This window comes from Chiloscyllium punctatum, chromosome 7 (genome assembly GCF_047496795.1).
Source record: "Chiloscyllium punctatum isolate Juve2018m chromosome 7, sChiPun1.3, whole genome shotgun sequence".
Taxonomy (NCBI): domain Eukaryota; kingdom Metazoa; phylum Chordata; class Chondrichthyes; order Orectolobiformes; family Hemiscylliidae; genus Chiloscyllium; species Chiloscyllium punctatum.
In genome coordinates this window covers 55112659-55256837 of record NC_092745.1, presented here as the reverse complement: position 1 = coordinate 55256837, position 144179 = coordinate 55112659, and the positions used below count along the sequence as shown (strand labels likewise).

General features: G+C 40.9%; 1 protein-coding gene and 1 long non-coding RNA gene across 3 annotated transcripts; one reads left to right on the top strand and one right to left on the bottom strand.

The window, feature by feature from the left end:
- Nucleotides 1-40891: 40891 nt before the first annotated feature.
- LOC140479662 (uncharacterized) lies at nt 40892-94696 on the bottom strand. Its single transcript, XR_011961092.1, has 3 exons — nt 94606-94696; nt 46878-46997; nt 40892-41400 (listed from the first exon to the last, which is right to left on the bottom strand). It is a non-coding gene; the product is annotated as an uncharacterized lncRNA (long non-coding RNA).
- Nucleotides 94697-94759: 63 nt separating this feature from the next.
- Nucleotides 94760-143284, top strand: LOC140479661 (UDP-N-acetylhexosamine pyrophosphorylase-like). 2 transcript variants are annotated; one of them, XM_072573606.1, is made up of 10 exons: nt 94760-95126; nt 108053-108257; nt 110394-110569; nt 117636-117808; nt 119942-120135; nt 120249-120389; nt 123041-123229; nt 125139-125174; nt 127007-127073; nt 142011-143284. In XM_072573606.1, the coding sequence occupies exons 1-10, from the start codon at nt 94820-94822 to the stop codon at nt 142101-142103; spliced, it is 1581 nt and encodes a 526-aa protein (XP_072429707.1). In that variant the 5' UTR covers nt 94760-94819; the 3' UTR covers nt 142104-143284. The 2 variants fall into 2 exon arrangements, with proteins under 2 accessions (XP_072429707.1, XP_072429708.1); XM_072573607.1 differs by lacking the exon at nt 125139-125174.
- The last annotated feature ends 895 nt before the right edge of the window (nt 143285-144179 follow it).

Below are 144179 nucleotides of genomic sequence, written 5' to 3'. Positions count from 1 at the left end.
GGACTTAACAAAGGCACTCTCAATGCAAGTTTTCTCACATCAAGTGACCTGTGCCAAAATTGGAAGGGTTAGATTGGATTACTAGTCAAGCAACAGCATAATGCAGTCATAGTCACAAAATCTATATGTCAGTCAATATCTCTGATTCCTTTTTCACCACCCACACTGTGGTGGCACAGTATTTACAAACATCACAATAAAACATCACAACCTTTTGATTATCACACACAGCTCTCCCTCACCTGATGAGTCAGTTCTCCTCCTTGTTGAAATGATTTAGAAGGAGACTAATAATGACAAAGGAACAGAAAGCATTTTAGATGGGGGAATCTACAGTATTTATTATGAAGGGTGAAAGCAAAGGTTGGTAGGTATAGGGAATGCTGGATGACTAAAGAAATTGAGGGTTTGGTTAAGAAAAAGAAGGAAGCATATGTCAAGTATAGACAGGATAGATCGAGTGAATCCTTAGAAGAGTATACAGGAAGTAGGAGTATACTTAAGAACGAAATCAGGAGGGGAAAACGGGGACATGAGATAGCGTTGGTAAACAGAATTAAGGAGAATCCAAAAGGTTTTTACAAATATATTAAGGACAAAAGGGTAACTAGGGAGAGAATAGGGTCCCTCAAAGATCAGCAAGGTGGCCTTTGTGTGGAGCCACAGAAAATGGGGGAGATACTAAATGAATATTTTGCATCAGTATTTACTATGGAAAAGGATATGGAAGATATAGACTGTAGGGAAATAGATGGTGACATCTTGCAAAATGTCCATATTACAGAGGAGGAAGTGCTGGATGTCTTGAAAAGGGTAAAGGTGGATAAATCCCCAGGATCTGATCAGGTGTACCGAAGAACTGTGTGGGAAGCTAGAGAAGTGATTGCTGGGCCTCGTGCTGAGATATTTGTGTCATCGATAGTACAGGTGAGGTGCCGAAAGACTGGAGGTTGGCAAACGTGATGCCACTGTTTAATAAGGGCAGTAAAGACAGGCCAGGAAACTATAGACCAGTGAGACTGATGTCGGTGGTGAGCAAGTTGTTGGAGGGAATCCTGAGACCCAAGATGTACATGTATTTGGAAAGGCAAGTACTGATTAGGGATAGACAACATGGTTTTGTGTGTGGAAAATCATGTCTCACAAACTTGATTGAGTTTTTTGAAGAAGTAACAAAGAGGATTGATGAGGGCAGAGCAGTAGATGTGATCTATATGGACTTCAGTAAGGTGTTCGACAAGGTTCCCCATGGGAGACTGGTTAGCAAGGTTAGATCTCACAGAACACAGGGAGAACTATCCATTTGGATACAGAACTGGCTCAAAGGTAGAAGACAGAGGGTGGTGGTGGAGGATTGTTTTTCAGACTGGAGGCCTGTGACCAATGGAGTGCCACAAGAATCGGTGCTGGGTCCTCTACTTTTCGTCATTTACATAAATGATTTGGATGCAAGCAGTTAATAAGTTTGCAGATGACACCAAAATTGGAGGTGTAGTGGACAGTGAAGAGGGTTACCTCAGATAACAACAGGATCTTGACCAGATGGGCCAATGGGCTGAGAAGTGGCAAATGGAGTTTAATTCTGATAAACGCGAGGTGCTGCATTTTGGGAAAGCAAATCTTAGCAGGACTTATACACTTAATGGTAAGGTCCTAGGGAATGTTGCTGAACAAAAAGACCTTGGAGTTCAGGTTCATAGCGCCTTGAAAGTGGAGTCGCAGTAAGATAGGATAGTGAAGAAGGTGTTTGCTATGTTTTCCTTTATTGGTCAGAGTATTGAGTACAGGAGTTGGGAGGTCATGTTGTGGCTGTACAGGACATTGGTTAGGCTATTGTTGGAATATTGCGTGCAATTCTGGTCTCCTTCCTATTGGAAAGATGTTGTGAAACTTGAAAGGGTTCAGAAAAGATTTACAAGGATGTTGCCAGGGTTGGAGGATTTGAGCTATAGGGAGAGGTTGAAACAAGCTGGGCCTGTTTTCCCTGGAGCGTCAGAGGCTGAGGGGTGACATTATAGAGGTTTACAAAATTATGAGGGGCACGGATAGGGTAAATAGACAAAGTCTTTTCCCTGGGGTAGGGGAGTCCAGAACTAGAGGGCATAGGTTAAGGGTGAGAGGGAAAGATATAAAAGAGACCTCAGGGGCAACTGTTTCACGCAGAGGGTGGTATGTGTATGGAGTGAGCTGCCAGTGGAAGTGGTGGAGGCTGGTACAATTGCAACATTTAAGAGGCATTTGGATGGGTATATGAATAGGAAGGGTTTGGAGGGATATGGGCCGGGTGCTGGCAGATGCGACTAGATTGGGTTGGGATATCTGGTCGGCATGGACGAGTTGGACCGAAGCATCTGTTTCCATGCTGTACGTCTCTATGACTCTATAAGTGTGGTTTAGTAGTACCATTACTGACCAAAGGAGCCAAGTTCTGAAGGCCAGATTTGTGGCAGGTGGTGAGGCAACCAGTAAGAAGGAAAAAACCTTCTTGACTTCATCCTCACCAATATATCTAAAACAGATGGAGCTATCCACGGTAGTATTGGTAGGAATGATTAATATACTGTACAATGATTATGGAGATGAAGTCCTATCTTCACAATGAGAACATTATCCATTGTGTTCGCCAGCACTACCAGAATGTTAATAAATTCAGAACAAATTAATTGTCTCAAAACTGAGCTTGTATGAGCTTATATGTATTCCACTGCAAACTGTAGCCTCATTTACCAATTTATCCATGCCACTGCCATCAAGTTAGTAGACTAACTCTAGTTTAATGAGAAGTGTTGGGATGCATATCAGAAGCAGCATTTGACATTTCAAATCACGAAATAATATTACAATTGAAACAGCATACTGTACGTATAACATACCAGTTACACAACTCGTGGATACAGTTGTTACTTTGTAATCCTGTCATGTTCAGTTGTGAATGGTGGTTGACACTAAGCAACTAAAAGTAGTTAAAAGCTCCATGTTGCCACCTTAGGTGAAGGCAGACGACATTAAATGCGCAAAAAATACAAGGCTGGGTGTTTGTCTTTATTCATTTGTGGGATATGGGCACCACTGGCTGGTCAGCACTTATTGCACATCCTTTGTTGGCCTTGAGAAGATGGTAGTGAGCTGCCTTCTTGAACAGCTGCAGTTCACATGCTGTATTTGGACCCACTATACCCTTTGGTGGGGGAGTTTCAGGATTTTAACCCAGCGACAGAGAAGGAATGACGACATATCTCTAAGTCAGGATGGGGAGTGGTTTGGAGGGGAATTTGCACGTGGTTGTGTTCCCATGTCTTTTTCCTTCTAGATGGTAGTGGTCATGAGTTTGGAAGATGCCCTCTGAGGATCTTTGATGAATTTCTGCAGTATATCTTGTATGTAATACACACTGCTATTACTGAATGTTAGTGGTGAAGGGAATGGATGCTTGCGGATGTGTTGCCAATCAAGTGGGTTGCTTCTTGAGTGTTGTTGGAGCTGCACCCGTTCAGGCAAATGGGATGTATTCCATCACACTTCTGACTTGTGCTTCGTAGATGATGAACAGTCTATGGAGAGTCAGGAAGTGAGTTACTCACTGCAGTATTCCTAGGCTCTGACCTGCTCTTGTAGCCACTGTTTTTATGTGGGTAGTCCTGTTGAGTTTCTGGTCAATGGTAACTCGCAGAATGTTGATAATGGGGGATTCAGTGATGACAACACCATTGAATATCAAGGGTCTTGACTTTTATTGGAGATAGTCATTACCTAGCATTCGTCTGGTGGAAATGTTGCTTGCCGTTGTCAGCCCAAGCCTAGATATTGTCCAGTTCTTGTTGCATTTGAATATGGACTGCTTCAGTATCTGAGAAGTCATGAATTGTGCTGAACATTGTGCAATCATCAGCAAACATCTCCACTTCAGGCATTATGATGGAGAGAAGATCATTGATGAAGCAACTGAAGATGGTTTGGTCTAAGATATTACCTTGAGAATTTCTTGCAGAGATGTCCTGAAGCTGAGATAACTGACCTCCAACAACTACGACCATCTTCCTATGTGTCAGGTATGACTCCAACCAGTGGCCCCAGGTAATGTTAGACAAACACAAGAAAGCTGTTTTCCAGAAAATTGTCATAGGTTTTGGATGAAACACATTCTAATTTTCCTGCAGCTTATTAAAACCAGCAAGACAACAGTGTTATTATTTCGCTATCAGCTTCACATAGGTGAGTAGGGGCAGAACTGTGGCTCAGCATCAGGGACCCTGGTTCAATTCCCAGCCTCGGGCAACTGTCTGTGTGGAATTTGCACATTCTCCCAGTGTTTGCATGGGTTTCCTCCGGAAACTCCGGTTTCCTCCCACAATCTAAAGATGTGCAGGTCAGGTGAATTGGCCATGCTAAATTGCCCATAGTGTTAGGTGTTTTAGGCAGGAGCAAATATACAATAGGGGAATGGGGTCTGGGTGGGTTACGCTTTGGAGGGTCGGTGTGAAATTGTTGGGCCAAAGGGTCTGTTTCCATACTGTAGGGAAACAAAGCTAATCTAGATATTGGATATTGGCCCTTATGTTCTCCTGTCAAGAAATGTGAAATTATATTTAAAAGTGAAGAATATTGTGATATAATTTGAGTAATACCTTGGGTAGGGTAATAAGACAATAAAATTTTCCTATTTGAGGGTGGTAGGTTTGACACTCATTGTTTGATCAGATGCTTACAAAATTTTTGCACCTGTGATCTATTCAAACAACAGACCATTGTATTAGTTGAAAAGGCGAGATAAGTGATTTGTTACCATTTCTCTGCCAATGGCCATTTCAAAATGATTGCTTAAGAATGTCCCCAGTCTAGTCCCCAGTTTGCTAGTTTCCTTTGCTTAGTTGTTTAAAGCATCCCTGATCGGTATAATTTCTACCTAGTGAAAAGGCTGGCTCCAAGTATGGGACGACTGATTTACGAACACTCAGACTTAAGAACGTGATTGCTTGCAGGCGTGTAATTTTAAAGACCTGACATAAAAACATTTCCTGGACTTATAAATGGCTATTTTATATTGTTCTGCATTTAATTCTGACTTGGATACAAATTGACTGGCAAACGGATTCAAGAACTGAACCTGCTGGAAAACCTAGGGACTGCCTGTAGTGTTTTTTCACCTCTAATAAAAGAACGCTCCAGATAACATCGGGCAGCTTTGCAGCCATCCAATTGTTTGAGGTAAGGTCATAGATATTCACAAAATCGAATACCTCAAACAATGGATCTTTCCTTCATTAAGTCTTACAACAAAAATGGGATTGTTTGGTTCATTGTCTGGAATCTTTTTAAAAGAACTACCCAATTAATCCCATCCACTTCTCTTTCCTCAGCCCTGGATATTTCTCCTGCACATTTATACACAATGACACGGTCCTGGAGAATGTTGCTGAACAGAGGCCTTGGAGTGCAGGTTCATAGTTCCTTGAAAGTGGATTCACAGGTAGATAGGGTAGTGAAAAAGGTGTTTAGTATACTTTCCTTTATTGGCCAGAGCATTGAGAACAGGAGTTGGAAGGTCGTGTTGTGGTTGTACAAGACCACTTGGTTAGGCCACTTTTGGAATATTGTGTGCAATTCTAGTCTACTCCCTATCAGAAGGATGTTGTGAAACATGAAAGGGTTCAGAAAAGATTTACATGGACGTTGCCAGGGTTGGGGAATTTAAGCTATAGGGAGAGATTGAATAGACTGGGGCTGTTTTCCCTGGAGCGTCAGAGGCTGAGGGGTGACCTTATAGAGATTTGTAAAATAATGAGGGGCATGGATACGGTCAATAAACAAGGTCTTTTCCCTGGGTGGGGGAATTCAGAACTAGAGGGCATAGGTTTAGGGTGAGAGGGGAAAGATTTAAAAGGAACCTAAGGGGCAACTTTATCACACAGAGGGTGCTTCGTGTATGGAATAAGCAGCCAGAGGAAGTGGTACAAATGCAACATTTGAAAGGTATCTGGATAGGTATATGAATCGGAAGGGTTTAGAGGGATATGGGCCAAATGCTGGTAAGTGGGACTAGATTAGGTTAGGATGTTTGGAGAGCATGGACGAATTGGACCGAAGCACAGTTTCTGTGCTATACATCTCTATGACTCTATGACTCTAAGTATCAGTATAATGGTCTTTTGAAAGTTATAACTGAATATGCTTTTGTCAACTTCTCAGCTTAGCTCATTCCAGATCACAACAGCATGATATATAAAAAGATTCTGGCCTCTGATTGTTTAGCCATTTATCTTAAATCTCTGGTTATCAATCTTTCTGCCAATGAAAACAGTTTGGAAATGTGTTGCTGGAAAAGCGCAGCAGGTCAGGCAGCATCCAAGGAGCAGGAGAATCGACATTTCGGGCATGAGCCCTGAAGAAGGGCTCATGCCCGAAACGTCGATTCTCCTGGTCAGGCAGCATCCAAGGAGCTAATCTAATCTAGTCCCATTTACCAGCATTCCTGAAGAAGGGCTTATGCCCGAAACGTCGATTCTCCTGCTCCTTGGATGCTGCCTGACCTGCTGCGCTTTTCCAGCAACACATTTTCAGCTCTGATCTCCAGCATCTGCAGTCCTCACTTTCTCCAATGAAAATAGTTTGTCAGTATCAGAGCAGATACAAAAGCTTTACAAATATCTTTCCTTATTCTTCTCCGCTCTAAAGAGAAAGAAACATTTTATTTTCTAATCTCTCCAAGTAACTGAGAGCTTTCATTGTCGGTTTAATTCTAATGAATAACTACTAATTCTTAAAATCCTTCCTAAAGGGCAGGGACAAGAATTTGACACAACACTCTAAATTGAGCTGAGTAGATTAGTGTCATGTCTGATGTTTGAAATTTTAAAATTCTGATCACAATCCTCACCTCTCCTCACGAAATTCTGGCCTGTTCACTTCCAGACTTAATGCCAACTCACTCTGAGGAGGTAGGATGACTAAGTAACTCTTACTGACGCTAGATGCCTCTGTTTTAACTTGATTTTCAGTCTTTGATCTGATTGGTCAGGCGTTTTGGGTCTCAGCACATCCGAAAACCCATGGGAAAGGCAGACAACCTGGGGAAGAAGACAACGACTTTAATAGAACTGTGTGTTGACTAGAGCATAAAGAGAAATTTGGCCTTGTCCACTAAAGTCCATTTCCAACTCCATCAGGGAACCCTACCCAATCCCACTTTGGTGTCAGTGATTAGACTGTTATGAGCAGCAGGTGGATTATCGCTGAAAAATGTGTTGCTGGAAAAGCACAGCAGGTCAGGCAGCATCCAAGGAGCAGGAGAATCGATGTTTCGGGCATAAGCCTTCTTCAGGAATGCTGGTAAATGGGACTAGATTAGATTAGATTAGATTAGGTCCAATTCGTCCATGCCGACCAGATATCCTAACCTAATCTAGTCCCATTTACCAGCATTTGGCCCATATCCCTCTTCATTCCTGAAGAAGGGCTTATGCCCGAAACATTGATTCTCCTGCTCCTTGGATGCTGCCTGACCTGCTGTGCTTTTCCAGCAACACATTTTTCAGCTCTGATCTCCAGCATCTGCAGTCCTCACTTTCTCCTAGCAGGTGGATTATCTCCAACTCTGACCTCCTCTGGAGTGTTTCCATCCAACTGAAAGCTACATCTATCAATCATGCTGTTTTTTGAATGGGGAATCTGTCAGAACAAAATTGGGCAGCACCATGACTCAGCAGTTAGCATTGCTGCCTCACAGCATCAAGGACTTGGGTTTGATTCCCGCCTCGGGTGACTGTCTGTGTGGAGTTTGCGCATTCTCCCTGTGTCTGTGTGGGTTTCCTCCAGGTGCTCTAGTTTCTACCCACAATCCAAAGATGCGCTGGTCAGGTGAATTGGCCATGCTAAATTACACAGAGTGTTCAGGGATGTGTAGGTTAGGTACATTAGTTAGGGGTAGAGGTAGAGTAATTGGGTAGAGGAATGGGTCTGGGTGGGTTACACTTCAGAGGGTCAGTGTGGACTTGTTGGGCTGAAGGGCCTGTTGCCATACAGTAGGGAATCTCATCTAAGTTCTCCAGAACACACATGGTTACCCAAACCTCCAGATTTTCCCAATAAAAATTCTACTCACTGTCCTCTTACCTTTCCCAAAACTACATAGAGCATCTCTAACTTGATTCAGGTCTTTGCCTTTTATTTTATAAAGTCTGGAACCCACTTGTCTTGTCACCTTTAGAGATCTGTGTCTGTAAAGCATCAGTCCCTTTAAAATTATACCAATTTGTTCATATTGTGCTAGACTGAGTTGCAAAAAAAAAGGTGTGTCAAAAAGAGGTGTTATTGCTGTGATAAAAAGAGTTGTTATTGATGTGAAAGTTAGTCAGCAGCTTGTGGTGAGGGAGCGATAGTCCATCAATCATAAAATTCTGCAGGTTACTACAGCTTCATCAAAATGACATCTCACTCTTAACCTTCTCTTGAAAATCATAATGTTACTGTATTGCATTAATTGTCCATTAACCTATTCTATAATATACTAATTAATCGCATAAATATACTTGCAACAGGGGAATGGTTATAAATGTTTACCAATCAACCCTGGACAATTAACAATTAAAATTCTGCTGTCTCAATTCTGTGGATTGCATTGTTTTTAGAGATTTTACCTTTGACATTTTATTTTCTGTTTTGTAATCCAATCTTTCTTTCTTACTTTATAAAAATCCTTCGCCTCCACCACATTTGTTCCGATGAGGCCACATTCCAAAGTGGTGCTCTTAATATGTGCTCCTTCTTCTCCAACCGTGGCTTCCCACCTACAGTTGTTGACAGAGCTCTTGACAGCATGTGGTCCATCTCCCGCACCATGATCCCCACCCCCTCCCTCCCCTCCCAGAACAAGGATAGGGTCCCTCTTGTTCTCACCTTTCACCCCACCAGCCTTCACATGCAAAGAATAGTCCTCCGCCATTTTCGCCATCTCCAACACGATGCCACTACTAAACACATCTTCCCTTCCCTCCCCATCTGCATTCTGCAGAGATCATTCCCTCCAGGACAACCTAGTCCACTCCTCCATCACACCTAACACCTCTCTCATCACACACGGCACCTTCCCATGCAATCGCACAAGATGCAACACCTGCCCCTTTACCTCTTCCATGCTCACCATCCAAGGCCCCAGACACTCATTTCAGATTAAGCAGCATTTCACTTGTACCTCTTTCAATTTAGTCAATTGCATTCGTTGCTCCCAATGTGGTCTCCTCTATATTGGAGAGACAAAACGGCAATTGGGTGATCACTTTGCTGAGCACCTTCGGTCTACACGCAATCAGGTCCCGGACCCTCCCGTGGCTTGCCACTTCAACACACAATCCTGCTCCCATGCCCATGCATCTGTCCTTGGCCTGCTGCAATGTTCCAGTGAAGCTCAACGCAAACTGGAGGAACAGCATCTCATCTTCCAAAAAGGCATGTTACAGCCTGCCGGTCTCAACACTGAATTCAACAACTTCAGATGATTATCCCACCTCAACCCTTCTGTTTTCATTCTGCTCTGTAATTTTATTTTATTTACTTTATTCACCATTTAAAAAATTTTTTTACACTGTTTTGTACCTCTTATTTCTCGATTGTCTCCCTTTCTCTCGGTCCCCACTCTCTCATTACCTTTTTCCTCTCCTCTTCCCCCTTTGCTACCCTTCTCCCCTGTTTTCCATTTTGCTTCTGCTTCACCCATCCTCCCCATCCCCCACATATTTTGTCACATAGCACCGGCTTCAGTCTCAGTCATTCACAGCTCCTAATCTTCCTATAATCTCTCTATGCACTTTCATTATCACCTCTTTATTGCTACCTTTGCTTCTGGAGCCATGACTCACCTTCTCTCAGCCTAGTATAAATACCTCCCTATTTCTCCCTTTTTTAAGCTTTGACAAAGGGTCAGTTAGACTCGAAATGTCAGCTCTTTTCTCTCCTTACAGATGCTGCCAGACCTGCTGAGATTTTCCAGCATTTTCTCTTTTGGTTACAAACTTTAAGAGGATGCCCATGCAGAAAACAAAGAGGACAAAGAATCTAAGCAGAAAATAATACATAATGAGTCCTGTATTTATGACAGTGATTGATAATCCTTATTCCTATTCTTCAATAGTTATGGCCATGGTCAGAGCAGCCTTATTGAATTAATCTTATTGAATGTGGAGCAGGTTTGAGTGGTTGAGTAGCTGATGGATGTTCCCTGTTAGTATGTTGATATGGATATATGTTCAAGGTTGGAGGGTTGATGGTGTGTTTTTTCTTCTTTCTCCTCTTTCAGATGCAGACTCCATTTAATTTCAGAGCAAATTAGTCTATTTTTAGCATTGAGTGGATTTAAGTATTTAAATATTTAGCCAGTAAACTTGTTTTGTTCTCCATAACAAGTAAAATGGAACTCTCTAGCCAAGCACTTTCTAACTATTTACATTCTATGGTGTATCCTGTCATATAAGGAAAGTAAACAGCTCAACCAAATTATATTCACAAAAGAAAACTGTCAAAAAGACATTATTTATCTGTGACAAATTACTAATGAGATATATGAGAACTCTTATCAGAGCGAAACAAAATCACTTTCTGTACATAATTACAAAATAAAACTTGTATAAAATGCAACAATCAACGTATTCTCTGAGGTACATATAATTTTGAATGTGTGTAAGTCATATTCAGAAAGCAGTAAGTCTGTACTCAATCAAGCATTAAAAATATTGTGCGAATTTTAACATTTCAGCAGGAAGGGTGTAGCTAGTGTGTTAGTATAGCGGGCAGACATAGTCCATTATCTTACTGCCATGATCGCACCTTGTACCATTTTAACACCTGCATTTTCAAGAGTGGCAAGTATGTTGGCTGCAGGCAAATACCCTTTTCCACAATAGTATAACTCAGACAAGAAGATTTTAACTCAGCAGCCCACCTATAACACTCTGACCCTAAATGGCAAAGAAAATCAACAGAGACAAAATAAACTGCAGATGCTAGAATCCAAAGTAGACAAGCAGGAGGCTAGAAGAACACAACAAGCCAGGCAGCTCCCCCTACCCTAACCTCTATTCCTGAAGAAGGAAGGTCGGCAGCAGACAAGATCCAGGGTCAGAAGAGGCCCAAGCAAACTATTTACCACTTATGTTTAAAAGAGTTTCTTGTAGAAATGAAGAAGCACACAATTAGATTGGGAGGGAACTAGATTTGGTGCTTTTCAACACATTTGGTACATTTAGGGAAATGTCCTTATTGAAATTGCCACGGGTGCTTCAATTCTACTCCAGCAAATACTACTCCATTCCCCAGATTAAAATTTGTGCTATTGTGTTTATAGTGAATACATAAATTGAATAAATATTTGAAGTCCAGCTATTTAAGTAAAATCCTGGAATTAGGCCAATGTCTAGGCAGTTGCTACAGTGAAATATGTATGCACTTTAATACACATGGAGGTAATCTAAAAGGCAAGTGTTCATTCTTTGCAAGTATTATAAATCCTGGCCTACGTCTCTGTTAAAATTGAGGAAAGTAGCTCATTAATTAGAATTTTGTCTGTTAACATGTTAAAGTCACAGTTGCGAACAGAATTCACGAGTGACTCTTTTCCTTCATTGATCTCAGGGTTATTGGAATTTTGAATATAAAAATGTTTAAAAATTATTTAGTGGGGATCTAAGATGGCGGCGATCTGAGAAGATCACACTGCAGAGCTTTGCATCGCAGCAGGAGCAGGACGGTCCTTTAACCCACCCAACCCAGGTCATCAGGATTTCTTGGGGCGTTGGAAAGATTGTGGAGCCCCAAGAAACATTTAAAAATTGACTTACCTGTATTTTCAGCTGCCCGGAAATGCCTAAAAAGGGAGGAGGAGCATCTGAGGCCGGGCCTGCAGCTCAGCCTGCAGCAGCCTCGGAGCCGATTACTCTCCAGGACCTGGTGAACCAGCTTTCGAAATCTCGCGAGATGTTGGGGAAACAGATTGAAGAGAAGCTGGCTCCAGTCTCTCTCATGCTGCAGAAGCATGAGCAGCAGCTGGGAGACCTGGAGAAGAGGACGGATGAGGTGGAGCACAGGGTCACAGTGGTGGAAGCTGATTCAAGAAAGAGATCCAAGCCCTGAAGACGCAGGTTCATAATTTGCGTGACCAAGTGGATGATCTTGAAAACAGGGGCAGGAGAAAAAACATTTGGATCATCAGTCTGCCTGAGGGTAAGGAAGGTGAGCGGCCTGCGGAATTTGTTGAAGATTGGCTTCCGAAATTCCTTGGCTTTGAGACTGGCATGAGAGGATTGAAGATAGAGAGGGCTCACCGGGTCGCAGCGCAGAGGTCGGGTCTGGGTCAATGCCCTCGTCTTTTCCTGGTGCGGTTCCATCAGGATAAGGAGAGAGTCATGGAGGCTTCCAGACTCCAGGGGAAGGATCCAAAGGCCATAATTTACGAGGGGTCTAAGATCATGTTTTTTCAGGACTTTTCAGCGGCGGTGATCCAGAAACAAAAATCGTATGATGGTGTCAAGAGAAGACTGAAGGAGCTTGGTATTCAGTACTCCCTGAGATATCCGGCAGTACTTCTGATTACCTTAGATGGATCCATGCATCTCTTTGACACATCAGAGAAGGCAAGAGACTTTGTGGACAAACTAACCGAATTTAAACAATTGTAGTATGTATAAACATTGTTGCTTGAGTATGCGTTTATCATTCTGTAAAAGAAATGGAGGAAATCCGGTTGGAGCTTTGTTTTTCCCCTTTGTTTTTCCTTTATTGATAATAATTTGGTTCAAACTATGTCTGGCGGTGGTTAAGATTTACATTTTAAATTTCTAAGTTAGGACATACCAAAGGATGAGTGGGGTATTTATTGCCCTTTTTTTTAAAGAAGAATGTTATTCATATTGATATTTTATGGGGTGTTTATTCTTTTTAGCTTGTGCTTGCGATGCGGCTCTAGCTGCGAGAAGCGAAGGTAACCACTCCTGGTAACCAAGAAATGGTTAGATGCCTATTTATGGGCAGTTCGGGATGGGTAGTTGCCCCCTCTGGGCAGGGGTGAGTTCCCCTACTCCGCGCTATTGGCGCTTTATATGTTGGTTTGTTTTCTGGTTTTTGTTGTTTTTTATTTTTTTAATAATTTTGTATGTTTGTTAAATGTAGTGGTTTTAGTTTATGTAGTTTTTATATTTGGTGGACCATGCAACACTAAGGCTCAGCAATTTGTGGTTCGGGTTCCTCCTCTCTGGAATTTAAATGTAATTGCAGAAGATTATAGCTAATGATTTGATTAAATGGTATACCTGGAATATCAAGGGAAGTCACTCACCAATTAAGAGGAAGAAGGTACTCTTGAGTCTTAGAAAGGAGAGGGTGGATATTGTTTTGTTACAGGAGACACATTTGGATGACAAGGAGCATCTGAAATTACAGCAGAATGGCTTTGACCGAGTTTATTTTTCATCATTTAATACCAGAAGTAGGGGAATGGCTATATTTGGTCAGGAAAAATCTCTCATTTAAATTGTTGGAATGTGTTAAAGGTACATACGGGAGGTTTGTAATTATTAAAAGCTTGATAAATGGGGAAGAATACCGGTTTGGTCTGGGCAAAGTTTTCATAAGATGGATAAAGATTCTCTACAGTGTACCTCTCACTGCGGTCATTACCACCAGGGGTACGATCAAGCAATTCTAATATTTCTAGGGGCAGCCAGCAGGGCTGTCCCCTATCACCATTACTTTTTACTTTGGTGATTGAACCGTTGGCAGAGGCCATTTGTGGGGATCTCAATACATCAGCTCCAGAAGTGGGGTCAAAATTACATAAGATCTTGCTGTATGCAGATGATGTTCTAATTTTCTCGACAAATCCAGCAGTCTCAGTGCCTTGCCTGATCCAATGCATTCACACGTTTGGTGCTTTTTCAGCGTATAAGATTAATTTTGCTAAATCAGAGGCTATGCCTATAGGTGGTCTTACGAAAGAGTTGGCTGTTGAGAGTGACTATAGGTGGTCACAGGGGGGTTTTGTGTATTTGGGCATATTCATTACTCCAGTTCTGGATTGGCTGTTCAAAGCCAATTTTACTCAATTATTTGAAAAAATTAAACAAGATCTCCAAAGATGGGAGGCACTTCCAGTCTCATGGTTGGGTCGGATAGCACTTATTAAGATGAATATTCTCCCTCGTTTGCTATACCCTATACGGATGCTACCCCTGATTTTCAATAAACAAACACTTAGGAGACTGAACAGTTGGTTCAGCTCCTTTATCTGGCACCGTAAACGGCCCTCATTAAATTAGCCAAACTGCAGTTGCCTCACAGATTGGGGGGAGTAGACCTTCCGGACATTAAAAATTACCAATTAAGCTCGCTTTTGACCTATGTAAGTGATTGGGTTGGTGGGGATCCTTTTTCAATATGGTTAGATATCCAAGTATCCCAGGCAAGGTGCCCCCTTACCAGTTTGCTGTTTTTGGACAAAGTGAGGACAGTTAGGGAATATTGCCATAACCCAATAGTCATCAATACTGTTAAAGCATGGAGGACAGTTCGGCAGAGGAAAGGTAATATTGGCAAAACATCTTTGTTTACACCTTTAGTGGGTATGCCAAGTTTTCAACCAGGTATGATAGATTCAGGATTTAAACGTTGGGCAGCTAGGGGTATATCTTGCATGGGTGATTTATTTGAGGGAGATGTAATGATGTCCTTTGATCAGTTAGTACAGAAATACGAGTTACCTAATAGAGATCTCTTTCATTTTTTTCAAGTTAGGGATTTTATTTTAAAAAAACACACTTTTGACTGATCCCTACAAATCTGACATAGAAAGAGGGGTACTAAGGGCTAAGAGTACACTCTCTGTCAGTACTCTATATCACCAATTGGGGGTGGGTGCTACCTCAGATGAGTCTGATTGAGTCTGCAAGATCTGGGAAAGAGAGCTGGGTGTTGAAGTTTCTTCAGAGGCATGGGAGGATATTTGGGAGAATGCAAGGAAGATATCAATTTGCAATAGGACCCATGCTTTACAGTTGAAGATTCTCCACAGGGTCCACTTAGCCCCAGACCGTTTGTCAACATTTAAACCAGGGGTAATTTCAGCATGTCCAAAGTGCAAAGTCTGCACGGGCACTCTTACCCATTGTTTTTGGTCACTATTGACAGGCTTCAAACAAATTGGAGTGCTGTGTTGGGTGCAATGGAGAGGATTTTAGGTGTAGGGGTGGAGAAGGACCCTATTTCGCTCCTTTTGGGCCTACCCATTCTATTTCCTGCAGACTTGCATAAGGAAAATTTTTTCAATATTCTTACATTCTGTGCAAGGAAGAATATCTTGCTAGATTGGATATCAGAAAACCCCCCAGGCTTGTCGGGTTGGCGGAAAATTGTTATGGAGTATATTCCCCTGGATTTTCTCACAAATATGGTATATCACAAAACTGAGACTTTTTACAAGACATGGCAACCCTTTTTGAAATACCTGGACACAGGTTTATCTGCCACACTAACAAGGGTTTTTATATAACCGTAATGATTGTGTTTCATGAGTCCAATATCCAGAGAGGAGGAACTGTGAATGTATGAGTGTTTTGTTTGGCTGGGCTGAGTTATTGCTATTTATTTGTTTGTTGTTAGGTATTTATTTAGTTAGTTAAATAGCTAGTTTAGGTTTTTTTTTAATTTTGTACTTCTCTATATAGGTTTATCACATTTGTGTAGGAGGGTGGGTTTGGGAATTTTTTTATTATTTGGGTTTAGTTTTGTACTGTTTTGAATTGCATTGTTTTGTATTTGTTGTAATATTTAAAAATCTATTTTTCTTAATAAAAATACATTATATAAAAAAATTATTTAGTAATGGAATGTGAGCATAGTAGGACATTTATTGCTCAATCATAATTGCGCTTGGGAAAGTGCTGGTGAGCACTAAAAAAAGAATGGTAATTTATTTCCAAATCAAGATGGTACATGACTTGGAGGGCAACTTGAAAGTGGTAATGTTCCAATACACCTTCAGACCTTGAATTTCTAGATGGTAGAATTTGCAGATTTGGGAGGTGCTACTGAAGTAGCCTGCACAGGTTGCCTAAGTACTCTCTGCAGCAAGGTTGTAACAATGGTGGATGAAGTGAATGTTTAAGGTAGTGGTTAGGATGCCAGTCAAATGGATTGATTTGTCCTGTATCATGTTGAGCTTCTTCAATGTTGTCAGAGTTGCATTGGAACAAACAAAATGAGGGTATTGTGCCATGTAAGTAGCAGAAAAACATTGGTAAGATAGGAGATGTGCTACACAATATGGAATGCCTAATCTATGACCTGCTTTTGACATTACAATACTTTTGTGTCTGTTGTTGTTAAAGTTCTGATCAATGGTAATCCTCAGGACCAGAAGATGAAGAAGAATTGTATCAGATGCAAAACATTAACTCTGTTTTTCTCTTCACAGTTATTGCCAGACCTGCAGCATTTCTCTTGAATGTTAGGGGATGCTGGTTACACTCTCTTTTTGGATTTGCTCTTTTCCTCGCACGTGTGTGATGAAAATATTGTTGTTGTTTATCAGCTGAAATAGAGATGTTGTTCATATATTTTGGATACAAATACAGACTGCTTCATTAAGTGAAAATTATGATCGGAATAAACATACTTACTGCTGGTCTTATGAAGAAAGTGAAATGATTGATAAAACAACTGAAGGTAGTTGAGCCTAACATACTAACCTGAGAAATTTAGGACTGTTATGGTGCAGTAGGAGTGTCCCTATCTCTGAGTCAGGAGGCCTAGGTTCAAGTTTCACTTGCATCAGAAGTGTGTATAGCATCTCTGAAGAGGTTGATTAGGAAATATGTATCCTGAAAAACTTATGCAGCAATGTCTGAGGCTGAGGTGATCAGCCTCCACAATCCATAGGCATTTTCTATTTTACTAGGTTGCCCTCAGTCTTTAGCCACTGAATTTTAGATGAAGACTCAAATATGGAATCAAGTAATCCTAGCAGAGCCCAAACTGAGCAATGCCGTAACAGACTACTGATGAATAAGTGTAGCTTGATAACACTGTCAACGATACCTTGCATCACTTCGATTGAGAGCAGATTGAGGGAGCAATATTTTGCCAAATTATATTTGTCCTGGTTTTTGTAAGCAGGGCAAAACTGATCAATATTTGACTCTTAATTGGATGTCATTGTTGTGCCTTCGCAGGAACAGCTTGGTTAGAGCAGCAGCTTATTCTGGAATGTAAGTCTTTAATGCTGCACCAGTATATTGTGTGGGCCGAATAGCTTTGCTGTATTCACTACACTCCATTTTTTTCTTGCTACCACGTGGGAATGAATTGAATTGGCTGAATACATGCTCTGTGTTGGAGACACCCTTTGGAGGAGGCTGAAGTGGCCCAGCTAGTGAGGTCTTTTAGCTGATGAAGGTTGTGAGCATTTCAGTATTGTTGTATGCTGGGCTCTGCCTTCATTGAGGATGAAAAATTTTGTATGCCCAGAGAGGAAAACCAATTGTAAAAACAGTAATACTTGGAAATGTATTGGTCATATTGGAGTTACTTTTTGAGATTTGCAAGGTGGATTGGACGAGCTTTACTGGATTTTCCTTCTAGGTGGGACCTCCTACTCCTCCTCTTACTATTTGTCAAATTGTCTGCCACTATTCACAACTATGTTTGGCAGGACTGCAGAACTTCAATCCAGTCTGTTGGTTGTAGGATAACTTCGTTCTGTTGATAGCATGCTGCTTCCACTGTTCAGATGTGAGTAGTCATGTGCTTAGAAGATTGACACCACAGTTCAAGTCAACTTGTCATTGTTCCTGGCATAATGTACAATTCTCTTTGAAATAGAGTTGGCCACCTGGCAGAATGGTAATGGTGGAGTGAGGAATTCATTGGACTATGAAGATTGTAATGGAATAATTCTATTGCGTTGTTGGGCCATGGACCTTTTGGAATTCTTAGAATTAATTTCCTCATGGGGAATTCATGAGAAAATTGTTTGCTGGCCAGCATTTAATGCCCATTCCTATTTGCCCTGAGAAGTGGTGGTGAACTGCCTCCTCAAACCTTTTAATAGAGGGAAGATCATTGAAGTAGCTGAAGATGGCTGGGACTCCTGCTGAGATGTTCTGGAGCTGAGATGAATGACCTCCAACAACCACAGCTATCTTCCTAAGGGTCAAGTATGACTCTTAGGGAGGGAATTCCAGGATGCTGACCCAGTCACAGTGAAGGAGCAGCAAAATATTTCCAAGTCAGGATGGTGAGTGACTTGGAGAACTTGCAGGCAGTGATATTCCCATGTGTCTGGTACTCTTGTCCTTCCATATGGACATGGTTGTGGGTTTGGAAGTGCTGTCCAAACATCCTTAGTGAATTTCCACTGTGCATCTTATAGATAGTATACACTGCTGCTACTGAGCATCTACTGCGGTGCCAATCAAGCAGGCTGCTTTGTCCTGTTTGATGTCAAGCTTCTTGAATGCTGTTGTAGCTGCGCCCATCCAGGTAAGTGGGGAATATTCCACCTGACTCCTGACTTGTGCCTTTAGATAGCAGATAGGCTTTGGGGAGCCCAGAGGTAAGTTACTTGCAGCAGTATTCCTAGTCTCTGACCTGCTCTTGTAGCCATTATGTTTGTGTGGTGATTTCAGTCGATTTTCTGGTCAATGTTAACCCCCAGAATGTTGATATGGGAAATTCAGTGATGGTAATACCAGTGAAAGTCAAGGGGCAGTGGTTGGATTGTCTCTTATTGGAGATGGTCATTGCCTGGCATTTGTGTGGCTCGAATGTCATCCAAGCCTAGCTATTGTCCAAATCTTGTTTCTTTGAACATGGACTGCTTCAGTATCTGAGGAGTCATGAATGGTGGTGAATATTGTGTAATCATCACCAAACATCCCTACTTCTGACCTTATGATGGAGGGAAGGTCATTGAAGCAGCTGAAGATGGTTGGGCCTAGGATATTACCCTGAGGAATTCCTGCAGAGATGTCCTGGAGCTGAGATAAAAGACCTCCAAAAACCATATTCCTATGTAACAATTTATGACTCCAACCAGCAGAGAGTTTGCCCCTGATACCAATTGATTCCAGTTTTGCTAGGGCTCCTTGATGCCATCTTGGTCAAAAGCTGCCTTGATGTAAAAAATTTCATCTCTAATGGGGATAACGGTAATATGGTAGATTCAAAATCTCTATTAGTAAGCTAAGTGGGGACCACTTGGTTATTGTTTTCACACTTCTAACTATTCTGCTTAAGTAAACATGGGACATCTTTTGTACTTAATGGTTTTACAGGTGTTTAACAATATTACAAACTCAAATTTCTCCTATTTATCTTATAATTAAAAATTCAATCCACAAACTAAGTTATACTTCTTAAACATATAAATAAAAAATATCAAGTATTCATAACAAGGATAAGGGGAGAACAGATGAATTGACTTTATACCCTTTTTGGGTAGAAGTCAAATTCCATCCGGCCATGAGTTTTAACTTGACTTAAAAAAATACTTTTACATAAAGGAGCATGCCAAGTGGAACAATACTGTCTAGCATCCACAGCTACTCAACTACTACTAACAGAACGGTTGCTTCAGCAACTGATAAGGCACTGGAATAATGTGAGGAGAATCTACTGTGCAAAATAGAAATTCTCACTTATATCATCAATCCTGTGCTGAACCATAATTCTATTGCTTCGTTGCCTCTATTGGTACACTATTCTAAAGTCACTGACCACAAATGTTGACTCTGAAGTCTCTCTACAGATGCTGCCAAACCTGCTGAGCTTACCAGCAATTTCTGTTTTTGTTTGTGGTTGAGAAAGCATTTAGCACTCTTGCCTTCATTGCTTGGAGCCTTGAATATCAGAGTTGGGACATCATGTTGAAGTTGTACAAGATGTTGGTGAGGCCTCTTCTGGAGTACTGCGTCCACATCTGGTTGCCCTGTTTTAGGAAGTACATTAATAAATTGGAAAGGGTTCAGAAAAGATTTACCAGGATGTTGCTGGGAATGGAGGGTTTGAGTTATAGGGAGAAGATGAATAGGCTGGGACTTTTCTCCCTGGAGCGTTGGAGGTTGACCTTATAGGGGTTTATAAAATCATGAGGGACATAGAATAGGTAAATAACAAAGGTCTTATCCCTAAAGTGGGGGAGTTCAAAACTGGGAGGCATATTTTTAAGGTGAGAGGAAAAAGATTTTAAAAGGACATGAGAGACAACTTTTTTACACAGCGAGTGGTTCATATGTGGAATGAACTGTCAAAGGAAATGGTGAATGCAGGTACAGTTGCAATATCTAAAATATATTTGGATAAGTACACAAATAGGAAAGATTTAGATGGACATCGGCCAAACACAGGCTGGTGAGACTAGTTTAGTTTGGGAACATGGTCCGCATGGATTAGTTAGACTGAAGGGTCTGTTTCCATGCTGTATGACTCTAAATATGTCATACATTTGGGAGAGGGTCTTTCTGGCATTAAATCTTATTTGTTAATAATTTCTTATTTCAATTGTATTTATCTATTGGGATTTGCTTTATATTTAAAAACTGAACATCAGATCTAAAAATATGGAAAGTAATCCATGTATCAAGATCCTAAACTATTCCAGGTTTATACAAAATCTATGGAAACTATCAGCAGTGCTTACTTCAAAAGGAATTAATCACAACTGTGGAATGCTTCAACATTGTTAAGAATAGGTAATTGCCCCTGTAAAACGTCCAAAGCACTTAGTAACCATATGTTTCAGATAAGTTGGATCTCAATAAAAGACCACTTTTTTGGTTGTTTTTAAAATGCGATTATGACTGGCATGTTGGGACATTTAAAAACCACAAATATTATTTGTGTTGCTAATTTCCTGTAAAGTTTAGTTTGCCACTATTGATAAGATCGAGGTTTAGCATTGACTAACCACACACATTGCTGTTTACTCTCACATTAGACAAGATGACTCTGGTCATAATAGAAGTGATTGACACTAGTTGTTGGCTCAATAAAACAAATATCAAGTAGACCAATTCTGGTTTTTGGTTTTCTAAAAAGAAACCTCATCATTTTATAACCAATGTGTATACATTTAAAGAAATAGAACACTAGTAACTTACATCCTTTTTCTGTATATAGGTTCAAGTGCAAATTATACAGAATGTGCACATATTAGGTAAAAACAATGACTTCAGATGCTGGAAACCAGATTCTAGATTAGTGGTGCTGGAAGAGCACAGCAGTTCAGGCAGCATCCAAGGAGCTTCGAAATCGACGTTTTGGGCAAAAGCCCTTCATCAGGTATTCCTGATAAAGGGCTTTTGCCCGAAACGTCGATTTCAAAGCTTCTTGGATGCTGCCTGAACTGCTGTGCTCTTCCAGCACCACTAATCCAGAATGTGCACATATTAGCCTAGCCCTGATTAGGTTCTTAGTATATTCATTGCATATAACATGATGAAAATATGCCCTATCTGTGACATTTTTTGTAATATTGTCTGAGAGAATTCATGCACTTTGCTTATTACGTACTAACTTTTAATAATGTTCAAGTTATAGAGTCATACAGCATGAAAAGAAGCCCTTCGGTTCACCCAGTCCACACTGACCATGTTCCCAAACTAATCCCACCTGCCTGCACTTGGTCCACCCCTCCAAACATTTCCTATTCATGAACTCATCCAAATGTCTTTTAAACATTGTAACTGCACCTGGATCCACCACTTTCTCGGACAGTTCTTCCTCTTGAGAGATGAGACAAACGCTGTAAGTCACACCAAGCATTGTATCCATTTTCAGAGAACTGAACTAAGTCTTGTGAAGTCAAATAACTGGCAGAACTTGAGACATCTTTGAGATTGGCAACACCGGTAATGCTCAGATTGGACACCCTCAGAGAACTACCTGGTAAAGTCTTGATTAGGTACATTGGATGGCTAACTATATCACATCAAACTGACCATTCTTCATTAAAAGTTGAGCCCAATCTTTTCCTAATGACTGCTGTTTTGCTGGTTCAAGTCTACTTTTTTGTTACGAACAAGTGACATTCGGTAGTCTTTCACTTACGGCTGAACGTAAAATGGCATTGCTAGTTTTTCTGTACATTTAATTCATACAAGGATCATAGAATCCCTGCAGTGTGGAAACAGGCCATTTGGCCCAACAAGTCCACACTGATCTTCTGAAGAGTAACCCACCCAGACTCTTTCCCCTACTCTATTACTCTACATTTATCCCTGACTAATGCACTTAACCCTCACATCGCTGAACACAAGGGCGATTTAGCAAGGCCAATTCATCTAACCTGCACATCTTTGGATTGTGGAGGAAACACACGGAGAAAGGCTAGGGTCGTACCCGGGTCCTTGGCGCTATGAGGCAGCAGCGCTACTGTGCTGCCCAAGAGATTATAAAACTACAGAAAAGTATCTTCATGGGAAACCAACCAGTGAGAAAAGTTGACTGAATGAGAGTTGAGAAGTTAAATATTTTGATAAAAGCCTTTCAACCCCATGCCTGCTCTTTGCAAACTAAACCCACTGTCTTGCCTGCATATTTGTTTGTTTCAAACGATATTTCACTCTCCCTTTAACAGTTGTTATTGATGACCTTTGGATCAAACAGCTCTATATGACAAATCATTCTGTATTACAAGATATTTCTGCATAAAGACACTTCTAATTCAATGCTCTTGTAAAATTGAATTTTCCTCTGAATTTCACGGAAACGAAATCTATACAGTGTGTTTTTGTCTAAGAACAGAAAGGAAGTGATCACCATTGTATGGATATCATTATTCTTCAGTTATTGTACTGGGAATAATTTTTTGTCAGAGGTTCCATGGGAGAATAGGAGGAGAGAAATAGTTTTAAAAAGAATACATACTGAATTTCAGTTGGCAGGAGTGTAGCCAAGGTTAGGAAAAGTTATTGCAATACAATGAGGAAGGTGAAAGGCTCCTGAAAACATGAAATATATTATTTTCCTGCAGGATTGGATGCTTTTGTTTTGATATTCGTGAGGTTCACCTACAAGCAAACAAAACTTCTTTTGGATTTTCATGTGAGGAGACTGGGATCTCAGTTAAATGGTGAGAACTTCATAAAGGAGTCCATCAAAATCATACATATCAATACTGGGCAAACAGTATGACCTTTAAGTACATTGGTATTTCACCAATTTGACATGTGAGATTAAGTGTAAGATCTTATCGGAGCCTGAATGACTATGGCAAGAGATTATCTGCAGGAGAATCATTTAATAAACCCAGTGAGGCTTACCTTGAAGCTGGGAGTAACTAGAGTCAAAGTCATTGAGCTGTACAGCATGAAAACAGAACCTTTGATCCAACTCATCATGTTGAGCAGATATCCTAATCCTAAATTAATCTAGTCCCATTTGCCAACATTGGCCAATATTCCTCTAAACCCTTCCTATTCATATACCCAACCTGTTATCTTTTAAATGTTGTAATTGTACCAGCTTTCACTACTTCATCTGTTAGCTCATTTCACATACACATCACCCTCTGTGCAAAAACTTTACCCTTATGTCTCTTTTAAATCCTTCTCCTCTCACCTTAAACCTTTGCCTTCTAGATTTGGACTCCGTCAGCATGAATATTGCCCCCTTCTCCCCAATACTTCACATTCATTCTATTTCTGCTAGTGTACTCAACTCCTATGAAGGTTCGTGCTCTGTCACTACTGACTGCAACATCTTTGCTGTCACCCACACCAATGCCTGACACCATCCACTCTTCATACCCTCTGCACTGCCTACTAACTCACTCATGGCACCTTCTGACCTACACAAGCACTAATAACTGTTCCACTCACTTGCACCTCTTGTAATATCTCCTTTTCGCACTGTAGGAGGAAAACAGCCCTTTACTGGGCAGAAAGAGTAAAGACTGGCAGTGGGCTGCTTGACATTTGGCTCCTTACTCCTTATGGGAAAAGAATCCTGAAGCTGACCACTTTGTGTGGCTGGCTGACTGTGACCTAAGGGGTAACTTCTTCATGCAGAGGGTGGTGCATGTGTGGAATGAGCTGCCAGAGGAAGTGACGGATGCTGGAATTCAGAAACAAAAACAGGAGTTGCTGGAAAAAATCAGCAAGTCTGGTAACATCTGTAGGCAGCAATCATTATCATGTATTCCTTCCATCTTCCTCACCTCACCTCCAGCATATATACCAACCATTTTCTCGCTGCTAGTTCTGAAGAAGGGTCACTGAGGTGTGCATTTCTTCAGGTACTGAGAAAGCAGTAATCTGGCTGGCAACCCCATGTCAGGCTAGCATGTCTGGGTGTTGTAACCTCTTGGCTGGTCCTGGAAGAAGAAGACGATGCCCCAGCTCTGCATCATTCCATCCAGCTGAATCTCCAGATTCCTAGCTTCACAGCAGGGCTCCAATTTACCCTTGTCGACTATGTCCAGGGCAAATATCGATAACTTTCGATAACAATGGATGCGGGTCAATACTAGGATTGATGAGTTGTTTTGGGAAGACACCTGGTAAGGTGGAAGCTAGAATCAGGTGAGAAGAGTACCATATGTGCAAGGTGGTCAGTCAATATGGCATATTTGGTAAAGCACAGTGACAGAACTTAGCAGGCCTCAAAACCCAATGCAACATATGTAAAATTCAGCCCGATGTTTATACTGCAACTTGTTGACTGCACCTCTGGATTGAAAATGATCTTATGACAACAAATCTCTTCCACAAGGGCTCTACTGCACAATATTGTTTATTTAATCATTGTTTTTATGGATAGTGAAGTGCTGAATGGTGCACCCATTAGATCAAATGTCATTCGTATCTCTCACTTTATTTTATATTATCTGAACTTACATTTGGCTGTAGTACATAATGAAAAGTTAACAAGATGCACAACTTCTGCTGTAAAATTTCATGTTCTGTGGTACTGCTGGCGGTTCTGGAATAGATGGGGCCATGAAAGAAGAATGGGCAGAAAAACTAGACAGAGATCAAGACAAGTTACTGGAACAACACAGCAGTACATATAGAGAGAAAGCAGAGTTAACATTTCAAGTCCAGTGACCTTTCTTCAGAACTAGCAGCTAGGAAATGGTTGAAAAGAGAAAAAGGAATACGTTATGTTGCATTAAAGGGGAACTGTTCATTTAGTCTTATCCACAAATTTATGTATAACAGTAGCAGCAATTTATTGCTATTATAATTTTGCAAGTACATGTTGTATCTGTTTGAAGTTGTTCCCATGTTTTGTCTACACACTCCCATTGGGAGTTTGAAATGTTTTAGAGATGAAAATAAAGCTTGAGAAGAATTACTGGACTATGATCATCTCTCTTGTTATTCTCCTGAGGCCTTGTCATTGATCTAGTACTAATTGTACTCACTTGACCTCCTTTCTGCTCTGGTTCCCAGCGACCCAACTTCTTTTTGTCTCCATTCTTGATGATGTTGTCAACCATTCCATGTCCTTTTGTGTGCACCTTTTGTACAATTGTAGTTTGTTACCATTTTCCTTAAAAAGCCAATCCACACCTCCTGTGCTTTCTTGTGTATATTTGTGACCTAGTTTATTCCCAATGACTATCAGAGATGTTGTCACTTCATATTTATCTTTCCTGTTGCTCTCCATTTATACTCTTCCAGTTGCACAGTGTAGGTGTAGGAATATGGATTTATACTATGTGCCTTGTTGTTTGTGAGTTCAGTATGAACTAAATTAGCAGTTTTCCCTGAACAGGGATACTTTATGAAATAAGTACAAAACAAGACTCAGGAATTAGAGGAATGTGTGAAGATCACTCAGCCATGTCTTCTGGGCCCTGGGCAGATGATGTTCTAATAGATGAGTTTAATTAGAGAGAGGTAGCAGAAGTCTGACGTACAGACAGATCTGGGTGTCCTGGTATTGAATCACAAAAATAGTTTCCAGGTAATTAGAAAGGAAAATAGAATGTTTTGTTTACTGTCAGGGGAATGGAATAAAACTGTAGAGATGCGTTTGTTATAGGTTGTGCACAACACCTAGAGTACTATGTTTAGTTTCGGTCTCTTATTTCAGAAAGGAATTAAATTGCATTAGATCCAGTTCAGAGATGGCTCACTTAGCTGATTCCAGGATGAAGAGTTTATGTGACCAGGAAAATTTGGACAGGATGATTCAATATCCAGTGGAGTTTAGAAGAATGAGAAGAGATCTTACTGAAACATCTAACATCCTGAGGGGACTTCTGTGGATGCTGAGAACATGATTACCTGAATGGGAGAGATAAGAACAAGGTCACAGATTAAAAGTAAAAGGTTTCCCATTAAAGACAGAACTGAAGATGACTTTTTATTTTCTCTCAGAGGATACAGAACTCTCAGAGAACTTTGAAATCAGGATAGTTGATTATTTTTAAGGCAGAGGTCTTGACCAAGAATCAAAGATTACCAGGCATAAGCAGGGAATGTGATTGAATTCATAATCAGATTAGCATATTATCAAATGGCTGACAAGCTTGAGGCATGATATTATCAAATGGCTTAGCCCTACTCTTAATTCATATGTTTATCAACCCATATATATATATGGTAACAAGATGATTTGGAGAGATTGAGATGGATTAAATGCATTAACCTAGTCTTATGTTATTACTTCAATATCTTTCTTGTTACTGGGTATCATTTCATGTATTGAAGCTTAGTAATGAAATATAGTACCGGAAAAATAGAGATTAGGATCAGAATCAAAAGTCTTCAGTGAATCACTGCATATTATAGTCATACTGGAATAAGAATATAACATAAATGTGGTCTTATTTTGAATTGTGAATTCAGCAATAAAGAATCATATAATCATATTGAAATTTTGTGGTCTGTTTGTCTTCTTAGGCAGTCCCTCAGACCAAGATTGGCTTGCTTCCATTCTGGAGATGTAGGTCCTGAGGTGACTAAATATTGCAAAGCTTGATTTGCACACCCTTCCAAGGATGGGGCATGTGATGTTTGAGGAGATGGATGAGGTAATGTTCAGGTTTTTACATGCCTTACCCTCCACCAAGGCCTGTCAGAGAAGCTCAAAATGATTGGTACTTTCACAGATACTCCTGCTACAGTAGAGGCAATTTTGAGGAAGAATTTCCCATAAATCAGTCAGGATGTTGTATGTTTTCAAGGAGGTTTTGAAGACTTGCTTGAAACATTCCGTCTGCCCTTCTTGTAACTGCTTGGCATCATGAAGCTAAGAATAAGGAAGTTGAAATCTTGTCAAGCATGACAGTGATGTGACCCACTCAACATAGGTAATTGACCATAACCAGTGTCTCAAGTTTGGGGATATTAGCTTGAGAGGGGTTACTGATATTAGAATGTCTGTCCAGTTTGCAGATATCACTAAAATAGGTTGGAAAGTAGTTGCAATAAAGAAATCAGATTTAAAAATCGATATAGAATCATGAAGTCGTAGAGATGTACAGCATGGAAACAGACCCTTCAGTCCAACCCGTCCATGCCAACCAGATATCCCAACCCAATCTAGTCCCACCTGCCAGCACCCGGCCCATATCCCTCCAAACCTTCCTATTCATATACCCATCCAAATGCCTTTTAAATGTTGCAATTGTACCAGCCTCCACCACTTTGAGCCAATGTCTGGCAGATGGAGTTTAATGTAAATAATTGGGAGGTTATCCATTTTGGTCAAAAAAATAGAAATACAATTTATTATCTCCTTTGTCTACTTGACCACACTCACAAAATTATGATTAGGTAGATGGCAGGCAAACTGCATTCTGGATTTTCCTCACTGCCACTTCAAACCTGTTACTGGGGAGTATTAAACTTTGACTGAGGGTTAAAGATCTGATTCTGTGATTCCTGCAAATGAAGGCTGAGTACTCTGCTATTTAAACAAAATTAAACAATGTCAAACACAGAAGCAGTCCAAACACTAATGCTGCCCTGATTAAAGATTTGCCATGGCCAGTGACGCTTATTCAAATCAAAATTGTTGTTTTTAGTACTTTCACATTATCCAGTGGAATACCATTGCAAGTTCTACCCACATTTCTGGTTTGTAATTACTTTATGATTATTAATAATTCCAACAACTATTTAGTTAATCTCAAGCTCTAGAGGAACCAAAATCTTCCATGCTCCAATTTCACAAGGTTGAAAACTTAATATTTACACATTTTCAACTTCAAATCTAACAATATTCCTGACAATGTGCTTAGACTAATTCTGGCATGGTGCAACATTAGCTTTCAAGACGGTAGCCATGATGTGGACATGCTGGTATTGGACTGGAGTGGACAAAGTCAGGAGTCACACATGAAGTCCTGATGAAGGAGCATTGCTCCAAAAGCTTGTGATTTTAAATTAACCTGTTAGACTATAACCTGGTGTCATGTGACTTCAAGCTTTCAAGATGATATCCTTCTACAATAAATCCTTGCCTAACATCCAGCTTTTTGTCAGCAAACCTTTAACCATCAGTTATATGATTTATTTTTCCAAAATGCTTTCCTCAATGACCTTCAGCTCGCTTACAACCAATTTAGACCTTTTCTGCACAGATTTTGCTGACAAAATTCACAAACTTGTAACCTCCGACATGCCCAAGTAGTTCGAAATCAATTGATTTCAGGATCTCGTCCATGTTTTCAAAAATTGATTACAATGTAACATTAATTAACTCAAATTGTTATGTTCTTCTGATTTCCCTGCTCCATGTTAGTCATCGCTTATGCGGTTAGGATTTCTCCCTCTAAACTGATGTGCCTTTCAATCTCTTTCTCTAGCTTGAAATGTTTCACTAGGACCATGTCTTCAATCATTTTAATCTCATTCCTCACAAATTCCTCCTTTCCTCTTCTGCTCCCACCTCTTATCTTGTGCCTTGTGTAGTGTTGTTAAATGTAATTTAGCTTGGGAAGCACCAGATAAATGAGAGTTATTCTTGTCTAATTGAATCCAACAAAACATACAGCACAACAAACATTAAATCTTGGACTTTATCTTCAAACATACAAGAAATTATAGCTTGTTGTGATTGCTTAAACGTGACTAAAACTTGAAACTTGTTCGAGTAATCAAGATTGTAAAAGTGATCCTTAATTGCTTTCATGTTGTTATGTAGTCTGCTATTTCCTGCCACATGCACAGTGAACCTTTTTACACTGCAATCTCTTGTCTTACATCTAACTTACGCTAGACAGCTAAAGTACTCAAAACATAATTTTTATAGATTGCTCATTTATGAGAAACAGTCTTAGTTCAACAAGAAAAGAATTATAAAGAAGTGTCGCTCAAAATCATTTGTACATTATTATTTAAGGTAGTTTTATTGAGGAAAGTATAATTACATTAAATAAATTGTTTTGGAGATCTCCTTACCAGTGAAAATGATAGAGAAAAGATCACTCAGGCACACAGGAAAGTCTCTTCAAACAATTGTTCTGTCATGAGACAGTGATTTGAAGCCACGTTTGGAATGGAACAGAAATGAGAAAACTAAAAATAACTTAGATGATTTGTTTTAAGTTTTAAAATCGCTTTAAGGGATTTTTAACTTCTATATTGTTAAAATTTGAGGGATTTTCATCTGAGGGTGCTAAAGTATACTCATTGTACATTTTTAATAAACTACAATTACGTTATTCATTTACTGATTCCGTCAGCTGAATTAGAAACTTAATTTTCAAAGTTGGTCATAAACAGCAGCACATCCAGCAAAAATGTGTCAATCTGGGACAAGTGTATCTTCATGCATTTCCACAAATGTTCACCATCATAATCAAAATGGTACTACCTTACTACTAGTGGCATCCATTTGGGTCCTTTTGACTAATATGAACATAGTAAACATCTTATAATTTAATAAGTACAATTTTTTCTCAATTTTAAAATGAATGTCATTTCAACTTAAGTTTTATAATTGCAAAGAATCACGTGGGCAATAGACTATATAATGGAAAGGTTTACAACATTGGGCCATGAAATAATGATCTAACATGCTGGTGAGCATTTCTTAAACATGTCTTGGTCCTCTGGTCCCTTAAGCAGAAGTTCTTTATTTGACAGAATAGCTGGATCATTCATGTGCCATTATTTGGGATGTTTAATTGTTCCCATTTTTCCTGGAATTACATTGAATTCCTCCAATCGGTTTTCCCCTCTTTCCACAGTATTGAAATATGAATGACAAAGATAAACTTGCCCTCTCTGCAGCATTTGATATGGTTAATTAGACCACACTCCTCCTCCTCCAACACCTTTCCATTGTTGTCCAGATGACTTGGACTGTTTTCATCCCGTATAATTGGGCCAGAAATCCATTAGAAGTGGGTTCTCCTCCTGATCCCACATTATTAGCTCTGATATTCTCCAAGGATGTATACTTGGTCTCTTTCTATTTCTGACTTCCATGCACCTCCTTAGTAACATCACCTGAAGACACAATGTTAGTTTTCACATGTACACTGATGACTTGCACTCTAACTTGCCACCACTTCTCCCAATACTACCATCATTATTAAATTATCAGACTGCCTATCCCACATCCTGTACTGAGAAAAACATAAATTTCCACAAATCATTTATTAGGAACAATGAAGTTATTGCTTTTAATGACTGGTACAACCTCCATTTCATAGCTACCAATGACCAAATATTGCCTTTGTTTTAGCAAGATTCATGGCTGGCAATTCACTATAGCCCATGTCAGCTTTCCTCATGCAATTCTATGCTCCTCATCACATTGATTATGCAACTGGCCATTTTGATGAATGTACTTGTGGAATTTTCTGGCAAGAAAAGCACAAGTGAATTTAAGGGTAATTACATCGGAATGAGGCAAGAGTTGGCTGGAATGGATTGACAAAGAAGTCTAGACAAAAGGTTTGTTGATGAAAAATGACAGACATCTTTTTAAAATGTTCATGATTCTCAGTGAAGACATATCCCACTGAGGAAGAAGGGATCTAGCAATGGGATAAACTGACCATGGTAGACCAAGGAATTTAAAGACAGGATCAATTTGAAAAAGAAAACATTTAATGTGCAAAGGTTAGTAGTAAATCAGAGTGTTTGGAACATTTTTAAAAGTCAACAGAAGATGTCAAAAAAAAGATGGATACAAAATGTTTTGTGCAGCAGGACTACTGAATGGAAAAATGTGTCCCATGGGAAAGGCTGTCATATTGCTTTGCCTTTTCAAAGCAGGAGATGAGTTACATGTTCCCGCTGTTCTTTAACATTATTTCTACTTGGATTAGGAGTAAATGAAAGGCTTTGTCCAATTTTTTCAATGACTGAATTTGTTCAAATGATGCTTGCACCAAATAGGATTATATGGTTGACAACATTAATTCAAGAATAATTTATGATACTGCTGTTGCAAGTAATCCCTCATTTTTCAAACAAGACACATAGAATTCTTTAAAGCTTTGTGACATATCTTGATTACATAATGCTTTATATGTTGATTCGTGTCTGTATAAATAAAGTTCTGTCTTTTTGTCCTTAGAAATAGTTGGTTTGTAGATTGTTTTTCTGTTTTCAGTAATGTTCTGGAAGATGGACTTTGCATATTATTTTTTGTCAAATATACACCTAATGGAAAACACACTTATGTTACATCCATCATTAGCATTTATTATTTTATGACAGACTTGATCTAGAGTATCATTAGTTTAATGGTAACACATTCATCTCTTGAGTCCGATGACACTTTGTTCAAGTTGCATTTCAAAAAATAGGCACATATCGAAGCTGACACTTCAATGCAGTACTGAGGGACTCCTGCATTGAGTTAAAGATTCAAAAAGCATTGAAGCAGATCCTTCTGTATAAGCAGGCCATGCTGACCACATTTCCAAAGTAAACTAGCCCCAACTGCCTGCGCTTAGCCTATATCCCTCCAAACCTTTCCTATTCATGAACGTATTCAAATGTCTTTTAAACATTGTAACTGTACCTGCATTCACCATTTCCTCTGACAGTTCATTCTACACACAAACCACTCTCTGTCTGAAAAAAACTTAACTCTTATGTTCTGTTTAAATCTTTCTCTGTTCATCTTTAAAATATGCCCCCTAGTTTTGAATTCTCCCATCCTAGAGAAAAGACTCTTGTCATTCACCTTATTTATGCCCTCATGATTTTATAAGCCTCTATAAGATCACCCCACAGACCCTTATTGTCATTTAAATTGTCAATATTCCAAGTGCTCAGTCTCATGAAATTCTGAAATATTGTGTTCAGAAAGATCATCTACATTAGCTTCCATATTTCTGCACATACGGATGGAACTGTACAAAACAACATTTTAGTACAGAAAGTGACTGGACCCCTTAAGAAAAAGTAGTTATATAATTCTAATATTCAAAATTAGTATAATTTTGAAGGCTTTTCCTGTAACTTCTAATCTGGAAAGTGACTGAAAAATGGAGCTGAGTGGAAAGTTTTGGCTGAAGTCCTTTCCCTGACCCAGATTGTTTCTTGGAAACCAAGCATTCTGTTTGCTGCAATGCTAGTTCTGAAGTTCATTTGTATATTATTTAACTGTCTTAAAAATAATTTTGTTGAGAGGTCATTGAATTGTTCCTGTTTCATGTGTACTTTGGTCAGAGAGTGTTGCACAGATGTGGAAATTTACTACGTGCAGTGAGAGAGGTCGGTGTTATAAGTTTCAGATGCATGCTGTGAACTTCAGACTCCTTAGGCAGGACAGTTTATGAAGTTAGCAGTTCATACACCATGACGCTGACACCATCTTGAACACTATAGTATTGAGGCAATTCAAATTATGAGGTAAAGTTGCACGTTTATAACACCAAACCTGAGTATGCAAAATACTCATATATGAAATCCATTTAAAAACTTTTAATTACTTATTCTGTTTTATTTTTTTCCTATATCCTCACTGTCATTTTTCATTCTCTTCATTTCTAATTAACACTACCAACATTTGTTTTTATACATTTTTAAAAAATAAATTTAAAATCTTTTTGCCGAAACTACCGTGATTCTATCATACATTCTGAAAGTGGAACTTGCATTATTCCCAATTCAAAATGAGCTCCAAAAGACTAATGAGCAGTCATTCGGGGTTGAATACTTTCACAGTGATTTAATTAGAACATGCACAATACTGGCAGCACTGACTATTTGACGCAACCATTAGCATTTATTCCTTGCACTAACCCCTTTCTCGCTCATTCCTCGAACTGTATCAATATGTTCTTCTACCCTAACATGCTTCATCTGCTTACCTAGTTTTCTCTGTAACATATAGAGTCAGAGAGTCGTAGAGATGTACAGCATGGAAACAGACCCTTCGGTCCAACCTGTCCATGCCGACCAGATATCCCAACCCAATCTAGTCCTGCCTGCCAGTACCCGGCCCATATCCCTCCAAACCCTTCCTATTCATATACCCATCCAAATGCCTCTTAAATGTTGCAATTGTACCAGCCTCCACCACATCCTCTGGCAGCTCATTACATACACGTACCAACCTCTGCGTGAAAAAGTTGCCCCTTAGGTCCCTTTTATACCATTCCCCTCTCACCCTAAACCTATGCCCTCTAGTTCTGGACTCCCCCACCCCAGGGAAAAGACTTTGTCTATTTACCCTATCCATGCCCCTCATAATTTTGTAAACCTCTATAAGGTCACCCCTCAGCCTGCAACGCTCCAGGGAAAACAGCCCCAGCCTGTTCAGCCTCTCCCTATAGCTCAAATCCTCCAACCCTGGCAACATTCCTGTAAATCTTTGCTGAACCCTTTCAAGTTTCACAACATCTTTCCGATAGTAAAGAGACCAGAATTGCATGCAATATTCCAACAGTGGCCTCAGCAATGTCCTGTACAGCCGCAACGTGAAGTCCCAACTCCTGTACAATACTCTGACCAACACAGGAAAGCATACCAAACGCCTTGTTTGCTATCCTATCTAAATGCGACTCTACTTTCAAGGAGCTATGAACCTGCACTCCAAGGTGTCTTTGTTCAGCAACACTCCCTAGGACCTTACCATTAAGCGTATAAGTCCTGCTAAGATTTGCTTTCCCAAAATGCAGCTCCTCGCATTTACCTGAATTAAACTCCATCTGCCACTTCTCAGCCCATTGGCCCATCTGGTCCAGATCCTGTTGTAATCTGAGGTAACCCTCTTCGCTGTCCACAACACCTCCAATTTTGGTGTCATCTGCAAACTTACTAACTGTACCTCTTATGCTCGCATCCAAATCATTTATGTAAATGACAAAAAGTAGAGGACCCAGCACCGATTCTTGTGGCACTCCACTGGTCACAGGCCTCCAATCTGAAAAACAACCCTCTTGTCTTCTACCTTTGAGCCAGTTCTGTATCCAAATGGCTAGTTCTCCCTGTATTGCAAGAGATCTAACCTTGCTGATCAGTCTCCCATGGGGAATCTTGTCGAACGCCTTACTGAAGTCCATATAGATCACATCTACTGCTCTGCCCTCATCAATCTTCTTTGTTACTTCTTCAAAAAACTCAAATCAAGTTTGTGAGACATGATTTCCCATGCACAAAGCCATGTTGACTATCCCTAATCAGTCCTTGCCTTTCCAAGTACATCCACATCCTGTCTCTCAGCATTCCCTCCAACAACCTTCCCACCAAGGAGGTTAGGCTCACCGGTCTATAGTTCCCTGGCTTGTCCTTACCACCCTTCTTAAACAGTGGCACCACGTTTGCCAACCTCCAGTCTTTCGGCACCTCACCTGTGACTATTGATGATACAAATATCTCAGCAAGAGGCCCAGCAATCACTTCTCTAGCTTCCCACAGAGTTCTTGGGTACACCTGATCAGGTCCTGGGGATTTATCCACGTTTAACCATTTCAAGACATCCAGCACTTCCTCCTCTGTAATATGGACATTTTGCAAGATGTCACCATCTATTTCCCTACAGTCTATATCTTCAATATCCTTTTCCACAGTAAATACTAATGCAAAATTAGTATCTCCCCCCTTTTCTGTGGCTCCACACAAAGGCCACCTTGATGATCTTTGAGGGGCCCTGTTCTCTTCCTAGTTACCCTTTTGTCCTTAATATATTTGTAAAGATCCTTTGGATTCTCCTTAATTCCATTTGCCAAAGCTATCTCATGTCCCCGTTTTGCCCTCCTGATTTCCCTCTTAAGTATACTCCTATTTCCTTTATACTTTTCTAAGGATTCACTCAATCTATCCTGTCTATACCCGACATATGCTTCCTTCTTTTACTTAACCACACCCTCAATTTCTTTAGTCATCCAGCATTCCCTATACCTCCCAGCCTTCCCTTTCACCCTGACAGAAATATACTTTCTCTGGATGCTTGTTATCTCATTTCTGAAGGCTTCCCATTTTCCAGCCGTCCCTTTACCTGCAAACAGCTGCCTCCAATCAGCTTTTGAAAGTTCTTGTCTAATACCATTAAAATTGGCCTTTCTCCAGTTTAGAACTTCAACTTTTAGATCTGGTCTATCCTTTTCCATCACTATTTTAAAACGAATAGAGTTATGGCCGCTGGCCCCAAAGTGCTCCCCCACTGCCACCTCAGTCACGTGCCCTGCCATATTTCCCAAGAGTAGGTCAAGTTTTGCACCTTCTCTAGTAGGTACATCCACATACTGAATCAGAAAATTGTCTTGTACACACTTAAGACATTCCTTTCCATCTAAACTTTTAACACTATGGCAGTCCCAGTCGATGTTTGGAAAGTTAAAATCCCCTACCATAACCACCCTATTATTCTTATAGATAGCTGAGATCTCCTTACAAGTTTGTTTCTCAATTTCCCTCTGACTATTGGGGGGTCTATAATACAATCCCAATAAGGTGATCATCCCTTTCTTATTTCTCAGTTCCACCCGAATAACATCCCTGGGTGTATTTCCAGGAATATCCTCACTCAGCACAGCTGTAATGCTATCCCTTATCAAAAATGCCACTCCCCCTCCTCTCTTGCCTCCCTTTCTATCCTTCCTGTAGCATTTGTATCCTGGAACATTAAGCTGCCAGGCCTGCATATTGCTGAGCCATGTTTCTGTAACTGCTATGATATCCCAGTCCCATGTTACTAACCATACCCTGAGTTAATCTGCCTTCCCTGTTAGGCCCCTTGCATTGAAATAAATGCAATTTAATTTATTAGTCCTACCTTGCCCCTGTCTGCCCTGACAATTTGACTCACTTCTGTTCTCAGCTGTACCCGTTTCAGATTGATCTCTTTCCTCACTATCTCCCTGGGTCCCATCCCACCACCTTACTAGTTTAAATCCTCCCAAGCAGTTCTAGCAAATTTCCCTGCCAATATATTAGTCCAATTTAGGTGCAATCCATCCTTCTTGTACAGGTCACTTCTACCCCAAAAGAGATTCCAATGATCCAAAAATGTGAATCCTTCTCCCATACACCAGCTCCTCAGCCATGTATTCATCTGCTCTATCCTCCTATTCCTGCCCTCACTAGCTTGTAGCACTGGGAGTAATCCAGATATTACAACCATTGAGGACCTCCTTTTTAAATTTCTGCCTAACTCTCTGTAATCTCTCTTCAAAATCTCAACCTTTTCCCTTCTTATGTCGTAAGTTCCTCCTGCTGGCCCCTCTCCCCCGTGAGAACATTCTGCACCCTCTCTGAGACATCCTTGATCCTGGCACCAGGGAAACAAACAACACACCATTCTGCTTTTTCTCTTCTGGCCACAGAACCGTCTGTCTGTACCTTGGACTACCGAATCCCTTAACACAATTGATCTCTTGGAAGCCGACATACCCCTCGTTGCATTACAGCCAGTCTCAATACCAGAAACTTGGCTGTTTGTGCTACATTCCCCTGAGAATCCATCACCCGCTACATTTTCCAAAACAGCATACCTGTTTGAAATGGGTATATCCACAAAAGACTCCTGCACTAGCTGCCTACCTCTCTTACCTTCCTGGAGTTAACCCATCTATGTGACTGTATCTGAGACTTTCCCCCTTCCTAAAGCTGCCATTGATCAGATACTGTTGCTGTTGCAAATTCCTCATCGCTTCTATCTGTCTCTCCAACTGATCCACTCGATCTGATAAGATTCGCATCAAACAGCATTTATGGCAGAGAAAATCCGCAGTAACCCTTAAACTCTCTTTAAACTCCCACATCTGACAAGAAGTACATATCACTGCAAAGGCCATTTTGCTCCTTCACAATCTACAGACCCAGAAAATAACACCGTCTTATTCTATTTTCTGTAAAAACTCCTTTGGTAAGGAATTCTACATTTTAACCATTCCCAGTGGAAAGGGACTATTTTTCCATACATTTCCTCAGGGTTTATGACTGACAATAATGCCAATTATAATATGACCAGAACCAAAATGGAACTTGTTCTCACTTGATGGCCAGCCCCAAACACATATGCACACATACTTAGAGGTGTAACAAGATGCAATGGATGCAAAGCCTCTCACCATTTTCTAATGCATGTATCTAAATTTCTTCAAACTTGCTTGAGAGGATATTTGTCAAGTTGCATATTAGCTATAAAGAGTGTAGTAGTGGCGATGTTTTATACACACAGAAGTTGTTTCTCGATCCAATCTAGTGATTACTCAGTCTGATGTCATTTTAGAACCCTTCATGGAACACATGGTACCTTGACTCAACTGGCCAGATCCTTAACATACATGTGAAAATGAAAATAAACGGTTGACTGATGAAAGAATGTATTAAGAGAGCAATTGTCAATTTTGTTTGACTCAACACTCTAAATAAACTATATTAAAAAAAAATCCACTGTTGTCTTGTAAAATGCTGCACAGCCTTTAATTAAATGCTTGACACTAAAGACGATGCTGTTGATGTCTGAATCACACTGTTAAGGGCATTACTAAAGACAATAATGCACAAAGCTGAGAACATATTGTTCTAGTTGAAGTGCAGTGACAATTCTACCATCATAGTATGAAATACTAATGCATTCTATATTAATATTTCCAATTTCAACAGTACAAAAAACATCTTGAAATTGTTTGATTTGAGTTCAAAAGCTTTTGTTTTATTTAAATTCAGCAAAAGGTTTATAATTACACAAATAAAAACACATAGTAAGATGAGCAACATGTGAAGATGCTGGGGAAGAAAATTTATTTCACAGAGAAGCTGTCAAATTGCCTTTTCATGTAGATTATTCCAGAGAAATTCCCTTGTGCTGTAATAAGTGAACATAACCTAGGTTAAATTTTGGTGGTTGATCAGCAGAACACAGCAAATCTTATTTGATTTTGCAGATGATAACAATTGTCCCATTACATCTCACCAATGTTATAGCCATGATAATGCAATGCAGGCAGGCCCTTGGAAAGGGGAAAGAGGAGTGGGGAAATAAAGCAAAGGCCTAGTGAACCCAGACCAGCAGCAGCCTGCAGTGTTTCTATAAGACCAAGAGGACTACACCTTTTCCTCCTGGCACCATAACATTAAGAGTGATATCTTCTTTGATTGGATTGCCAGTAGATATTGGACAACAGTGTGTCAAAAATAGTATATCACAAATTAGATGTCCCTAACACCACTTACAAATAACTAATACCTCTCAAACTGGCTACAGAAAGAAAAGGTGAAAAGATCTGTGGATCAAATCTCCAGAATATCCCATGTTGCTTTGATGGCCCTGGTCCAAGCAATGGGAATCCTCTGTACTCAGAGATAGAAAGTCCATCAGAAGGAAATGATGTCTTAGGCACATTTCAAAGAGTTTGTTCAAGAGGTCAGATGGCAGTGGATATAATGTCACAAATGCCTTCCCACTGCAGTTAAATTGGCTGCGTAGAACATAAAGATTGACTTTGACAGCCCAGATAACTAATATAGGCCAATAAGGTCATATTTCCAGAAATCCTGAGTTTACTGAGCAGCTTGATAACAAGCTTGCACACAATACCAAACAGTTTGGAAAGGTCCAGCGTAAGTATGTCAAACCTATATCTAGAGCACAGAGATCATCCTAGCCATTATGGACTATAGTTTCAGATTCATAATTACAGGAATTAAGATGCTACTACCAAAACACAGCAGTAGTTGGGAGGCTTACATGCCTGCGATCTTGGCTTTAAGGACCATTGTTGACTGATGTTTCCAGAGAGTCACAAAACTTCATCACTCCATCTCACACAGAGCAATAAGATATTGTCCCAAGGGTGCATTATTAAAACCAACAAACAGACATCTACTATTCCACTCTGCAGTTGTCAGCATATCTTTTCTTCTGACACCAGTGCTGTCAGTATCTGTCTTAGCTTGGCTAGACTAAACCAGCCCTTCCTAAGACATATATCAGATTCAGTTGTTTGATAAATCTGATTTTGTTTTGAATCTGGGCTTGATATTTCTATTTGTTGTGAAATTAAAACAAAATCCAGATGCTGGACTGTGGGAAGAATTTGTTTGTTCCCCCCACTCATCATGATCTAGTGTGGCAGAACCTCAGACCTAGAGAGCCACATTGGCTATTTGTTTCTTTGTTATTAAATATCTAGGCCATTATCTCTTGTGTATGAGGTAACATGGTTGATTGTTAAAAGAGTGGTTGAATCAATTCTAGTAAGTTGCTTGTGGTCAATTTGGCAAAGAAAAATATCATGGTTGTTGGAAATCCAAAAAGCAGAAAATCTGGAAATATTCAACTGGTCTGGCAGCATCTTTGGAGAGAAAGATTGTTAGCATTTAGATCTTTGTAACGACTTCAGGACATCATAAGCTGGAAAGAAGTTATTAATGTGGAATGTGACCATGGAGTGATTGGATGTGAAGATAAGAATCGTAACTGGTGAGCTTTCAGGGACATGAAAATCCATTGAAATTATCAAGGATATAGATAATGGAGATATAGATCTTAATATGGATGTTGACATGAGCCATAACATTTTAATGATTAATGGTTTATGATTAATCAAAGGAGAGCGACTAACACAGCAATATTGTGAAGTTCAATATCAAAGTTGCACATTTAATCTGAAAGTACCAGAGGAAGAGCAATATACACAAAGAGGAAGTAAAACGGACCAATGATATGGTCCATTTCAATCTTTTCGCAAAATTTCCTGACCTAACCTTTAGTGAGATTTTATGATGTGCCACTGATTAACTATTTTTCCAATTTCTTAAAGGTATACACAGTATGTCTTTACGGGTCTGAGATTAATTATTTTAGGTTTAATCCACAATTGTTTTTATAAGTAATTAGTATGTTGTATATCACAGTGTTATACTGAAGACTAGCCCGTGTTCACACATTAGTCAATGTCAAGCAACCATCTTAAACCTTTGCTAAAATTTCTGAACAATGTGATATTTTTCAAGTTGGCTACTGTTGTATTGCCTCTTGATCAGTATGTCAGTATACCTTTAATAGATATGCCACCATCATCAATGTTTTGTGGCACGTGACTTAAGGGTATAAATAGTTCATACTTCATCTTAATGCAGACTACTTAAAACACGCCACGCTACTGAAAGCATGCTGTTGGATAACGTAATAGCTTGAGGTTAGCCTAGATATTTAGGTGTATATGAAAATAGTGTTTGTATATAGTAGCTCCAGTAAACATCTGTTGGATTCTTCAATACCTTAATGTTCACTTCTAGTTTCTTATTTTGAGGGATAACATAAATGTTACTGCATCAGGTAAAATACTCTGCTGGAGCCAAACCCACATCATTTACAATTTGACATTGTAGTACAAAGGACAGTACTAACTATGACATTAATTGGATTTGCACTGATCTGTTACAATTAATTTCTTCTCATACAGTAAATCCACCCTCTACAAGGAAACATTAAAGGAAATGTCAAAGGGAAAATGATATAACACATTAATACAAGCAGAAGTACATTGTGAGGTCATTTTAAGAACCTATAAAAATGATGGTAAAGGAAAACCAGCTTGTTTTTCATACAATCAGAGGGTATCTTCCATTCACAGTGATCCCCATACAACAGCATGGTGGCTCAGGGATTAGCATTGCTGCCTCACAGCACCAGGGACACGGGTTCAATTCCAGCCACAGGTGACTGTCTGTATGGAGTTTTCACATTCTCCCTGTGCCTGTGTGGGTTTCTTCTGGATGCTCTGGTTTCCTCCCACAGTCCAAAGATGTGCAGGTTATATGGATTAGCCATGCTAAATTGCCCAAAGTGTCCAGGGATGTATAGGTTAGGTGGATTAGCCATAGGAAATGCAGGTGTATACGGTTAGGGTAAGGGGGCAGGTTGCAGTGGGATACTCCTCAGAGAATCGTTGTGGATTTGTTGGGCCAAATGGCCTGTTTCCACACTTTAGGGATTCAGTGAACATATCCACCATCCGTTCCTATTGCCAATTCATCGTTCAGTCACCTAAAAGTGGCAAAGGTAGGGAATCAAATTTAGGAAACGAAACTGTAAAAAAAGGCAGACATATTTGGGGAGACCACAGTGATTGAGAGGTACACCCTTCAATAATGTCGAATTGAAAGTGCTAGCAGGAACACTGTCTAACTTAATTTCAAACATGTGCAGTGGATGTGTGCTCACCACATTAGCCAGCAACTTGCTGTTAAAAGAAACTCATAATTTCTACGCTTATTTAACTACAATTTGTGCTCCACAGCATTTGCTAATCTATGTATCTCAAATAGCTTTAACATGGATCTTGTATTATTTTAAAACCCTCATTCAAATCTCTTTCATATTTGCTTGGGTGACCTCATGGGTTGGGTAATTTACAGATAAACAGAACATGTTTTCAATGGTTGAAGTATTAATAATGAGCACAAGATAATTGGGTGGAAAAACAGTGGCAGGATGAGGAAAAATGTTTTTAACTTGAAGAGTAGTTAGTACATATCAGATACTGTCTGATAGAGTGGTGCAGGATAAATACTTGAAGGACCTAACAAAGGGATATTTAGATGGAGTCATAGAGTCATAGAGATGTACAGCATGGAAACAGACCCTTCTGTCCAACTTGTCCATACCGACCAGATATCCTAACCTAATCTAGTCCCATTTGCCAGCGCTTGGCCCATGTCCCTCAAAACCCTTCCCATTCATATTTAGATACTTATAGCTCTTGCTGAGATATTTGTATCACTGATAGTCACAGATGAGGTGCTGGAAGACTGGAGGTTGGCAAATGTGGTGCCACTGTTTATAAGGGTGGTAAGGACAAGCCAGGGAACTATAGACCAGTGAACCTGACCTCAGTGGTGGGCAAGTTGTTGGAGGGAATCCTGAGGGACAGAATGTACATGTATTTGGAAAGGCAAGGACTGATTAGGGATAGTCAACATGGCTTTGCTTGTGGGAAATCATGTTTCACAAACTTGATTGAGTTTTTTGAAGAAGTAACAAAGAGGATTGATGAGGGCAGAGCAGTAGATGTGATCTATATGGACTTCAGTAAGATGTTTGACAAGGTTACTTATGGGAGACTGGTTAGCAAGGTTAGATCTCACAGAATACAGGGAGAACTAGCCATTGGGATATGGAACTGGCTCAAAGGTAGAAGACAGAGGGTGGTGGTGGAGAGTTGTTTTTCAGACTGGAGGCCTATGACCAGTGGAGTGCCATAAGGATCAGTGCTGGGTCCTCTAATTTTTGTCATTTACATAAATGATTTGGATGCAAGCATAAAAGGTACAGTTAATAAGTTTGCAGATGACACCAAAATTGAAGGTGTAGTGGACAGCGAAGAAGGTTGCCTCAGATTACAGCAGGATCTGGACCAGATGGGTTGAGAAGTGGCAGATGGAGTTTAATTCAGATAAATGCGAGGTGCTGCAATTTGGGAAAGCAAATCTTAGCAGGACTTATGCACTTAATGGTAAGGTTCTAGGGAATGTTGCCAAACAAAGAGACCTTGGAGTGCAGGTTCACAGCTCCTTGAAAGTGGAGTTGCAGTTAGATAGGATAGTGAAGGAGGTATATGGTATGCTTTATTTTATTGGTCAGAGTACTGAGTACAGGAGTTGGGAGGTCATGTTGTGGCTGTACAAGACATTGGTTATGCCACTATTGGAATATTGAGTGCAATTCTGGTCTCCTTCCTATTGGAAAGATGTTGTGAAACTTGAAAGGATTCAGAAAAGATTTACAAGGATGTTGCCAGGGTTGGAGGATTTGAGCTATGGGGAGAGGCTGAACAGGCTGGGGCTGTTTTCTCTGGAACGTCGGAGGTTGAGGGGTGACCTTATGAGGTTTACAAAATTATGAGGGACTTGGATAGGATAAATAGACAAAGTCTTTTTCCTGGGGTCAGGGAGTCCAGAACTAGAGGGCATAGATTTAGGGTGAGAGGGGAAAGATATAAAAGAGACGTAAGGGGCAACATTTTCACACAGAGAGTGGTACGTGTATGAATGAGCTGCCAGAGGAAGTGGTGGAGGCTGGTACAATTGCAACATATAAGAGTCATTTGGATGGGTATATGAATAGGAAGGATTTGGAGGGATATGGGCCGGGTGCTGGCAGGTGGGACTAGATTGGGTTGGGATATCTGGTCAGCATGGATGGGTTGGACCGAAAGGTCTGTTTCCATGCTGCACATCTCTATGACGCTAAAAGTTTAGACAGTGAATTTGGATCGGCTCAGGCTTAGAGGGCCGAAGGGCCTGTTCCAGGGCTGTAAATTTTCTTTGTTCTTTGTTTTTCTTTGAAAGAGCAGGGAGACCAACAGCTCTTTGAAAGAGCTAACGCAGACTCAATGAGCTGAATGGCCTCCTTCTGTCTTGTATTATTCTGTGATTCTGATTCGTGGCAAACCAATGTTGGCATGGAGGTCTCAAACTGGCATTCTTTTCCTTATTTATGGTTTTACAAAACTTAATGTCTGCTACGGGTATGGATAACGGACTCCTTTTGTTTGTTCTTTCTCAATACGGGCATTTAGCAAGTTCTTCTTGTCCACCATTCTGGGTACTAAGTTGCTTGCTTAGTGCTTGAAAGCTGTATTAATGCAGTCCAATTTCTAGGCTTTGGTCACCACTCATAGCTTTCTGATTAAAGCACAGCTAAATTTGCTAAATTATGATTTGGAGACTTGCAGTGTATGCCAACATCTACCATCTGTTTTCACTGTTGAAACTATTCTGAATATATATTGACTTAAATCATTAACATGGAATTTAAAAGAGTTTTAAAATGTTGTCTAATATGGTAGGACGTTTGGCTGAACAATTTTTAGTTTTTCTAAAAATCATTTGTGGGAAAAGTGCATTTTTGGCAAGATTAACATTTAATGCCCATCTCTGTCCTTGAAAAATGGTGACAAACCAGCTCTGTTAACCACTGTAGTCAAGTAATGATAATATACCCATAAATCTGTTAGGGAGCATGTTCCACCCTGTTGATCCAGTAAGAATGATAGAACAGTAATATATTTCTAAATTAGGATTGGGTGCAACATGTTTGAATCTTGGAGCAAATGATGCTCCCACCTCTTTCCTTGGGGAGACATTATCAAAGACATTTTGGCAAGTTGAGATGCATCTTGAATTGGTATATGTTCATACACATTGCACCAATGATGGAGAGAATTAAATATTTCAGGAAACAATGCTGGGGTGCCAATCAAATAAGCTGCTTTTTCTTGAATGGTGTGGAATTTTTTGACTGTTCTTGAAGCTGTACTCATTCAAGTAAGTGGACAGTATTGAATTACCCTCCTGAATTGTCCTTTATGTTATTTAAAATACATTTTGGGTTAGAGTTACTTTAGTATTCTGAAAATGTTGTTATCTATTCAGTGACTCCAGATGACTTCACAGTGTATCCTGGGAACATGGTAAAGGTTACATGAGATTATAGATTAATGAGGTTTTCAGTTGATAGGCTGTCCCAAAGTGCATACATTCCCTTCAGTTGTCATGCACATTTTGTAAACATTACATCCTAAAGAAGCATCATACATATGGGTCAATTGCTTTTGACCTGACCAACTTGGACTGTCCCTGAGAACATCTGTTTTGACTTAAAAATATTATGGATAATTGACTGAAATGCAATTTTTTGGACCATAAGGCTGATAGCAAATATAACATGAATACATTAAGGCATTCTATCAAAGTTTGCAACTGACATTTCAGTCATTAAATTTCTTTTAGAATATTATACTAAGCAATTTCATTTAGGCAAAAATGCATTATTTTGTTTTCTCATGGTATTAACTGTGGCTCAGTGAGTAGCACTCAACTCCAAGTCATAAGATTATGTGTTCAAGTCCCATCGCTTGAGTAGAAAGATCCACAGCAATACTATCAGAGCCAGCTGTTGGATAAAATGTCAAATCACAGCCCCAAGTGCCTGATCAGACAAATGTAAAAGATCTCATGGTACTGTTTCAAAAGAGAATAGAAGAGTCATCCCTGGACTCACTAACTTGATTGAGTTTTTGAAGAAGTAATAAAGAGGATTGATGAGGGCAGACCAGTGGACGTGATCCCTACGGACTCCCTAAGGCATTTGGCAAGGTTCCTCATGGTAGACTGGTTAGTAAGGTTAGATCACATGGAATACAGTGAGAACTAGCCATTTGGACACAGAACTGGCTCTAAGGCAGTGAAAGGTTGCTTTTCAGACTAGAGGCCTGGGGTCAGTGGTTTGCCACAAGGATTGGCGGTTTTTTGTCATTTAAATAAATGATTAATACCAAAATTGGAGGTATAGTGGGCAGCAAAGAAGGTTACCTCAGAGCACGAGGGGATCTTGATCTAATGGACCAATGCCTGATGAGTGGCAGATATGTTTAACTTAGATAAATGTGAGAAACAGCACTTTGGAAAAGCATATCAAGGCAGGACTTATACACGTAATGGTAAGACCCTGGGGAGAGTTGCTGAATGAGGAGACCTTGGAGTGCAGGTTCACAGTTCCTTGAAAGTGAAGTCCCAGGTAGACATGATAGTGAAGAAGATATTTGGTATGTTTGGTCAGTGCATTGAATATAGATGTTGGAAGGTTATGTTGTGCAGGTCACTGGTTAGGTGACTTTTGGAATGCTGCATGCAATTCTGGTCTCCTTGCGATATGAAGGATATTGCGAAACTTGAAAGGGTTCAGAAAAGATTTACAAGGATGTTGCCTGGGTTAAAGAGTTTGAGGTATAGGGAGAGGCTGAATAGGTTGGGAGCATTTTCCTTGAAGTATCAGCGGCTGAAGGGTGATCTTATAGAGGTTTATAAAATCATAAGGGGCATGGATAGATTGAATAGCCAGTCTTTTCCCCAGGCTAGCACAGTCCCAAAACTAGAGGGCCTCAGTTTAAAGTGACAAGGGAAAGTTTTAAAAGGGACCTGAGGGACAACTTTTTCATGCAGTAGATGGTGCATACATGGAAAGAGCTGCCAGAGGAAGTGGTAGAGGCTGGTAAAATCAATTACAAGATTTAAAAGGCATCTGGATGGGTATATGATTAGGAGGATTTAGAGGGATATGGGCCAAGTGCTGGCAAATGGGTCCACATTAATTCAAGGTATCTGGTTGGCATAGACAAGTTCGACTGAAGAGTCTGTTTCTGTGCTGTACATCTCTATGACTCTATGATGTCCTGTCCAAAATTCTCTAATAACATAACAATTTTCAGGATTGTCACATTGCTTGGGAGATTGCTATGCCACATTTCCTACCTTTCAAGGATTGGGGCTGAATTTTCCTAACTACCAAACAATGTGGAACAGTTAGTTGGGAAAATGTGACAGGATCAGAAAAATGAGATTCTCAATATCAAGCAAACAGAGTCTGATTTTGCAACTACATTTTGAACAGCAAGACAAAAATCTTTCTAGTGAGTGATGTGAGGCCTAATCGCATGCATTCACATTTCACTTGTAACTTACCTAGTCTCAATCCACAGCATCTGTGGAGATAAAGTAGAGCCAATGTTTCATGTCCAGTGATCCCTCTTCTGAACTCTCATTCATATACATTTTCCCAGCTTCCAATGTGCCGGAACGAAGCTAGAAAATGACAATTTCTGGCATGAATGTCAGAGGCAGATAATTGGCAATTCCAGCTTTCTGATTGATCTTTTGACTCTCTATCATGGTGGTCGTTAACACCTCAGGTTATGTTCATAGCAGATACCTGCCTCCATCCCTATCCATTGAATTTGGCACTGAACCAGCCTCTCCACATCCTCAAGGCACAAGTCTGTCTCGGCTACAATACGTTTCTCCACTTCAATAGCGTACATTGGAGCTCATGACACTTTTCATTGTAATGCTGTTGCCAGGTCACTTTACGCGAAGGACAAACGCCCAATTCATGAGTTGGACTAAATTGCACTTCTGGGGTCCAGGCTTGCTGTCTTTGTATTTACTCACTTTGCACCTAGTTGGATGTTCACACCATGTCTGCCAAGACTTGCCTTGTCATTTTGTATCCTGCTGCCTCATTCAGAAGTTAAAGGTCACAGTACACCTATGTTTCCTTGCTGCTTAGGGCAGACAAAAACCAGGCAGTTATACATGCATGTCAGCTGTGAGCATTTAAGGGGCACAAAACCTGCTCTGTGTTAGTGTACTACGCCAATCTCACACCTGCACCATGTACTAATAGTATATATGGGAATCACACTGAATGAGACGTTTAGTTCTCGGTCTGGGGGGGCTCCTGTCAATCAAGAGTTCCTGACAGAGTCAGACAACAGTAGTGTCCACATTCAGCCCACATACAATGTCAGTTGGTGGTTTGGGGAATCAAGGTCAGAGATTCTGTATCATTAGATTTGGGGAATGAGGCATGGTAAGCCACGGTCAGTTCTGTATGTCCAGTTCAACCAGTCCAGCTATAAGTCATTCAAGGAGCTGCTTAGAGGTCAGCCATGGCGTCTGATCACTCATCAGTCAGTCAATATTGCTATTGTTCAGTAAAAATTGATAACTTTGAACCGTTTGAAGATTTTCCAGCATCTGATGGTCCCATACTGAACAATGGGAAGATGTTATGCTGCTGTGTGGGGTATTAGGGAAAGAGTAGTGCTCCATTATGTTCTAAGCACTAAGGAGAAGTAGCCTGTAAAGTTTACGGCTGTCGGTATAATGACAATTGATTACACAAATGACGATGTAAAATCGCAATGCATTTACAATGGTGAGCTTGTACTTGCAATGAAATGGCACCTATACCACCTGTATGCCCTCAGATGCGTTTCTTTGTCATTCTTGTCCAACTACCTACTCTGGCTGGCAGTGCATGACCTGGTGCATGGCTGGGCTTTAAATTTGGTGCCATTGCCAAATATCCCAAGAGGTTCCAGGTTGCCATTGGTAAGTGCACACTAGCATGAGCAGGATGTCATAGGGACAAGCTGCATTGATAGTGAGATGAGCAGTGGAGAATTGTGTGAGATAACTTGCCAGAGCTCACAGAAAAAGAAACCTTCCATGAAACTTCCCAAAAATTGACATTTAGATTACGTCTGTCAAAATGAGTCCCACATTTCCAAAAGTGCTTTATTGGTCATAATTTGCTTTGACTTGTATAATCAAAAATTAAAAATACTACATAATTATGTGTCCTTTCTTCTTCATCTTGTTCTAATCAGTCTAATTTGATTGATCTTTGCTCCCTCTACAGGCAGAATTATGGAATTGTCAATCCAAAAATTATTCATTTAAAAAAGGCAATTGCTTGTCCATTATAGTTTATTTCATCATGAATATCTGAGTCATTGAGCAGATTCAGATTATTCATGTACTTAATGATTCACTGTTACATTTACTTAACAATAACAGTTACTTGTAATTCTTGGATTGGTGTATCTATTTACCTGACTTATGGCGCAGCCTCAACATGAAAATGACCATATGCTAAACAGCCTAACCTGTAATACATAAAATCCCTATAGAGCAAAAGCAGGACATGTCAACCCTCCAAACATCATCCCACCCAGATCCACCCCTACATTTCCCAAAGCCAATTCACCTAACCTGTATATCATTGAACTTTGGGAGGAAACTGGAGCACCTGGAGGAAATCTACACAGACACAGGGAGAATGTGCAAACTCCACACAGACAGTTGTCCAAAGCTGGAATTGAAGCCAGAACCCTTGCATTGTGAGGCAGCAGTGCTAACCATTGAGCTCCTTCATCTCAGGCATATTTCACTAACTAAAGACCAGAACAAACACAAAGTCTCTTGCAAAACCAGCAGTTATCACAAGTCATGGGATTTCTAGGAAACCTTGGTAAAGAAAATTCTCCAATGTCCAGTGACCAGGCTCCACAAAACTTGAAATGGATTAGGTTTTGAAGAATTATGGGAAAGCTATGTCCTCAAATAAAATATTAATTATGAAGGGTTTTCATGATAATATTCTGAAAGAATAAAATAGTAATTTACAGAAAATTTAACTTATTCTTGCACTTTGTGCTTAATTTGTTTTGTGCTTGGCTTTGTCAATCTTTAATGGTAACAAGCAAAACGAAATTTCGAACAAAGTCTGCGTATTAACACGTGGAGTGTCTTTTTACACCACTGCTGTTAATTTAAGCTATTATAAAAAGATTTTACAGTGACATGGGCGTGGCGACATGGGCGGCACAGTGGTTAGCACTGCTGCCGCACAGCGCCAGAAATCCGGGTTCAATTCCCACCTCAGGCGACTGACTGTGTGGAGTTTGCATGTTCTCCCCGTGTCTGCGTGGGTTTCCTCCGGGTGCTCCGGTTTCCTCCCACAGTCCAAAGATGTGCAGGTCAGGGGAATTGGCCATGCTAGATTGCATGTAGTGTTAAGTTAGGGGTATGGGTGGGTTGCGCTTCAGCGGGTCGGTGTGGACTTGTTGGGCTGAAGGGACTGTTTCCACGCTGTAATGTAATGTAATCTAATTACATCAACTTTTTGTTCCTTATCCTACAGTTTACATACCAAGACAAAGTACCCTCTCCCTACCCTGGTCTTTGTTATCTTAAGGAACTGATTCTGAATAAAATTAAGTTCCCTGGGCTAAGGCGATCCTTTCATAACTTAGTTGGGCAATTTTAATTAATGAGCGTAAATAATGGGAGGCACTGAACTATGAATTATTACCGGTATCACAGTTGTACCCAATAAATCCTAACCTTATTAGAACGAGTATGTTGATAGAAATTGCAGAATAGGCAAGTATTCTTCATAGGGTAAAAACAATGACTGCAGATGCTGAAAACCAAATACTGGATTAGTGGTGCTGGAAGAGAACAGCAGTTCAGGCAGCATCCAACGAGCAGCGAAATCGACGTTTCGGGCAAAAGCCCTTCATCAGGAATAAAGGCAGTGAGCCTGAAGCATGGAGAGATAAGCATGGGGGTGGGGAGAGAGTAGCATAGAGTACAATGGGTGAGTGGGGGAGGAGATGAAGGTGATAGGTCAAGGAGGAGAGGGTGGAGTGGATAGGTGGAAAAGAAGATAGGCAGGTCGGACAAGTCAAGGAGACAGTAACTGAGCTGGAAGTTTGAAACTAGGATAAGGTGGGGGAAGGGGAAATGAGGAAGCTGTTGAAGTCCACATTGATGCCCTGGGGTTGAAGTTTTCCGAGGCAGAAGATGAGGCGTTCTTCCTCCAGGCGTCTGGTGGTGAGGGAGCAGCGGTGAAGGAGGGCTAGGACTTCCATGTCCTCGGCAGAGTGGGAGGGGGAGTTGAAATGTTGGGCCACGGGGCGGTTTGGTTGATTGGTGCGGGTGTCTCGGAGATGTTCCCTAAATCGCTCTGCTAGGAGGCGCCCAGTCTCCCCAATGTAGAGGAGACCACATCAGGAGCAACGGATACAATAAATTATATTGGTGGATGTGCAGGTGAAACTTTGATGAATGTGGAAGGCTCCTTTAAGGCCTTGGATAGAGGTGAGGGAGGAGGTGTGGGCACAGGTTTTACAGTTCCTGCAGTGGCAGGGGAAAGTGCCAAAATGGGAGGGTGGGTTGTAGGGGGGTGTGGACCTGACCAGGTAGTCACGGAGGGAACGGTCTTTGCGGAAGGCGGAAAGGGGTGGGAAGGGAAATATATCCCTGGTGGTGGGGTCTTTTTGGAGGTGGCGGAAATGTCGGTGGATGATTTGGTTGATGCGAAGGTTTGTAGGGTGGAAGGTGAGCACCAGGGGCGTTCTGTCCTTGTTACGGTTGGAGGGGTGGGGTCTGAGGGCGGAGGTGCGGGATGTGGACGAGATGCGTTGGAGGGCATCTTTAACCACGTGGGAAGGGAAATTGCGGTCTCTAAAGAAGGAGGCCATCTGGTGTGTCCTATGGTGGAACTGGTCCTCCTGGGAGCAGATACGGCGGAGGCGGAGAAATTGGGAATACGGGATGGCATTTTTGCAAGAGATAGGGTGGGAAGAGGTGTAATCCAGGTAGCTATGGGAGTCAGTGGGTTTGTAAAAAATGTCAGTGTCAAGTCGGTCGTCACTAATGGAGATGGACAGGTCCAGGAAGGGGAGCGAGGTGTCAGAGATAGTCCAGGTAAATTTAAGGTCAGGGCGGAATGTGTTGGTGAAGTTGATGAATTGCTCAACCTCCTCGCGGGAACACGAGGTGGCGCCAATGCAGTCATCAATGTAGCGGAGGAAGAGGTGGGGAGTGGTGCCGGTGTAATTACAGAAGATCAACTGTTCTACATAGCCCACAAAGAGACAGGCATAGCTGGGGCCCATACATGTGCCCATGGCTACGCCTTTGGTCTGGAGGAAGTGGGAGAATTCAAAGGAGAAATTGTTAAGGGTGAGGACCAGTTCGGCCAAACGAATGAGAGTGTCAGTGGAAGGGTACTGTTGGGGATGTCTGGAGAGGAAAAAACGGAGGGCTTGGAGGCCCTGGTCATGGCGAATGGAGGTGTAGAGGGATTGGATATCCATGGTGAGCATTCTTAATGTCTATATGCCCTATGATTTTCTGATGTGCTAAATTTTGAATGTTTTGGATCTTATTCCCAGACATATTTGGCTCTGAACTTGACTGAAGACTACTCTCTACTTCATTACATTTTTGGATGGGAGTAAGGAAATTTTCATAGATAGAACAACATGTGAAGTACCACAATTTGCTCTGCTTCTTGAATTTTTTGAATGCACTGTACATTGTTGTTTCTCTAAGATATTTTTCATCCTTCTAAATAATTTATTATTAATAATAATGACAAAACGTTTAAGTCTCTATTTCAAATGTTAGGGTCAATTTTATTTTTAAAGTTCCTTACATAGGATGGCTTCACATATCCTCAAAATCACTGACCCTTTCAAAAATCAGAGTGTTCAATGATTGTGTGTAACACACAGTTACAGAGGTTCCCTGGGCTTGCTTATTTGACTGCCCATTAGACAGCCATTGGTGTAAATCCCATGCAAAAAATATATGAAAGCAGTTGAAATACCTGGAAACGTCTGTGAAAATAAATAAAATAAACATGTTTCTCCCTCTTTATCTCTCTTTGTGTTTCTCACGGTTTCATTTCTTTCTCCAGCCTAGACATCCAGTACATTTTCTCATAGCTATCTTTGTTGCTCTTCAGCCAACAAAAACGTTCCTTCTTTAGGTCAGGAAAATCCTAACAGACTCTTCTTCTGTAGGAAATAAAATACTCAGCTGCTCCAACGTTTCACATCCTGCAGACCAGTTGAAACTTAACAAAGCTCAATTTTTGCAGCCAAGTTCAAACAAGAGTTAAGGCTAGATAGAACATGATAATCAAATCTTGAGTTCAGCATCCAACTTTATCTACAATATTTTCCACATAACATTTAAAAAAAGGTCATTTCTCATCTTTGACTCAGTTAGTACAACACTTACCACTGAGTCTGAAGGGATGCATTCCAAGGATTCAATATAAAGTAGTCTGGAATTATCAATACTTTGATAATTAAAAGTACACAGGTAAAGGCCATTGTTCATTAATGTACCTGAAGTATTTATATGGGCTTTCCAGAACATTAGAGAGATGGACCCAAGGAGATGAAGTTTATTCCCCAAAACCAAATATTAATCTAAATGTTGTGAGTTTCTATTCCCACTGTGTCACGGTGAGGTTTGTCACATTTTTATGTATGTGAATTCATTTAATTGATTTAATATAGTATAAAGATAAACTAATCTGGGTTAATTTATTCATAAAGTTTAATTTACCTAAATTGATTACTTTCAAATAGTACAACAAGTGCATAGTTGCCTTTGAGACTGTCACTTTTTAATGTCGCATCTGCCGCAGAGCTGTGCCATTATATGTTTGAGCAGGTTATTTAAAAGTACTTCAACAAAGAGCGGCAGATGCCCTTTTCTTGAGAGGGTGTGTGTGGAGATATTATCTCCCATTGAGTTCAATGTAGACCGAAGCACCATGATCCTCTGCAGTTTAACCAGGCTGTCAAGGCCCTCTTCAGCTACTTTCAGACACGTCTCAAGCAAGCTTTGCTGCTCACCCATCTGCTGCTTCTTACTGGCTGAATAGGAAATAACGACATCCCTCGCATAGGCTTTAGCTGTTTCCCAGAGAATGAATGGGCTACTGGCCAAGCCTGAATTAATATCTAAAAAAGCCCTGAACTCAATAGAAAAGAATTTGATAAACTTGCTATCCTTGAGGATGAAGGGGTCCAGTCGCCAGTGCCTCGAGCCTACCGTAGTATCCTTACTCTTAACCATTAAATACACTGGGGCATGATCAGAAATAGTGATATTGCCAATTGTACATGACGCCACCAAGCCCAGATGTGCTATGGGGGTCTGAAAAAGATTAATCCTGGTATAGCATTTATGTGTGTTTGAAAACAATGTGAAGTCCTTACCAGTAGGGTAAAGGTGCCTCCAAACATCTACCAAGCCCAATTCAGCACACAAATCCCCTTAATTTTGACGAAGATATCGGAGGGCCTTTGGGCAATCTGTCCACAGTAGGGACTATTAGACAATTGAAATCCCCTCCTATGATAATATGCTAATATGCAAGGCTAACCAGTTTAGAAAGTGCTGTCAAGAACTTAAGGGGGTGCGCCAGGGGTTAGTAAACATTTAAGATCCCGTATTCTTCCCCAAATATCAAAGCTTTAAGGATTACAAATCTTGCGTGTGTGTCTTTAATGCACTCTAACAACTTAAATGGGAAATTCTTTCTAACTAAAATGGCCACCCCTCTACTCCTCGTATTGAAAGATGAAAAATAAACCTGGTCATACCCATTCTGTTGCAGTTTCAAATGCTCTGCATCAACCAGACGTGTTTCTTTTAATAAGGCAACATCCACCCTCTCCCTTTTAAGACTGGCAAGTTCCTTCTTCTGCTTGATCAGTGATTGACTCCCCTTAATATTCCAGGTGCATGACTTAAACACATCCTTAGCCATAACTTTCTATAGCACCATTTAGACTCCAGAGAGGAAGAACACAAACTACAGGTCGCTGAGCTTTAACGCAAAAGAATCCACAAAATCCAAAAACTACACAGACTAAAATAACTACAGCCAACAAATTTACAAAACTTAAAAAAGCTATAAACATCAAAAACAGAAAAACAAAAAATCACCAAAGGCACGGATTAGAGGAATTTACCCCCTAATCAAAGGGGGTAGCTACACATCCCACAACCCTAACTAAACCGTCTCAACCACCCTCTCGACTCCTGCCAGCTAGGTTCATACCACGTACACCGACCACCTGGTAGAGAAAAAAAACACCAAGGGCAAGATTAGTACTGTATACAAGTAAGTTAAAAATAAATATGTCACCTATCCCTTAATGTAACTTAGAGATAAAAGATAAATACTCTATCCATCCCGGACATCATTTAACGCAACTTATTACTAGAAAGGAGACTCCACCAAGTCCTTTAAAAGAAGAACAAACCCGAACAGCTCTGTCCTCAACTTAAGTCAATGTGTTCACAAAGTTCTTCACTTTCTCTGGCAAGTCGAACAAATGTATGGATCCATTATGATTGATCCAAAGCACTGCTGGATATCTTAGAGAATACTGGATCGCAAGCTCTCTCAATCTCCTCTTGACTCCATTGTAGAGCTTCCTTTTCTGGACCACTGCCACTGAGAAGTCTTGAAAGAACATGACCCTGGAGCTGCCATATACTAATGCCCTTGAATCCCTCCCCTGGGGTCTAGAGGCTTCCATGACACTCTGCTTGTCTTTATGATGATGGAACCTTACCAGGACAGGGTGTAGGCATTGCTCCATACCTGGCTTTCATTCCATGAACTGGTGGGCTCTCTCAACTCTTAGTCATCCCTTCTCAGCCTCAAAATTAAGGAACTCTGGAACCACTTCTTGAAGAACTCCACTGGCTGGTCACCTTCTGTGCCCTCTGGTATGCCAACAACGAGCAAGTTCTTTCATCTGCCCCTGATTTTGAGATCATCTCCCAGATCCAACAGACCATGGACGTGTGTTTCCAGGGCTTCAATCTGTCTCTTGGAGGAATCAGTCTCTGCCTCTACCCCTGCAGCCTGGTGCGTGGGTTCATTGGTCCTTTTTCCCAGGTCTTGCAACATAGCAGATATAGAAGCCAGCTTCTCTTTGATTTTTTCCTCGAACTGCATCCCCAGGACCCCACGAAATTTGGCCAAATCCTCAACTAGGGTCTGGTGAATAAACAAGCCTGTTGCTTCAGTGGGATGGGCATTGGCCCTGGCCCCAGGTGAGCTTCATCCTTTTTTTTGGCATTCTCCAGCTGCAAGAACAAAGGTTAAGTTGTTTTTTTTCTCTGGTTTCTAGCTCCTTTACTGTGTTTTTACTCACAGTAAAGTGAATGGGATGTGTTCAACCTCTGTTGGGTTGGTGTTGTGGCGTGGAGCCCAACAAATGTGATGCTAACAGGACGCCACCATCTTCGATTCCCAGATAGATACATTTTTAATCGGTTAAGGAGTTACAGATTATGGGGAAAAGGTAGGAAAAAGGAATTGATGATTATCAGATCAGCTCTGATCTCATGGGGTGAATGGCCTACATCTACTCTTAGGTTGTATTGTCATCAGGAGCTGTCATTTTGTTAATTTGTTTTAATTTGGCTTATTAGTTTTCAAAAGAGTATAAAGAGATTATTGTCCCTTTACAGCTTAGTTCTTATGTTAATTTGATGTTTATCAGCATTTCAAAAGAACATAAATAGAGGATATGCTCTTCTATTCATGCCTGAGATAGACATACTTTTAATCAGTAAGGGAATGGAGGGTCATAGGAAAAGGCAGGAATGCAAATATAAGGACAATCAGATCAACTGTGGTCTCATTGAATGGCAGACAGATTCATGGGATGAATAGCCTACTTCCTTTCCTATGTCTATGGCCAATTGTTACATTGATGTGATTTGGCTTAATTTGACTGATGGATTTCTAATAGAGTGAATATGGAGAAGATGTTTCCACTAGTAGGGGAGACTAGGACTCGAGGACACAACTTCAAAATGAAGGGATGGCCTTTTAATGGGGATGAGGAGGAATTTCTTCAGCTCGAGGGTCTTGAATCTGTGGAACTCACTGCTGCAGAAGGCTATGGAGGCCATGTCATTAAATGTATTTTAGACAGAGATAGACAGGCTCTTGACTAGTAAGGGGCTCAAGAGTTATAGGGAGAAGGCAGCAGAGTGGGGTTGAGAAACTTATCAGCCATGATCGAATGGTGGAGCAGACTCAATGAGCCGAATGGTCTAATTCAACTTCAAGATCTTATGATCTAGATAGAAACTGAGGTTTTCTGTGGGCAATGGCCAATGTGGAAGCTGGGGGTGCATCATTGCCACCCAAATTGATATTTATTTTATAGAAGTTTCCTTTTAATAGTTTGATTTTTAGAGCGTTCTGTGGTGACTGAGCTGTTCTACAAGGAGTTCTCCCCTTATCGATCAAGGATGTGACATGGAGGGTTTTCCATGCGGCAGTCCTATTCAGGTGGTTTGTGAACTTCCGGGCAGTTTCACTTGTTTTTTTCTGTAGTCTGCACTCTATGCTTGCAAGAGGCTAGAGTCCCTTTTTCATTATCAGAGGGTTTCACTCTTAAAATTTAGTTTGTATTTCTCCCCCAGGCTGTTGACCTTTGAGCAACTGGAGTAGGGAAAGACAAGCAAAGCTGAGGACCTCCTTGCAGGTCTGCTCCAGTGCTTGGTCAAGATGGCCATAATAGCCCTGTAGTGGCCCATTGTACCCAAGTGACTTCCTTTCTTCTGTGGTTATGTTCACATCTGGGTGTCCTTGGCAAAGGAGCATACAATGTCCTCTGGTATACTGCAGACATTGCACAAATAGTGGGCACTGCAGAGGTTGGATGTATAATTAAACCCCAAATGTTCAGGTGGCTGGTTTGCAAAGCAGAGTGACACCAACAGTATGGATTCAATTCCTGCATCAGCTGAGCTTATCATGAAGTTTTCTTCTTCTCAACCTACCCTTTCACCTGAGGTGTGGTGACCCTCAGATTAAACCACCACCAGTCATTACACATTTCATTTTTGATTCCTCAAGTTCTTGCTTGCACTTCTGCCCTTTATGGTAACTTGTGCAGAAGAGCTCAGACAGGCTGGAAGACCTCCTCATTGGTCTGATCCTAGGACTGGCCAAAATGTCCATTAACTGGTCTAGGAAGCAAGTTGTGGATGGCATCATTGCACCCGATTGGCTCTTACATGGTTACATCCATTCCCAGGTGAACCTGGAGAGGGAGCATGTGGTGTTCATTTGAGGCCTCCTGCAACTAGGGGTTATGAAAGGACTGAAGTAAATTCTCACCCCTAGAAATGCTTCTTTGTATTAAAAAAAAACAAGTTTTTAAATTTACATTTTGTAAGTTTCTTTTGAAGATTAGACTTTTGTTGTCATGTCCCTTGAAGAGGCCGTCTCTTGTCTAGTTAATTTGAGCAGCTGATTTCCAGGAGAGTGGAAATAGACTAAGGTGTTCTATGTTAGAATGCTCCCAATTTCTATCCAGAACTGCCTTGGACACCATTGTATACAGAAGTCAAATGTGACAAGATTAGCATAGTTTATGATTATGATGGCTGGAGTGGAAGCAGCTGGCAACCTCTTGATCGCCCTCCCCAGTAGGTTGCCTCTTTTCAGCGCAAAGTCCTTTTCCATCCTTGACACCTGTGCTACAGCTGTTCTCGCCTAGCAACTTGGCTCCTTTTGGCGCCCTGTTGGATTTTATTCTACTAAGCTTGACCCTGTTGCTCAGGATATGCCTTCCTGCGCCCAGATTCTCCCTGCCATCCATACTATGATTGTGGCTGCCTCTTTTATAATTTTACATCAAAATATAGAAGTCTGTACCTCCCATTCTGCAGTGTCCTTGCTTACCTGTAAACGTAATCAGCACCTCACTACGGCACGTCTCAGTTGCTATGAGATTTCATTACTTCTGAATCCACTTCTCTCCCTTAAATACTGCTCCAACATTAATCCCGCCACATTCCTTCAGGAGGAACTTCTTGAATTGCCTGATCCGCCCCATGATTAGGTTCTCAGAAATGACCTTGTTACTAAACTAAAAGTCACACAACTCCAGATTATAGTCCAACAGATTTATTTGGAAGCACAAGCTTTCGGAGCGCTGCTCCCTCATCAGGTGATTGTGGGGAATAAGATTGTAAGACACAGAATTTATAGCAAAAGATTATAGTGTGATGTAACTGAAATTATATATTGAAAAAGACCTGGATTGTTTGTTAAGTCTCTCATGTTGACCATGTTGGTTTCAGTTCTTTCGTATGTAAATCGCAAAACGTTTTTAAAAGTTACATTCTCAAGTGTACTTTAACAATTGGTGCCATATCGGCCCAGATAAGGTATAGAAGGTTTTAACTCCCTGTGAGGCTGTCTGTGCCACAATGGTCAGACTGATGCTAATCTAAAAAACAGATTTACAGGATCTTACATGGATTCATACAGTTTTTGAGCAAAGTAAAATGTAATTCTGCAATTATAAATTCATCCCACAAGCTTATATGTGTATGTGTCCATGTGTGTGGGGGGGGGGCTTATAAGTGTCTGTGAGAGGGTGTTTCTATGTGTGTGAGAGTGTAAAGAGTTTAAGTCTATGAAAGGGTGTGTGTGTGTGTGAGTATGAGAGATGCAATGGGGTCACCTGTAGTGCGACAGAACCCAAGATCCTGGTTGAGGCCATCCCCATGGGTACTGAACTTGGCTATCAGCCTCTGCTCGGCCACATTTCGTTGTTGCCTGTACTGAAGTCTGCCTTGGAGGATGGTCACCTGAAGGTCTGAGGTTGAATGTCCTGGACTGCTCAAGTGTTCTTCGACTGGGAGGGAACACTCCTGTCTGTTGATCTGCGGTGTCCATTCATCCACTGCTGTAGCCTCTGTATGGTCTCGCCAAAGTACCATGCCTCAGGGCATCCTTGCCTGCAGCATATGAGATAGACTATCGATGGTTCATCTTGTATCTCTCCAGAGGGCAAACGCATGTCAGGATATGCGATTGTCACTTTGTCACATACAATAGAAGCTTATTCTGTCGACCCACCCTGTTCCGCCCAGCAAGCTGCTCACCCATGCCTGCATATTTGCTGAAGGAATTCAGCAAATATCTATACTGATTCCTGCTACTCTTTTGGATGTGTCCATGATTTTGGTCAGCGCGGCTTCCTTACCTCATCAATGCTGACTATGTTGCTAATCTCCTCAGTGCTATTCAACTTCCCTCTCAATTGGCAATTATCAAATATTCTGCTTACTCCTCTGATGTCACTAAAGGCAACAACGACTATGATAGAGTCATAGAGTCAGAGAGATATACAGCACGGAAACAAACCCTTCGGTCCAACATGTCCATGCCCACCATAGAGTCATACAGATGTATAGCACGGAAACAGACCCTTTGGTCCAACTCATTCATGCCAACCAGATATCCCAACCTAATCTATCCCCACCTGCTAGCACCCGGCCCATATCCCTCCAAACCCTTCCTATTCAAATACCCATCCAGATGCCTTTTAAAATGTTGCAATTGTACTAGCTTCCACCACTTCCTCTGGCAGCTCATTCCATACACGTACCACCCATCTCTTTCATCCTTTGTGGGCTGCTTTTCACCTGGAATGGCAGAGAGGCAGTATAATGGGAAATTAAAGCTGTTACTGTTGGTGCAGGTGGGCAGGTGTCCTGGGTAAGTGAATAGCAGCACAGAGGGCATACATGGTTAGTGGTGTCAGGGGAATTAGTGAATGAGAGAACATGTGCAAGCAGTAGTGAGAGGTGGAGACCATGAAAAGGTTGCCTCTTAGATTTCTTTTATATTTTTCCCCTCTCATCCTAAACCTAGGCCCTCTAGTTCTGGACTCCCCCACCCCAGACTTTGTCTATTGATCCCATCCATGCCCCTCATGATTTTATAAACCTTTATAAGGTCACTCCTCAGCCTCCGATGCCCCAGGAAAAACAGCCCCAGCCTATTCAACCTCTCCCTATAGCTCAAATTCTCCAACCCTGGCAACATCCTTGTAAATCTTTTCTGAACCCTTTCAAGTTTCACAACAACTTTCCGAAAGGAAGGAGACCAGAATTGCATGCAATATTCCAACAATGGCCTAATCAATGTCCTGTACAGCCACAACATGACCTCCCAACTCCTTTACTCAATACTCTGACCAATAAGGAAAGCATACCAAATGCCTTCTTCACTATCCTATCTCCCTGTGATTCTATTTTCAAGGAGCTATGAACCTGCACTGCAAGGTCTCTCTGTTCAGCAACACTCCCTAGAACCTTACCATTAAGTGTATAAGTCCTGCTAAGATTCGCTTTCCAAAAAATGCAGTACCTCACATTTATCTATATTAACCTCCATCGACCACTCCTCAGCCCGTTGGCCCATTTGATCAAGATTCCATGGTAATCTGAGGTGACCTTCTTTGCTGTCCACTACACCTCCAATTTTGGTGTCATTAGCAAACTTACTAACTATACCTCTTATGCTCACATCCAAATCATTTTTATAAATGATGAAAAATAGTGGACCCAGCACTGATCCTTGTCACACTCCACTGGTCACAGGCCTCCAGTCTGAAAAAATAACCTTCCACCACCCTCTGTCGTCTACTTTTGAGCCAGTTCTGTATCCAAATAGCTAGTTCTCCCTGTATTCCATGAGATCTAGCCTTGCTAACCAGTCTCCCATGGGGAACCTTGTCGAACGCCTCACTGAAGTCCATATCGGTCACATCTACCACTCTGCTGTCATCAATCCTCTTTGTTACCTTTTCAAAAAACTCAATCAAGTTTGTGAGACATGATTTCTCATGCACAAAGCCATGTTGGCTATCCCTCCCTGTGCCTGATACCAGCCTGACCATATTTTAACAGACTGACTAAGCTCAACTGTAACAATAACCTAGCATGGCTTGGTCACTCTACCCAGGGAGCAATAGTCTGCCCTAGGCATCATTTCAAAGTCATTTGCAGCATGAAAACAGACCCTTCAGTCTAACTCCCATATCCCTCTAAATTCTTCCTATTCAGATACCCATCCAGTTGCCTTTTAAATGTGGTAACTTTACCCACCTCTACCACCTTCTCTGGCAACTCATTCCATACAAGCACCAATCTCTGCGTGAAAAAGATGCCCCGAAGGTCTCTTTTATATCTTTCCCCTTTCACCCTAAACCTATGCCCTCTAGTTCTGGACTCTCCGATCCCAGAGAAAAGACTTTGCCTATTTACCCTATCCATGGCCCTCATAATTTTGTAAACCTCTATAAAGTCACCCCTCAGCCTCTGACGCTCCAGGGAAAACAGTCCCAGCCTGTTCAGCCTCTCCATGTAGCTCAAATCCTCCAACCCTGGCAACATCCTTGTAAATCTTTTCTGAACCCTTTCAAGTTTCACAACATCTTTCCGATAGGAAGGAGACCAGAATTGCACGCAATATTCCAACAATGGCCTAACCAATGCCCTGTACAGCCGCAATATGACCTCCCAACTCCTGTACTCAATACTCTGACTAATAAAGGAAAGCATACCAAACGCCTTCTTCACTATCCTATCTACCTGTGACTACATTATGAACCTGCACTCCAAGGTCTCTTTGTTCAACAACATTCCCTAGGACCTTACCATTAAGTGTATAAGTCCTGCTAAGATTTGCTTTCCCAAAATGCAGCATCTCGCATTCATCTGAGTTCAACCCCATCTGCCACTTCTCAGCCCATTGGCCCATCTGGTCCAGATCCTGTTTAATTTGAGGCAACCTTCTTCGCTATCCACTACACCTCCAATTTTGGTGTCATCTGCAAACTTCATTGAGGCCACAATATAAAATAGCCATCACTGTGCATGTTATAATCTTCACAATATAAAACCAGTTTAATTTGATCCTGCACCACGTCAGCCTCTGCCAAACCTCTTCATCTAATCCCATCAATTTATCAGTAACATCATTACAATAGATATCCCAACCCAATCTTGTCCCACCTGCCAGCACCCAGCCCATATCCCTCCAAACCCTTCCTATTCATAGACACATCCAGATGCCTTTTAAACATTGCAATTGTACTAGCCTCCACCACTTCCTCTGGCAGCTCATTCCATACACGTACCACCCTCTGCGTGAAAACGTTGTCCCTTAGGTCTCTTTTATATCTTTCGCCTCTCATCTAAACCTATGCCCTCTAGTTCTGGACTCACCTAACCCCAGGGAAGAGACTATGACATGATTTTATAAACCTCTATAAGGTCACCCCTCCTACTCTGACACTCCAGAGAAAACAGCCCCAGCCTATTCAATCTCTCCCTACAGTTCAAATCATCCAACCCTGGCAACATCCTTGTAAATCTTTTCTGAACCCTTTCAAGTTTCACAACATCTTTGCGATAGGAAGGGGACCAGAACTGCATATAATATTCAAAAAGTGGCCTAATCAGTGTGCTCATTTGTGATGGAAAAACCCATTCGGTAGAAGAAGTGCGTCACTATATGAAATGCACTAACAAACCTAAAGGATTCAACACCAACGTTGTTCGGCTGTTAGAATGGTGCATTGAAAGACTTTGTAGTACCCATGACATGGGGTAAGTGAAACAAAAACTGTGTAAAAATATTATCAAAAGACACTGTTCGTACTCCTACTCCATTAATACACTTGGACAACCAAATGTTCGAAAGCACCCACTGTTTACAAGATTCAGTACTGGCTCTGAGTGAACTCGTCATTCACTCACAGAAGTGCATCCTTGGATCTCGTTTTAACCTTCATTGCCATGCAAAAACAAAGCCGACCCATATTTACCCACTGACTGGTACGGATGTTGTGCCTTAGTATACACCTTACCACTTTTTACCCTCCACCATGAAGTACCTGAAGTAGATGATGAATAGAATGCCCACCAACATGTGAATCAGTACGGAACATAAAGTAGAGGAAAAACAAAAACAACTTCTTCCATCAACAAATCTGGTGGTGCAGATTGCTGGAAGATCTTATTCCTTACTGGGATGTTGAGATGGTCCTAGTTCAGATAAGTGACCTCATAGAGTCAGACAGATGTACAGCATGGAAACAGACCCTCCGGTCCAACCCGTCCATGCTGACCAGATATCCCAACCCAATCTAGTCCCACCTGCCAGCACCTGGCCCATATCCCTCCAAACCCTCCCTATTCATATACCCATCCAAATGCCTCTTAAATGTTGCAATTGTACCAGCCTCCATCACATCCTCTGGCAGCTCATCCACACACATACCACCCTCTGTGTGAAAAAGTTGCCACTTAGGTCTCTTTTATACCTTTCCCCTCTCACCCTAAACCTATGCCCTCTAGTTCTGGACTCCCCAATCCCAGAGAAAAGACTTTGTTTATTTATCCTATCCATGCCCCTCATAATTTTATAAACCTCTATAAGGTCACCCTTCAGCCTCCGACGTTCCAGGGAAAACAGCCCCAGCCTGTTCAGCCTCTCCATGTAGCTCAGATCCTCCAACCCTTGCAACATCCTTGTAAATCTTTTCTGAACCCTTTCAAGTTTCACAACTTGTGTATGACATTGAAAAACTTGCCAACTCAACTGCCCACCCTCTGAAGCTGGTGAACAAAGAGTTACAGGAAAACTGGATGATGATGCTTCAAAATCGGCTAGTGCTAAATTTCCTCCTTGTGAAAGAAGGAGGCACTTGTTCAGTCATTGACCTGGAATGTTGCACCTACATCAATGATTTCTCAAAGGATATTTCAGACGACACAGATGTTATCAACAAGATGCAGGGAAGATACCTGCCCCACTGTCATCCAATTCATGTGGATGGAGTGTTACTTGCTGGCTGTAGTCACTGTACAGATGGATAATGTGGGATGTACTGATAGTCCTTAGTTTCATCCTAGGAACATACATTGTCATCTACTTATACATGAAATAGACCGTACATTGCTTTTCACCTAAGCCAAAGAGGAATCTGGTTAATCAACCTTTATCTACTCCTTTTATCTACTCCTGTACCTCCATGCCCGAACTCCCATGCTGAAATCCAGTATCTTTCAGACTCTGCTCCTCTAGATGATGACTCACCAGAGGAGGCACTTGACTTATTAAGAATACAAATCAACTAAATGGACTAAGCTATGTAGTTGTCAATGAAATGACAAAAGGAGGGAATGAGAAAGTTTATCGCCTTAAATGTTGTCCTTAAACATTTAGACTAAAATGTAATTTTGAATTATAGAACACATTTCCTGCATACTAGAAAATGGTATGCAGGGAAGATAAGATAATTAAGAACATTTGCCTTAACATCAGCGAATCTGTATAAACAAGACACTGAGTGATAACATCACGGCTGTGCCTTTGTGAAATTAATAAAAAAATGTTTAATTCTGACCTCGGAACAAAACTCCTTATCAAATTAACTTCTCTCCTGAATTATTGTCCTTCACTATTATCTGTCTAGTTCAGAACACGTAGTGCTTTCGTTAATTTTTGTGTTTGTGACAGTAATGCCTTTGTAAACCTGTGTATAAAAATAGACTGTTTTTGATAGTACGATGGAGTAGCTGGCCAGGGCTCTTGAAAGACGAGCAATTTCTACTCGCCTGGATTATTAGAATCCAGTTAGCTTGACTTATTGGTATCAGTGTTATGTTGTAACAGTGATGCTATTAGTAAATGAAGGGGATGATTAAAATTAAACTAAGAGTCTTTAAGAGTTTTTTAAATTCCAGACCACCAAAGAGTACGATCTCCAGGATGAACCATGAGAGAGGCTTACAGGTTGAGTTCTCTGGGTTGTCTCAAATTTGTACTTTAACATTTGCCAAGGCCGCTTATGCATTTTGTGCCTTTTGTCTGATTTTTAAAATTTCTTCATGAAATGAGGGCATCACTGGCTAGACCCAACATTTATTGCCCATTCCTAATTGCCCAAAGGGTAGTTAAGAGTCAGCCACATTGCTGTGGGTGTCATGTGTCATATGTCAGATCAGGTAAGAATGACAGATTTCCTTCCCTAAAGGGCATTAATGAATAAGATGGATTTTTCTGGCAACTGACAATGGATTCATGATCATCACTCGAATTTTAATTTCATATTTTTATTGAATTCAAATTCCACCATTCGTTGCGATGGGATTTGAACCCAGGTTCCCAGAACCTTTTCCTGGTTCTCTGGATTAACAATCCAGTAATAATACTCGTCTTCCCTAGTCCCATATGTATATAGCATGAGCTTCCTATAGCTTATTCTACTATTTGAGGAGATTGATTCTTCAATTTTGGTTGTGCTTTCAGCCCCATCCTCCTGATCTTTAGTCGCCTGGTAGAAGAGGTCGGCAGATTGAAGGACCTTTGCATTAACCTACTGCTCGGTCTGGCCAAACTGGTCATCAACAGGTCCAGGCAATGGGAGGTTGATATATCATTTATCACTGATAATGTGTATTATCTGCCCAGGAAACATTTCTTTAATTTGGTTTGCTCAGATTAGAGTGCTCCTTTAAGGGTCTAATTGACTTTGTTTATACTTGGTATATCAATAGACACTGACTGCTGAGGTACTGGGGGTGAGAGACAAAAAAACTGCAGATGCTGGAATCCAAAACAGACAGGAAAGAGGCTTGATGCTTTTTGTTTTGCCAGAAACAAAATTGTCAATCCCACTACATCAGACAATATGTAAAATAGCATCAAAGGCACAGGCGACACAAGAAAATTTGCAATTCAGATTTTAAATTAGCTGAACCAGCCCTGCACCCAATTCTGATCATGATAGATTTTCTATTAAACTATACTGGCCAGCCAAGCTGAAAACAATGGAAGAAAATATGTTGCTTTGCGTCACTGTAATAAATCCAAAAAAGTTTGCAATTTAGTGGAGCAATACTATTATAAACATTAGTCAAACATGATTACTTTACTCCCTGAAATTTCCTCTTTTACTGTCAAAGTAAGAAGAAAAAACTTTAGTAGTCAGGACTTTGAATTGAGATTAAAGACCCTGATAGATATTGTGTTTGCTTAGATTCCTGCAATCCATATGCAGTAATCATATAGTACAAAGATCAATTAGTGCAATAACTCTGAAATACATGCAAAAAGCTCATGTGGAATTGTTATGCGAAAATAATTGCAATTCTGGTTCCACAACTTTGAATTTGCAGTACCAAATTTAATTTTATGGTTAGGAATTACATTGTAGGACTACAACCTGAGTTCATGAATTTTGAATTATTAATATGCTTCTTAACCCACTTCCACTACCCAGCTGCTGAGATAGTAACAAAAATCAATTAAGTTATATTTAATCTCTATACAATGAATTCTTTACATTAAATATGCTAAAAGTTTGTATTTAATGTAACTCCGTCATTTAAGACTAATTACTGCCAAGGAATTCGTGTGGCAATAAGGAGCCCTAGCAAAACAAAAACATCTTCAAGATTCAAAACAAGATTGAAGAACAGCTTCTTCCCTGCTGTTATTAGACTTCTGAATGGACTTCTCAAAGTTTAAATTTAATGTTGATCTTGCTTTTTGTGCATCTTCTCTGCAGCCATTAACATGGTATTCCTTGCTCTGTTCTATTACCCTAATGCGCTTTGTGTGGTATGATCTGCCCACACTGCATGCAAAACAAAACTTTTCACTGTACCTCAGTACATGTGATAATAATAAATCAAATCAAACTGGATTCAATGGGAATCAGGGGAAAACTCTCCACTGATTGAAGTCACACCTTGCAGAAAGGAAGATGGTGTTAGTTGTTAGAAGTCAGACATTTCAGCTCCAGGACATCTCTGCAGGAATTTCTTAGGGTGATGTTTTCTAATCAACCTGTTTGGAGATGTCATATATACCTCTGGAGTTGGTAGGAATTGAACTCAGGCATCCTGACCGAGATGTAAGGACATAACCACAGCACCACAAGAACCCTGTTACGCAGGGTAGTTACCTTGGCACAACCATCTTCAGCTGCTTCAACAAGCTGATGATCACTGATGTTTGAACAATGTTCGGTACCATTCATGACTCCTCAGATATTAAAGCAGTCAGGCTGACAAGTGGCAAGTAACATTCATGCCACACAAATGCCAGGCAATAACCATCCACAATAACAGACAATCTACCAATTGTTTCTTGACTTTCAATGTAATCATCATCAATAAATCCCCTACTATCAATATCCCTGAGGCAGCGTTCACTTGAATTTTCTTACTGGCTGCACAGGCCTCCGAGACCCGTGCACTCCAATGATTTCCAGAACTGCAAGCCAATGTCGCAACTGGTGTGTTGATGTCGGAATATTGGAGCAGCTGCAGATACAGCCACGCAGCTTGGAAAATGCAGCTCTAATAATACTCACGAAACTTAACACCATCCAGGTCAAAGCACCACATCCACAAAACATTCGCTCCTTCCACCCCCGACAGTCAGTAGCAGCAGTGTATACTATCTATAAGATGCACTGCAGAAATTCATTAAAGATTCTTGCACAGCACCTTCCAAATTCATTATCACTGTCATTTACAAGGACAAAGGAATAGACACATAGGAACACCACTGCATGCAATTCCCCTCCAGCATCCTGACGGGGAATATATTGCCGGTCCTTCACTGTCACTGGGTCAAAATCCTAAAGTTCTCTCTGTAATGGCATTATGAGTCTATCCACAGCACATGGACTGCAGAGGTATCAAGAAGGCAGCTTGCCACCACCTTCTCAGGGGCAGCTAGGGATGGGCAATAAATGATGGCCCAGTTAGTGACACCCATGCCCTACAAGTGGAAAAATGTGGTGTCCCTACCTCATGCAGTGTCCTTATTTCTGAGACAGGAGGTCCAGATTTAAGTTCCACTTGATTCAAAGGTGTGTCATGAAATCTCTGAAGCGGTTGATTTTTAAAAAACTAGTTGAGTCTTAACAATAACAATACTGCCATCAAGTGGTGAGTTTTGTATTTTGACTTCACATCAATATGTAAATTTAACTGCTCAATTAAGATACATCTTTAATTACCTGTCCTGCAATTAATGGAATCAAAAAGAAATTACAGTTCATTACTCCAACTAAAATGATTTGATATTTTTGCTACACCTTACAAAAGAAGCTTCAAAAATTGCATAGTGGGAAAAAATATTCAAGACTATTTAGAGAGCACTCTTTCAAAAAAAGGTATGACTTTCTTAGTGTACAAAAGTTTTTGTTATACATATGATAAAAAGGATATGTTATCCTCTGTATGAGGAGGATTGCAATTGGGATCCAGTAAACTTGAGCATGGAAGCCGTATGGGTTGGAGAAGTGGCAGTAGTTACTCTTCTTATTACATGAATTGTTATTTTTGTGTTGTGCATTTCTTCTTTAGTGTATTATAGTCATGCATTGTTGATTAAAATATTGATTCTTAAATAAGTGACATAATGACATTAGCAGATATGTTTGCTGCCTCACAAACTCCCAACCATACAGACTTTCATAACACTCTGAAAACATAGAGAATCTGTCAAGGCAGCAACTGCAATATAGCATCAGTGATAACAACACCTGCTGTTGCAGACTCATATTATCATTACTAGTGCTAGGACCACTATCACTGGTGTGATGGCAAGTGTTACTGGTGCCAATACCAAATACTATAATTGACAGGTCTTGTATTGCTCCAGTGTTCTGTCAGGGTAGAATGTCCATGGCACAATTTCTGATATTTCTAATGACTCTTCTCATTAATATTTTGTGTTAACTAGGTATCACAATTCTTGACCTCTTTCTAAAACCCAAATGACTTTTTTTTAAACATTCTGCAAATTCACTGGATGATGCAGAGATTTAAATTGTTCAGTTCAAAATTTCAATTAATCAATTTGGTCTTGTTCACAAACTTCTCATTTTTCTCATGTTTCTTGAGTCATTGTATTTCCCCAAAAATGGATATCATTGGACTGAAAGTACTGCTTGCTGATTATACAAAGTCATTTAAACCTTAAATTATCATTCAGAAACAATATTAGCAAATGTTGAGTTTGAGGACAGTGATGATACTGGATGAATTAAAATTACATGAACATTATATTGAATGTATGGTGTTAAACTGTTGGCAAGTTTATTCAGAAAAGCTTTGTTTTGGAATTTGGGAGTCATTTAGTACTTGGGATGAATAAATATGTTTGTTACATAGTGTTGGGGTATTACAACAAAGTGAATCATTTACTAGTCACCATCACATAATAACAAAAGAAATAAGATTCATTCAGCACCACCTCTCACCCCAACACCACAATTTACAGCCAGAGGAAGAACTGTCAGAACAGCAACATCTGTGGAGATTACAGTATAATGAGGACATTCTGACAAATTCACCTCGCATGTTCAGTCAGACCTACAAACAAACTCCCCCACAAACATAATCATCCTAGAGTCAATGTTGTGGAATCATTTATTGACTTCCGCAGAGAATTAATAATATAGACTAACAAGCTATCCATAGAATTATCAAAAAAGGAAATACTTTACTTGATAAAATACACTTAATTATCAATAAAGAGCTTTAGACTTCTGCATTATGATAAGAATTGTGTAAATGAAATTTCTTAATTCTTCTTTCCTTCTGACTAATGTTGGCTCAGATCTTCTGTTAGGAAGATGGCTGTTGCTGAAGCGTAGACTAAAGTAGTTATTGAGACCATGTGGTATTTCTGATGAAACTGACTTAGAAGGAGTTGACCAGGATGTTGTAACCGCCACGGTGACTGGAACCCTCCATAAACTTCTTCAACTCTAAGTTCAATGTGGACACTTCAAGGGGTTCCAACATTCTTACTTGCGTCGTCCAGGAAATGTTAGAAGAATCAAAACATGCTCTCTCTCTTTCCAAACTATTAAACTGAAATCTACTACTGACACCCCTCCTGACTCCACGCAAACACCTGAAACCTCTCGACATTGCCATCACCCCTATATCAGCCCGATTGTCACCTCTCCATTGATGTCTTCAAAAGACACCTAGCCCCCAAACCACCTGCACCCTGGACATGCCATGGGTACCAGATGCCTTGCCCGAACCTGACCAGCTCCACAATACTTCCCTCCTAACCCCCACCCTTAGTGCACCTTCCACCCTACTCATCCCACACACAAATCCGCCAACAGATCCATCACAACAATGACGCCAACATACTAGACCTCCAAACCTGATTTCAATAACACATCTAACACTGCCACCAAACCAACACCCACTGATCCCTGACCTCCAATCAACTTGAACCATCCACCTCCCGTCTAACTTCTTCGCTGTCACAGTATGTGATCAGATCCAACCTGACTGTTTCTACAAACCCCAAAATCTGTCCAACCTGCCATCAATCTACTCCAAACTATTGCAAACTGAACTTCCACTCTACCCACTGATCGCTCAGTCACTAAATCATCTGACACCCTACTACCTTATCCACCAGGCACCCTGTCAACTGGCACTCTAGCACATCACTCATGCTATCATATCTCCCAACCCAACATGTATTTGGAAAGGCAAGGACTGATTAGTGATTGTCAACATGGCATTGTGCGTGGGAAATCGTGTCTTACGAACTTGATTGAGTTTTTTAAAGAAGGATCAAAGAGGATTGATGAGGGCAGAGCTGTGGACATAATCTATATGGACTTCAGTAAGGCAATCAACAAGGTTCCTCATGGTACACTGGTTAGCAAGTTTAAATCACACGGAATAGAGGGACACCTAGCCACTAGAACAGAGAACTAGCTCAAAGGTAGAAAGGTAGTGGAGAGTTGTTTTTCAGGCTGGAGGCCTGTGACCAGTGGAGTGCCACAATGATCAGTGCCGGATCCATTCCTTTTCATCATTTACAATAAGTTTGCAGATTACACCAAAATTGGAGGTGTAGTGGACAGTGAAGAAGGTGACCTCAGAGTACAATGAGATCTTGATCAGATGGGCCAATGGGCCAAGGAGTAGCAGATGGAGTTTAATTTAGGTAAATGTGAGGTACTGCATTTTGGAAAGGCAAATGAGGGCAGGACCTGGGGAGTGTAGGTTCATAATTCCTTAAAAGTAGTATCACAGGTAGACAGGATAGTGAAGAAGACGTTTGCTGTGCTTGCGTTTATTGGTCAGTGCATTGAGTATAGGAGTTGGGAGGTCATGCTGCAGCCATACAGGATATTGGTTAGGCCATTATTGGAATATTGCATGCAATTCTGGTCACCCTGCTAAAGGAAGGACATTGTGACACTTGAAAAGGTTCAGAAAAGACTTACAAGAATGTTGCCAGAGTTGGGGGGTTTGAGCTATAAGATGAGAGGGGAAAGATTTAAAACGGACTTTGGGGCAGTCTTTTCATGCAGAGGGTGGTACATGTATGGAATGAGCTGCTAGGGAAAGGGGTGGAGGCTGGTACAATTACAACAATTAAAACGCTTTTGGTTGGGTATATGAATAGGAGGGGTTTAGATGGATATGGGCCAAATGCTGGTAAATGGGACTAGATTTATTTAGGATAGCTGGTCAGCCTGGACAAGTTGGACTGAAGTGTCTGTTTCTGTGCTGTATATCTCTATGACTTTATGACTCTATAACTGCTAGCCCATCACTCCATTCATCTAGCACCTGTATTGTTCACCTTACCCACACACCAATCTGGTGAACACCTTCTACCATGACTTGGCACCCTGCTCCTCACACACAAACTGCCCTGTTCCACTCCATCCCACCTGACACTTTACTACCTGACTTAGCTTACATACTTACTTTATCTCAGTTTAAAGTAGCTCTTAGATCTTTAAACAATAGAATATGGCAGCTGCTGCCATGAAAGGTTTCAATACTTACCCACTCCGGTGAAATATCTATGAAAGTGAGGCTCAAAGTGGTCCTATTTGATCAAAATTATCTTTTGTACCTACAGCTTGTGATGCATCTGTGCTATTCCAGGACCCCAGGTGAGTCCCAATATGCAGGCAATCACCAGAATAATTACTGGCACACCATTTAGATATTTGGATTAATCATCAGATGTATTGTAAAATAGCTGACTGAAACTCTCAAGGAGTTTTGTATGCTGCATGCTGTTTAATTTCAACCTATAAAGGAATTATCAAGGAAGCCCAGCAGACGTAAGCCCAATTTCCCAACAGTTTCTCATTCATGAACATGAGTATCAAGGTGACTTCATGAAAAACTGATCAGATCTGCCCTTGCAACTATAGTTTCTAATAGGAACATGGGAGCAAGAGTAAGCTATTACACCCATTAAACCGGCATTTCCACTCCTCTAGGCCATGGCTGATCAGCCATGTCATCACCACCTTCCCTTATTCCATTATCTGTAATGTCTGGAATTTTATCAATTTCTGACTTGAATATACTAGATGACTGAGCTTCCACAGACTTCTACATGAAGAATTCCATACATTCACCACTAATTGAGTGAAAAAAATTTCTCGACCTCCCAACATTAAATAGCTCACCTCTTTTGATGCAACTGTGTACTCCGGTTATCACATTTATTGGATCCATTGGCTCCTCCTCTTTTTTAATTCATTCAAAGGATAAGAATGTTGCTGGTTGGGCCAACATTTATTACCAATCCCTAATTGCCTAGAGGGCAGTTAAGAGTCAATCACATTTCTGTGGGTCTGGATTCATATGTAAGTCAGACCAGGTAAGAAGACAATTTCCTTCCCAAAGGACATTAGTGAACTAGATGTGTTTTTCAACAATTGACAATGGTCTTCATTTTCCTTCGTGAATTCAAATTCGTTACCGATTTTTATATCCTGCAAAAGTTCTATAGGGTTTATCAAATGTGAATAGAATTAGAATCAGTACATTTTGGAAACAGGCCCTTCGGCCCAACAAGTCCACATGAACCCTCCCTACCCTATATTTACCACTAACTAATGCCCCTAACCTACACATCCCTGAATAATGTGGACAATTTAGCATGGCCAATTCACCTAACCTGCATACCTTTGGACTGTGGGATGAAACCAAAGCACCCAGAGAAAACCCGCAAAGACACGGGGAGAATGTGCAAACTCCACATAGACAGTCACCCGAGGCTGGAATCGGACCTAGGTCCCTGGTGCTGTGAGGTAGCAGTGCTAACCACTGAGCCACCATGCTTCCTGTGATGCTTCTTTCATACATCTGTCTTCACTCTGCCCAACCCGGCCATAGTTTTCTAAATGTCCAGTTATCAATTTCTTTATATTACATTCTAGCTTTATCTCTAAAACAAGGTTAACAGATCTGTAGCACTCCTTTTCTCTCTCTCCTTTCCTTAAATGGTAGTTATATTTGCAGTAGTTGGGCTAAGTTTTTAACTAGGGAATTCACCGCTTTCAAGGGCTTATGCAGAGATAAGCCAGAATGCAGTACTGTACCTCACACGATGTGGACGAGACAGAGGACCCTCCCATAAGACAACATCTCTATTGGCTAGGTCCAAAATAGCTCGCCCATTTTTGAGAAGAGATTAACTACATGTCAGAGCACCAGATGACAGAACCGAGCATAAATGGCTTGAACTTGCCAGTTGTGCTTGAGCTTGAGCCACACAGCTCCACAATGCAGGTCCTACTCATGTTCGGGAGGAAGCAGCAGAAAGTGAGACAGGCAGAACAAAAATTGCATGCCACTGAGGGTAGGTAACTTCTAATGCTTCAGTCAATATATGGCATCCATGTAAAATGCTTTGAGTCCATCTAATAGGTAACAAGTTGGCAGCTATCCTGAAGCACCTGCTTTACACCCTTTTATCATTGGCTAGCCACAACATTTCCAAGTTTAAGTAGATTGCTCCATTGCCCTAAAATACTTGAGTATCCAGTGTGTAATATTAAAGGGCTGCTGTTTTGTGCAGCTTCACTCATCAAGTCAGTGAGCTATGAGGAAATGTTTGATAAAATCACCTTCATACTGCACTCCTCCCAATCTTAAATGCCAAAGCACTTCCTTGAAAAGCTGAAAGCTGAAATCTTGCAAAGATATGTTAAATCATTACAGATTTGTTCTTATTCAGTGTGGATGTGATTGCTGATGATCATTGCAGGCACGGTCCTACCACAATCCCTACATTTTGTTATTAGCTTCATGTTTACCACACTGAAGTGCAATATTTTGGTTGCAGTCCTTAAAATCATGGCTTTCTTCTGAGTGACAGAGAAATGGAATGTTTCTTCCTCAGCTACCTGCAGAGATATGTCAGTGACACACTCAACGGGTTGTGTGTCTGAATCTGATATGAGAACCCATTGAGGTTAAAGTCTCTAAGCTGGTGGAAGGGGCAGGTGAAAGCCTTGAGAGCTTGGGTGCCTCCTCTGAGGATTGACTGGCTTCTGTTTCAAGTATACAACATTGCAATGTGTTCAGCATGAGATATTTATTAAAGTGAATCGAAGATGTCTGCCAACAGTGAGTGTCTGCCACAGTGGAATTCACATTACCATAGCAGACATGGGAGGACATTTGTACATGATTGCATTTCAAAATCTATCTTATCAGAGGTCAAGGTGGACGTGAAGCTGAGGATCAGCAGTGCAGGCCTTGCTGTGGTTCACTGGATTCCAGTAGAGCCTGCGTAAGTGGATATAGGGAATTATTTATGTAAAAGGGCTCAAGATAGACATCATAGAGATGAGTACATAATTATTGAGATGAAGAACAGAAGGTTGCATGAGAAATGTTGACGTCAGCCATTGTGAATGATTTGTAATGAATCTTAATGGAAAAAGCACAGAGCCAAAAATGGGAAAATTCTGCTTAATGAAGAGTTCAAATTACTTTATCATACCTACCGGGAAACTGGTCAAATAAGGAGGTAACGTTTGTTAATCAACCAAGTGCTGATGGGACTGTGGCAAACTAAGCCAAATATGTAGAATAGACCAGAGATTAGCAGTGGATATCCATTTCATTGTATACCTCACTAAACTGTGCAGAGGGGAATCGTCCAATGTCTTCTACAGGTGATAGTAATGTAAAATTGTCAAAAAAGCTTTTTCTCCCCACAAATCTAGATGCCAACAGTATTTTGTGGCAGATACCACCCTTGATCAAGCATCAAAACCATTAACCACATTTATCACACCTATTAATACGTGTTGTTTTAATTGACTTCATTTTGGCATTCCCTCAGAAATTTTCTAATGCACAAAGTCTAACATCCCCAAGGGCAGAGAAGAAATAATTTGCCACATGAATGATGTGTTTATTCATTTTGCTACTAAAGAAGAAAATGACCAATGGGTCCTTGACATTTTTAAGACACTCGAACAAATAGGACTTACTCTGAAAGAGAAACATATATTTGGCTTGACCATTATAAATTTTTTGGCACATTAGTCAACAACAATATATAACAATTGACACCCCAAAAATCCATGGCAATTCAAGAATTCTCACAAGTCAAAAATATTGGGTTCATACAAAGACTCCTTGGTGTGGTCAACCAAGTGGGGAATTGCCAAATTTATCATTGGCCAGTGGGATTTGTTAAATAGGGGCCAACATTGGTATCGGGGATGGAACAGGAAAAGATATTCAAAAAAATTTAAAAGATCCTAATTTTCTCAAATCTACTAGCATGCAATGGTTTAAAACTTCCAAATATCGAACAGCAGAAACATTTTCTTTGGGTCTAAAAGTCAAATTTGACAAATTCAAGAAGATGGCCATGAAAAGTCAATTTATTTTGCCTCTAGACCTTTGACAAAGACAGCATCAACCTATACAACAAGGAAGGAGAAAATTTTACTTTTAATTTGGATCTGTGAACAAAATGTTGATTACCTCATCGGCTTAACATCTAAGATCTAGCAGACTACATGCCTTTGGTCAAAATGTTGCAATGAATGCAATGTTTTTGGTTAGGGCTTGTTTTTGATTAGGGCTACTGCACCTTGATTCAAAAACAGTATGTTCCAGGAAGTACTTTAATAATTGCAAACATTCTGTAAAGTGCTATAGCCAACCACACTACAAAGCAAGATGGGCTGCTAATAGAATCACTGCTTTTCATATATAAATGACTTAGGCTTGGGTGAACAAGGCACAATTTCAACATCTACAGATGACACAAATGGAGAAAAGTGATAGGTGTCAAAAGGATACAATGATGGTAGTTGTGCTTAGTGCTAGGAGCTGAAGTAGAGATGGAGTGAGGGGTATATATGGGCTCAAAGGTAGTGTCATCATGGCTGCACTGCCTCAGATTAACAATAGGTGGAAGGAGGTGAGGGTGAGAGTGATAGGCCGGAGAGGGGGTGGGGGCGGAGAGGTCAGGAAGAAGATTGCAGGTCAAGAGGGCGGTGCTGAATCCGAGGGTTGGGACTGAGATAAGGTGGGGGGAGGGGAAATGAGGAAGCTGGAGAAATCTACTTTCACCCCGTGTGGTTGGAGGGTTCCTAGGCGGAAGATGAGGCGCTCTTCCTCCAGGCGTTGTGTGGCCAGGGTCTGGCAATGGAGGAGGCCAAGGACCTGCATATCATTGGCGGAGTGGGAGGGGGAGTTAAAGTGTTCAGCCACAGGGTGGTTGGGTTGGTTGGTGCGGGTGTCCCAGAGCTGTTCCCTGAAACTTTCTGCAAGTAGGCGGCCTGTCTCTCCAATGTAGAGGAGACCACATCGGGTGCAGCGGATACAATAAATGATGTGTGTGGAGGTGCAGGTGAATTTGCAACGGATATGGAAGGATCCACTGGGGCCTTGGAGGGAGGTGAGGGGGGAGGTGTGGGCGCAAATTTGCACTTCTTGCAGTTGCAGGGGAAGGTGCCGGTAGTGGAGATTAGCTTGGTGGGGGGTGTGGACCTGACGAGGGAGCCGCGGAGGGAGTGGTCTCTCCTGAATGCTGATAGGGGTGGAGAGGGAAATATATCCCTAATGGTGGGGTCTAACTGGAGGTGGCGGAAATGACGGAGGATGATATGATGCATCCGGAGGTTGGTGGGGTGGAAGGTAAGGACCAGTGGAGTTCTGTCCTGGTGGCGATCGGAGGGGTGGGGTTCAAAGGCAGAGGTGCGGGAAGTGGAGAACATGCGGTGGAGAGCGTCGTCGACCACGTCGGAGGGGAAATTGCGGTCTTTGAAGAAGGAGGCCATTTGAGTTGTTCGGTAGTGGAATTGATCCTCCTAGGAGCAGATGCGGCGGAGGAATTGGGAATATGAGATGGCGTTTTTACAGGGGGCAGGGTGGGAGGAGGTGTAATCTAGGTAGCTGTGGGAGTCGGTTCGTTTGTAGTAAACGTCAGTGTTGAGTCGGTCGCTCGAGATAGAAATGGAGAGGTCTAGGAAGGGGAGGGAGGAGTCTGAGACTGTCCAGGTAAATTTGAGGCCGGGGTGGAAGGTGTTAGTAAAGTGGATGAACTGTTCAACCTCCTCGTGGGAGCACGAGGTGGCGCCAGTACAATCATCGATGTAGCGGAGGAAAAGGTGGGGGGTGGTGCCAGTGTAGCTGCGGAAGATGGACTGTCCCACATATCCGACGAAGAGGCAGGCATAACTGGGGCCCATGCGAGTGCCCATGGCTACTCCTTTGGTTTGGAAGAAGTGGGAGGATTGGAAGGAGAAGTTGTTAAGAGTGAGGACCAGTTCAGTCAGTTGAAGGAGGGTGTCAGTGGAAGGTTGGGTCGGTGGGACTGGATGTCCATCGTGAAGCCCCGGCCCTCAACGCCTCATCTTCACAATGGACATCCTATCCCTATACACTTCCATCCCCCATCACGAAGGCCTCCAAGCCCTCCACTTCTTCCTCTCCCGCTGTACCAACCAGTACCCTTCTTCAAAGACTGCAATTTCCCCTCCGATGTGGTCGACGACACTTTCCACCACATCTCCTCCACTTCCCGCGCCTCCGCCTTTGAACCCCGCCCCTCCAACCGCCACCAGGACAGAACCCCACTGGTCCTCACCTTCCACCCCATCAACCTCCGGATACATCGTATCATCCTCCGTCATTTCCGTCACCTCCAGACAGACCCCACCACATGGATGTATTTCCCTCTCCACCCCTATCAGCATTCAGGAGAGACCACTCCCTCCGCGACTTCCTCGTCAGGTCCACATCCCCCACCAAGCTAATCTCCACTCCCGGCACCTTCCCCTGCAACTCCCCCCTCACCTCCCTCCATGGCCCCACTGGATCCTTCCATATCTGTTGCAAATTCACCTGCACCTTCACACACACATCATTTACTGTATCCGCTACACCTGATGTGGTCTCCTCTACATTGAGGAGACAGGCCTCCTACCTGCGGAACATTTCAGAGAACACCTCTGGGACACCAGCACCAACCAACCCAACTGCCCTGTGGCTGAACACTAACTCCCCTCCCACTCCGCCAATGTCATGCAGGTCCTTGGCCTCCTCCATCGCCAGACCCTGGTCACACGACGCCTGGAGGAAGAGTGCCTCATCTTTCGCCTAGGAACCCTCCAACCACACGGGATAAATGTAGATTTCCCCAGCTTCCTCATTTCCCCTCCCCCCACCTTATCTCAGTCCCAACCCTCGGATTCAGCACTGCCCTCTTGACCTGCAATCTTCTTCCCGACTTCTCCGCCCCCACCCCCTCTCCAGCCTATCACTCTCACCCTCACCTCCTTCCACCTATTGTATTCCCAGCGCCCCTCCCCCAAATTTCCTCCCCCCCTTACCTTTTATCTCCGCCCGCTTGGCACACCAGCCTCATTCCTGAAGAAGGGCTTATGCCTGAAACATCGATTCTCCTGCTCCTCGGATGCTGTCTGGCCTACTGTGTTTTTCCAGCATCACATTTTTCAACTCAGTACAAATACATACATAATACTGGATTAGTGGTGCTGGAAGAGCACAGCAGTTCAGGCAGCATCCAAAGAGCAGCGAAATCGACGTTTCGGGCAAAAGCCCTTCATTAGGAATAAAGGCGGTGAGCCTGAAGCGTAGAGAGATAAGCTAGAGGACAGTGGGGGTGGGGAGAGAGTAGCATAGAGTACAATGGGTGAGTGGGGGAGGAGATGAAGGTGATAGGTCAAGGAGGAGAGGGTGGAGTGGATCGATCGAAAAGGAGATAGGCAGGTCGGACAAGTCCGGACAAGTCAAGGAGACAATGCTGAGCTGGAAGTTTGAAACTAGGATGAGGTGGGGGAAGGTAAAATGAGGAAGCTGTTGAAGTCCACATTGATGCCCTGGGGTTGAAGTGTTCCGAGGCGGAAGATGAGGCGTTCTTCCTCCAGGCGTCTGGTGGTGAGGGAGCGGCGGTGAAGGAGGCCCAGGACCTCCATGTCCTCGGCAGAGTGGGAGGGGGAGTTGAAATGTTGGGCCACGGGGCGGTTTGGTTGATTGGTACGGGTGTCTCGGAGATGTTCCCTAAAGCGCTCTGCTAGGAGGCGCCCAGTCTCCCCAATGTAGAGGAGACCACATCGGGAGCAACGGATACAATAAATGATATTAGTGGATGTGCAGGTAAAACTTTGATGGATGTGGAAGGCTCCTTTAGGGCCTTGGATAGAGGTGAGGGAGGAGGTGTGGGCACAGGTTTTACAGTTCCTGCGGTGGCAGGGGAAAGTGCCAGGATGGGAGGGTGGGTCGTAGGGGGGTGTGGACCTGTCCAGGTAGCCACAGATGGAACGGTCTTTGCGGAAGTCGGAAAGGGGTGGGGAGCGAAATATATCCCTGGTGGTGGGGTCTTTTTGGAGGTGGCGGAAATGTCGGCAGATGATTTGGTTTATGCGAAGGTTTATAGGGTGGAAGGTGAGCACCAGGGGTGTTCTGTCCTTGTTACGGTTGGAGGGGTGGGGTCTGAGGGTGGAGGTGCGGGATGTGGACGAGATGCATTGGAGGGCATCTTTAACCGCATGGGAAAGGAAATTGTGGTCCCTAAAGGAGGAGGCCATCTGGTGTGTTCTGTGGTGGAACTGGTCCTCCTGGGAGCAGATACAGCGGAGGCGGAGAAATTGGGAATACGGGATGGCATTTTTGCAAGAGGTAGAGTGGGAAGAGGTGTAATCCAGGTAGCTGTGGGAGTCGGTGGGTTTGTAAAAAATGTCAGTGTCAAGTCGGTCGTCACTAATGGAGATGGACAGGTCCAGGAAGGGGAGCGAGGTGTCAGAGATGGTCCAGGTAAATTTAAGGTCAGGGTGGAATGTGTTGGTGAAGTTGATGAATTGCTCAAGCTCCTCGCGGGAGCATGAGGTGGCGCCAATGCAGTCATCAATGTAGCGGAGGAAGAGGTGGGGAGTGGTGCCGGTGTAATTACGGAAGATCAACTGTTCTACATAGCCAACAAAGAGACAGGCATAGCTGGGGCCCATACGTGTGCCCATGGCTACGCCTTTGGTCTGGAGGAAGTGGGAGGATTCAAAGGAGAAATTGTTCAGGGTGAGGACCAGTTCAGCCAAACGAATGAGAGTGTCAGTGGAAGGGTACTGTTGGGGAGGTCTGGACAGGAAAAAACGGAGGGCTTGGAGGCCCTGGTCATGGCGGATAGAGGTGTAGAGGGATTGGATATCCATGGTGAAGATGAGGCGTTGGGGGCCGGGGAAACGGAAGTCTTGGAGGAGGTGGAGGGCGTGGGTGGTGTCTCGAACGTATGTGGGGAGTTTCTGGACTAGGGGGGATAGGACAGCGTTGAGGTAGGTAGAGATGAGTTCAGTGGGGCAGGAGCATGCTGAGACAATGGGTCGGCCAGAGTGGTCAGGCTTGTGGATCTTGGGAAGGAGGTAGAACCGGGCAGTGCGGGATTCCCGGACTATGAGGTTGGAAGCTGTGGGTGGTGTCTTAATGATTCAAGCTGCAGAGAAAGAGAAAATCCAATGAAGGAAAGAAAATGAAGGGGGAGATTTTCTAATCTGAGAGAGGTGATACAATAACAACTTGTATTTACATGGAACCCTTAATATAATCATAGATCTGGTCCACAAGTTGAAGTTCTAAATTGGGGCAAAGCCAATTTTGATGGTCTTAGACAGGAGGTGATTAGGAGAGGCTGTTTGCAGGCAAAGGAACATCTGGTAAGTGGGAGGCTTTCATAAGTGAGTTAATGAGGGTGTAGGGCCGGCATGTTCTTGTTACAGTGAAGGATAGGTGGGCAAGAATAGGGAACCCTGGATGACTAGAGCTATTGAAAGGTCTTGGTTTTGAAAAAAGAGGCGGCATGTGACATGTATAGGCAGCTGGGATCAAGGGAATGTCTTGAGGAGTGTAGAGGATGTCAAAGTACACTTAAGAGAGACAGAAGGAGGGCTACAAGAGGACACGAGACGGCTTCAGTAGATAAGGTAAAGAATCCAAAGAGATTTTACAAGTACATGAAGGGCAAAAGAGTAACTAGGGAGAAAATAGGGCCTCTTAAAGATCAACAATGTCATCCACATATGGAACCACAACAGATGGGTGAGATCCTAAATGAATATTTCCCATCAGTATTTACAGTTGAGAAAGGTATGGATGTCAGGGAACTTGGGGAAATAAATAGTAATGTCTTAAATAGTGTCCACATTACATAAGAGGAGGTGCTGGTAGTGCCAGACGGCACCGTGGCTCAGTGGTTAGCACTTCAGCCTCACAGCACCAGGGTCCCAGGTTCGATTCCAGCTTTGGGTGACTGTCTGTGTGGAGTTTGCACATTCTCCCCGTGTCTGCGTGGGTTTCCTCCGGGTGCTCCGGTTTCCTCCCACAGTCCAAAGAAGTGCATGCCAGGTGAATTGGCCAGGCTAAATTGCCCATAGTGTTAGGTGCATTGGTCAGGGAGAAATGAGTCTGGGTGGGTTGCTCTTCGGAGGGTCGGTGTGGACTGGTTGGGCCGAAGGGCCTGTTTCCACACTGTAGGTAATCGAATAAAATACATTAAGATAGATACATCCCCAGGACTTGATGAAGTGTATCCCAGGACTTTGTGGGAGGCAAAGGAGGAAATTGCGGAGGCCCTAGCGGAGATATTTGTATCATCAACAGCCATGGGTGAAGTGCTCGAAGATTGGAGGGCAGCTAATGTTGTGCCATTATTAAGAAAGGCTGGAGAGAAATGCTTGGGAACGACAGACAGGTGAGCCTAACATCCATAGTGGGTAAGTTGTTAGAGGGGATTCTGAGAGACAGGTTCTTCAGGCATTTGGAGAGAAAAGGATTTATTTGGGATAGTTAGCATTGCTTTGTGCATGATGTGCTACATGGATCAGGGCTGGATCCACTGTTATTCATCATTTATATAAATGATTTAGATGAGAATTTAGGAGGTATGGTAAGTTTATGGATGACACCAAGATTGGTGGTATAGTGGACAGTGAAGAAGGTTATCTAAGAATGCAGAGAAATCTTGGTCAACTGGGCCAGTGGCCTGAGGAATGGCAGATGGAATTTAATTTAGATAAATGCAAGATGTTACATTTGATAAGGCAAACCAGAGCAAGACTTACACAGTCAATGGCAGGGCCCTGAGGAGTTTTATAGAACAAAGAGATTTGGATGTACAGGTCCATAGCTCCTTCAAAATGGAGTCACAGGTAGACAGGGCAGTGAAAGAAGGCTTTTGGCATGCTACCTTTTGGCATGCTGGCTTTCATCGATCAATGCATTGAGTATTAGAGTTGGGACATCTTACTGTAGCTGTTTAAGGGCTTGGTGAGGCCACATTTGAAGTACTGTGTCCAGTTCTGGTTGCCCTACTATAGAAAGGATATTATTAAACTAGAAAGAATGCAGGAAAAAAATTTACTAGGATGCTACCTGGTCTAGAAGTTTTGAGTTAAGTTGGATAGGCTGGGACCTCTTTCCCTAGAGCATAGGGACTGAGGGATGACCTCATAGAGGTATATAAAATCATGAGAGGCAAAAAAGGTAGGTAACTGGCAGCTTTTCCCCATTGTAGGGGAATCTAAAACTAGGGAGCATGTGTTTAATATGAGAGGAGTCCAGAGGGACAATTATTTTCATACAGAAGGTGGTGGAAGTCAATACAATTTTGTTATTTAAGAAACATCTTGGACAGGTACATGGATGGGATAAGTATGGAGGGATATGGACCAAATGCAGGCACATGAGACTAGTTTAAATTGTGTAAACTGGGCAGCATGGGCAAGTTGGGCCTGTTTCCATTCTTTAGACCTCTATGACTATATGAGTTCATATCAGGATATAATAAAGCAAAAACTGACACTACACCAATGAAGTAGATAGTGGAGTAAATGCTACACCAAAGAAGAAGAAAAGAGAGGGTAATTGAAAAGCTCAAAGAGGGTATTTCAGAATTTATGCAACGAGCATCTAAAGTTAAGAACACCAATAGTAGAACAGAATGCTCTAGAGAATAGAATCACAGAACTGTAGATATTCTGAAGAGTTGTAGGCATGAAGACATGGTTTATCCATTGCTTTATCTGTACAATCTATTTTAGCAGTCTACTTTTGCAAACTCTGTCTTTAGAATTTAGTAATTTCCTTTATTCAGTTAGATTCTATCTGGTCTCTCATGCCCCAAATGTGCAGAGTTCTAAGATGGTCTCTTATCTACATCCTCAGTGGATGTTTTCAATTCCCCATTTTGTCAGCATCCAGGACATCACACCTTTGTCAGCTCCAGCAATTGATGTGGCTTTTTGCTTGCTGCTTCTTCGAGAGAGAGATTGAGCAGCTGATGGGGGTTGTTGCTCTGCCTGACCTTGCTCACAGCTTTGTAATTTATGTATTTTGAGATACTATTGTCACATATTTAGTGAAACCACAAGAAAACATCCAGATGCAACCTCTAACTCAGATGTGTGAGCCAAGATTCTGTCGGGAATTAAACAGTATATCATTAACAGTACTCCTTGTCCCCTACATAAACTGCATGACATAACATGTTATACCTTGAAACAGTCTGGCAAGGAAGCTTTGCAGGGACCCAATATGATGTCTGAGTAAGGAGTTCTGATGAACATTGCTGACCAAAAATGCTAATTCACACTGGAAAAAGACAATGTTGTCAAGGAGAATACTGATATACATGCTACAGGACGAGACAGGATTGAGGTTCACAAGGAGGAGGTGTAAGCAATTCTGGAAAGTGTGAAAATAGGTAAATCCCGTGGGCCAACTGGGATTTATCCTAAGATTCTCTGGGAGGCATGGGATGAGATTGCAGAGCCTTTGGCTTTGATCTTTATGTCGTTATTGTCTACATAAATTGTGCCAGAAGACTGGAGGATAGCAAATGTTGTCCCTTTGTTCAAGAAGGGGAGTAGAGACAATCCTAGTAATTTTAGATCAGTGAGCCTTTCTTCCTAAAATGTTACTAAAGGTTGTAAGAGATAGGATTTATAATCATCTAGAAAGGAAAAGGTTGATTAGAGATAGTCAACATGGCTTTGTGAAGGTTAGGTCGTGCCTCACAAACCTTATTGAGTTCTTTGAGAAGGTGACCAAACAAGTGGATGAGGGTAAAGTGGTTGATGTCAGGTACCCCATGGTAAGCTATTGCACAAAATACGGAGGTATGGGATTGAGGGTGATTTAGCAATTTGGATCAGAAATTGGGTAGCTGAAAGAAGACAGAGGGTGGTGGTTAATGGGAAATGTTCATTCTGGAGTTCAGTTACTAGTGGTGTGCTGCAAGGATCTGTTTTGGGGCCACTGCTGTTTGTCATTTTTATAAATGACCTGGATGAGGGCGTAGAAGGATGGGTTAGTAAATTTGTGGATGACACTAAAGTCAGTGAAGTTGTCAAAAGTGCTGAAGGATGTTGCAGGTTACAGAGGGACATAGATAAGCTGTAGAGCTGGGCTGGAGGTGGTAAATGGAGTTTAATGCGGAAAAATGTGAGGTGATTCACTTTGGAAGGAGCAACAAGAATAAAGAGCACTGGGCTAATGATAAGATTCTTGGTTGTGTAAATAAGCATAGAGATCTCGGTGTCCATGTACATAGATCTCTGAAAGTTGCCACCCAGGTTGATAGAGTTGTTAAGAAAGCTGTGTTAGCTTTTATTGGTAGAGGGATTGAGTATTGGGGTCATGAGGTCATGTTGCAGCTGTACAAAACTCTGGTGCAGCCACACTTGGAGTATTGCATTCAGTTCTGATCACCGCATTATAGGAAGGACGTGGAAGCATTGGAAAGGTTTCAGAGGAGATTTACTGGGATGTTGTCTGGTATGGAGGGAAGATCTTATGAGGAAAGGCTGAGAGACTTGAGGCTGTTTCGTTAGGGAGAAGAAGAGGTGGCTTAGTTGAGTCAACTAAGATAATCAGAGGGTTAGGTCGGGTGGACAGTGAGAGCCTTTTTCCTCGGATGATTGCCAGCATTAAGGGACATAGCTTTAAATTGAGGGGTGATAGTTATAGGACAGATATCAGAGGTAGTTTCTTTACTCAGAGGGTAGTAGGGGCATTGAATGCTCTGCTTGCAATAATAGTAGACTCGTCAACTTTAAGGGCATTTAAATGGTCATTCGATAAACAAATGGATGAAAATGGAATAGTGTAGGTTAGATGGACTTCAGATTGGTTCCACAGGTTGGCGCAACATCAAGGGCTGAAGGGCCTGTACTGTACACTAATGTTCACAAAAAAGACAATTCCAACCCCGCTAATTACCAGTCCAACTTCAAATACCAATAGAATAATTGGGGGGGGACCAACTTCCTACTACCTTGAGTGTGTGAATAACAGCAAGAAAGTTGGGAAAATATGATGATAATGGAAAAATCAGATTCCCAATATTGCTATAACATTTTCCCCTGAAGGTTTAAATGGGGAATTTTTAATCTAGCTAATGTGCAACAACTATCTTATTTCCATGTATTTGCATCTCATTATTAACTCATTCTGCCTTATTTCTGTGCAGCTTCCAATCCTCTGTTTCTTTCTAGAGAAACTGGGTGGTGCTAATTCCCAACATAAGCAGATACCTGGTAGCAGCAATTTGCCACTTGCTTCTCTGGACCTTCATCCAACAATTTTTCTGCATCCCCCATGGACATCTCTTCCATCCTCCAACCTCATCATATCATTATGGCCACTTGTGGGTTAATTTTCACATCACTTCAGCCCTTCAGTACCTCATTTTGAATTTTGGGCATACTGATTCCTTGCATGCTTCTGTTAGATCACTTTGAGCGCAGGGATATACACACATCCCATGCATCTACAGACAGTGGCTCTTATTTCTTATGGCTCTTATCATGCTTTCTTAGTATTTACTCACTTTTGGCTTACTTCAAAGCTACAAGCCTCTTTGTGGCTTGCACTACTTTTCAGCACATAGGTTCTCCAGACCTAACTTACAGGCTGTCAACCTCTTCTCAACAGGCTTGCAATGCATTTTAGTACATTTGGAGAGACAGGAAGCTTGTCACAGGTCAAAGCACTGAACAGTCAAGGAGCCGAACATGTTGCTATCTTTTTTCTATTCAGTATGCTACATCAACATCACACTTTCAATATGTACCAGCAGCTTTCGCAGCAAACACAATGCATGAGCTTCAGTCAATTGGCCATATCTGAATGACAAAAGGGACCAATTCTTCATGTAATGAAGAGGACAGCAAGGTCAGTCAAGGGATGCAACCACAATCAGTTGGATGCTTGGTCCAATTAGAGTTTGGGATCAAGGTCCTTACAGCTTGAGGATTGAGCCATGGTCCTGGAGGTTTAATGTAACAGGTCCGAATATTGCAGTTCAATCGGAGTACTATGGACATACCAGTTTGCAGGTATCTCACAAGCAAAAGAAAACAAGTGGGGGCTGAAAGATTGCTGGGGATGCAGAAATGGTTTCTTCCTGCACATTCCTATCCTATAACCTGTTCTTTGTAACTACAGTATTTGTATGATCACATTAGTAGTCATAGGATGAGGAGGTTCTTTAGCTCAGTTGGCTAAGAGGGCAAATTTGTTCAATGCTCACACTAGCTGAAGTCATCATGAAGGTTCTGACTTCCCAACCTCACTTGAAGCGTGGTAAACCTTAGATTAAACTCATTACTAGTCCTGTCTCCCTCTGAGGGCTTATGCCTAAAACGTCATGGAAGTTCCCCTTTAAGCCATGCACTATTCTGATTTCGAACTGTATTGCTCTTCTTTCATTGTTGTATGAAACTGATGCAGAATTGGATAACCCAGTTGAGTCTTTTATAATTGCACGTTGACTCTCTTGCTCCTTGGATGCTGCCTGACCTGCTGTGCTTTTCCAGTGCAACATCTTTCGACTCTGACCTCCAGCATCTGCAGTCCTCACTTTCTCAACCTCCTACTCTTCAGTGAAAAAAGATTCCAGCATATCCTGCCTCTCTGTATAACTCAAACCCTCCATTCCTGGCAAAATTGTGGTAAATCTCTTCTGAACCCTCTCCAGCTCAATAACATCCTTCCTATTACGAAGGCTTGTGATGTTTCCAAGCTTCCTGTCACTACTCAAGGGCTTAGAGAAGGGTGTTAATGGGGGGAGGCCTGCAACTCAAGGGCAAGGTAGCTGAGTACCCATCCATGGATGATACACCCCCACAGTGCTTGTGGTAATGAAGGGCTATGAGAAAAGGGCATGTAAGGTGAAACATATGGGATCGGTCCATTGAATGGCGGAGTAGGGCACCCCTCCCGCATATCAATAAACTGTGCCATGGAGTTATACAACAGGAAAACAGACCCTTTAGTCCAACTGATCCATGCCGATCATGTATCATAAACTGTTCTAGTTTCATCTGCCAGATTTTGGCCCAAATCTTTCTAAACCCTTCCTATTCCTGCATCCATTCAGATGCCTTTAAATGTTGCAATTGTACCCGCATTTGCCACTTCCTCTGGTAGTTCATTCCATGCATGCACCACCCTCTGCCTAAAAAACGTTGTCCCTCAGGTCCCTTTTAAATCTTTCCCCTCTCACCTTAAACCTATGCCCTCTAATTTTGACTCCCCTACTCATGGAAAAAAGACCTTGGCTAGTTACCCTATCCATGCCCTTCATAATTTTACAAACCTCTTTCAGGTCACTCCTCAATGTCCGACACTCCAGAGAAAAAAGCCCCAGCCTATTCAGCCTCTCCCTATAGCTCATATCTTCCAATTCTGACAACGTCCTTTTCTGCACCCTCTCAAGTTAACCAACATCTTTCCTAAAGCAGGGAGACCAGAATTAAATGAGCATTGTATCCTATTGTTATGAGGGCATCCTTCAAAATCTTTAGGTATCCGTTGCATTCCTCCTCATCTGAGCAGATTCTGGGTATGTGCAGGGCATGTCTGTAGGGGATGGCTTATTTAATATGTTTAGGTGGAAGCTAGAGAGTTGCAGCATTGTGAGGTTATCTGCGGACTGGTGGTAAAGTGAGGTGCTGAGGTGCCTGTCCTTGATGGAGATGCATGTGTCCAAAAATGAGACTGATTCTGAAGAATAGTCCATGGTAAGTCTGATGGTTGTGCATGAAAATGTTGGCATTTGGGGTGTAAAACTTCTTCATGGTTGTACCATGTGTTGGGACAAAGAACTGGCTGTCGAAGGTGATGACGTGATCGAGGATGAAGTGGAATTGTAGAATAGCATCTGGAAGTTGGTAGTTATTGGTACTGAGTACTGAGGCTGTTGCAGCGATGTCATCTTAATGGTATAGGATGCCGAAATTTCCATTGTGACAAGGAATGTTCCTGGTTTGACTGGTCCTTGGGTACTGAGTTTCTGTAAAAAATCTGTAGTGTCGCAACAGAAGCTGGGGATTCCTTGTACAATGTGGTTCAAGTTGCCCTCGACATATCCAGAGAGGTTCTCATACAGGGTCCCATTGTCTGATATGATAGGTCATCCAGGTGTATTGGCTTTGTGTATCTTCGGAAGGCAGTAGAAATCTCCTATGTGAGACGTACGCATAAGATACTTTGAATATATGCATCAATCTGACAGGTGTGTTCTTTAGTCAGATTGGCAGGTAGTTGTCTGTAGTCCTCCTGCTTGTTCAGTTGTCAGTATGCTTTTTTGCAGTAGCCCATTCTATTCTATATAACGATGATTCCTCCTTTGTCTGCTGGTTTGATGGCAACGTTGTGATTGGTCGTTAGAGCATGGATGGTGTTGAGTTATGCTTGGGTGACCAACAAATCAGAACAGTTGACTGAGAGATCCGTGGTGCAGCAACCAAACGAGAAAGAGTCAAATTGGACCCCTCCAGAAGGCTGCTGCCCTTAACTTGACTTGTATTCTCAAGCCATCAGGAAATGCATTAATGCCAGATTCATCAGCTATGTTCACAAGATAGCACAGAACGTCACTGTAAGCCCTTCGCACACTCAGAATCTGCTCAGATGAGGAGGAATGTGACAGACGCCTCAAGATTTTGAAGGACACCCTCATTAGAACAGGAAACTATGCTCAACTCAATCGCCAGTTCCAACGTCCCACAGCATCATGCCGCAGCCCCAAGGCATGGTAAATTGGTGAGACGATGCAGACACTATGATAATGGTTGAATGGACACCATACAACAATCGCCCGACAGGAGGATTCCCTCCCAGTCGGAGAACACTTCAGCGGTCAAGGACATTCAGCCGCCAGTCTTCGGGTAAGTGTTCTCCAGGGTGGGCTTCAAGATACACAAAACACAGAATCGCCGAGCAGAAACTGATAGCTAGTTCCGTACCCGTGAAGACAACCTCAATCTTGATCTTGGGTTCATGTTGTGCTATGTGTCACCCCACCACATTGATCTACATCTGTAAAATCTTCCTTACTGTCCAGTTTTGATAAATTTTGATCTCTCTACCTTAATTCATTTGTACGGTTTTGTTTTACTTATTACTTTGGTTAGACCCTCGGTATGCGAGTCTTATACCTATCATGTTACTCCAGTCATTTAGTTTGTCTCCAGCACCACCTTAATTATTTTTTGTAATTATCTCTTTGTGTCATTTAATCGGATTGTAGGTCATTCCTTTGCTTGTTATTCAGCTGTCGCCACTTTACTCACACCATCTAACATTTGGTCACCTGCAGAGACTTAATATTTGAGACTCCATTCTCACCAGTTGTATGTTTGTTTTTCATCTCTCTACCCTTGATCTCTCTACTTATAAATTCTGTGTCCATGTGCTCTTCACTTTTACTTCACCTGACGAAGAGGCTGCCTTCCGAAAGCTTGTAATTTCAAATAAACCTGTTGGACTATAACCTAGTGTCATGTGACTTCTGACTTTGTCCAACACTGGCACCTCCAAATCATTTATAAAATGGTGAATAGTTGAGAGGTTGAAAGAAAACCTTGCAGAATACCATTCATCACACCCTTGCCGATGACTGTATCTGGCTATAATTTCTACTTCCTTGTAGTGAAAGTCTTAATGTTAAATATGTAAAAATTCTACATCATCAGTAATGTTGGTTCACATGATAACACTGATGTGTGAAACCTTATCCTACAAACAATTAAAACACAATGTTTAATAACAGAAAATGTTTATAAATAATCTAGCCTCAAAAATCAAATAACTATTTTGAAAATATGGATTTAAACAGATTTCTGTGTGCTGCCATTCAGCCAATTTCTTAGCCAGATCAACAACTTGTTTTCAAGGCCATGACCTTGCCTTCTGTTAACAGTATCTTAGAGGGACTTTATCAAATGATTTCTGAAATATGAGTAATAACCATTGGTTTTCACTCTCCATGACTTTAGTGACCTCTTCAAAGCACTGAATCAGGAAGAGGACCAAAAGGAAGAGGCTGGGGAATGAAAGAAGAAACTGCCAGAGCCCCTGTCTGGATGAGTTGCCTATGACTGGCTCATCTAATTAAGGTACTTGTGAATGTGCTGCCAGTTTTCTATTATTGGCAATAACCATCTTAATTCCCTCTACTGACCAACAGAGCAGCCTATTGACTTAAAACAGCAAAAACCACAACAAATCAAACATTTCAAACAAATCAAACTATGTAACAATTTTTAAATGTGTCTACTAGTCACCCATATGCATTCCTTTAGTGCATAAATTGGGGTGCCCATGGTTGTCTGATAGAAGTCTGCTAACTTACTGGGGATGGCTCCACATGACCTTACTAGATAACTTCCAACTATCTGGCCTGAGAAGATCCAGTTTCACCTTGGGATACATGATGGGAGTCTTCGCTGGCTCACTCTAGGCGTTAGCAAGGACACTTGTGAAGTAGCAGAAGTAGGAAGCTGAATGCTGTCATCTTGATAAAGAGAGCAACAGGCTCATGCTCCACAGAGCCACTGTACTCCAACATGGTGACAGCCTAACAATCTAGCATGGTACTAGAGGACTGACTGCTGAATTGCACTGCTATCCACAGCTATAATGGTAACATTCCACAGCCACAGCAGACATTCAAGGGCTTTCAGTTGTGCTGCAATGCAACTATGACATCTGCCATTATAGATTGCTCTGCAAATATTCAATTACTATAATGTAGATTTATATAACACTTTTAACATGTTGTTATTTCTCAAGACACTTCAGAACAGCATTGTCAAACAAAATATGACACCAATACACATAAGGAGATAATAGGTTCAATGGGCAAAAGTTTGATGAAAGAGTAGGGTTTTAATGAATTTCTTAATGGAAGAAAGATCGGTACAGAGCTGGAGTGGTAGTCATGTGTAGAGAGTGTATTTAAGCTTAGAGCTTAGATAGCAGAAAGCATAGACATTAGAAGTGCAGCAACTAAAACTGCTAGTGCATAGGAGATCAGAATGAAAGGGGTGCAGAAACCTCCTTATGGAGCTAGATGGGGATCACAGAAATAGAGAGGGATAAGACCATGGAGGAATTTGAAAACAAGAATGAGACATTTTAAATCTTGACATTGCTTGACCTTGAGCCAAAATGTTGGTCAACAAACAGGAAGGGGACCTGAATGGAGAGGAGCTTGGTGCTAGTTAAAACAATTGTTTCTGTGAAAGTGAACCACCACCTTCAACAACTATACTGCTTGTGATCTTGACACACCTTGCTATAGGAAGGATGTTATTAAACTGGAAAGAGTGCAGAAGAAATTTACGAGGATGTTGCCAGGACTCAAGGATCTAAGTTATAGGGAGAGTTTGGACAACCTAGGACTTTTTTCTTTAGAGCGTAGGAGACTGAGGGGGGACCTGATAAAAGTATATAAGCTCATGAGAGGAATGGATGGGGTGAATGCACTTAAGTCTTTTTCTCAGGGTTGGGGAATCAAGGACTAGAGGGCATCAGTTTAAGGTTAGAGGGGACAGAATAAAAGGGATCCTGAGGAGCAATGTTTTTACACAAAGTGTGGTTGAATATGGAATAAGCAGCCAGTGGAAATGGTTGAGGCTGGGACATTAGCAATATTTAAAAGGCACTTGAACAAATTAGGAAAGGTTAAGAAAAATATGGGCCAAGTGCAGGGAAATGGGATTAGCTTGAATGGACATCTTGGTTGGCTTGGACCAGTTTGGGCTGAATGGTCTGGCTCCCTGCTGGAGGACTCTATGACTCTATGAAGCAGTCTTTTGGATGACTTCAAGCTTAAACACAGTAGAATTATTAAATCCCTAATATGGAGGCAGGCCATTTGGCCCATCAGGTCCGCCCAAAACCTCCAAGGAGCATCCAACCTGGACCAACACCCTATCACCCTGCATTTCTAAGCCACCGTGCCTGCATATGCCTGGACATCATGGGCAATTTAGTAGAGCCAATCCACCTAACCAGCACATCTTTGGACTGTGTAGGAAACTGGAGCACCCTGAGAAAACGCATGCAGACAACATGCAAATGCCACACAGACAGTGTCTCAAGGGTGGATTTAAATGCAGGTCCCTGATACTGTGAGGTAGCAATACTAACCATCACTTTTAGGCCTTCTCAAATTTCATAGACCAGATTTCCTGATCTGGTTTAAGAAGGCAAGGGAAGATTAGACTTGTTGGAGATGCTCATTGCGTGGAACGAATGCCACTTGTCCAGGTCCATCACCGAATGTCAAGGTTAGTTTTCAGCTGAGTATCCAAGGAGTGGATGGGAATGTCTTGACCAGAAATTTTAAAAAACCACACAACACCAGGTCATAGTTCAACAGGTTTATTTGGAAGTACAAGCTTTCGGAGCACTGCCCCTTCGTCAAGTAGTTAGAAGGGCAGGATCGTAGCACACAGAGTAGAATATCAAAGTGTCATGCATCTGATGCGATGTATTGAACAAAACCTAGCTTGCCTTGCTGTCAATTCTTCAATCACTTAGAATGGGTTGCAGATTTCCATTCATAAATATGTAAATCCCAGGACTTCTTTCAAGTCACAGTCCTGAGATAACTTAAGGTTTTACAAAAAAAAGTGACATCTCAGATCAATGCATCTAAGGTGCGGTTAGACTCTAACCTGCAACCCATTCTAAGTGATTACAGACTTAACAGCAATCTGGGATTGTTCAATACTTCCCATCTTTGTTTAGCACTTTGATCTTTTGCTATAAATTCTGTGTCCTATGATCCTGCCCTACTAGATACCAGAAGAAGGAGCAGCGATCCGAAAACTAGTACAGGTATCCCTGTATCCACGGGTGATACGTTCCAATACCTACCCGCAAGTGCCCGAAATTGTGAATAGTAGGGAACCCTATCATTTATATGGGAAATTTACCTCCCCAGCAGCTCCCCTCCAATTATTTCTGGAATGTTTCATGTAATATTTTCGGGCTGTGGTAAAACTGAAACCGAATCCACGGATATCGGGGTTCTACTGTACTTCCAATAAACCTATTGGACTATAGCCTGGTGTGTGATTTTTTTTTTAAACTTTGCCCACCCCAGTCCAACACCGGTACCTCCACATCTTGACCAGGAATCTATGCAGAGCTGCAGGGTGTACTACAGCGGTTAAGTCGATGCCGTGGGTGGTTGCTGGGCGGCGACAGCGCCGTGTTGTTGGTATGGGAGGCGGGTCCTGGCCTGACGGGGGCCTGTCGTACCGCCACGTCAGTGAGACTGTTGGCCGGGGCGGGGGAATCGGTGGCAGCGGCGATACCAAGGCAGGCCAGCTTCGGCCCGGCCCCCATTCTCCTTGTCCACCAACTCCATGTGGCTGCCGGCACCTTTGATGCTGCGACTTTAAGTATGAGTGTGTGGCACCCGGACGGGGAAGGGCGCGGATATTTATTAGCGGCGTTAAGAGATTCCCCTCAGAATCCTGAAAATCGATAAATGTTCTTTTTTTAAAAAAAAACCGGGTCTACTCACCGTTTTGGCGGTCCGAAACGAAACGGTTAGAAAGACTGGAAAACGAACATTACAATTCTGTTTGGCGTTCAGTAAAATCTCAAAGAGAGGGGGAAAAAAACAAATAAGTCGGTCGTCGAACGGAAGGTGTTCCGCTGGGCTCGAGCTCGTTTTGAATAGAATCGAACGCGGGGCGGTTGACGCCGGGCGGCTCGCGCGGCTCCGGCGGCGGGGGATGGATCGGGACCAGGAGCTGGCCCTGGCCTTGGCCGCCCAGCGGGAGCAGCTGGAGCGGGCGGGCCAGGCTCACTTGCTGCGCTTCTGGGACGAGCTGAACCAGGCCGAGCGGGCGGAGCTGCTGGGCGACCTGAGCGGCTGCCACTTCCCCGAGATCATGAGCTTCTTCGACCGGGCCGTGTCGGTGCCGCTGCCGATCCAGCAGCAGCAGCAGCAGGTGGACGAGCAGATGGAGCCGGTACCCAAGGAAGTGCAGGGCAGCGTGTCCAGAGACTGGGAGCGACTGCCCGAATGGAAGGCTGAAGGTAAGAGCTCAGCGAATTCGGTGATATCTTAAGATGCCCGCTTTGGAATTTAATATTTAAGGGTGGAGGAGATTGGAGCAATTCCTCTACACGAAAGCGCTGCCGTAGACCTAAGAGTGATACCACCACTGCCGAATAGCCGCCTCCCTGCCTTGGGTCCCCTCGGATAACGCTCCGGCCCAGATGGGTGGCAGCAGTTTTGACCCCGTCAAAAGTTCGAAACGAAAACGGCTTTGAGTGCATATGGTTTTCTATCCTAATTATCCAAGAAGCCACAGTAAGCTTGAATTGTGTTTGCTGTTTATTGGGCTTCTAAACCCTGTGTTTTGTGTTTAAACAAATCCAGTACTTAGGTTTATAACTGCTGTGTGCTCTGCCCTACTGCCTGTGGTAAAACAAGAGTCAACAAACATATCTTTTTAGCATTTTGCCAAGGTTTGATCGGCCAATTTAAGGGGTGTGTTGCTTTACAAATTGCTCTTGGCACATGCAGGGGGCATGCAAGCGACCAGAACGCATGAAGTGCCTACAAGTGCCAATGATTATTAGAAATGGTGGATACAAATGTGGAGGGGAAAAAAAAGTAAAGGGAACTGAATAACCTGGCTGGCAAGATTCATTCTGAGAGGAATGTGAGAGAGAGAGAGAAGGAATGGGATGGGAATGCCATGAGAGCAATACTTTTGGATGGAAATGATACATGAAAGATGGATGCGGTGATATAATTAGTTGACTAACAAACTGGCACGGTCATTTTAACTTTTTATTCAAAAGGTATTCTCTGTGCTAAAAGTGAGAATTCAGTAGGTTTGAATGAAAGCATTAGAGGCTGTCTTGTTTGAAAGACTACATCAGTACTGGTTCTATAGATGAAGACCACTGCAGTCTGTATCTTCCACAGTATTCATACAATCTGATTCTAGTGGGCATAGGGGGTGGCATGATGGTTCAGTGACTAGCACCTCACAGTGCCAGGGACCCAGGTTCAATTCCAGCCTCAGTGATTGTCTCTGTGGAGTTTGCACACTCTCCCGGTGTCTGCATGGGTTTCCTCCCACAGTCTAAAGAAGTCCAGGTCATGTGGCTAGGCTATGCAATATGGATTAGCATCAGGCAATATAAGGTTGAGGGGTGAGTCTGAGTGGGATGCTTTTCAGATGGTCAGCGTGGACTCGATGGACTGAATGGCGTGCTTCCACACTCTAAGGATTCAATGAACATCTCTCAAACTGTTAAAGCAATACTGTTGCAATAAAAGTACTGCAATGGCCACATGTTTTGTGGGTCTGTGCTGGTCTTTCATAATACAGTATCAGGGTTATTTGGGGACAAGATGGTTTAATGATGTCTAGTTTAAATTAGAATGATCACTGTTTCAGTTAATACTTAAAATTTGACTTTCAAATTTTTTTTATAGTCCTAATGAATAACATTTTGATGTGGAAGTTTCTCTTGATAGGGCCATTGTGTGGGCTGGACAGCAAAAAATGAAGTTTTAATATAGAGAATATCATGGATACTTAGAATTAATTATATAACAGAAAGCAAATCCTTCAGAATGTAACTTAACTTGGAAGTAATTAATAATTCCAAACTAAGCAATCAGGTCATGGCTGATATCATGGGGCGCATGAATGATCAAGAAAAGGTTTTGCACTTTCTAAAAGATTGCTTGTGTTGCATTAAAACTTCTGCAGAATAATTTACAATTATATCGATAAAACAGATTCAATTCAACTTTGATAGTAAGCAAATTTCCAATTTTCTTTTCATTTAATACAATGAATGAGATTAAATTGGCAGGCAATAGGCAGTGACTTTCGAATGATGGTTAACTCCTCATTTTCAAACTGAGGACAAGGTGGTTGCATCAAAACAGAAATCTCGAAGATAAACAAATGATTAAATGTACAACAGAAACAATTAAGTGTCCGTTTCTGTCAGTTCTGGAGCTAGGAAATTAACTGGTCAGGCAAGATTTGAACCACTGTGCTCCTTATGGTTCATAAAACATCTGTGAGCTTTGGAAGTAACATGCAACACACCACATTAGATAGAGGAGAGCAATAAGCAGCACAGTGCCATAGGTAAGCACTGCAGCCTCACAGCGCCAGGGACTTGGGTTTGAATCCAGCCTAGGGTGACTGTCTGTGTGGAGATTGCAAGTTTTCCCCATGTCTGCATACCAAGTCGTCTGGTATCCTCCACAGTCCAAAGATATGCAGGTTAGGTAGATTGGCCATGCTAAATTGCTCTATCGTGTCCAGGAATGTTCAGGCTAGGTGGATTAACCCTGGTAAATGCAGGGTTATTTGAATAGGGTGGAATGCTCTTTGGAATATTGGTGCAAACTCAGTGGGCCAAATGACCTCTATCTGAAGGGATTCTGTGATTCAATATAGTAGATGTTGGAATAAAACAAAAGCAGAAAATGCTGTCAACAGATATGGGTTAGTCAGGGATTTAAACCAAGAGTGTATTGAGTTAATGTTTTGGTTGTAGATTTTACAACTCTGTTGAGCAATAAGAAATATTAGTACACCCAAGGACACCAAGGTTGTGTAAGTAATCCAGAAAGTATGTTTGGGGAAATTAAGCAGTTGGCAAACTTGATTAAGCCAGTTGGAAAATGGTGTAACTAAGCCTGGAGTTATTGATATCTGTGCTCTGACCAGAGCTGCAAAATGCCGAGAAGAAAATGAAATGTTGATCTTGAAACTTGTTTTGGAAGAAATTCTTCACAGCGCAGACATCAGAGGATAGGGTATTAAAGTAGCAATCCACTTGAGAGCAAAGTAGCAACCTGATTTGTATTGTTCTGTCCAGTTTAGAGGGAGACTGCATGTTGGTAGCATATAGTGGATACTAGATTAGTGGTAATGTATGCAAGTTACATTTTTCTGGGAGTTTTGATTTTTGCCGTGAAAAGTGATTGGGCTGGTGATGCAGTTCATAATGCAATGGGCAGCTAGAATGTGGGAGGATGAAAATGTGAATCTATGGTATCACAAAGGGAGCAGTCCATTTTGGAAAATGGAAAAGTGAGAAAAAGAACAAATATTCTGACTGTCAAATTATGTTGTGGTTGGTGGAAGAACCAAGTTCTAAGTAAAGTTGAATTATGAAAAGCAGTTCAAAACTGTAAGTTGTAAGTTAAAAATAAGTGGTTGAGGAAATGTTGTTTAGAATGCTGTGAAGAAAGTATGAGCAAAGGACAAGCTTGAAAGAGAAATCATTTTTCTGCTTCCGCTTCCGTTATGATTTATTATAGCCCCTGTTATGATCATTTGGAGTTTAGAAAGTATAAGAATATTATTCGGCTCTAAGTTATGAGTACAGAACAGATTTACTAACACCCCTTCAGCAACTGAAGAAACTGCAAACTTACAGAAGTATATGGAAAATCTTAAATATGGATATTAATAATAGATATCCCTTTATTTAAGTAGGACCCCATGATAAAAACTGCGTAGGGCTCATGAACTTTCTTCAATCGTTTTCCTAATGGCTTCAAAGGAAATCTGATCAACAGCACATAAAATCTCTAATTAATATCTGTACCTTTCCAAAGTCGTTCAGAAATGAAAGAAATCAATCGATGTATCTTTTCATAAGTGCATCAGGTTGTATCATGTTCACAAGATGTCAAATACAAGAGCTCTGCTTCCAAAAATTTTGTAAATTGGACAGATGAAAATTAATTTTTTTTAAGAAAGTAAGTATTGGAAATCTCAAAAGAGAAAATTGGCAAATTCTGCAAAAAGAAAAAGCAAGTGTGAATCCGTAATCAGACCAATGTAAATATTGTGCCATATACAGAGTCAAAAACTCAAAATTGACTGCAACTCACTGATCAGTAGCAAGATTCATTAATTTACTTGCTAAAATGTCTTTTCAACTTAAATTAATAGAATAAAGCTATCAGATCTAGTTATTTGCAAGTAAATATTAACTTGTCAACATCTTCCTGCCCTAAACAATGGCCTGGACTGTCAGAAATACTTGCCAAAATTTTATGACTAGCGGAAATAACTCTATAACCTCTGTTGCTGTGTTATTGTGTAATTGATTGTAAATCGAAATAGACTAAAATTTAATTTTAAAACTTTAGGCACAACCAGGAAACATTACAGAGTAGGTTCCTGCATTATTTGTTTTAAAGCCTGGTTTAATCAAAATTTGTCAGTGACCCTGAATAAGGTCACAAAACAGCACTGCACAAATATAAACTGTTTAAATGTGCAAGTTGAAAGTACGGTAGTTTTGAGGAAAATTGATGTAAAATGAGCATGGCTCAAAATTTGCTTCAAATCAAGTCCATTTCAAAACCCATTAAACAGTAAAGAAAACAAAACAATATACATTTAAAGGAAATTAAGCTTATTTCAAAAATCAATAACTTCACTAACCTAAGCATCTAAACCAATTACAGTAAGACAACTGCAATTGCAAAACTTGCCTGAATAAATTAACTGAGTATGAATACTCGTTCACTATGAGACTAGTTCTTTTTGCATTAAATCAGCTTGGATTTTTGCATTTATTTAGCTGTTGACAACTGTAAATTTTGAGGTATTAAACACAGGAAGTGCTGGAACCTTTTGGTAACATATGTGGAAAGAACAGCAAATATAATATTTCAGGTATCCTGAAATAAAATTTCCTTAAATAAATTTGGGATAATTGTTCTAACTACAAATTAAAGTGATGACCTGATTATCACAAATCAAATGGATTAGTTAGGTTGGCTATATATTCTAAAAATTATTTTAAAGAAGACAAATCCTGAATTACTTCCTGAAAATGGTATTCAGTCAACATCTTGCATAATGACATCAACCAATGGTTTCAAATCTCTTACTCGTACTCTGGACGAGGATTTCATTCATTAGCCTGGATCTCAATCAATATCACTTAATCAGATTATCCAGTCATTATGTCTCATTATTTTTTTATGGGAGGTTGCTGTGTGAATGTTGCTGTGCTTTCTACATTAGAACAGTGACTGCTGTAATATGCTGAAGTTCGTGAACAACAAATATATAAACACAAGTTATTCTTATTAGGTTTGGTTGATAAATAGTGTTAGTCCTTCTCAGTAGTCCATTTTTGTGCAGTCAAGGATATATTGCAATTCAAATTACAGTGAAATACATAATTTATCTGACCAATAGTAACAACAGTCCAGGCTTAATGACTTTGTGTAAAGGAAATTTGGTTTGTGCAGCAAAACACTACTTCCCTTTTGTTATTACCTGTCTTAAAATGATTTTACTTTTAGAATCAAGTAATTAGAGTCATAGAGTGATAGAGATGTATAGCACAGAAGCAGACCCTTCAGTCAAACTCATTCATGCCAACCAGATATCCTAACCAAATCTAGTCCCATTTGCTAACACTTGGCCCATATCCCCCTAAACCCTTCCTATTCATATACCTATCCAGATGCCTTTTAAATGTTGTAATTGAATTGAATTGAATTTATTGTCACGTGTACTGAGGCACAGTGAAAAGCTTTGTCTTGTGAGCAATACAGGCAGATCACATAGTTAAATAGCATAGATAGTAAATAATAGGTAAGCAGCGGCAAAAACAAAAATACAGGTACAGGCGAATGCTAAGTGTTTGTGAGTCTATTCAGTATTCTAACAACAATAGGGTAGAAACTGTTTCGAAACAGGCTGGTGCATGTGTTCAGGCTTGTGTACCTTCTGCCCAATGGTAGACGTTGTAGAAAAACATTCTTAAAGATCCAAGGGTGGGATGGATCTTTAAGAATGCTGGCAGTCTTTCCTTGACAACTGAGCTCACCACTCTCTGTAACCATCTCCGATGTTGAATTGTACAGTAGCCATACTAGAGAGTGATATATCCAGACAGAATGCTCAGATGGCTCACCTATAAAAGTTGGCAAGGGTATTCACCGTCATGCCAAATTTCCTCAGCTGCCTGAGGAAGAAGAAACGTTGTTGGGCCTTTGTACCCAGTGCGTCCACATGAAGAGCCCAAGAAAGCTTGTTGTGGATAACCACTCCCAGGAGCTTGACACACTCCACTCGTTCCACCTCTGTGCTGTTAATGTGTAGGGGGGCATGAGTAACATCCTGCCAAAAGTCAATAATGAGTTCCTTGGTTTTGCTGGCATTGAGAACTAGGTTGTTCTCAGTGCGCCATTTTTCCAGGTCTTCCACCTCCTGTTTGTAGTCTGTTTCATCGCCATCTGAGATTCGACTGACTGTGGTGGTGTCATCAGCGAACTTGTAAATGGCATTAGTCTGGTACCAGCCTCCACTACAACTCCTGGCAACTCATTCCATATATGCACCATGCTCTGTGTGAAAAAGTTGCCCCTTGGGTCGCTTTTAAATGTTTCCCCTCTCACCCTAAACCTATTCCCTCTGTTTCAGGACTCCAACATCCCAGAAAAAATACTTTCTCTATTTACCCTATCCATGCCCCTCAACATTGAAAGGAAAATAGCACCAGCCTATTCAGCCTCTCCCTGTAGCTCAAATCCTCCAATCCTGGCAACATCCTTGTAAATCTTTTCTGAACCCTTTCAAGTTTCACAACATCCTTCTGACAGGAGGGAGTCCAGGACTGCACACACTATTCCAAAAGTGGTCAAACCAATGTCCTGTACAGCCCTAATTCTTCCTAATTCTTATACTCAGTGCTCTGACCAATAAAAGAAAGCATATCAAACGTCTCCTTCACTATCCTATCTAACTGAGACTCCACTTTCGAGGAACTGTGAACCTGCACTCTTTGTTTAGCAACACTGCCCAGGACCATACCATTAAGTGTTAAGTTCTGCTTTTGTCTTTCCAAAATGTAGCACCTCACATTTATCTAAATTAAACTCCATCTGCCACTCCTCAGCCCATTGACCCATCTGATCAAGATCCTGTTGTACTGAGGTAACCTGTCCACTGCACCTCTAATTTTAGTGTCATCTGCAAATTTACTAACTTAAGTTCCTATGTTCACATCCAAATCATTTATATAAATGAAGAAAAGCAGTGGTTTGATGAATTATTGATGTAGGCTGAAAGTATTGTCTGTTACGAGTCAATATCCATGTGGCATCCGTATCCAAGCTAATGCAGTATGCCATTGTGCTGCAAATATTGTTGTAGTATACATCATGTTACCTCAGTTCTATATGCAATTAAAATTGCTGTAGTAAGTTTCTGTTTCTCCATCTTCAAGTCTTAGCTTTTAAAGTTAAGTAGCTCCAACAGTTTATTCCAGTAGTTACCCATTTGTTTTTTAAATTGTAGGAGCTATTGTGCACTTGCAGCAATAAGTTAAATTTTAACTAAAACTAAATGTTGCATTAATTAATTTAAAAATACAAGAACTTCATGCACACTGTAGGACACATGCTGACACAATCTCTTTTCTCTCTCCCCCTTACGCGCACGCACACAATTCTATGAGTGAGTTTGCATTTGCAGGTATATTCTATTTTGTTCAAAAAGCACATGATCTATGGGCAGGCAATCCATGTGACATTTTATAAATTTCCACTTTGGAAATAGAGCCAGTCTGACTCAAGGTTGAAATACAGACAGATTCTGACTTCACACCTTTAATGCATTGTCTGAGCTGAGATGTCACCTTTTTGTTTTATAAAAAGTTGTTATCTTGGGAATGTGACTTGAAAGAAGTTCTGGGATTTACATATTAATGAATCAAAACCTGCAACCCATTGAGTTACTAAAGACTTAACAGCAAACTAGGTTTGTTCGATACATCGCAGAAGCTATATGGCACTTTGATCTTTTACTACAAATTCTGTCCTATGATCCTGCCTCACTAGCTACCTGATCAAGGAACAGCACTGTGAAAGCTTGTACTTCCAAATAAACTTGTTGGACTATAAAGTGGTGTTGTGTGATTTTTAACATTGTAGGAGAACACTGTAGTTTTGAGTATAGTCAAGCAGGTGAGGCTGAAGCTAATAGAAATGGAAGAATGGAAAACTGGCAAAGCAGCATAGACTCCAATGGTGAAGGATCTAGAGCAAAGAAGAATTAAAGCTAATAATAAAGGTCTTGTTAGAGAAGATGGGTGTTTTTTTCTAGTTATTCACTTTATAAATTCATCCTCCTATTTAACCAGAGTTTTTTTAAATGGAGAAAGGGATTTGATAGGGTAGGTATATTGTTTCCTCTCATTGGAGTGGTGTTGTAATCCAGAACAAGAGGACATAATATTTTTGTTTTAGAGCAAAGTGCTTACTATGTGCATCAGGAAACCTTTTCATATAAACTAAATATGGAATATTCTTTCTGAAAACCTGTGGATATTAGGTCAGCTGACGTTTTTGAGAGGAACCTAATGAAAAATTACAAGTCAGTTTTAGAGTCAAAGTTAGAGATGTACAGCACAGAAACAGACCCTTTGGTCCAACTCGTCGATGCCGACCAAATATTGTAAATTAATGTAGTCCCATTTGTCAGCCCTTGGCCCATATTCCCCCAAACCCTTCCTATTCATATACCCATCCAGATGCCTTTTAAATGTTGTAATCGTACGAGTCTCCTCCTCTTCCTCTGGCATCTCATTCCATCCACAAACCCCATCTGTGAAAAAGCTGACCTGCCCCCCCCCCCCCCCTTAGGTTCCTTTTAAATCTTTCCCCTCTCATCCTAAACCTATGCCCTCTAGTTCTGGATTCACCCACCCCAGGGAAAATAATTTACCCTTTCCATGCCCCTCATGATTTTATAGACATGTATAAGGTCACCCCTCAGCCTCTGACATTCTAAGGAAGACAGCCCCAGCCTACTCAGCCTTTCCCTATTACTCAAACACTCCAACCCTAGCAACATTCTTGTCATCTTTTCTGATAAATTTCAAGTTTCACAACATCCTTCCTATAGGACAGAGACCAGAATTACACATAATATTCCTAAAGTGGCATGATTAATTAATTGTACAGACTGGGGAATGGGCAAAATGGAGTTAATATCTTTCAACTGGTCTGTTTTGCCATTCAATGACCCCCCCCCCCCCCCAAATATTATGTTTGTAATACAATAACAAGAAGGCTGCTTCTTTGTCACATGCCTGGCTGCCTTTAATTCAATCATTTATTGATCTGTATTAAAGAATATTGAATAAAGCTTATCACATACCGTCAATTTTAAGGGAGAGGCAGATAGAAACTATTATCAAATATAATCTTGTAAGCGTCCTAACAAATAGGTTATATTAAATTTACTCCAAGTACCTGATAAAAAGAGCTGAACTATATGAGCTATTCCTCAAGTAACCTTAGCCATTTTAAGCTGCTTTGCTTAGGAGGTACCTGAGCAGTGACCAGAAAGGAATGTGACATGGCATGTTAGTAGATTAATATTCTAACTGCTGTAGAAATTAAATATCCCAAGAGCTGCATAAAATGTTAGGCAACATTATATCATTTGTGTCTCAATTGAGAACATGGTTGATTTGCAAGCTTCCAAATGAGAGACGTGTATAATCTTTGAAATGATTGTCAAATGTGAGTTGGCAATACACAATTAACTAGCCTTTGTTTTCAACAACATCTGTAACCACCTTCACAACATCTTTTCTAAATTAATTACAAATAATTAATGATTCCAATTTGCCACTTATTTTAAAGTTAACATTCCCCTGAAAGGGTAGGTATTTGTAAAGTAAATTGGAGACTGGCCATGAACTGATGAGCCATTCATTCATGACGCAAGTTCTTGGTCAAGATCCAAGCCAGGCACCATTGCAAAACTCTCCTTTCCCTGTCAAAGTAGTTTTTCAGTAAATGTTCATGACCAGTGGGTACATGGTTTTGGGACAAAGTTGTCATTCGTTTCAACACATTCATTATTTTAATGTGCACATAATAGAAAATGTTTTTTATTAACTTCAAGAAGCTTCCAACAGGCATGTCTTCATGTACTAAGAGGAGGTAGTGATATTTCATGAGTTCTTTTGATTTTCATGCTGTAATTTAGGCTGAAATCTTTAGAATAAAATTCTCATTGGAACATTTCAGTGCTGGCTTGTGTAGATGGTTATGCTTCATTTGGCCTGAAGTCTACTATATTTGAGAAGTGAATGGATGTCATTATTAAAGCTTTATGTGGTGATGGTAAGAGATATCTCTGGGGGATAAAGGAACTTTTAAATCATTCAGTTTGGCAAGATTTTCAACTGATTTATTGTTAATTTTTTCCTGTCAAGGAATACTTAGTATAAACTAACACTTTTATAATGGACCATAATTTGGTGCTACTTGTTTCACCCTCCCACCTTCAATTTCTTCCTCTAAAAGTTGCTGGAAGTACATTATGTCCCAGTGAAGACTACAAAATATTTAGGATCTTGGTACATAAGGGAAGCAGCTTAATCAAGAGAGAAACAGGAACAACCGAGAAGGAAAATGTGTGAAATAGAGTTTGATTCAACACAGAAGTAGTAGTAGTCAGGAAAAATATTGGGCTAATGTGGAAAAAAAGAGACCAAGGGAAAATAATGGAAAATGTTTTTAAGATTTAGCAATTGTTGGAGGCCCAACTGTTTGCAAGAACTTAAGTTCCTCCTTTTAAAAAATCACTTTCAATGCTAAAATTAATCTTAACTTCAAGTTCTAATTAGCAATTGATGGGTAAATAAGTTAATTTATTGAAATCCCAAAGGTGAACTGTAGTTTGTGTGAAGTTCATATCGATTGACATTAATAGCCCTAAATTTGTAATTACCCCTTAAATTGCTGGCTGATTTACACAATAATAAGAAATCAATTATTTTCACAGCAAATTTTAACCATTATATGTAGCTAATCCTTCCACCCATTCACCAATTTGTAATTCTAAAAACCTGTAACATTATGCTGGGATAGCATTGCAGTAAGTTTTTGACTTAACTTGGCTGTTGGTTTTAATAATTTATTTATTATGGTTGAAATTAAAGCTTTAGCTAGAAAGTCTGATTGAGACCAAAGTTCTGTTTTAAAAAGTGCGTAATACATCTTAACCACCACAATTTAATGTAAGGGCGCAATCTTTACAACAGCTGCTGAAACATCTGTATGGGTGGACAACAACTTGGAGTCCCTGTAAATTTTGACAACTTGCTGACTTAAGGTCTGTTTATTATTAATGTGGAATATTATGCAATGAAAACTTTCAGGAAAAGAAATTATTTGGTGTGGCTTGTTTTCTTTCACAGTTATTTTAAGTCTCCAGATATAGAAAGCAGTAAAATTACTAACAGTTCCAAAGTTATATATTGATCAAGCTCAATAATGACATGGGTTTTGTTTAGTAGTAATGAAATTTTTTGCATGTGAATGATAATTTGAAAAATATAGGTATAACACAAGCTATTACTATTTTCCTCCCTGAACTTGGAATGCAGCTGCTATTTATGTTTTTGTTTATGGGATGTGGGAATCACTATTAAGGCCCACATGTGTAATCCATCTCTGATTTCTTTGCCACACCATTTTAGAAGGCACTTAGGAATTAACCACACCTACTATGGGTTCAAAAGAGCCAGATAAATATGGCAGATTTCCTTTCCTGAAGAACATTAGCAAGCCAGATGGGTTTTTACAACAATCGGTGAGTTTCAATGTGACCATTGCCAAGACCAGTTTTCAAGTCCAGAGTTATTTTTTGAATTCATATTCCATTTTGTTGAGATTTGAACCTGTGTCCCTGTTAATCTGAGTCTCCAGATTACTCAACCAGTGACATGACCACTACATCACTGCCCACCAGTAAATAATCCCTAATGAAAAAAATGCATAGCAGTTGTCCTAAGAAAAAGAATGGTTCCGGGAAGAACTTCACTGGAAAACCAACCAATACTGTAAGAAAAATTATTTCCTGCAAGTCTTGTTGCAAATATGGCTGAAGTTGCCAGGAATATTAAATGTAGTTTTGTTCAAATACTAATGAATTACAGTGAAGTTTTTCTTTAAGTACTAAGTTCGTTGAAAAATGCTAAATATCTACAACATTACATTTTCATAATTTTTGTAAAGTGTTTTATTTGCTGGTAAACATACTATGTATTTTCTGCTGTTGGAGTCACTTGTGTTTCTTGATTTGATACTTTTAGTCTCTGACTGTGTTTAGGTCTTGTCAAAATTGGTAAATTTTCTGGTGGGTACAGAGGAAGCATTAAATGTACCAGTAAGAAGTATAAGAAAATGTTTTTACACTAGTAATCGCAAACATAACAGAATAGAAGAAGTCATGAACACAGATTCTGACTTTACAATAAAATGGGCTTTTTACTAAATGACACTTACATACAGAAACCAACACTAAAAATATAAGACTTGAAATACCCATCAGATACGGCAGCGATTGTGGCGATAATGATTTAATGTCTTCAGTCAAATTCTTAATTAACGGCAGCCACTGATACAGAGAAAGGATTACTTGTTAATGAAGCACATTTACATTAAAACTGATTGATCTGCTTCAAATGCGTGCTGCACTCCCAAGTTTGTTACTTTTTGTTAGGGCTGTTATGATCCCAGCTGATATTACTACATGAGTCAAAGTAATATCTGAAATCTGGATTGATAGATCATGTTTTGTTTTAGTTTTAACGAGAATGAAACATAAGCACAGTGTTGCAAGTTTGTTTTTAACAGTAAAAAAGAAATTTAGGGTTTTTGTGGTGCAGTGGGAGTGTCCCTACCTCTGGATCTGAATACCTGAATTCAGAAATGACACAACACATTTGAATAGTTGGTTGAAATATCTAAAACAGAAATTTATTTAAAAATCATTCTTTTGCCAGTTTCATCTATCTTTTTTTGTTAAGTATCAGTATTTATTTCTGTGGAATTTGTTTTAAACAATATTCAGAATATGTCAACAGTGAAAAGAAGAAATAGTCATTATATTTGTTTTCTAATCTCTATTTTTCCTCAGGCCTTTTTCAAATCTCTGAGAACAAAGTAGCAGTTTTGCTTTTAGCCGGTGGGCAAGGAACACGTCTTGGAGTAACCTATCCTAAAGGAATGTACAATGTCGGTTTACTATCAAGAAAAACACTTTTTCAAATTCAAGCCGAACGAATTCTGAAACTTCAGCAGTTGGCATCGGAGCAATTTGGGCACAAATGCACTATTCCATGGTCAGTGTGGTAATCCACTTTAGATTTTGAACTCAAGTATATTAATTTAACTGTGGATGTAAAATTTTGAAGTAATAGTGTATTCCTTGCAGCTGCAGAATTAAAATGATCACTTACAAAGAGGATGTAGATTGAATTCAGTTTGTCATGGTTTAAATTGACAAATCAGTGTTTTGCTTGTTACAATGTTGATTTAGCAGTACCTCTCTTGTGTGCTGAATATAGAAACAGCAATTGTATGTCAAAGATTAGGGAGGAGGAAAAAAGGAACATGGGGAACCCTTGCAGAGCTTTTAGAAGACTTACATAAAAATAAGTCTCACCCTCTTGTTTATTTGATATGGGATTAATTCAGAATGACCAGTTTCAAAATTAACTGTTTTAATTCAGGATTAAGTATTAAATATAATTCCTATGGATTATGGGGCAACAAAGTGTATGTTAATGTGAGAATGATTTTGGATGAGAAAAAAACTAACTCCCATTTTGGAGATTTTTATTTGCTTCAGTTCTCTCTCCACTGTAGATATTTTTTGGTGTCTGTTTTTGAGATTGCACAGAGCTTATTCCCTGTGTTTGAGAAGGTAAATTAATTTTCACTGTAAGTAGCTTGCTCCAAGATCAAGCAGTGATCTAACTTCAGTTTTATCATATGGTGTCATCAAAGGTGTGCGTAGCTGACCATCACCACCATCCATCCACCTAACTGAAGTGGGTGTTATAGCATTACCCAGAATGTATCCACCACCGAACAGCCTTTCAACCTTCAAATGGTTAGAAGTACAGCCCATCCTGTCTCCCAATCACACTGTGGTGTGGACAGTGTAATGCTCAGATCAAGTAGCCTGTCAATGCCTGTTAATTATCTTTTTTGAGATTCCTATTGGAATGAGGTGGTGGTGAGCTAGCATGTCTAACAGGTGGTAGTAAAATTAATGATGGAGTCTTTGATGGAAGTTTCTTTTGAAGAAGGCTTGGCAAGTTGCTGAAAGTGAATTACTTTTATTCTGAAGCTAACCATATTTTCTAGAATCTTCTACAGAGATTTTTCTATTTACAGAAAGTATAGGAAAGTGTGAGGTTATACACTTTGGGAAGAATAGAGGTGTATACTATATTCCCAATGGGGAAAGGCTTCAGAAATCTGACGTACAAAGGGACTCAGGAGTCTTAGTTCAGGATTCTCTTAAGGTTAACCTGCAGGTCCATATGGCAATTAGGAAGTCAAATGCAATGATTGCATTCATTTCAAGAGGGCTAGAATTTAAGAGCGGGGATGTACAGCTGAGGCTTGGTAAGGCTATGGTCAGATTGCACTTGGAATATTATGAGCAATTTTGGGCCCCTAATCTAAAGAATGAGATGCTGGCCTTGGATGGGGTTCAGAGGAGATTTACAAGAATGATTCCAGGGATAAAGGGCTTTTCATGAAGAGGACTTTTGATCTGTACTTGATGAATTTTAGAAGGGTGGGGGATCTGATTGAAACTTACAGAATATTGAGAGAATGGACATAAACAAGATGTTTTATATGTGGAAGAGGCTAGGACCAGAAGGTGTGATATCAGTGAAGGATGATCTTTTATAACTGAGGTAAGGAGGAATTTCTTCAGCTAGAGACTGGTGAATTTATGGAATTCATTGTCACAGATGGCTGTGGAGGCCAAGTCATTGAGTGTATTTAAGATAGGTTCTTGATTGGCGGGGGGAGGGTCAAAGTTTATGGGTAGAAGGCCAAAGAATAGGGTTGATAAATATAGTCATGATTGAATGACAATGGGCCAAATGGCTTAATTCTGATCTTATATCTTATGGCTTAAGACTTTCTATTGTTTTTGTACCAAATTTTAAAACAAAATGTTATTGTGAAAAAGACCTCAATGTACCACTTACTTCCTCTCAGCTTGATACAACATACTTAATGGCATAACTTCATGATTCTCTATGAGGATTTTGTGTTTGAATCATCAAATATCTTTTTCTGATGCCTGTTATTTTCAAATAAGTATTATAGTATGCTGCTGCCTTGGGTCATATTTCTATATAATTTTAATGTTCCTAAAAATGTTTTTTTAACCGCACTATGATCAAATGTGGAATTTTTAAAAGTATTATATGCCTTTCTTTCAATCACAGGTATATCATGACCAGTAGTCGGACAATGGAATCTACAAAAGAATTTTTCACTCTGAATGGCTACTTTGGTTTACAGGAAGGAAATGTCATCTTTTTCCAACAGGGAATGTTACCAGCTATGACTTTTGATGGGAAAGCTATCCTTGAAGGCAAAAGCAAAATTTCACTGGCACCAGGTTGGTGAAAACTTTGGGCAAACTGTGGAAATGTCAGTTTGATATTACAACAAGCAGATTGGTTAAATCATAAATGAATACCTGGTTATAGCAGTGTTCTCTCCTTGTCCAACGTGAATTCAGATGTTTCCTTGCTAATGTTGTCGTTTTACACAATATCATAATTAGATATTGACCAACTTTATGAAGACTCAAAGATATTCCTAATGGCAGATTTTAGTTTGTTTTCTAATAGAAAAACTAACAGAATTGAACATTCATTTCACCATTGAACATTCTTCCAAAATTGTTCAAAAAAGTAAATAGGAAGACAAAAAAATCATTCAGTTAGATCGTAGGTAACCTATTCCTCCGAAGCATTTGCATTCGCTCCATAAACCTTGAAAATCTTACCTAATTCAGGTGTTCAAGTTTAAAAGTGCGATGGACTTATCATCCACAGAGTTTTGGAAATGCAAACTTCAAATTTCAATTTTAATTTTGGTGGGTTTGGTGATAGTGAAAATGTACTTCTCCTTTTGAAATAAAGGAACATACTGAAAACATTCTGCAGGCTTGCAAAGAGACACAGAAGTGACATTTCAGTCTACGACTTCACATCAGAATTTTTAAGTATCGGAAATGTAATGGATTTTTTTTAGCCGGAGAGCCTTGGAAGAACAAAGAGGGGGATTGTTATAAGATAAACATCCCTGATTTTGTTTAGTTTTAGTTTAAATTTTAATTTGCAATCATGTCCCCAAGTTCTGGATTTCATAACCTTAAAAAATAGTTCTTGTTCATTTTGGCTACTGAATCCCATTGTCATTTCAAACCTCAAGTTAGGCTTAAAATTGATCATTCTGTATCATGTTAAACTCAAAGGAATATGAATCAGGTTTTAGTGAGCTTTCCTCAGATTAACACTTGTTAACCAAGTAAATCTATGCTGTTACCTTCCAAGGCCAATAAACCTTTCCTTAACTTTAGTTCCCTTGTTAAGTACGTGAAATTTAACCTAGCCTTCACAGAACTGAAACATTCTCTTTCTTTGGTATCCTTTTGATTGTTTTATACTGTTATAGTCGTAGAGATGTACAGCATGGAAACAGACCCTTCGGTCCAACTTGTAACACCCTCTGCATGAAAAGGTTGGCCCGCCAGGGCGTGAGGTTGCAGATTGTGCTGGAGTACAATTCTACTGTTGAACATCCCACAGCACCTCATGGATGTTCAGTCTTGAGTTGCTTGATCTATTCAAAGTGTACCCCATTTAGCACGAGCTTTTAATGACTTGTACACATGGACAACTAAATCCCTTACTGTTTAAAAAATTATTTCAGTTTGGTTGTCTTTCTTCTGAAGAAAATGACCTCTCATCCTCAAAGTAAAATCTTCTGCTTTAGTTCTGTTTACTTGCGACTCTACAAGATAAGTAATGGAAATGCCTTTTAAAAATGCTGGATCATTTGTTTGAATTCTCAAGTTTTTTCAAGATAGAAATATTGAGTATTACTCCACAGCTAATCCCATTATGATAATGTTATCTATAGTATAGATTTGTAAACTTAAATGTGTTTGATTTGTTTGTTGTAACATTTTTGAGCAAAAGAACCATACTTTCGCAATCCTATGAGATGTTGAGAACTTTGTTTCAATTGATATTGTTGTAATGTTTAAGGCAGTAATTGGCAAATGAGTTTGCTGTCAGTCTATGCTTGACCAAGAGCAAAAGTTATGGAAGGAGTCATCAGTAGTCTCATTGATGCTTAATTTGAATTAGATTAGATTCCCTACAGTGTGGAGACGGGCCCTTTAGCCCAACAAGTCCACGCCGACCCTCTGAAGAGTGATCCACCCAGACGCTCTGACTAATGCACCTAACACTATGGGCAATTTAGCATGGCCAATTCACCTGACCTGCACATCTTTGGATTGTGGGAGGAAACTGGAGCACCCGGAGGAAACCCACACAGACACGGGGAGAATGTGCAATCTCCACACAGACAGGTACCTGAGGCCGGAATTGAACCTGGGACCCTGGTGATGTGAGGCAGTAGTGCTAACTACTGAGCTACCGTGCTGCCCTTTTCTGCCAGGCCAATTCAGCATCTGACCTCATTAAACCTTGCTCCAAACATGGTTAAAAAGCTGAACTCTAAATGTGAGGTCAAAGTTACTGCTCTTGACATCAGGGCAGCATTTCTCTGACTGTCATTAAGGAGCTCTAGCAAAAGTGAATTTGATGGAAATCTGGGATAAATGCCTCCACTAATTGGACTTAGGCTAAAGAAGGTGATTATGAATTGTCAGACATCAAATCACCTCAACCCTGGGACATCACTGCAGGAGTTCCTTAGAGAAATATTCTAGCCTCAAGTATCTAATGCTACTAAATCAATGACCCTCCTTCCAATATTTGGTCAGAAGTGAGGATGTTCGCTGATTGCACAATGGTAACTATTTGTGTATCCAAGGACTTGTTCAGATCTTGGGAAAGGTTCCCTAATTTATTATGGTTTCAGGCAGAATACTCCAAGTCACTCAATTGGCACCCAATCTCATATATTCACTCTCTGCCTCAGGTGCACAGTGGCACCAGCTTGTACCATCTACAAGGTACACTGAAACATCTCACCAAGGCTCCTTACATAGCAGCTTCAAAATCTACAAGTTTTCCTCCAAGCCCCAGACCATCATATATTACCATTCCTGGAAATTCCTTCATGACATAATTTACCTGTCACCTTCCAAGCTATACCCCCAGCCCCAACCCCTCCCATTTATCTCTCAGCCCCCTCATTCCTGATGAAGGGCTTATTCCTGAAACATCGATTCCCCTGCTCTTCAGATGCTGCCTGACCTGCTGTGCTTTTCCAGCATCACACTCCCGACTCTCATCTTTGGCATCTACGGTCCTCACTTTCTCCCAGCACGTTGAGTGAACCTACACATGGACTGCAGCAGTTCAAGAAAGTGGCACTCCATCACTTTGTAAGGGCAGTTGAGGAATGACAAAAACCTGCTGATGAATGAGTATATAAAAATACTTGTGGTCATCTTGAATCACTACCTTCAACTGTAAAGTTAAAAATCACAACACCAGGTTATAGTCCAACAGGTTTAATTGGAAGCACACTAGCTTTCAGAGCGACGCTCCTTCATCAGGTGATTGTGGAGGACTCGATCGTTACACAGAATTTATAGCAAAAATTTGCAGTGTGATGTAACTGAAATTATACATTGAAGAATTGATTGTCTGTTAAGCCTTTCATCTGTTAGAATACAGTGATAGTTTCACTTCTTTCATGTGTAAATCACAAAACCCTTTTTTTATATAAAAAGTTGCATTCTCGGGTTAGCTGTTAACAATGGTGATAGCTAGACAATATGTTGAAGGTGTTAGCCCCCTGTGTTCTCTGTCTATGACCTGATGTTTAGATTGATTCCAATCTAAAAAGTGAGATAACAGAGTTTTACACAAATTCATGCAGTTTTTGAGCTCGGAGTTCTACATGAATGTATGTAGTTTTTGAGCAAAGTGCAATGTAACTGCAAGTACAAAAAAATTCACCACACAAAATATGTGTGCATGTGGGTCTTTGTCTTTGTGTGTGTGTCTGTCTGGGGTGGGGGTTGTGAGTGCGAGAAAGTGTGTGTGTGTGTGTGTGTGTGTGTGTGTGTATGTGTATATGTACAGAGTGTCTTAAGTCTGTGAGGGGGTGCATGTGTGGGAGTGTGTCTATAAGGGTGTATGTGGGTGTGTGTGGTGCAATGGTGATCACCTGTAATGTGACATGAACCCAAGGTCCCATACACACACACTTTCTCGCACTCTCAACCCCCACCCCAGACAGACACACACAGACAAAGACCCACATGCACACATATATTTTGTGGTGAATTTTTTTGTACTTGCAGAGTTATATTGCAATTTGCTCAAAAACTGCATACATTCATGTAGATCTGCACATGTGTTGTTGGAAAAGCACAGCAGGTCAGGTAGCATCCAAGGAACAGGAGAATCGACGTTTCAGGCATCAGCCCTTCTTCAGGAATGAGGAACATGTGTCCAGCAGGCTAAGATAAAAGGTGGGGGGGGGGGGGGGGAGGGGAGGAAATGCGATAGGTGGAGGGAGGTCAAGGTGAGGGTAATAGCCTGGAGTGGGGTGGGGAGGTCATGAAGAAGATTGCATGTTAGGAAGGCGGTGCTGAGTTCGAGGGCTTTGACTGAGACAAGGTGGGGGTAGGGGAAATGAGGAAACTGAAGAAATGAGTTCATCCCTTGTGGTTGGAGGGTTCCCAGGCTGAAGATGAGGTGCTCTTCCTCCAACCGTCATGTTGCCATGGTCTGGCGATGGAGGAGTCCAAGGACCTGCATGTCCTTGGTGGAGTGGGAGGGGGAGTTAAAGTGTTGAGCTACGGGGTGGTTGGGTTGGTTGGTCCGGGTGTCCCAGAGGTGTTCTCTGTCTCTCCAATATAGAGGAGGCCACACAGCGGATGCAATAGATGATGTGTGTGGAGGTGCAGGTGTATTTGTGGCGGATATGGAAGTGTCCCTTGGGGCCTTGGAGGGAGGTAAGGGGGGAGGTGTGGGTGCAAGTTTTGCATTTCTTGCGGTTGCAGGGGAAGGTGCCGGGAGTGGAGGTTGGGTTGGTGGGGGGTGTGGACCTGACGAGGGAGTGGTCTTTTCGGAACGCTGATAGGGGAGGGAAGGGAAATATGTCCCTGCTGGTGGGGTCCGTTTGGTGATGGCGGATGATACGTTGGTCATGGAGGTTGGTGGGGTGGTAGGTGAGGACCAGTGGGGTTCTGTCCTGGTGGCGGTTGGAGGGGCGGGGCTCAAGGGCGGAGGAGCGGGAAGTGGAAGAGATGCGGTGGAGGGCATCGTCGACTACATCTGGGGGGAAATTGCGGTCCTTGAAGAAGGAGGCCATCTGGGTTGTACGGTTTTGGAACTGGTCCTCCTGGGCACAGATGCAGTGGAGACAAAGGAATTGGGAATATGGGATGGCGTTTTTACAGGGGGCAGGGTGGGAGGAGGTGTAGTCTAGGTAGCTGTGGGAGTCGGTCGGTTTATAGTAAATGTCCGTGTCAATTCGGTCACCCGAGATGGAAATGGAAAGGTCTAGGAAGGGGAGGGAGGAGTCTGAGACGGTCCAGGTGAATTTGAGGTCGGGGTGGAAAGTGTTGGTAAAGTGGATGAACTGTTCAATCTCCTCAACCTCCTCTTGGGAGCACGAGGCAGCGCCGATACAGTCATCGATGTAGCGGAGGAAAAGGTGGGGGGTGGGGCCAGTGTAACTGCGGAAGATGGACTGTTCCACATATCCTACGAAGAGGCAGGCATAGCTGGGGCCCATGTGGGTGCCCATGGCTACTCCTTTGGTTTGGAGGAAGTGGGAGGATTGGAAAGAGAAGTTGTTCAGGGTGAGGACCAGTTCAGTCAGTCGAAGGAGGGTGTCGGTGGAAGGGTACTGGTTGGTACGGCGGGAAAGGAAGAAGCGGAGGGCTTTAAGTCCTTCGTGATGGGGGATGGATCTCCATGGTGAAGATAAGGCGTTGGGGACCGGGGAAGCGAAAATCATGGAGGATGTGGTTGGTGTCCCGAACGTAGGTGGGGAGTTCTTTGGACTAAGGGGGACAGGACCGTGTCGAGGTATGCAGAGATGAGTTCGGTGGGGCAGGAGCAGGCTGAGACAATGGGTCGGCCGGGGCAGTCAGGTTTGTGGATTTTGGGCAGGAGGTAGAAACGGGCGGTGCGGGGTTGTGGGACTATGAGGTTGGAGGCGGTGGATGGGAGATCCCCTGAGGTGATGAGGTTCTGGATGGTCTGGGAGATGATAGTTTGGTGGTCGGAGGTGGGGTCATGGTCAAGGGGGCAGTAGGAGGAGGTGTCTGCGAGCTGGCGTTTAGCCTCAGCGGTGTAAAGGTCGGTGCGCCAAACTACTACCGCGCCTCCCTTGTCTGCTGGTTTGATGGTGAGGTTGGGGTAGGAACGGAGGGAGTGGAGGGCTGCACGTTCCGAGGGTGAGAGGTTGGAGTGGGTGAGAGGGGTGCAGAAGTTGAGGCGGTTAATGTCGTGGCGACAGTTGGCTATGAAGAGATCGAGAGCAGGTAAGAGGCCAGCACGGGGTGTCCAGGTGGATGGGGTGTGTTGGAAGTGGGAGAAAGGGTCGTCAGAGGGTGGGCGAGAATCTTGGTTGGAGAAGTAGGCACGGAGGCAAAGGCTGCGGAAGAATTGTTCGATGTCACACCGCATGTTGAACTCGTTAATTCGAGAGCATAGGGAAATGAAGGTGAGGCCTCTGCTGAGGACTGATCTTTCATCCTCAGAGAGGGGTAGATCTGGAGGGAGGTTCTACATTCATGTAGAACTCCGAGCTCAAAAACTGCATGAATTTGTGTAAAACTCTGTTATCTCACTTTTTAGATTGGAATCGATCTAAACATCAGGTCATAGACAGAGAACACAGGGGGCTAACACCTTCAACATATTGTCTAGCTATCACCATTGTTAACAGCTAACCCGACAATGCAACTTTAAATAAAAGGGTTTTGTGATTTACACATGAAAGAAGTGAAACTATCACTGTATTCTAACAGATGAAAGGCTTAACAGACAATCAATTCTTCAATGTATAATTTCAGTTACATCACACTGCAAATTTTTGCTATAAATTCTGTGTAACGATTGAGCCCTCCACAGTCACCTGATGAAGGAGCGTCGCTCCGAAAGCTAGTGTGCTTCCAATTAAACCTGTTGGACTATAATCTGGTGTTGTATGATTTTTAACTTTGTACACCCCAGTCCAACACCGGCATCTCCGAATCATACCTTCAACTCAGCTTTTATAACTGTATGTTCTTGCAACACCACCAGCAGTCATTAAGTGGCGCTTTAGTCTTGCTTGCCATTCATTCTGCAACAACTTTGTACCGTTGTTGATTTGTAGAGTTGCTGTTGTCTTTCCTCATTTTTGGAAATTTTGCCAAGTTTCAAATTCACAATGTACAGAATTTAAAGCTTGCCATTGTACTATGTACATTGCAGGAATCAATGTATATAAAGTATTCTGTTTTTTAGATGGGAATGGAGGCCTTTATCGAGCACTTCGAAATCAGAAGATTGTGGAGGATATGGAAAAACGAGGCATTGGTTTTATTCATGTATACTGTGTGGACAATATTCTTGTTAAAGTTGCTGATCCAGCTTTCATTGGTTTCTGTATTAAGCAGCAAGCTGACTGTGGAGCTAAGGTATGTGTATTCTCCTGGCAATGAATGATACAATCCAGTTTATAACTTGCTGAGATGTGATTATCTGCTCTTTTGGGTGGACATAAAAGATCTCAGCAATGAGAGCTGGAGAGTTTGAGAGAATGCAGAGGAGATTTATCAGAATAGTATCAAGAATGGAGAATTTAACTAATGATGGAAGATTGGAGAACTGGCCTTGTTCTCCTTATCTAAAAGAACATTTACTTTGAAAACTGAAAGATGTCAGATACAAATTTCTCCAAATTGATTCCAATAGGACTTTCTGGTTTTATTTGCTGACTGGTCTCCTTAAAACAAAATATTTCTACTGACAGAAGGGTCTGTATCTAGAGTGTTTATCTTAAGAACTGGAACTGAGAAGCGTTCTTAATGAAAATGTAATAATCTGGGATAACAGCATAATGTTGGATGCAGTTTCAATAGTAACTTTCTAACTAAGGAATTGGAATTATACAGAGGAAGTAAAAGTTGCAGATTTTTGAGGAAAAGAGCAGAATATTGGGACTAATTTGGTTGCTCTTTCAAAGAACTGCATAGAATTGATAGGCTGAATGATGTCTTTTTGTGTTGTTTAATTCTAAAGTCTGTCTTAACTACTGGGAAAAAAATGTCAACACCATTTTTATGCAACATCGCCACAACACTTGATATCTTTAATATCTGGAATTATATTGATCTCTGTCTTGTCGATACTTAATAACTGAGCCACCATTGGCCGTGCACTCACTTGTGGATGCCAGTATTTTGATATTTAAAACAAAAACTTCAGAAATGTTCTGAAGAAAGGTCGCTGAAATTCTGGTAACACCAGAATGTTAACTGTTTTCTTTCCACAACGCTTTCAGACCTGAGTTTTTCTAGCAATTTTTGTTTTTGCTTTTCGTTTCCAGCATTTGCATTCTGTTTTTTTTTGTTTTGATAGATAAACATTGTCCCCTTGCTTGTTCACCAGGTTTTTAAAATGTTTCCTGATGTGACTTATGATACGAGTTCATGCTAGTTTGTGAGATTAGATCATTTGTAAACTAGATTTTATTTTCTCAACAAAAGGTAGTTTTTCTTTTTGCTGTATTGGCATTGAATAACTGGTCTGATTTTGATGCAGGATATATCTTTAAAAATCAAATATTATTAGCTGCGCAGTTTTTATTCTGTTAAAAGGCTGGTTTTAACTGCATGATTGGGTGGAGCATGCCTGTTCATTCATGATTCTGAGTTCTTGAGTCATTGGGCGGGGGGGGGGGGAAGGTTCTGGTGCTAATTTTCATTGAACTAATGAGCTGTAAGTAGCCTGCTACAGCTAAATGGATCGGGGGTGGAGATTGAATAACTTGTTGAACCAGCCAACAAGTGGTGGGTACGTGAAGTTTGGAAGACCATTATATGTAATGGTAGAAAATTGGCAGTGGCGGAGACAGTTTTGTGTACAGGCTGTAGCAATTTCTTTTAAGGTTGCTGAAAGCACTGCTCATCAACATGTTCTGCCTGTTATTATTGCAAAATTGTACTTGTGATCTTGTGGGCATCATTGAGTCCATACTTGCAGAATTAATGAGCATTCTTTAAGAGGAAAAAACAGCAGCATAATGGATGAGGTGGGCACAGAACAGTATAATAAGTGCAACCCTCACAGTTTAGGCCTTGCAGTGCTCCAATTTCACTGAGTGAGTCACTTCTTTGTATGCATAGAGATTGAGAGAACATTCACTGAAAGTATTACTGGTGTCATTAAGCCTAGAAAATGGAAGAACTCAACATTTTGATCATTTTTTCTGCTGTGATCAGACGGATGGATATTTTAATTCGAGCAAAATACTTGTGTTAGATCCCATTCGTTTTGTATTTTTCATCCAACATTTTTAATGTTTTCTTGGTGTTACCAAAAGAAATGCCAACTTTAAAATAAGCTTGGAAGCTTTACATAAAATAGAATAAATTGAAAGTAATGTGGATTTTTAAAAGTGAATGCTCAATTTTTGCAGTTGTACAGCTTTGGCTAAAATTCTAAAATTTATTAATCTGTTTTCTTGTAACGAAGAAATACTATGGTTGCCTGTTGTTGTGAAGCTGCATTGAATAATGGATTCTTGTGAAATTGTGTTTAATTTCCAGGTTGTAGAAAAGACCAATCCAACTGAGGCTGTTGGTGTTGTATGTAAAGTAAATGGCTTGTATCAAGTTGTGGAATACAGTGAAATCACCCTAGTTACTGCACAGAGAAGGAATGCTGATGGACGTCTAACATTCAATGCAGGGAACATATGCAATCATTTCTTTACATTGCAGTTCTTAAAGAACATTGTTAAGTATGTTAATGCATTTGGAACTATTCTGTAAAATTATAGCTGTGTTCAGAATGGATCGTGTAAATATTCAACTTAGTGTGATTGAATGAGTTGGTTTACTTTTTCTCTGTCAGAGACTATGAACCTAAATTGCGATACCATGTTGCCCAAAAGAAGATTCCTTATATTGATGAAAATAGTCAGCAAATCAAACCAGACAGTCCTAATGGAATCAAGTTGGAGAAGTTTGTATTTGACATCTTTCAGTTTTCAAAGTAAGTGTTTTTTTTGATAAAATTGTTTCAATACATTTTTCTTCCTGTAATTAGGGTCTCGGGTTTTGTTATGGTTCATACAATATCTTAGCCAGGTTGTTATGCTTTACTTGCAAATTTGGGAAATAAATATTGTCAGTTATTGGATTATATGGAGTTGTAGGCAACAGAGTCTTGCTCAGTCCTGGTTATCCCCCTGATATGAACGGTCACTTAGACTCAACGTAAATGGAAGGGCCGGCTTTTCATTTGCATGCATGAAATGTGATTTGTAAGACTGCTATGGATAGGAAAGCAACATTAACATTATTCAAAGACAGTCATTGCTGAGTTTCTCTTTTAGGAACTTGGGCCAATTTTGTCTTGTTTCTACTGGGTTAAGCCCTTATTTTTTTCTTTGTGCTGAATGGCGAATTGTTTTGAACTGAATGTTTCAACAGTCACAACATTATTTTTAACAACTTTGATTAAAAAATTGTTCAAACTTTGTTTATTTCATGTTTTTTGTTAGCTTTTTAATCAGATATTTTAATAGTTTTGCACCACTCAGCCTGTTCATTTTCTTAACAAACCTTTTTTAAACAATTAGTTGCATTGCAAGCTGCAAAGAATCTGTGAGGTGCCATTCCATTAGATACCTTTTAATGTCAAGAAGTTACGGGAACCAGTACACTCTCTCTTTAGCAGAATTAAAATAATATAAAAGTAAGTTTATATTTAAGAGTTTTGTTATATGCAGTATGAAGACAGGAAACTTCCAGCTGGATGTGTTCTTGGTCTCCGCATCCTTAGTCAGCTCACTAAACTTCTGAAATACAGTATTTTTTTGTATTCCTGAGAAGCTAAAACTATTCATAGTCATACAGAATGGAAACAGACCCTTTGGTCCAATCAGTCCATGCTGATCATAATCTCAAACTAAACTAGTACCACCTGTCTCTTAAATGTTGTAATTGTACCAGCATCCACACTTTCTCAGGAAGTTTATTCCACATGCGAACCACCCTCTCTTTTTAAAAAAAAATATATCATGTCTTTTTTAAATCTCTCTCCTCTCACCTTAAAAATGTGTCCCCTGTCTTGAAATCTCCCATCCTAGGGACAAGTCAGCTATCATTAACAGTATCTATACTTCTCATTTATAAATTTTTATTAGGTGGCCTCTCAATCTCCTATGCTTCAGTGAACAAAATCCAACCTTTCTTTATAATTCAAACCTTCTATACCTGGCGACATCTTGGTAAATCTCTTCAGAACCCCCTCACACTTGATAAATTCTTCCTATAACTGGGTGACCAGAACTCGACACAGTATTCCAGAAGAGACCTCATCAATATCCTGTACAACCTCAACATGACTTCCCAACTCCTATATTCAAAGGACTGAACAATGAAGACAAGTGTGCCAAATGCCTCTTTAACTACCCTGTCTATATGTGGTGCACACTTCAAAGAGTAATGTTCCCCCAGGTCCCTCTGTTCTACAGCACTACCCAAGGCCCTACCATTAATTGTATAAGGCCTACCCTTGATTGTTGTACCAAAATGCAATACCTCATATTTATCCAGATTGAACTCCATCTGCCATTTTTCAGCCTCCAGTCCATAAAGCGACACTCCACCATTACTCTGCCTCCTGAAGTTAAGCCAATTATGTATCCAGTTGGCAAGTTCACCCTGAATCCCATGTGTCCTAACTTTGGTAATTTGTCTACTGTGCAGAATTACTTTAAATTGTTGTATTAAATAAGGAGACTTTTGACACAGACTAGTTTTTATGTCAATAAACATGTTGTCATTTTTATATCCAAAGGGTAGAAATCATAGAGGACTTGGAGTTTGAGTGGGAAAGAATAGCATTCACTTTCTGGATTCCACTCTTTTCTTTGACAGTTTCAAGCACTAAGTTAAATAAGTTTCACTTTGGGGGGGCCTGTATTGCTTTCCCCACTTCAAAGTTTGGTGATGCCTGTACTTCTGGTGATCGTACCTGTTGTTGCTTGGGACACATTGCCATCAGAGGATGGAAATGATTTTTCGATCATCCCTTGGTTAAACTTAATTCTAGTTGTCATGATGACTTCTACTCTGACCACCAGAGTTCTCTTTATCCAAAATAGACAGTTTGCAAAACAAACTTATCCAATGCATATGTGTTTGAGCAACCTTGTTTTTTAAATGATTCTAATATCCCAGTTGATCTTGATCTCGGATGCAAAAATTTCACTTGATATTCATCTGAGATTTTCTTTAAAGAAATACACATCACTACAAATGTACCAAACAACTCACTACAATTGCTCACTGCAACTTCTGTTATTTGTAAGTACACAGTGTTTCTCATTCAGCCAATTTGTTTATTGAATGTTTAAGTATTCCCAGTTGTTGAATACCAGTCTCTTACAGATAACGAGGGAAGTACTAAATCAAGTAGTTTCAAATTTTAGCAAGAGAAGGGAACATGGTTTTCTTTCACTATTCTTCGGGACCATTGTCACTGTACATTTCTTAGCTATTTTTATGAGACATCAGTTGTGTTTTCTTTTCAGTACTTGTGAGTATATTTAAAATCACTTTTATAGTATCACTGTGTGTGAAAGGCTAATTTTTATGTTTTTACATCAGGAATATAATCAAAGTATATTTTCATAGGAAATTTGTAGTGTTTGAAGTCTTGCGAGAAGATGAATTTTCTCCACTGAAGAATGCGGATAGTCAGAATGGGAAAGACACACCTACAACAGCACGCCATGCTCTGATGTCCCTGCATCATCGATGGGTACTAAATGCAGGTGGACACTTTGTTGATGAAAATGGAACAAGGATTCCAGCAATTCCCAGGTATATAATTTGAGCAAACGTTCTATGATAAAGCACACAAGTCAGTATTTACTTGAACATCTCATCATTCTGCCTTCAATACAGGACCAAATTCCTGGAACACACTTTCTCATAATGGGAGTACCTTCAACACCCTCAGTGTTGCGATTCAAAACCAAATTCAAGATCATTTTCTCAAGAGAGTTAATAGATGAGCAATAAATGATGCCTACATACTGTGACTGTGTGCAAAAGTTTGGGTAGAAAGAAACATTCCTATCCAGATAAACCCACAATATTTCCCAAGTCTTAAATTCCAATATATGTTCTGTTGTCTTTTTTGGTTTTACACCACTATGCATCTGATGATTATAAATTAAAAGAAATCAACAAAAATCTTGGGGTCAGTCTGGCTGCTGTAACTGTTCACCAGAAACATCGTTTATTGTGCACCTTTTTCAGAAGCTGTTTATCATCATCATCATCATCTACCCTGCATTATTTGTCCTTGAATCTTGCCGAGGTTTACAAGATTGCTACAGCACCACATATCTTACTGTGCAAGTATCAGCACCTGGAATAAAAACTGCTGTACAATATAAGGAGAAACAGAGATTTCAAATACATCTGCACCTAGATTTCTTATATGTGAGGTAGTTCAGAGAATGTTTACTGGATTGATTCCAGCGATGATTGTTTCATGAAGAGAGATTTGAGCAATTTAAGTCTATTCTCCCTGGAGTTTAGAAAGAGAGGAGATCTAATTGAGGTATACAGGATGCTAAAGATGATTAACAGAATGTTACCTCATGGGATAATTTAGAATGAGAGGTCACAGTTTTAGGATGAGGTAGCAGATTTAAAACAGATGAAGATAAATTTTCTTCCAAAGGGTCATAAATCTGGAATCCTTACCCAAGAGTGCAGTGGATGCTGAAACATTGAGTAGTTTAAGGAGGAGATAGACAGATCTTTAATTAGTGATGAGTTGAACGGTCATACAGAACGTGCAGGAAAGTGCAGATGAGGCTGAGATGAGATCAGCAAAATGATATCAAATGGAGGAGTAGGCTTAAGGGGCTGAATTGCGTATGCTTGCTCCTAGTTCTTATGCTGTTCTATTGTGTAATTTGTGATCTTACATTCACATGAAAGTAAGATAGTGTAGCCAGAAACAGTTACTATTTAGCTTTAAAATTTGATATAGCTTCCTAATTAAGCTGACAGTTACAGCTGTATATATGTAAAATGTTGCCCAAACCCACTGAGACTTATTTCCTACACCAGTTCAGCAATTGCTATGCATGCAATGTGGTATCAGCCCATGGTAGACTTTCACAGTTCTTCTGAATTTTCCTGATTTCTTAAAGTCCATCCTGCACAATTGTTGGTATCCATTTTTATTTTGAAGTTGCCTTTTCCATGCTGTAAAAAATTTGAATGCCACTTTCCCATGTAAGTAAAGTAACCTTAACAGATAAAAATAATGAATATTAGAGTTTATTCTCCTCAAAAGATATAGATCTATATTAAAAGTGTTTATGATTGCTGATAAAGCTATAAAGTATATTCCAGAAAAGATCGTACACAAAAGATTTTAATGCACATTAAGTGCTTGCTTATCAGTTTTGTGTTGTCTGCATTCAACTTGAGATGCTTCCTGTATTTTCTAAGTAATAATTTGAACAGCAGATTAACCCCAGTGTAGTTTGAGTCCTTTTAACACACAATTTGGGGTATATTGGGGAGAAATTTGGAGACAAGCGTCTGTGATTTATTACCTTTTAAGCTATTAAAATCCACTTCCATATAATTTTATAGAAATTTTTTTATTAATTCAGTTTTATTTTAGTCCCATACTTATTTGTTATATTTTCATTTTGTTGCATTTTATTTTCCCATTAACTCACTCTTTCTTCCCATGTGGCAGTTCGACAACTGGAATGTCAGAAGCAATCAATAACAAGTAAATATTTTGAGTTTGGTTTAATGCATGGTGATGGGTCGTGGCTGCTTTGCTGAAGTAAAGGAAACACTGTAGAGGAAGACTTGTCTTTTTGTACTGCCAGTGTTTAAATGCTTGTAAAGCAAAACAAGATTTTATCAATATGTTTTGTATAATTAATCGTGGCCCTTACTATGAACAGTAATATTATCCACTGCAAATCTTTTTAGTATAGTGTTAAAGGACATAAATAAATCATGTATGATCCAATTTGTTATGTGAGTCCAAGTTGATTATTTCTCTACTAGAGATACAGGAAAAGCCTTAATTTATGAAGACCATGTGTTGGTTTGTAGTTGTACATTAAATGTGTCAGTACTTGGCAGTATGTGAGGGGTTGTCACTCACACATCTGATCAAGTTCTATTATTTTTACAAGAACTCTATATTCTTTGCAGGACATCACTTTCTTTTATGAACAAAAGTAATACAAAGCTGCTTCACTCTAACCCAGACTGACTTTCAAATTATCAAAAAATCCAAAAAGACTTTTTTTTTTTAAGTTTGTTCTTCATTTGACCATCCTTTCCCCTTCTATTTTTGTTTTGGTTGGTGACTCACTGTTTCGCTATCATTTCATTTAGGGGTGCACCCCACTTTAAGCCACTGAAATATTGGCTTTAAAGCATTATTGGGGAATGCTATATTCATTGTATGTCAAAATCCAATTTTTAAAATAAATATATTAATAGAGTTTAGATAATACCATTAAAAAGAATAGTCCATGGCTGTTTTGCCATAATGTAGTTCTTTATGTATCGACTGGGTTTAGACATTGGCAGGTGCAGGTAAATGCTGACTTTATTTACTAAGCAGTGAAAACACACATACTAACACCAAACAAGGTTTGCATGCCTGAACACTACTTAGCATGTTAATTTGTGTAATAGTGATTGGTTTGGACTTTTAATTCAGCAGTACTAACTCTTCTAAAGAATCTATCCACCAATACATCAGTCAAAGTTCCCTTTAAAAATTATAAGGCTTTAATTTGATTTCTTTAGTGTTGATGATTACTAAAGAGAAAAAGGTGATTGGAGGGTATTCATGCTCCAGAAAGCCAAATTGCACCGAAATTCACTTTGGTTTTCACTTTTTTGTTTGCAATGATTCTTGCACAACCAACCTTTATGTCCAGATACTGAAATAAAATTAAAGATCCCATTGATCTACTAACATTATCAATTTCAATCAATTGAATGTTTAAGAACAAAGAAACGGTTCTGTTATTAAACAAATTTTAGAATCATAGAATCTCTACAGTGTACAAATAGGCAATGTGACCCGTTGAGTCCACACAGACTCACCAACAGAGGTGAGTCTGTTTACTTTGTTTGCCATTATTTTAACTTAGAACCTGATTTTGCATTTAAACATGTTCAGTGCAACATGTTTCTTTCATTTACAATTCTGACCTTTTAATCCAACTACTGAAGAGTCCTGATTAAGACTGGATATTTGGTGGTTTTAGAATGATTGTGATCCATAGTAAATGAAAACTGCTTGATTCTCACCTCAGGAGACCAGAAGCCACATTAAGGTAATGTAAAGGAACTTAATAAATACCCAGTTAGTTCCAGCTACTTCCAAATGAGGGCATTGGTTGTTTTCAATTCTAATCCAGTTGTCATCTTTACTTTAATAAACCTTGAAAGTCTAATATTAAAATTGACTGAGGCTTTATGTTTAAAAAAAAGTGACTATTTAAGAATTGTTGTGATAGATTCTAAGAGGACTTGGTATTTGCTGAGTGAGTTTTTATAAGTTGCTGACAATCATATTTTACTTTTCAGTCTGCAGGAGTTGGCAGATGTTCCAATCAAATGTGAAATTTCTCCACTTGTATCTTATTCTGGAGAGGTCAGTGTTTATTTCACATGGATAAGATGTGACTGCTTTAGAAGTAAAAGTTGTAATTATGAAGAATTATTGTCTTAGTTACTCAAAATAGTATAAACTCTAATGCTACATGTGTACCGGTTTAACAAGTTTTCTATAAAGCTGATCTATTAATTTGTGAATCTAACAAATTTAGCCAGAAAACAAACCATGATGAATTCTCATATGTTAAACCTTTTTAGGAGCGGCTGTCTCAAGCTGCTGCATTAGTAAAATTAATATATGGTGTAAGGTATACTTGTGGACCTTCAGGCTTGCTGTCAAGAGACACTCAGAAGGCACCAGCTCTGTAAAGTTGTCCAGATAGACATGTTACTTGTGTTTCTTGGAAGATTTATACATAATTCCTTCTGGTTGAATGTTGTATTGCAGAACCCTGGAAGGTGCTGTGGAATATTAACCACTTTCTGAGACTTGTTTCTCTATGATCTGACCAACAAAAGCTTTGATCCTTTTTGTGGCTTACACCCTTCCTTACTACCTCCCACTGCAATGCAACTAATCGAACATTCTATAGTGTAATTTCTCTTTAAAAAGGATGAGCGTTATAACATTCGTAAAGAATGCAATTTGTTAAAATAACTTAATGAGTCTAGGAAGAGAGAGATATACTTCATGTAGGGAAGGGAAGTATGTCAATGGAAGCATCTATGGGACAATCGAAGACAAGGCTGTCAGACCTTTGCAAGAGAGTTTAAGGTTTTTGGTTGCACACATGAAGTTAATGATTTATTTTCCAACCTTTAGTATTGACAGTACTTTTTCGTATTTGCGTCTACACGATGGGGTTATTTTTCACCAGACCAAACTGAAGTTAGTGGAGTCTTGGCAGCTTTTGATTCCATGCTAAAGCCCAGACAGCCACTCTATTTTTTAAACATTCTTTTGGTAGTGAAAAGTTTTTGACAATTTGGTCAAGACAACTTGTAAGCTTACCAATTCATGGGGAAAGTCAGCACTTTTTTTAATATCCAGAAGTACTGTCACATACAAATGAACAGCTTTTCCCACCATGAAATCACATATGGCAACTTTCACCTATTAACCTGTATCAGTTATTCTGCATTTCCAGTTGTTCAATTTACATGCAGATGCCATTAAGGGAAATGCAATAGCATCAAAAGTGAGGGAGAGGTTAAATAAAAATGGAGTTGGAGATGAGCCATTTTTACAACATGAGAGGACAGAGTGCTGATTACTTGGACTCTGGTTGAGCATTGTCATCGAGAATGCAGATAATGATTGAAATGCCAGGCTTGATTTAAATTTTAAATTTAGCACATTGACTGGTTAAGGTGGTAGCCTAAGAAATGAATCAGTGAATAGCTGTGACCTATTTTTTTATTGAACAAGGCACAGTGTACGTATATGCTCTTTCTGTCTGCAAAGAGCAGAACAGTACTGTATATTACTATATGTAGATTCCACACGTACAAGTGCATCTGTGATGAAAGAATATTACAAAGATTGCATATGGAAAGGTGAGTCGCAAATCCATTTCAGTCTAAATTTAAATACTTTGTCCAAGTTAACTAAAAATTAGTTATACTTGTAACTTCAATTGTAATTTTATTTTAAATCTAGAATTCATTGTCCCAATTTTAATGACAGAAGTTAATGTTGTGAATTGAAAAGATTCAGTTCAAACAGTGGAGGATTATGAAATCTGGCAATATGTACAAGTGAGGAAATTAGAAGTTTGAAGAATATTTCTCTTCCTGTTTGAGACATGTGGGATTTATTGCACATCTTTTCCATTTATATCCAAGGCATTTTTATTACAATTTTGTTTTAGCTAATTAGTGGCTTTGAATAGTGACTTCTGAAAAGTATTAGTGCATTATTAGAACAGACTGTTGCAAAAAATTGTTCTTCCCAAATCTTAAGTTTACAACACACTGGCAATTTCCATGAACTGATCAAATTTTATAGATAAGCCAAAACCTGAAACCGTATGAGAAGAACAAACAAAATAGCACACCAGAGGGCGACATGCGTCACCTCCACATTTTCCTGTCTGCTCCAAAAATGCAAGTTGTATCATGTTGCCTAGCAGTTACCGGAGGTTGAAGTCAGCCTGGTATAAAAACTGGTTGTGGGTATTTTAAGTCCAATCTCTTCCATGTCAGACTTATCATTGCAAGTAATTCCTTAGCAGTAATCAATCATCAATGCTTTCTCTCCATTATTGCATTTTAAATTATTTTGTGCGATGTGGGCATCACCAGCTAGACCAATGTTTTATTGCCCTTAAGAGCTGCATTCTTGAACCACTGCAATCCTTGTTGATTTAGGTAGAGAGGGAAGCTTGCAAGTGGTGGCAGTCCCATTCATCTGTCATTCTCCTTTCTAGATTCTGGGTAATCCAAGATGGACGTGAGAAAACGTTGTGACTGTAAGAGTGCTCCTTTTTTTTGAGGTATTTTAGGTGTTGGAGCTGATTTCCTCAAATTGCAGGAGCAGTATTTACTGTTTTATAAGCTGTTGCATTGTTTTGGAACTTTTGGGGGGATGGGGAGAAAAGATCAAAACAGTGGTACTTTTTAAAAGGAGGAAGAGAGACAAAGGCAGAAACCACATGGTCAGTGAGAAAGAGAGAGAGAAAGAAACCTACACTGCTGTATGATACAGCAATTAATCTGCGTAGCTACTGCCTTTGCTGGTTGAGTTCTGGACATTGTTAACTTTTCTTAGACGCATTCCAAACAGTGAAATTCCCAGCTGTCCTTGGAGGAACCTGTGTGAGAGAGCGAACAGCACAGATAAATGCATGGTTTAAGTGTAACTTTGCTATCTTATTTTACTAGTGAATAGAGTGGGTTCTTTTTGGTTGTATCATTTGTTGAGATGTGTCACTTGATTAAAACTTAGAAATATATAATGTAGGTACTAAGTTAGCCTGGAGCAGAGTTTTTTTTTTAGAGCAGTAAGACTGCTATTTTCTGAGTCTATAGATTAAGGTGCAAAGACGGCCTTTAGTAGAGTGACGTACTCTTCCTGTCAGATGTGGGAGATTAGGGAGAACTTCCGTGTTACTGATGATTATATCTGCAGTAAATGTGGTTGTGAATCCTATCAGATTGCATGGATCAGTTGGAGTTGCAGTTAGAGGCATGAGGAATTTACAGGAGCTGGGGGTGTTATGCATGGCAGTTGCTGGAAGAGGTAAACTGCAGATACGGTCATGTAGATGGGTTACCGGCAGGAAAGTAGGAAAGGGAGGCAGGTAGTACAGGAATCTCCTGTGGCTATCCCCATCTCAAACAAGTATGCTGTTTTGGAAAATGTACAGGGTGATGGACTCTCAGGGGAATGTAGCACGCATAGCCAAGTTTCTAGTACTGAGACTGACTCTAATGTAACGAGGGGTACATCAGGTTCCAATTGATCGATTTATGATGGGGATCTTTCTAGTCAGAGGCACAGACGGATGTTTGTGCAGCCAACGGTGAGAAATCAGAATGGTGTGTTACCTCCCTGGTGCCAGGATCAAGGATATCTAGGAGAGAGTGCAAAATATTCTCAAAGGGGAGCGGGACCAGCAGGAGGTCATTGGAACTAACAACAAAGGAAGGAAAATGGATGAGATTCGGGGAGAATATAGGATATTAGGCAAGGATTTAAAAAGGAGGCCCTTGAGGGTAATAATATCTGGATTACTTGCAGTACTATGAGCTAGTGAGGGTAGGAAGAGGCGAATACAGCAGATGAATGTGTGGCTGAGGAGCTGGTGTAGGGGAGAAGGGTTAACTTTTTTTGGATCATTGGAATCTCTTCTGGGTTAGAAGTGACCTGTATATTAAGGAAGTCGGATGAACTCAGGGCATGGTTAGGAACATGGGACTGGAATATCATAATCACAGAGACATGGCTCAGCTTAATGTCACAGGATACAAGTGCTATAGGAACGATAGAAAGGGGGGAAAGAGAGGAGGGGGAGTGGCATTTTTGATAAGGGATAACATTATGGTTGTACTTAGGGAGAATATTTCTGAGAGTACGACCAGGGAAATTATTTGGATGGAACTGAAAATTAAAAAGGGATGATCACCTTATTGGGATTGTATTATAGACCCCCTGATAGTCAGCAGGAAATTGAGAAACAAATTTGTAAGGAGATCTCAGCAATCTGTAAGAATAATAGGGTCGTTGTGGTAGGGGGTTTTAACCTTCCAAACATAGACTGGGACTGCCATTGTGTTAAGGGTTTAGATGGAGAGGAGTTTATCAAGCGTGTACAAGAAAATTTTCTGATTCAGTATGTGGAGAAGGTACAAAACTTGACCTATTGTTGGGAAATAAGGCAGGGCAGGTGACTGAGGTGTCAGTGGGGAAGCACTTTGAGGCCAGCAACCATAATTCTATTAGTTTTAAAATAGTGATGGAAAAGGATATACAGGATCCAAATGTTAAAGTTCTGAATTGGAGGAAGTCCAATTTTGATGGTATTAGGCAAAAACTTTCAAAAGTTGATTGGTGGGGTGGGGTTGCAGATGTTCACAGGTAAAGTGGCTGGAAAATGGGAAGCCTTCAAAAATTAGACGAGAGTCCAGAGGCAGTATGTTCCTTATAGGGTGAACGGCAAGGCTGGTTAGGTGTAGGGAATGCTGGTTGACCAGAGAAATTGAGGTTTTGGTTAAGAAAAAGAAGCATGTCAGGTATAGGCAGCAGTGATAGAGTGAATCTTTAGAGTGTAAAGGCAGCAGGAGTATACTAAAGAGGGAAATCAGGAGGTCAAAGGGTTGACATGAAATAGCTTTGACAAATAGTGTTAAGGAGAACCCAAAGGGATTTTATACCCAAAGGGACACATGGGTAACTAGGAGAGAATAGGACTCCTCAAAGATCAAGGCAAACTATGTTTGGAACTGCAGGAGATGGGTAGATTCTAAACGAGTATTTTGCATCAGTGTTTACTGTGGAGAAAGAATGGGAGATATAGAATGTGGGAAAGTAGATGGTGACATCTTGAAAGATGTCCATATTACAGAGGAGGTGGTGCTGGCTGTCTTAAAATGCATGAAGATGGATAAATCCCCAGGATCTGATCAAGTGTACTCTAGATCTCTGGGAACCAGGGAAGTGATTGTTGGGCCTCTTGCCGAGATATTTGGATCTTCGATAGTCACAGGTGAGGTTGGCTAACGTGGTGCCACTACTTAAGAAAGGGGGTAAGGAAAAGCCAGGGTATGACAGACCAGTGAGTCTGACATCGGTGGTGGGCAAGTTGTTGGAGGGAGTCCTGAGGGACAGGATTTATATGTATTTAGATAGGTAAAGGACTGATTAGGGGTAGTCAACATGGCTTTGTGCATGCGCAATCAAGTCTCACTAGCTTGATAGAGTTTTTTGAAGTAGTAACAAGAAGGATTGAGGGAGGGCAGAGCTGTGGACGTGATCTATATAAACTTCAGTAAGGCGTTCAACGAGGTTCCTCATGATAGACTGGTTAGCAAGGTTAGATCACGTGGAATACAGGGAGAACTAGCCATTTGGATACAGAATTGGCTCAAAGGTAGAAGACAGAGGATGGAGGGTAGCCTTTCACACTGGAGGCCTGTGGCCTGTGACCTGTGGTGTGCCACAAGGATCAGTGGATGTAGGTTTGTTCACTGAGCTGAGGTTCATTTTCAGATGTTTTGTCACCATACTTGGTAACATCTTCAGTCAGCCTTCAGATGAAGCACTGCTGATGATTCCTGTTTTCTATTTATGTGTTAGTAATGTCATTTCCTGTTTTTTTTTCTCAGTGGTTGGTAAATTGGGTCCAAGTCAATGTGTTTGTTGATAGAGTTCTGGTTGGAATGCCATGTTTCTCGGAATTCTTGTGCATGTCTCTGTTTGACTTGTCCTAGGATAGATGTGTTGTCCTAGTCGAAGTGATGTCTTTCCTCATCTATATGTAAGGATACTAGTGAGAGAGGGTCATGTCATTTTGTGGCTAGTTAACGTTCATGTATCCTGGTGGCTAGTTTTCTGCCTGTTTGTCCAATGTAGTGTTTGTTACAGTCCTTGCACGGTATTTTGTAAATTATGTTAGTTTTGCTTGTTGTCTGTGTAGGGTCTTTCAAGTTCATTAGCTGCTGTTTTAAGTGTGTTGGTGGGTTTGTGGGCTACCATTATGCCAAGGGGTCTGAGTAGTCTGGCAATCACTTTCAAGATGTCTTTGATGTAGGGGAGAGTGGCTAGGGTTTCTGGACACGTTTTGTCTACTTGTTTGGGTTTGTTGCTGAGAAATCAGCGGACTGTGTTGAATACCCGTTCTTTTTGAATACACTGTATAGGTGATTTTCTTCTGCTCTGTGTAGTTCCTTTGTGCTGCAGTGTGTGGTGGTTCATTGGGATAATAGTCTAATGCAACTTCATTTGTGGATGTTGGGGTGATTGCTTCTGTAATTCAATATTTGCGGTGGCTCAGTGGTCTCACGGCACCAGGGTCCCAGGTTCAATTCCAACCTCGGACGACTGTCTGTGTGGAGTTTGCACACTCTCCCCGTGTCTGCGTGGGTTTCCTCCGGGTGCTCCGGTTTCCACCCACAGTCCAAAGATGTGCAGGTCAGGTGAATTGGCCATGCAAAATTGCTCATAGTGTTAGGGGCATTAGTCAGAGGGAAATGGGTCTAGGTGGGTTACTCTTCGGAGGGTCAGTGTGGACTGGTTGGGCCGAAGGGCCTGTTTCCACACTGTAGGGAATCTAATCTAATTTGGTCCGTATGTGGTGTTTTCCTGTAGACGCAAGTTTGAAGTTCCCCAGGGCTGTTCGCTCTACTGTGACATCTAGCAATGGTAGTTTGTTGTTGTTTTTCCTCCTCATTTCAGTGAATTCTATGCCAGTAAGGGTATTATTGATGGTCTTGAAGGTTTCCTTTAGTTTGTTTCGTTTAGTGATGACAAAGATGTCATCCACGTAGTGGACCCAAAGTTTGGATTGGATGGTTGGCAGAGCTATTTGTTCGAGTCTCTGCTAAGCACCCTGATATTGGATATCCCATGGGTGTTCCGTTGATCTGTCTGTAGATTTTGTTGTTGAAGGTTGAAGGGGCTGGTAAGGCATAGGTCCATAAGTGTGATGATACTGTCCTTGCTGATGAAGTTGGTGGTGTTTGGTGTAGGAGAAAGTGAGGACTGCAGATGCTGGAGATCAGAGCTGAAAATGTGTTGCTGGAAAAGCGCAGCAGGTCAGGCAGCCTCCAAGGAGCAGGAGAATCGACGTTTCGTTCCTGAAGAAGGGCTCATGCCCGAAACGTCGATTCTCCTGCTCCTTGGGTGTTTGGTGTATGTGTCTTTTGGTCTTCTAATAATGTAGTCAGTGTTTCCTTGGCCAGGTTGATGTTGATTGATGTGAACTGGGCTGTTACATCAAAGGAGACCATTATTTCATCCTCTTCTATCTTAGAGTCTTTGGTCTTCAAGAATTCTTGGGTGGAATGGTGCATGTTTTAGTCTTTAGTGTAGCTCCTTGCCAATCTGTAAGTTGGTGTTCCAGGTAGTGAGACAATGGGTCGGAAAGGAGCTCCTGCTTTGTGAATTTTGAGTTATCTGTATAAGCGTGGTATGTTGGATCCATCTGGTTTCATTTATTTGGAATAATTTACTTCAGATTTCTGAAGTTTTTTGAGTAGGGCTGTGATTTGGTTCTCTAGTTGTGCAGTCGGGTCTGTCGCCACTTGTTGGTAAGTGTTGGTATCTGCACGTAGTGTGTTTTGCTTTTTCAATGTAGTCATCTTTGATTTAAGATGACTGTCAATGGTCCTTTGTCTTAGGGAGGTAATAATGTTTTTATTACTTTTAGTCTTTCTAGTGCTTTCCTTTCTTGTATATTGAGTGTGTTTCCTTCCTTTTTTCTGCTTAATGTTGATGCGACCACCTGTCTGATAGTTTGCTGGACTTCTTCTGTGAGTTGGTTGTCTTTCAGTGTTGTTTCTAATGCTGCTAATATTACCACTCCTGAGAAAAAGAACAGGAAATGACATCACCAACCCAAAGAAACCCAAACATATAAATAGAAAGCAGGAATCATCAGCAGTACTTCATCCGGATGCTCACTGAAGATTAGATTAGATTATTTACAGTGTGGAAACAGGCCCTTCGGCCCAACAAGTCCACACCGCACCCGACGAAGCGCAACCCACCCTGCATCTACCCCTTACCTAACACTACGGGCAATTTAGCATGGCCAATTCACCTGACCTGCACATCTTTGGAGTGTGGGAGGAAACCGGAGCACCCGGAGGAAACCCATGCAGACACGGGGAGAACGTGCAAACTCCACACAGAGAGTCGCCTGAGGCGGGCATTGAACCTGGATCTCTGGCGCTGTGAGGCAGCAGTGCTAACCACTGTGCCACCGTGCCGCCCACTAGTTACTTAGTATGGTGCCGAAACATCTGAAATTGAACTTTCCAGCTCAACGAGCATCCAGAACCTCAACCTGAGCTACAAATCTTCTCAAAACCCGCAACTATGATTCACTGCTTTGTGTCATTTATGTAAATGATTTTGATGTGAACATAGGAGGTATAGTTAGTAAGTTTGCAGATGGCACCAAAATTGGAGGTATAGTAGACAGTGAAGAAGGTTGCCTCAGAGTACAACAGGATCTTTACCAGGTGGGTCAGTCGGCTGAGGAATGGCAGAAGGAGTTTAATTTGGATAAATATGAGCTGCTACGTTTTGAAAATGCAAATTAGGCAGGACTTATGCATTAATGGTAAGGTCCTGGGAGTGCTGTTGAACAAAGAGACCTTGGAGGGCAGGTTCATAGTTTATTGAAAGTAGTCGCAGGATAGATAGGATAGTGAAGAAAGTGTTTAGTATGCTTTCCTTTATTGCTCAGAGCATTGAGTATATGAGTTAGGACATGTTGCATCTGCACATGTTGCAACTGTACAGGACTTCATTTAGGCTACATTTGGAATAGTGTGTGCAATTCTGGTCTCCCTCCTATAAGAAGGATGTTGTGAACCTTGAAAGGGTTCAGAAAATATGTACAAGGATATTGCCAGAGTTGGAGGGTTTGAGCTAGAGGAAGAAGCTGGGGCTGTTTTCCCTGGAGTGTCGGAGGTTGAGGGATAACCTTATAGAGGTTTATAAAATCAAGAATGGCATAGAGAGAGTAAATAGACAAGGTATTTTCCCTGAGGTGGGTGAGTCTGGAACTAGAGGGCATAGGTTTAGGATGGGAGGAGAAAGATTTATAAGGGACCTGAGGGACAGATTTTCAGTCAGAGGGTGGTGCATGTATGTATGCATGGTGCATGTATGCCAGAGGAAGAGGTAGAGGCTGGTACCAGTACAACATTTGGAAGGGTTTGGAGGGATATGGGCCAAATGGGCCTAGATTAATTTAGGATATCTAGTTGGCATGGACAAGTTGGACCGATGGGTCTGTTTCCGTGCTGTACATCTCTGACTCTATGGTCATTTGGAGGATACTGTCAAAGAAGACTTAATGAATTTCTGCAATGCATCTTGTAGCTAGTTCACACTATTTCATACTGAACATCAGTGATGGAGGGACCGAATATTGTGGATATCATGCCAATGAAATTTGCTGCTTCATCCTGCTTGGTGTTGAGCTTCTTGAGTGCTTTGAAGCTACATTAGTCTAGACAAGTAGCTGGATAAGCTTTGGGGAATAAGGAAGTAAGTAAAAATCAGAGAAGGAGAAAATAAGTTTTGAGTGTAAACTTGAGATTAATTCAAACTGGACAGCAAGAGCTTCATTAAATATATTAAAATGAAAAGGGAAACCAAAGTGAAGATCTCCTTAGAAAATTGGGCTAGGGAAATAATGGGGAACCCGGAAACTGCAGAGATGTTGAATAAATATCTTGCATCCAGTCTTCAATAGAAGACACTAACTTAGTATTATTGTAATGTTGATTAATCAAGGGACAAAAGGGAGGAAGGGGACTAAATACAACAATCGTCAGGAGAGAAGTGATTGAGACAAACTATTAGGATTAAAGACCAAACTGTTCCTTGGATCAGAAGGGATGCATCCTAAAATACTTAAAGGAAGTGGCTACAGATATAGAGGATGCACTGGTAATAATAGTCCAAGGATCTGTAAGTTCTGAAAAGGCACCAGAAGATAGGAAAACTGTCACTATAAGACCTTTTTCTAAAAAAAAAGCAAGGAGAACCACAACAGGTAACTATAGGCCAGTTAGCTTAATGTTTGTTATTGGGTAATCTGTTAAGAGACTGTAAAGGATATAATAGCAGAGCATTTAGAAATACATAATATGATCAAGCAGAGTCAACGTGGCTTTAAACTTACTAGAATTAATTAATATACAGACTAGATAAATGAGAATAAGTGAATGTTATATTTGGATTTTTAGAAGGCATTTGATAAGGTACCACACATTAGGCTACTTAGCAAGATAAATGTCCATATTGTTTTTTCCTCTCCAGACATCCCCAACAGTACCCTTCCACCGACACACTCATTCGTTTGGCCGAACTGGTCCTCACCCTTAACAATTTCTCCTTTGAATCCTCCCACTTCCTCCAGACCAAAGGGGTAGCCATGGGCACACGTATGGGCCCCAGCTATGCTTGTCTTTGTTGGCTACATAGAGCAGATGATCTTCCATAATTACACTGGCACCACTCCCCACCTCTTCCTCCGCTACATTGATGACTGCTTTGGCCCACCTAGTGCTCCCGGGAGGAGGTTGAGCAATTCATCAACTTCAACACATTTCACCCTGACCTTAAATTTACCTGGACCATCTCTGACACCTCCCTCCCCTTCCTGGACCTCTCCATCTCCATTAATGACGACCGACTTGACACTGACATTTTTTACAAACCCACCGACTCCCACAGCTACCTGGATTATACCTCTTCCCACCCTATCTCTTGCAAAAATGCCATCCCAATTCCTCTGCCTCCCCCTCCGCCGGATGTGCTCCCAGGAGGACCAGTTCCACCACAGAACACCAGATGGCCTCCTTCTTTAGAGACCGCAATTTGCCTTCCCATGTGGTTAAAGATGCCCTCCAACACATCTCGACTACATCCCGCACCTCCGCCCTCAGATCCTACCCCTCCAACTGTAACAAGGACAGAACGCCCCTGGTGCTCACCTTACACCCTACCAACCTTCGCATAAACCAAATCATCCGCCGACATTTCCGCCACCTCCAAACAGACCCCACCCCTTTCCGCCTAACACAAAGACCGTTCCCTCCGTGACTACCTGGTCAGGTCCACACCCCCCTACAACCCACCCTCCCATCCTGGCACTTTCCCCTGCCACCGCAAGTACTGTAAAACCTGCGGCCACACCACCTCCTTCACCTCTATCCAAGGCCCTAAAGGAGCCTTCCACATCCAAAGTTTTACTTGCACATCCACTAATATCATTTATTGTATCCGTTGCTCCCGATGCGGTCTCCTCTACATTGGGGAGACTGGGCGCCTCCTAACAGAGCGCTTTAGGGAACATCTCCGGGACACCCGCACCAATCAACCACACCACCCCGTGGCCCAACATTTCAACTCCCCCTCCCACCCTGCCGAGGACATGGAGGTCCTGGGCCTCCTTCACCGCCGCTCCCTCACCACCAGACGCCTGGAGGAAGAACGCCTCATCTTCTGCCTCGGAACATTTCAACCCCAGGGCATCAATGTGGACTTCAACAGCTTCCCCATTTCCCCTTCCCCCACCTCACCCTAGTTCTAAACTTCCAGCTCAGCACTGTCCTCATGACTTGTCCGGACTTGTCCTACCTGCCTATCTCCTTTTCCATCTATCCACTCCACCCTCTCCTCCCTGACCTATCACCTTCATCCCCTCGCCCACTCACCCATTGTACTCTATGCTACTTTCTCCCCACCCCACCCTCCTCTAGCTTATCTCTGAACGCTTCAGGCTCGCTGCCTTTATTCTTGATGAAGGGCTTTTGCGCAAAACGTCGATTTCCCTGCTATTTGGATGCTGCCTGAACTGCTGTGCTCTTCCAGCACCACTCATCCAGAATCTGGTTTCCAGCATCTGCAGTCATTGTTTTTACCTCATACTCAATACTCTGACCAATAAGGGAAAGATATCAAACACTGCTTTCACTATCCTATCTACCTGCAACTCTACTTCCAAGGAGCTATGAACATGCACTCCAAGGTCTCTTTGTTCAGCAACACTCCCTAGGACCTTGCCATTAAGTGTATAAATCCTGCTAAAATTTGCTTTCCCAAAATACAACACCTTCCATTTATCTGAATTAAACACTACCTGCCATTCCTGAACCCATTGGCCATCTGACTGCTCTGTGAAGTTCCTTGGAATGCTTTGTTATGCTAACTATAATTACGCTGTTGGTCATAATGCCTCTATTCTACCTGCAAATAGTGATAGTCTTCTTTCAAATTTTATGGAATCTGAGCCACTGAGCAGTCCTTGTGAAGACAAAATTCCCACCTTCACATTGGGAATAGCACAAAGTTGTGTGACACTATCCCCATGCTAAATGGGATGAAACTCAAGGCTGGGCAGCCATGAGGCACCAGGAAACATCAGCAGTAGCACAAATCATACTCCATAACATTCTGCAATCTTATGCCCTGACATATCCCCCACTGTCCCATTACAATCAAGCTAGGGAATCAACACTGCTCAATGAAAAGTACAGGAGGGCAAGCCAGGAGTAGCACTAGGCATGCCTAAGGATGAGACGTTTCGCCAAGATTACTTGCATGCCAAATATCATAGGCAGTTAGTGATCGATAGAGCTGAGTGATCCCACAACCAACGGATCTGATATAGGCTCTACATATCCAGTCATAAAGGGTGATGGACAAGCAAGTGACACACTGGAGATTCAGACTGCAGAAATATTCCCATCCTTAATGATGGAGGAGCCCAGCACATCTGAAGGAAGAAAGGTAATGCCCTTCTATCCTCCATCTATCTGTCTGTCTCTCTCTCTCTCTCATTTTTCACACACATTACCTCTGCAACTGTACCCACCTTCCACTGATTATTGTTTGCCACATCTCCCCTATTTGCATTAACCCACCCAACTCTGCACACCCCTTGAACAGCCTAGTCATTTGCTTGGGACACTTGCTCACCTGAACCAAAAATAATAGCCTGCACTGATCTCAGAGGCTGCCTTCAACTTGATGTTCTGGGACCACCTGAGCAATGAGTTGACTGAAACCTGCAGACAATTATGACTAGCTTCCTGACTGGCTGCATTAAGCGGCAAGGCAACAAAGCAGCAATGAGCCTGGTATCTCTGGCTATGGAAAAAAAATGCAAGACAGGGATGCTGTGAGCATCCAGGTAGATTCAGTGAGTTAGCTTATTACAGTAATATAAGAATCCAGAAATGGAACTTAGTCAAATCCATTAACTGGGTAAATGTGCCTGAACAGTGTGTCCTGGCTGTAGTATTACAAAGATAGTTGTTGGCACTGCAGCCTTCAATGTAGCAGCGATCTGTAGGTAAATGAAGTCATGACATTTCAATTTGATGCCTATGTCTGTGTATAGTGTCTTTGACGGATGCCTTGATATTGGTGCCTAGTTTCCAATATGGAGGATGTTAAGAGCAAACAACAACCTGAATCCACCAGGTACACACTGTGGTTTAGTTGTTGGATTTTCCCAAATTTAACTATTGGGAAGCTTGGCACATTAATCATGTGGATATTAATGAGATGAACTGTAGTATTAAGAAGGCATTTAACATGCAGTAATGCATGTCATTTGATATAGAGTCATAGAAATGTACAGCTCGCCATAGTGTGGCAGATTCTCACGAGACAATTTTTAAAAAATGAAGTGTGATGACCTTAATATTGAGAAAGGCCTCACAGCTTCTGCCAGTTGACTCTGCCACACATCTCACCGTAAGCCACATTGCTCAGACCCCTATGAGATTCCGTCCTAAAAGTTTAAAGATTCTCTCAAGACATATTAGGTAAAAGAACACTGCAGAATTTCCTACCTTGCATAATAATTCAACAGATTTGAAAATTCAACCAAGATGGACACCAAGTGCTGAATAGAAGATATTGTTGAGGAACAAGACATAGTGTTGAATCTTTACATCTTGCATTCATTTGGACAGGTGCAAGAAAATGAAAATTTCAGAGGGATGCTGCATTTTATGCTGTTCTATGATGCATGATAAAAAATTTCAACTGCATGTCTTTTTGTCTGTAGTCCTCAAGTATGTATTAGTGAATGTAGAACATTTATAAAATATTTTACATTAAATTTCAGTGCTTCCTAATGAAAGAACTTTTTAGCTTGCCTGCATCTGTGATAGCATTCCAAAAGCACATACAATGCTTAGAGACATGTAGAAAAAAAAATTCCCTCTGCTTTATTTTAACCTCCTGCATCTAAAAAGTGAAATGACTTTAACATGCAGCAAAATTATCAAAAGTATTGTATTTAAACCATTTCTATTAAACATATTAATCCATTATGTGCTTTATTAAGTTGAAACATGCTTTTTCACAACTGAACATGGAGTTCCAAAGAAGTCTTTGAACTTGAAATGTTAACTCTGTTTCTGTCTCCATAAATGCTGCCAATCCTGGTGATGTACCTTTTAACTGCAGAATCATCCAGTACAATTGTTTACAGCCCAGCTTCTCACTTTGACCTAATTGAATGAGATTCTAAACTATAACAGTGCTGTAGTTCACCTCTGTTACAGACTTAAGTCCAGTATTATTCATTACATATGGAATTCTTCAAAATGGCAAATGGAGGGGAGGACTTCAACCCAAAGATGGCAGACAATTCTAACCCACAACACCACCCTGAAAATAATTTTAATTTTATGAATGGCGCTATTCTCTTACTGTTCCTGTAATTACGTAGCTCCATTGCTGGAATTGGTATTGAAATTGTAATTTGTGTTGCAGGATCTGGACAAATATGTTGCAGGACGAGAGTTCCGGCCTCCACTGATTATAGATGAGAAGGGGGTCCAAGAATTGACCGCAAATGGGCTGTAAAATGAAGAATGCAGCAGAGAAAGGATCTTTTTAGAAGTTGTCTTTTAACAGCAATTAAAATGTGCAACAACATGCATTTAGGACCATTTGTACATTGTTCCAACAACAGTTAAAGCCAAACATGTCTTAAATTATAATTTAAAATATTTTCTTTGAAAGAAATTTTTAAACTGTTTTACAATTTTAGTATTTATATCATTATTTACATTATTATAGAAGCTGGTTTATTTTTTTCAGTGGAATAGGTCTTGTTCACTGGCTATGATTGAATTTTTGTAGGTCTAAATGCTAATATATCACATTAAAATAACTGAACCATCATTTTAAGTGATAATAGAGTGACAGTAATTGACTTGAATTTTTTTGAAACTTAGCCCAATTAAAATATCATGTTCGGTGATGAGTCAAATTGACTGCTGCTTTAATTTGTGAAGACCTTCATAACTTGCAGTAACAGAAGTTATGGATCTTATACTTGTAATTAATAATTATTATATATGAAAGTGCAGTAACATATTCTTTAGATATATGGCCTCTGTTCTATATGATGGGTTTGAATTGGTACTAGGGTATTTATATTTGAAACTGAGCCTTTAAAAAATAATTTCTGTCTACTGCACCTATGGTAGCCTCACAGGCTGAATTTGCATTGTAACTTGCAGCATAATTTTATTAATGCCCATTCCACATTAAGCATTTTAAGTGATAATAGAGTGACAATAATTGACTTGAATTTTTTTGAAACTTTCAGTTACATCTGGGACCAAAAGTTTGGTTTGTAACAGATTAAACTTCTCTACTGCAGTAGAGAAATCATTAATAATTCCCTTTGGGGGGGGGGGAGAAAAACAGATAATTTGAAGTTTGGCTTAGCCCAATGTAAAGGTTTTAGAAACATCACTTGAACTGCTTAGCCTGGTGTAGGATTCTAAAGGAATGCCCTAAGAATGTCTTAATTCCTGTATTGCTTTGATTATGAAAATTCTTTTTTGTCCTGTATTGGTATTGATGGTACTTTTATACTAATGAATGTTCAATAATGGGAAAGGAAGTAATGCCAAAGAACTTCAGAATGTGGCTTTTGCACATCAGCAAATTGAGCTACATGACTGATTCTTTGTCAACCACTTTTTATAGTGAATGATTATTTTGACAGCCAAATAAAATCCGATCTAATTTTGTTTGCTGCTTAATTTTATTTATAGATGTTAAGTCAGCGACTCCCTTACCTTCTATATGTTTTTTTTAAAAACTACTTTTTTAAAGCAAATTGCAGGTAATAATTCCTCTCTTGAATATAACTCCTGTAAAAGAATACTGAGATAAGTGATACTTTCAAAATTCTACATGGAGTCTATAAAGGACTATGCTCTGCCTTTGTTATGATCAGACTTCATGGTTTCCCCAATTTGTTATGGTTCAACTCAGAATCATAGAATGCGTGATCATAGAACGCAGGTAGATAGGATAGTGAAGGTGGTGTTTGGTATGCTTTCCTTTATTGGTCAGAGTATTGAGTGCAGGAGTTGGGAGGTCATGTTGCGGCTGTACCACTGTTAGAATATTGCGTGCAATTCTGGTCTCCTTCCTATTGGAAAGATGTTATGAAACTTGAAAGGTTTCAGAAAAGATTTACAAGGATGTTGCCAGGGTTGGAGGATCTGAGCTACAGGGAGAGGCTGAACAGGCTGGGGCTGTTTTCCCTGGAGCGTCGGAGGCTGAGGTTTACAAAATTGAGGTGTATGGATAGGATAAATAGACAAAGTCTTTTCCCTGGGATCGGGGAGTCTAGAACTAGAGGGCATAGGTTTAGGGTGAGAGGGGAATGATATAAAAGAGACCTCAGAGGCAACTTTTTCACACAGAGTGGTACGTGTATGGAATGAGCTGCCAGAGGATGTGGTGGAGGCTGGTACAATTGCAACATTTAAGAGGCATTTGGATGGGTATATGAATAGGAAGGGTTTGGAGGGATATGGGCCGGGTGCTGGCAGATGGGACTAGATTGGGTTGGGATATCTGATCGGTATGGACGGGTTGGACCGAAGGGCCTGTTTCCATGCTGTACATCTCTAT

What these genes read in the sequence shown, in the direction of transcription:
- LOC140479661 (XM_072573606.1), top strand. Translation starts at nt 94,820, where the DNA reads ATGGATCGGGACCAGGAGCTGGCCCTGGCCTTGGCCGCCCAGCGGGAG. An exon ending in GACATCTTTCAGTTTTCAAA is followed by an intron (nt 120,390 to 123,040) that starts GTAAGTGTTTTT and finishes ATATTTTCATAG; the next exon opens with GAAATTTGTAGTGTTTGAAG. An exon ending in TTGTATCTTATTCTGGAGAG is followed by an intron (nt 127,074 to 142,010) that starts GTCAGTGTTTAT and finishes TTTGTGTTGCAG; the next exon opens with GATCTGGACAAATATGTTGC.